At 39.3% G+C, this 144,179-nt stretch overlaps 2 protein-coding genes across 4 annotated transcripts in view; both read right to left on the bottom strand.

Annotated features, from left to right (window-relative positions):
* The window catches only part of LOC133647624 (signal transducer and activator of transcription 1-alpha/beta-like), a 51,000-nt gene extending 8,458 nt beyond the window's left edge, over positions 1-42,542 (bottom strand). Inside the window, exons 1-20 of the mRNA XM_062043350.1 lie at positions 42,426-42,542; positions 37,411-37,541; positions 21,537-21,681; positions 21,356-21,451; positions 21,183-21,266; positions 16,711-16,789; positions 16,543-16,634; positions 14,050-14,201; positions 13,810-13,968; positions 13,634-13,726; positions 13,479-13,538; positions 13,380-13,400; positions 11,702-11,792; positions 11,537-11,575; positions 7,011-7,097; positions 6,754-6,852; positions 4,250-4,385; positions 4,087-4,142; positions 3,910-4,004; positions 1,836-1,975 (exon numbers count right to left, since the gene is read on the bottom strand). Of these exons, the coding sequence (XP_061899334.1) occupies positions 1,836-1,975; positions 3,910-4,004; positions 4,087-4,142; positions 4,250-4,385; positions 6,754-6,852; positions 7,011-7,097; positions 11,537-11,575; positions 11,702-11,792; positions 13,380-13,400; positions 13,479-13,538; positions 13,634-13,726; positions 13,810-13,968; positions 14,050-14,201; positions 16,543-16,634; positions 16,711-16,789; positions 21,183-21,266; positions 21,356-21,451; positions 21,537-21,681; positions 37,411-37,538 (1,852 nt within the window). The 5' untranslated portion in view covers positions 37,539-37,541; positions 42,426-42,542. The remainder of the gene's footprint in view (positions 1-1,835; positions 1,976-3,909; positions 4,005-4,086; positions 4,143-4,249; positions 4,386-6,753; positions 6,853-7,010; positions 7,098-11,536; positions 11,576-11,701; positions 11,793-13,379; positions 13,401-13,478; positions 13,539-13,633; positions 13,727-13,809; positions 13,969-14,049; positions 14,202-16,542; positions 16,635-16,710; positions 16,790-21,182; positions 21,267-21,355; positions 21,452-21,536; positions 21,682-37,410; positions 37,542-42,425) is intronic.
* A 13,552-nt stretch (positions 42,543-56,094) lies between these two features.
* LOC133647588 (glutaminase kidney isoform, mitochondrial-like) lies at positions 56,095-114,855 on the bottom strand. Of its 3 annotated transcripts, none has more exons than XM_062043347.1 (18): positions 114,539-114,855; positions 103,366-103,462; positions 103,156-103,274; positions 96,728-96,857; positions 96,575-96,654; positions 94,275-94,438; positions 93,988-94,046; positions 87,268-87,300; positions 86,224-86,282; positions 86,084-86,150; positions 85,948-85,998; positions 76,784-76,960; positions 76,576-76,707; positions 76,423-76,515; positions 66,207-66,268; positions 66,048-66,124; positions 65,914-65,977; positions 56,095-61,175 (listed from the first exon to the last, which is right to left on the bottom strand). In XM_062043347.1, the coding sequence occupies exons 1-18, from the start codon at positions 114,763-114,765 to the stop codon at positions 61,028-61,030; spliced, it is 1,839 nt and encodes a 612-aa protein (XP_061899331.1). In that variant the 5' UTR covers positions 114,766-114,855; the 3' UTR covers positions 56,095-61,027. The 3 variants fall into 3 exon arrangements, with proteins under 3 accessions (XP_061899331.1, XP_061899332.1, XP_061899333.1); XM_062043348.1 differs by having other exon boundaries at positions 103,366-103,456; XM_062043349.1 differs by lacking the exon at positions 114,539-114,855 and adding an exon at positions 107,769-107,802.
* Positions 114,856-144,179: the final 29,324 nt, after the last annotated feature.

Here is a 144,179-nt window from a genome sequence, read left to right as displayed (position 1 = left end):
CCATCATATTGCAGTCTACACCTATCTCTTATGTGTGACTGCCATCATATTGCAGTCTACACGTATCCTTTATGTGTGACTGCCATCATATTGCAGTCTACACATATCTCTTATGTGTGACTGCCATCATATTGCAGTCTACACCTATCTCTTATGTGTGACTGCCATCATATTGCAGTCTACACCTATCTCTTATGTGTGACTGCCATCATATTGCAGTCTACACGTATCCTTTATGTGTGACTGCCATCATATTGCAGTCTACACATATCTCTTATGTGTGACTGCCATCATATGGCAGTCTACACGTATCTCTTATGTGTGACTGCCATCATATTGCAGTCTACACGTATCTCTTATGTGTGACTGCCATCATATTGCAGTCTACGCGTATCCTTTATGTGTGACTGCCATCATATTGCAGTCTACGCGTATCTCTTATGTGTGACTGCCATCATATTGCAGTCTACGCGTATCTCTTATGTGTGACTGCCATCATATTGCAGTCTACATGTATCTCTTATGTGTGACTGCCATCATATTGCAGACTACACGTATCTCTTATGTGTGACTGCCATCATATTGTAGTCTACACGTATCTCTTTTGTGTGACTGCCATCATATTGCAGTCTACACGTATCTCTTATGTGTGACTGCCATCATATTGCAGTCTACGTGTATCTCTTATGTGTGACTGCCATCATATTGCAGTCTACGTGTATCCCTTATGTGTGACTGCCATCATTTTGCAGTCTACACGTATCTCTTATGTGTGACTGCCATCATATTGCAGTCTACACCTATCTCTTATGTGTGACTGCCATCATATTGCAGTCTACACGTATCTCTTATGTGTGACTGCCATCATATTGCAGTCTACACGTATCTCTTATGTGTGACTGCCATCATATTGCAGTCTACACGTATCTCTTATGTGTGACTGCCATCATATGGCAGTCTACACGTATCCTTTATGTGTGACTGCCATCATATTGCAGTCTACACATATCTCTTATGTGTGACTGCCATCATATTGCAGTCTACACCTATCTCTTATGTGTGACTGCCATCATATTGCAGTCTACACGTATCCTTTATGTGTGACTGCCATCATATTGCAGTCTACACATATCTCTTATGTGTGACTGCCATCATATGGCAGTCTACACCTATCTCTTATGTGTGACTGCCATCATATGGCAGTCTACGTGTATCTCTTATGTGTGACTGCCATCATATAGCAGTCTACGTGTATCCCTTATGTGTGACTGCCATCATATTGCAGTCTACACGTATCTCTTATGTGTGACTGCCATCATATTGCAGACTACACGTATCTCTTATGTGTGACTGCCATCATATTGCAGTCTACACGTATCTCTTATGTGTGACTGCCATCATATTGCAGTCTACACGTATCTCTTATGTGTGACTGCCATCATATTGCAGTCTACACGTATCCTTTATGTGTGACTGCCATCATATTGCAGTCTACACGTATCTCCTATGTGTGACTGCCATCTACTAGTCACACTTATCATTTCACCATGTACCAAATAAAATAGCTTCGAGGTCGGTAAGCACAACCAAAATTATACCGTACATTAGGCACACCGGGTTATAAGGCGCACTGTCGAGTTTTGAGGGAAAAAAAAGGATTTTATGTGCGCCTTATAGTCCGGAAAATACGGTAACATAAAAAGGGGAGCGGCAAAGCGCAAAAATAAGGTATGACACATGAGGGACGAGCTGCAAAGAGGCCACTGCGCCACACACTGGACTGGTCTAAATGCAAGTGACAAGACTTGAGTGAACAATTTATGAATGGCGCTCACCGTGTATGTCATGTTCGATCCACGTGAAGGTAATGGCTCCTTCTTTGCTGCTCTCACTGAACCTGAGCAGGAAGGTCCCTGGACACTTGTCGCTCAGCAGAGCCCGCTCGCGCTCCTTACTTATGAAACCCATGATATAGCTGCACACACAGGAAGTACAAACGCTGGCTTTGAGTACTAAGACGCTTAGGATTCGACAGTTGTGAGTAGGGCTGGGCGATACGGCCTTTCATTAATATCTCGATATTTTTAGGCCATGTCACGATACACCATATATATCTCCATATTTTTGCCTTAGCCTTGAATGAACACTTGATGCATATAATCACAGCAGTATGATGATTCTATGTGTCTACATTAAAACATTCTCGTTCACTAGCAATATGTTTGGAGGAGAAAAAGTGAGGCCTTTAATCCTTGGAACACCATGCCTACAGTCAAGCATGGTGGTGGTAGAATTATGCTCTGGGCCTGTTTTGCTGCCAATGGAACTGGTGCTTTACAGAGAGTAAATGGGACAATGAAAAAAGGAGGATTACCTCCAAATTCTTCAGGACAACCTAAACTCATCAGCCCGGAGGTTGGGTCTTAGGCGCAGTTGGGTGTTCCAACAGGACAATGACCCCCAAACACATGTCAGAAGTGGTAAAGGAATGGCTAAATCAGGCTAGAATTAAGGTTTTAGAATGGCCTTCCCAAAACAGAAAGTGCAAGATTGTCAGAGACATTTTAAAACAAGCTATTAAGTGCACTTTTGTGCATGATGTCACTAAGATGACATATCAAAACAACACTAAATCAAAGTGCATTTTTTTTGTACAGAGCGCCACTACAATAGTTAAAAACAAAGTGCACTTTTGTGCATGATGTCACACAAAATATAAAAAAAACTGTCAAATAAAAATGAGCTGCAGTGTTTCCCACACATTCATTTATTTGTGGCGGCCCGCCACGAAAGAATTACGTCCGCCACAAATAAAAAAATAATAAAATAAAATAAAAAATTTTTTTTTTTGTCCTGTCCAGCTTCTCAGGCAAATCATATAGTTGATGTAGATGTCCATATAGGCTGTTCAGATTTACTTTACAAAAGAGAAGTGTAGGATACTTCTCTTGTTGCCTTATTTGTATTTGACCACTACTGTTTTCTGTTTATTTGTTACTGACTGTGGCAGGACACCTCTGCCTCTGTTTCACTTTATGTTGCTGGTAAATAATATGCTTGTAGTAGTAGGCTAAAGTTAAATTATTTAGTATGCACTAATTAAAGGGGCAGAACTTTAAGAGACATTTTAGCTTTTATATTTTATAAGATATATTTTTTGTAAGAACCACAATTAATAAATATATTTCAGTGAATAACTCATTGTTCAAATCTGTATATAAATATATACATAAAGTGTTGTAATTATATTGTAAAATGGATGGATGGACGTTTAAAACAAAACTGTTAGTAATTAGTAAGTATACATTTTTTGAGAAAATCATATCATTGTAGTAAATTATGCAAATTACTCGATGTCATGGTGACCACGCCCATAGCCACGCCCCCACCGCCACAGGTATCTTGGCAGTTTATGGGAAACTCTGAGCTGCATAATAGGAAATCAAATAGTGTATGTCCTTCACTGTGTGGTAGGTTCCTGCGGACGTTATCTCCTTCTGTTGTTGACTATTTTTTTCATCCAGTGTTGATGTGGAGATGGAAGACGCCAGGCTCAATTGGGTCAGTGCTGGTTGCTTCGGCATTTTGTTGGGCGTGGCACAGGCCGGAGATGTTGACATGCGGAGTTTCAAGCACTCTTCATCCTCTAGCAGGGGGCCTTTTCCAAATGATGCTACACATTAGTAGTGCTGCTACCTTTTATGGCAACGCTTTTGCCGCATACTCGACATATTACGGTTGTCTGTTCAACATCTTCCCGCTTGAAGCCAAACCACCGCCACTGTGTGAGAACGCATACTCGAATACTCACAAAATAGTCATTTTCTACATCGCACAGAGACAAACCCACGATATATCGAGTATATTCGATATATCGCCCAGCCCTAGTTGTGAACAAGTGAAACTCACCCGTCATTCCAGGGTAAAAGCAGGTGTCTCTTAATCAAATCCAGGATTCCTTCAATCCACAACCAGAAGGAAAGAGCTTTCTCATTGGAGCTTTGCTGGTAAACACAACCAGAAAACGGTTTTAGTGTAAACACAATCAGACTTCTGAAGAGCTGTGTCGTTATTTGTGTTTGTCACCTTGCAAAACTTGGTCCAGGGAATCATCCCATCTGGGTTCCTCTGAGCTTTGGACCCTGCAGAGAGTCACAGTCCCTTTTCATCAACTCAAGAAGATACTCAAACATTATTTAACTCAACATGTTGTTCATGCGTTTAGTGTTCCATAGAAGTTAGTTCTGACCCAGCAGTTTGTCGGCCAGCATGTTAAGCTGCTCCTGGTTCAAGCCTCGCTTGGTAACGGAGGAAAACTGCCAGCTTAGAACCTCAGAGAGCCTGGACCACTTTGCTGACGGAGGAGTCATGAAGAACTCCAGGTCCTGTGAAGGAAATACACTGTGGATGAAAATGGGCTGGAAACATTTCGAACTTCTAAAAGAGATCACTTTTTTTGATAGAAAGACACAGTTCAGTTGAGATAATAGGATTGGATAGGTCTTTATAGTCATTGCAACAAGTACAACGAAACTATGTTTTCAGCACAAACCCATTCAAGATTAGACAAACAAACAGTGTACAGGGTTACAGAACAGCAACGCTGATGGGTTGCCACGAGGCGCCCCGTAAAAGGTGAGAAAAAGGTAAAACGCTGGGGAAGAAGATGAGTAAAAAAATACAATCTAGACTGGGCTCCTAAGGGGGCCTAGTCTGGAGTGGGAAAAAACCTCCATGCCATGCACACATAAACATGTTACATTTAATCACGACAACTCGCAACGGGGAGTTGGGGCCCTGGAGGTCGACTGCTGCTATGAAGCGCTGCCAGCCGTCCATCACCCCAAAAGGGAATCAAGCGGTGGTGAAGGTGTGGGGTGGGGAGGAAAGGGTGTGTATGCCCATTGTCTTGGGTGTGTGGATGTAGTGTCCATAGGCCTGGGGCCGTTCTGCATGCAAGCAAAAGTTCGACTCCAGGTGTCGTTGAGGAGGGAGGGAGGTCAAAAGCGTCCATCATTGAGGTGTCTTCTGGGATGTTTTCAGAACAGCCTGCTCCTGTTGTTGGAGCGTCAAGGCCATTCGAGGGAGTCAAATCGTAGATTAGGATTTTTGTTTTTCCGCGAGCAGACATTACAATGGCTTGTCTGTTCTATTCGTCCATGCTGAACCTCATATCCAATTTTTCCATTTCAACCAGTGCACTTTGAAACCAAAAACTCTTCTTTGGTTCCACATAAAATCTGAGGTAGAAAGCAACAGCTAATATTTTAAGTTCTTTGTTGCCGGTTGGGGTGTGACAGTATAAGTTTAACAGTTTAAGGTCACTGTTCATTTTTGGTACGGTTTGTGTACAATATACAAAAAGATAACTGCTTAGCTTTTGTGTAAACGGCTTCATTGATTTTAAAATGAAAGGTAATTTTTACATTAAAAAATATATTTTTAACATGCAGAAAAATAGAAGGATTGCTGGGCAAATAAAAAAAACAATGTGAGACAAATTATGGCATACTTGCCAACCCTCCCGTTTTTACCGGGAGACTCCCGGTATTCAGCGCCTCTCCCGATAACCTCCCGGCAGAAATTTTCTCCCGACAAACTCCCGGTATTCAGCCTCAGCTGGAGGCCACGCCCCCTAAAGCTCAATGCGGACCTGAGTGGGGACAGCGTGTTCTCACGTCCGCTTTCCCACAATATAAACAGATTGCCTGCCCAATGACGTCATAACTGTAGAATGATCGAGGGCGAGTTCTTGGTTTCTTATGTGGGTTTGTTGTTAGGCAGTTTCATTAACGTCCTCCCAGCGCGGTAACAACACACAACAACAGCAGTCACGTTTAGTCTACCGTAAAGTAAAGCAGTTCGTCTGCCGTAAACAGCAATGTTGTGAATAATCATTTAATTTTTAGTAAATGAACATTCCTTATTAGATGATGTGTAGCATTATTAGTTCCAGCTCTTAGCCCTGCTGTTGATTTCTACTGAACAATGTTAGCACACTGATTTCATCTTATCCACTTTCTGTGCTGTTAATGCCTATCTTGACTAACTGGGTTAATAAAAGTGCCACTGACTGTTTGCACTACAGTTGTCATTCACTTCAATTTCAGTGAAACCCGCTTGAAAATTATTATCTTTATATGTATACTTTCACCGGAAAATATATCGAGATATATATCGAATATCAATGTCAGAATAATTGTATCTAAGTTATCACAAAACTTTGTGTTGCCATGAGTTCCCGGCGAGAGGACAAAAGCTGTCTTTGATCTTACCAAGCAAAAGGCTTGTAAAACTCCACTGTGTAGGATGGGAAGCGACATGAAGGCGTCGGTTTTTCTGATCTATTGTAATCCACAGGAAGATCTTGTCTTGACCCCAGATCTACAAAGCGGAGAGGAAGCAGGACCGGACGCAAGCTCCAGGCGTCTTTTTTTTTAAACTGTTTTGTGACCAAGGGCGACGGCTGTTTACGACCCCCTCGCCCCTTAGAAACAGCTGTTGCTATGTAATCAGGGAAAGTCCAAATAAAGGAGGAGGCGTAGAATTCTCTTGTCAGAGCGTGGTGGAAGACTGTACAATAAGTACAGCCCAGATGTTTCTCCTCAATGAGCTAAATTGAATTCTGTCTCTGTGTAATTCCTTGCTTCTTGTCTGTTTAATAGATGTCATCAGGGTTTTGCACCTGACAATCGAGCTTAAGGAAAAATACATCGAGATACACTTTTTCGTCCAGCCCTACTTAGTGGTCACCTTCGGCTCCGTGGTCAGCATGTTGTACCACAGAATGGAGGCCCAGCCGCTGGGCAGCTGGATCACATTGGAGATCACCACCACGGGTAGAGACACCGCCTGAGACAGAGACAGTCATTTTATAATCTCCAAACTCAATCTCAGCTGAGGACGTCGTTGTGGCTTGTGCAGCCCTTTGAGACACTCGTGATTTAGGGCTATATAAATGAACTTTGATTGCTTGATTGAATCATCCTCCACAACTCTCATCATCTCACCTCCAGTTGGATTCTGATCCCCGACTGGTCATGCTGCAGCATCGACTCAAAGCTCAGCACGTGGAGCTCCTTAGTAACCATCATTACCTAAACACAGAAACAGAGCCGTGGGCATACAATATATTAGTGTGGATACAACACCTTACAGAAGTGAGTATTTCTGAAAATATTTTGATCATTATACAGTTTATAATTAGGGATGATACTCGAAACCGGTTTTCCCGGTTGTTCGATAAGAAAAGAACCGAGTCCTCGGACTCGAATCCCTTTTTGAGAACTGGTACCCGTTATCGAGACCACTATAGTAAAGAAAAAGAGTTGGTTCTTTATTCGAATCCCTGGAATCCCGTCCCGACCAGAAATGCCCCGTGAGACATCACAAGAAATGACGTCACGTAGCTCAGTCATTAGGCGCAGATAGCGAAAGCAGGAAAAACAATGGACCGGAAAAAGCGCTCCAAGGTGTAATAAGGTTCAAAACAAAAAGGTATAATCCAATGAATAACTTTACTGAGAGATTTGAGCAGGGTACAAACACATGACCAACACTTTTACGACCAACCGGAAACATAGCAACCAGGCTAGCAACGCACCTCCTTTACGGCAACTGTCGCAACGTTCTTAAAGCAACCGCAGCACATACATATATATACAACACATCTCCCTTTTTTAACTTTTGTTTTTCTTTCCTTGTAAACAAACAAAATCACACTGTGTATGTGTTGTCTGTCTAATTATAAATAATGCAGACGAGGCGTGTTGGCTGAGTTCTTGACGTTTACTTTCACAGCGTGCTCATAACCTCAGTCTTAGCTGCCGGGTGGCGACATGCAACAACACTTTCATGCTCGTCACTCCCGTTGCATGCTGGGTAGTGTAGTTGTTATATTCCTAGCTCATAACATCACATCTTTCCCCCTATAAAGAAATAATGTTAACTCAATAAAGTGTATTTCTTTTTTTAGCTTTAACTTTTCATGTTTTAGCATTGTAACCACATTTGCAAACAACTGGGGGTTGGGGGGGGGGTGCTTATTTTTAAAAAAAATTTTTTTTATTTTTTTTTACATAAATACCTGTAAATACAATCATGTGTGCTTACGGACTGTATCCCTGCAGACTGTATTGATCTATATTGATATATAATGTATATATTGTGTTTTTTATGTTGATTTCATAAAAAAAAAATAAAATAAAATAAAAACATTTTTTTTTTTTAATTTCTTGTGCGGCCCGGTACCAATCGGTCCGCGGCCCGGGGACCACTGCTTTATGAGATGAGTAAGATTTTCAACTTTTTTTAATAAGGTTGAATAAGGTGTTTTTTTTTTAATCAGGATTCTTCTTAATTGTACTGTGCAAATATTTTAAGTTTGAACAGTTTCTTAAAGTGAATCATTTTAGTACCGTATTTTTCGGAGTATAAATCGCATCGGCTAAAAATGCATAATTAAGAAGGAAAAAAACATATATATGTCGCATTTTTGGGGGAAATCTATTTGATAAAACCCAACACCAAGAATAGACATTTGAGTAAAGAATAGTGAACAACAGGCTGAATAAGTGTACGTTATATGAGGCATAAATAACCAACTGAGAACATGCCTGGTATGTTAACGTAACATATTATGGTAAGAGTCATTCAAATAACTATAACATATAGAACATGCTATACGTTTACCAAACAATCTGTCACTCCTAATTGCTAAATCCCATGAAATCTTATACGTCTAGTCTCTTACGTGAATGAGCGAAATAATATTATTTGATATTTTACGCTAACGTGTTAATAATTTCACACATAAGTCGCTCATGAGTATAAGTCGCACCCCCGGCCAAACTATGAAAAAACTGCAACTTATAGTCCGAAAAATACGGTACATTGTTTGATTTCTTTGCTACAGTCGTGGTCAAAAGTTTACATATACTTGTAAAAGACATAGTGTCATGGCTGTCTTGAGTTTCCAATCATTTCTACAACTCTTGTTTTTTTTGTGATAGAGTGATTGGAGCACATTCGTGAAGTTTGGTTCTTTTGTGAATTTATTATGGGTCTACTGAAAATGTGATCAAATGTGCTGGGTCAAAAGTATACATACAGCAATGTTAATATTTGCTCACATGTCCCTTGGCCAGTTTCACTGCAATAAGGCGCTTTTGGTAGCCATCCACAAGCTTCTGCTTGAATTTTTGACCACTCCTCTTGACAAAATTGGTGCAGTTCAGCTAAATGTGTTGGTTTTCTGACATGGACTTGTTTCTTCAGCATTGTCCACACGTTTAAAGGCCTACTGAAATGAATTTTTTCTATTTAAACGGGATAGCAGATCCATTCCATGTGTCATACTTGATCATTTCGCGATATTGCCATATTTTTGCTGAAAGGATTTAGTAGAGAACATCGACGATAAAGATCGCAACTTTTGGTCGCTGATAAAAAAAAGCCTTGCCTGTACCGGAAGTAGCGTGACGTCGCAAGTTGAAAGGCTCCTCACATTTCCCCATTGTTTACACCAGCAACGAGAGCGATTCGGACCGAGAAAGCGACGATTACCCCATTAATATGAGCCAGGATGAAAGATTCGTGGATGAGGAACGTAAGAGTGAAGGACTAGAGTGCAGTGCAGGACGTATCTTTTTTCGCTCCGACCGTAACTTAGGTACAAGCTGGCTCATTGGATTCCACACTTTTCTTTTTCTATTGTGGATCACGGATTTGTATTTTAAACCACCTCGGATACTATATCCTCTTGAAAATGAGAGTCGAGAACGCGAAATGGACATTCACAGTGACTTTTATCTCCACGACAATACATCAGCAAAGCACTTTAGCTACGGAGCTAACGTGATAGTATCGGGCTTAACTGCAGATAGAAACAAAAGAAATAAACCCCTGACTGGAAGGATAGACAGAAAATCAACAATACTATTAAACCATGGACATGTAACTACACGGTTAATGCTTTCCAGCCTGGCGAAGCTTAACAATGCTGTTGCTAACGACGCCATTGAAGCTAACTTAGCAACGGGACCTCACAGAGCTATGCTAAAAACATTAGCTATCCACCTACGCCAGCCAGCCCTCATCTGCTCATCAACACCCGTGCTCACCTGCGTTCCAGCGATCGACGGAGCGACGAAGGACTTCACCCGATCATCCGTGCGGTCGGCGGCTAGCGTCGGATAGCGCGTCTGCTATCCAAGTCAAAGTCCTCCTGGTTGTGTTGCTGCAGCCAGCCGCTAATACACCGATCCCACCTAAAACTTTGTTCTTTGCAGTCTCCATTGTTCATTAAACAAATTGCAAAAGATTCACCAACACAGATGTCCAGATTACTGTGGAATTTTGCGATGAAAACCGAGCTTTTTGTATTGGGATACATTGTGTCCGAATACTTCCGTTTCAACCATTGACGTCACGCGCATACGTCATCATACATAGACGTTTTCAACCGGAAGTTTAGCGGGAAATTTAAAATTGCACTTTATAAGTTAACCCGGCCGTATTGGCATGTGTTGCAATGTTAAGATTTCATCATTGATATATAAACTATCAGACTGCGTGGTCGCTAGTAGTGGCTTTCAGTAGGCCTTTAAGTCAGGACTTTGGGAAGGCCATTCTAAAACCTTCATTCTAGCCTGATTTAGCCATTCCTTTACCACTTTTGACGTGTGTTTGGGGTCATTGTCCTGTTGGAACACCCAACTGCGCCCAAGACCCAACATCCGGGCTGATGATTTTAGCTTGTCCTGAAGAATTTGGAGGTAATCCTCCTTTTTTCATTGTCCCATTTACTCTCTGTAAAGCACCAGTTCCATTGGCAGCAAAACAGGCCCAGAGCATAATACTACCACCACCATGCTTAACGGTAGGGTAGGTGTTCCTGGGATTAAAGGCCTTACTTTCTGTCTTCCAAACATATTGCTGGGTATTTTGGCCAAAACAGCTACATTTTTGTTTCATCCGACCACAGAACTTTGCTCCAGAAGGTCTTATCTTTGTCCATGTGATGTCATATACATACATACCATATTTTTTGGATTATAAGTCGCAGTTTTTTTCATAGTTTGGCCGGGGGTGCGACTTATACTCTGAGCGACTTATGTGTGAAATTATTAACACATTACCGCTGCACTACCATGAGCTTATGTAACAACATTTCGTTCTTATCTGTGCTGTAAAGTTCAAATTTGAATGACAATAAAAAGGAAGTCTAAGTCTAAGTAATATATCAAATAATATTATTTATCTCATCCACGCAAAAGACTAGGCGTATATATCAGCAATCGTCACACACACACGTCAACCAATAAAAATTCGGCGGGGGCGGGTCATGGCGGAAGTGCATTGTGAAAAAAAAGATGCTACCTGGTACTGCTTCCGTTCCTATGAAAATTGATCATTTCAACATTGGCGGTAACTTATAAAAAACTGAGAGTATAGATAACATTCATAACATGACCCCTTTAGCAGGTTCACTTGCTGTATATTTCAAGTCACAAATACAAAGATCAAACAATCTTACCTCGTTAGTTTTGACTGATAATTTCTGATCTTTTAATTGCTGTTGAAAAAACAAAACATGTGTTCAGTAGCTCACTTCACTTCTTAAGCGGTCATAAAACTGTTAAATATTGAAACATCCTATGTTAGAATATGAACTGCAGTCAATATAATACACCAAACTGACCAGATGTCTGAACTCTGCGGCCAGGCTGCCATTGGACTCCTCCATGTTCATGACTTTGGTGTTTGTTCCCAGGATGTTGAATTTGCGGAACCTGAGAGGCACAGGTGCATGTCTCACTGATTGATTGAGAAGTTTATTGACATCTTCAAGAATTGAATCCATGTAATGCTTTAAAAGGGCAAATGGATGGCACAAAAAGCCAAAAGGCTCATTTCCAATGTGGTCCACTTGACAGTCCTCGGCATACAAAGTGAACTTACTTTTTTTAATCATTTGATAGGGAAATCACAATACAAGTATTGCTGCTGGGATGTGGAATTTATCATGTTATGTTTGAATTTCAGGACACCCCTGAGTTCATGTGGACCATCTCTGAGTGAAAACAGACTCAGGTAGAGCACTTTGTGAGGCCATAAACATAACTTGAAGGCTACTGTGTTGGATTATATCATGTAGTTTAAGAAAATTACTCATTATGAACAGATCATTGGTATGAACTCTATATGGGGCATAATGCATCATTCTAATTGTCTTTTTGTGGACCTTAAATAGTGGTTCTATAGTGTCTCTGTAGGTGTGCCCCCAAACTTCAGCGCGATACTGTAAATGCGGGAATAAAAGAGCTAAGTAAATCGTTCTTAGTGAATTTTGATTTGGTAATTTCTGCATTTTCCACAAAATGGAGACACCCTTAGCCAATTTAGACTGTACTGCTCTCACATGTGGTTTCCAAGTCAGTAGTGTCTATCTTAACCCCAAGACTTTGTGTTCATTTACTCTATTTATAAACGTCCCGCTAACTTCTATGTGCATGTTTTTTTCTCCTAGTCCCTTCTATCGCTCGGCTGTCGAGAGCCTGCTGACGTACTGCATAACAGTGTGGTACGCCAGCTGCACTGAAGCAGACAAACAGGCGATTCAGAGGGTCATAAAGCCCCCTACCCTCCCTGAAGGATTTACACAACTGCCTCAACAGAGCAAAAAGCATCACCAAGGACAGCACACACCCTGGCTTCCACCTCTTCCACCTGCTACCATCGGGCAGGCGCTACAGGTGCATCAGAGCCAGAACAAACAGGCTCAGAGACAGCTTCTTTCCCAGAGCTGTCACCATCTTGAACTCTTAACTTATAGTAATAATTCACCCCTATACAATATCCTACCCTAATACCCTACTGTGCAATATTACCCTTCGAGTGCAATACGTCCGACACGGATTGTTATTTATTACTCCGGTACTCTTGTCTTGTTCTGAATATTGTACAGTATTTTGTATTTCTATAGTGTTTAGTATATTGTACAGGATTGCTCATTATTTTTATTGGATAGTAGTCTGTTTATTTCAATTGTTAGTTTTTTCTTTATTACCTGTTGTGTAATCTATTTTTACCCCATATTTGTTCCCACTACCGCACCTTAAGTTGGAGTCCTTAATCTCGTTATATGCAGATATAATGACAATAAAGTTCATTCTATTCTGTTCTATTCTATAGTTTGTTTTTAAGAGATTTAGAGATCAGTTATTTATTAAAAACCACAAGTGAATTTTTGACAATTCACTGTGTTTACTAATTGAATTAAATCTTTTCCGTCTTAACTTTTTGAAGTGGACTACGAGAATCGAGAACAAAGACCCAGGCACAGAACCGCTGTATGTGTAAATGGTTTGAAAACGTACCCTTTCTTTTCCGCCACATCCCTGGGGAAAATGAAGACGACACATCAACAACAAGTTCAAATAACGTGGCAGTGAAGCTTCGCAGGAGTGAGATCGTACTTGTCAAATACAGCTTTGACTTTGAGCTGGTAGTTAAACTCGGGCAACTTCACCAGGAACCTGAACACACAGCAGACAATGGGGATCTTCGAAACTCACAAAGTTGTGTCTTGTTTTGAAATGCAAACCTAAGCGGCAGCAAAGTCCCGACTTACCGCAGTTTTACAGTGAACTGGACGGCGGTTTTCAGCACCAGTGGTCTGTGTGGGTAGGCGGGCATGCAGGGCTGCCTCTCCACAACCAAAGCGCTGCACACACACACAACAGAACTGGATGAGGCATCGCCACAATGGCATAACAATCAGCCAATAGACCAAAAATCAGTAAGTACTTGCTAAGGAGGTTATTAAGGAGATCCATAGCTCGGTCCTCAAGGATATCTTTCTTCTTGGGGATGGGGTCGCTGTCATAAGTGAACTTCTGCTCCAATTCTTGCAGCTTCTTCAGATGCTGGCGAACCTGTTGAAGGGTCTCTGCTAGTGTGGTGAACCTGCAAGCGCACAAATAGTTGATGTATATAGTACATCCATAGATATAGATATAGTACACCATTGGCTTTGACAGTACCCACCAATTCTGCAGCTGGTCCAGGCAAGCATTAGGTGGTCCACCAATGCAGGCAATCTGCTGCCGCTGCTTCCACTCGGGCAGCTCCTCTGAGATCAGGTCCGACAGTAAAGCCTGACTGACGTCCAGTAGCTCCGTCAGTTGGTGAACAACGTCCTGATGGGAGAAAGAGGAGGCATAGTGACTCTCTGCTGCATTTCAGGCCCCGTTTACACTGAGGTTATCCCGGGTAAGTCCCACCTAATTTTATCCGTGTCCACACACAACAATGCCACCGTTTAAGACCCCCTCCCCCAACGCGACCTAGTACGCATGCGCGGAAAATGCGCACGTCATGGTCACCTCCAGTGTTGCTTTGTGTGCAAGTTCTTAAATGTAACTTATCTGAACAATATCCAGTGTTGTGGTATTTCAATTATCTGGAATCCAGTGTGCTGTGGGGCCCTATTGTAGTGAATCACACCTGAGACATCATCAATTAATCAAATCTTTTTTAGACATGTAAACAATGTGATAAAGAACATTTTACATCAATCAATCTAGGCATCTAGATATCTGGTCAGGACACTCCTCACTCTTTTGCCTTCACCTTCATTGTCCATTCCTTTTTGGTGACTTTATATAGTCTGGACCTAGACGTTGAGTCCCCGACATACATGGCGGACAATAACTGATAAAGTCTGCTTTGCCAGTCCAAAAGCATTCAATGTTTTCCGTAGTCTTCCCTCGACGGCCAGGTAATACAAAGCACAAGCTACTTTTTTTATCACATCCACGGGAGCTCGCATTCTGGTTGTCTCTCCTTCGACAAACGGACACAGTTTTTCGCTAAGAAGAATCACAGCTGACCTGGACATTGGAAAGTGTTGTATCTCAAATAGCTGCAATCGCGTTCTCTTAAGGTATTCATGTGTGATTTCCACATGGTACATGTAGAGGAAGGAGAAACACGGGCATGTCTGGATGACTCGTCTTCATATTTCCAGTGGTTAGCTCCGAGTTACGAAACCGCTTTATTATGAAGCTGGCTGTGGCGCGTTCTTTCTGATGTCAGTTCTTTTGTGTCTTTCTGGCGTCACTTCCTCTCCGAACTCAGTCTGTAAACGATCAATGAGTCCATACAAAGCTAAGTGCCGGAGATTCAAGAAATACACGGCGCACTTAGCCGTGTAAAAATGTGTCCGAGGAGGGGGACCTTGAACGATGGTTTAGCGTGGCTAAAACGGGGCTTAGGCTAAATAATTATTCCTTTTAGGGGTTAAACAACTTAGTGTAGACATGGCCTTAGTCTAATCGCAAGTGGAACTTCACACAATTGGAACTAACAAAGGCCTCCAAATGCTCCAGCTGAGAGTAAACATTGGTAAGCATGTTATCGAGCATAATAGGTGCCATGGATTTGCTCATAACAAGTACAGGCACGTATCTAGTCGAGACTATGATTACGTCGATATTTTTTGGCATAATTCACAACATCTTCTTTCATTTAAAAAAAAATGTATATTATGATTATAAACTCAGGAAATACGTCTCTGGACACATGAGGACTTTGAATATGACCAATGTATGATCCTGTAACTACTTGGTATCGTATTGATACCCAAATTTGTGGTATCATCCAAAACTAATGTAAAGTATCAAACAACAAAGGAAATGGAAGAATATTTGCACCGCAACGCAACATAAACACTACAGAACAAATTCCCAGAATTCCCTGCAGCACCAACGCTACAATATAAACAAACGCCATTGGTGGATCTACACCTAACATCCACTATAATTAAAACCACGTACAATAGCGTATCTAGTCAATACTACTATGATTACATCAATATTTTTAACATCACAAAATCTTCTTTAGTTTATTTTTATTTATATTATGTTTATAAACTCAGGAAATACGTCCCTGGACACATGAGGACTTTGAATATGACCAATGTATGATCCTGTAACTACTTGGTATCGGATTGATACCCAAATTTGTGGTATCATCCAAAACTACTGTAAAGTATCAAACAACAGAAGAATAGGTGATAATTACATTTTAACAGAAGTGTAGATAGAACATGTTAAAAGAGAATGTAAGCAGATATTAACAGTAAATGAACAAGTCGATTAATAATTCATTTTCTACCACTTGTCTTTAATAATGTCGACAAAATAATAGGTAGATAAATGATACAATATTTCAATGCATACGTCAGCAGACTAATTAGGAGTCTTTGTTTGTTTACTTACTAATAAAAGACAAGTGGTCTAGTATGTTTACTATTTTATTTAAGGACTTAACTGCAATAAGAAACATATGTTTAATGTACCCTAAGATTTTTTGTTAAAATAAAGCCAATAATGCAATTTTTTTGTGGTCCCCTTTATTTAGAAAAGTACCGAAAAGTATCGAAATAATTTTAGTACGGTACCAGTTTTACGATGACAGTCAGCTGCCACTGTTGTGTGACATCAGATTCCAGCAGCAATAAACCAAGAATGAACCAACCTGTCGTTTGGTCTTCAGCTCCAAGCACATCCTACCAATGATCATCTTCTCCCTCTCCAGTTCCTTTGGCGTCATGTCATTAAGTTCGTTCTCTACGCAAACACACAACATTTAAGTCACCTTCTTAATGCGACCTTTACGTATCTGAGCCTTGGAGGCAGGTCTTACCTATGGTCTTCCAAGTGTTTAACTTGAAGTCATATTCATCTTGTAGATCTTCCAAATGTTTGATGTTTTGATCTGCCATCTGAGACACAAAATTTGAAATGTCACCAAAGTCAGACCCAAAGCAGGACACACGGAATTAGGTCCAGTCTCAATACACGCCCTTAACTCTAATTTTTAGCCCGATCCCTACATTTTGGCCCAATCCCAATACACCCCCTCATCCGACAGAGTCCATGTTTTTAATGTGCCTTTTAATTGTAATTACAATCATTTTATATTTTTCTTTGGGTGCCATAAGAAACATGTTTAATCGTAAGTGCTTCTGTGAAAATGAAGCCAATAATGAAATTTTTGTGGTCCTCTTTATTTTGAAAAGTATTGAAATACATAACAACGTACATTTTGGTACCAATCATGTCACGTACGTAACTTTGGGGACTTTGGGGAAATACACAGTATGTGCTGTATGAACTTTGGGGAGGTGAACGGTACTTTGGGCTGTAGGATTGAGTGTGTTGTGCGGGTGTTTGATTTGTATTGGCAGGTTATATGGACGGGAGGGGGGAGGTGTTTGTTATGCGGGATTAATTTGTGGCATATTAAATATAAGCCTGGTTGTGTTGTGGCTAATAGAGTATATATATGTCTTGTGTTTATTTACTGTTTTAGTCATTCCCAGCTGAATATCAGGTCCCACCCGCCTCTCACAGCATCTTCCCTATCTGAATCGCTTCCACTGCCCTCTAGTCCTTCACTCTCACTTTCCTCATCCACAAATCTTTCATCCTCGCTCAAATCAATGGGAAAATCGTCGCATTCTCGATCCGAATCGCTCTCACTGCTGGTGGCCATGATTGTAAACAATGTGCAGATGTGAGGAGCTCCACAACATGTGACGTCACGCTACTTCCGGTACAGGCAAGGCTTTTTTATCAGCGACCAAAAGTTGCGAACTTTATCGTTGATGTTCTCTACTAAATCCGTTCAGCAAAAATATGGCAATATCGCGAAATGATCAAGTATGACACATAGAATGGACCTGCTATCCCCGTTTAAATAAGAAAATCGCATTTCAGTAGGCCTTTAACGAAGGGGAAGACAAAGGGCAGCCTTGGCGGAGTCCAACCCTCACTGGAAACGTGTCCGATTTACTGCCGGCAATGAGGACCAAGCTCTGACACTGATCATACAGGGAGCAGACCGCTACAATCAGACAGTCCGTTACCCCATACTCTCTGAGCACTCCCCACAGGACTTCCTCGGGTACACGGTCGAATGCCTTCTCCAAGTCCACAAAGCACATGTAGACTAGTTGGGCAAACTCCCATGCACAAAGTTCAACTAGCAAATACTAAATCAAAATGTGTAGTTTCCTCTGCCTTCTGTTCTGCTAGCCATTCTGTTGTCATACAAGAATGTAGGTTATAGTTTGATTTAGCATGCTGATTGACTGGCACTTGCATGGAGGGACCTGAACGGCATGACCAATGTATGGAACTCCAACCTACCCCGCCAAATCAAACTCAGCTTCTTCTACGCGACAGTTGAGTCCGTTCTCCTCTATGGCAGCGAATGCTGGACCCTGAAGCCAATCCTGGGGAGGTCTCTGGATGGTTGCTACACCAGGATGCTGCGTGCAGTGCATAATATCAACAAGAGTGCGCACGTAACCAACAGAGTCCTCTACAGGGGAATACCAAGGGTGAGCGAGAAGATTGCTGTAAGGAGAATGAGACTAGCAGGGCACTGCCAAAGGCATCAGCAGCTGCCAGCCAGCAAATTGGTACTGTGGGAACCAACACATGGGCATCGGTCAAGAGGACGTCCCACACTAACATACGTGGACATACTCAAGAAGGATGCAGGAGCTCAGAGTACCAAGGAACTGGCCAAATGTATGGAGAATCGGGATGACTGGAAGCAACGATGGAAGGCTCGTCTGAGGACGACCTAGAGAGACTGTTCATTTAGTAGTCTCTCTACTGGAATAGTTCCAGTAGAGTTTAAACATGCAGTGGTACGACCTCTACTTAAAAAAACCAAGCCTCGACCCCTCTCTCCTCTCTAACCTTAGACCTACTGTATATCTAATCTTCCATACATTTCCAAAATATTAGAGAAGGTTGTCTACAGTCAGTTGTTGCCCTTCTTAGAGGATAATGGTATCACTGAGCTATCCAGTCCGGTTTTAAAGCCCTCCACAGCACAGAGTCAGCGCTTCTAAAAGTTTTTAACGATATCCTCCTGTCAATAGATTCTGGTAAATATGTTGTCCTGGTGCTTTTAGATCTGTCTGCTGCGTTCGACACCGTCTACCACGCCACCTTAATCACTCGTCTTGAGAACTGTGTGAGCATTAAGGGCGCCGCCCTCAACTGGTTCCGGTCGTACCTAACCGACAGGAGTTTTTGTGTAAAAACAGACAGTTTTATGTCTTCCACAGCTCCTCTACCACATGGGGTCCCCCAGGGCTCAATCCTTGCCCCTATCTTATTTGCGCTTTACCTTCTCAACCTTGGTTCTATTTTTAGGAAGTACTGTATTGCATTTAATTTTTATGCCGATGATTGCCTGATTTATTTTCCCATGGCACAAAATAACACTGTTCAACGTCTTATTGACTGCCTGCACGACATCAAAGACTGGCTTTCGGCTAACTTCCTGAGCCTAAATGAAGAGAAAACAGAAGTTATGTTGTTCGGTCCAAGTCGCTCTCCCTCCCCCAACGTTAACCTCGGCACTCTGACCCCGTATCTCAGCGACTGTGTCACAAACCTGGGGGTAAAGTTTGACTCAGATTTTAAATTCGAAAAACAAATCAGCAGAGTTGTTCAAAAAAGCTTTTATCAATTACGCCAAATAGCAAAAGTGAAACCGCTTCTATCAGGACATGATCTCGAGAAATTAATCCACGCCTTTATCTCGAATATTTTAGACTACTGCAATGCCCTGTATGTAGGCATTAGCCAGGCCTCCCTCGCCCGCCTGCAGCTCATGCAGAACTCTGCTGCTCGTCTGCTAACACAGACCCGCAGACGTGAGCACATCACCCCTATATTAGCGTCCCTTCACTGGCTCCCTGTGCGTTACAGAATCAACTTTAAACTCCTTTTATTTGTTTTTAAATGTCTAAACAACCTCGCGCCAACATATCTCTCCGACCTCCTTCAGCCTTACTGCCCCACCCGATCCCTAAGATCAGCCGATCAGCTGCTGCTGACGGTCCCTGACACAAGGCTGAAGCTTAGAGGTGACAGAGCTTTCGCCGCTGCTGCTCCCAAGCTCTGGAACGACCTACCTCTTAGTGTTAGACAAGCCTCCTCTCTTCCTGTTTTTAAATCTCTCTTAAAAACATACTTTTATTCCATGGCTTTTAACACTGAGTGATACCCATCCTGCAATGGCGCCCCATAATACACCTGCTGTGAACCTGTTTTTATGTTTTATTTATTTATTTTTTATCGTGTTCTGTTTGTGTTGTGTTGTGTTTGCTCGGTACTTGCATTATCTTTTAACCTGCCCATTGTACAGCACTTTGGCTACCCCTGTGGTAAATTTTAAATGTGCTTTATAAATAAAGTTGATTTGATTTGATTTATTCATCTAGCCTATTTCTATTCATTTGTCCATCAGTAAAATATTTTTTAAAGACTACTCCAATTGTTTAGCTGACTATTTATATCTGTGTGTGGCATTGCATTAGGTGGCAGAGGGGTTAGTGCGTCTGCCTCACAATACGAAGGTCCTGAGCAGTCGTGAGTTCAATCCCGGCCTCGGGATCTTTCTGTGTGGAGTTTGCATGTTCTCCCCGTGACTGCGTGGGTTCCCTCCGGGTACTCCGGCTTCCTCCCACCTCCAAAGACATGCACCTGGGGATAAGTTGATTGGCAACACTAAATTGGCCCTAGTGTGTGAATGTGAGTGTGAATGTTGTCTGTCTATCTGTGTTGGCCCTGCGATGAGGTGGCGACTTGTCCAGGGTGTACCCCGCCTTCCGCCCGATTGTAGCTGAGATAGGCTCCAGCGCCCCCCGCGACCCCGAAGGGAATAAGCGGTAGAAAATGGATGGATGGAAGAATAAATAAACACAAACAGAATAATGCCACGTATATTCACCCCAAGCGATGTAGGCGGAAAGGCTGTGTACATTTGCAAATACTGTGCAAAGAGCTACATCAAAAATGCCACAAAGATGCAGCAGCATATGGACAAGTGCCCAATAATATATCATTTTTGTAATTCCCCATTCATTCCCATGGACGGTGTAAAACTTTGAATAATCAAAAAATGGTCAATGTTTCCAAACTTCCCGAGCTTAACCTCCCGTGGTAAATTTACGGAAATTCTGCGGAAATTTTCCGGAAACTTTCCACCCCTTTGGAAGCCGACTCGGAAAGATGACGACACTTTACCCCTCGTTGCTTCATTGTGAGGGTGTAGTGGTAGTGGGTGAGGGTGAACATTGGTGTCACCTGAGCTTGTTCCCTTATCTCCTGCACTTTGCTGTCCAGCTTCTGTTTCTCCACCACCATGGCTGACACATTGTCCTCACTTTCCTGCAAAACGGCATACATTTTTGGTGCGCATCCCATTCATTCAACTCGTTTCCATAGTTTTGTTTGAATCAAACGTAGTTCCATTCTACCTTCGCACTGTTTGCACTCTCTAGGATCGAGGCCTCGTCCTTTAGGATTTTGGAGATGATCATGGCCATGTGGATTGGGTCTTCCTGGAATCGATCCTGGAAAACAGTCACACAGTCACATTGACGACAAGGGTAAATAGCACATTCCCTGGGTGGGTGGGACGCCCGGCTCATTCTGTACCTGAAGGTTCCTCTTGATCTTGCGGAAGTTATGTTGCTGCAGGAAGTTATTGGCCAGTGCAAAGCGACTGTGTTGGTCATCTATCTGAGCCAGGAGTTCATGGAAGCGAACAGTCGCTAACGAATCTTGAATAGACACACAATCCCTAAGGATGCCAAGACACATACATATAATCAGTGTTGGGTTAGTTACTGAAAAGCAGTAACTAGTTACAGTTACTAGTTACTTTATTTCAAAAGTAACTCAGTTACTTACACCAAAAAGTAATGCGTTACTGTGAAAAGTAACTAGTTAGTTACTTCTTTTTTTTTTTAAAGCTCCCATTAATGCCCTTTTAGCCTTCATTTCAGTACTGTTATTGCACTGGAGAATAATACAATCTGTTGATCAGCGCTAGGAATTTTCAAAATGGGAAGCAGATCAGAATCATATCCATATTTAAGTGTTACTTCTTTCTAAACTCCTATAGTCATATACAGAATAGCTAGTATTCTTCCTTCTTTTGAGTCTCATAGTAAGGTGTTGGCCTTCTAGATTGGAATGTGTCAGAGTAGAGATAACTCAGAGTAGTCTAAACAAAGGGAGTGGGGGCGAGGGACAGAGGGAAGATCACGGGACTTCCGGGGGTTGGAGGGGAGACCGAGCTAGACCGATCTGGACCGGGCTGGGGAACGCTGGTGTGCTAGATTGGTCTCAGGTTTGTCCTCTAAGCTTAGAGAATAAACCACAAAATACCAACTACTGCCTGTTGATTGAATATAAACATCAGCTTATTGCCATGAAAAGAATCTGGGAGAGACTAGCAATTTGAATTCCCCATTGGAGGAATGCTGGTCAACGCAACAGTTACTGTGAAAAGTAACTAGTTAGTTACTTCTTGAGAAGCTGGATATATATATATATCCAGCTTCTCAGGCAAATCATATAGTTGATGTAGATTATAGCAGGGGTGGGCAATTAATTTTTACCGGGGGCCGCATGAGCAACCCGAGCACTGCTGGAGGGCCACATCGACAATATTTCAATTAAATTTTGCTCAATATTATTTTTGATATATACCGTAAGATAAATAATAATAATAATAATAATAATAATAATAATAATAATAATTAATAATAATAGTAATACTTCAACATAGTGTGTGTAACAGCATTCCATGACTAATATAAATAAATTAACATTAATAATAAATGACAGTAAAATAAGCACACGTATGACTGAGGAGTCATAGTGTAACTTTGTGTGGTGTTTGAGTTGTCTGACTTTTTGTGTGGCCATAAACGCAGCAGTGGTTTAGTGCTATGCGTGTTGGTGACAGATGACAAGTTGGTTTTGGCCTGGTTTGTACGGCAGAAAATGACTAGTTTTTCGAGATAGAATTGTTTTACTCATGTTTTTGGTGTGGTTATGTCCGAATATAAACAGTTTTGCTCAATAAAGTGATCGATATAATTCCTGTCCTCGAAGCATCTCGATAGACGTTACAATAATTGAACGGTGTTCAATCGAACGGTGTTGAAGAACACCGTTAGGGCCGCTTGTTGTCACTGTCACTCAAAGTTGCATTGCAAAATTACATAGAATAAATATGTTTATTTTGTTTAGAATTCAGATGGGATTTGATTTGGTGCGCGGCATATATTTGCTGTGCGCAGAGGACGCTTGAGCAGTGCGCAATTGCGCAGGCACGCACCTTAGAGGGGACGTTGCTTGGCAGTCCATGTCTTGTTGAAAACACGCCATTCTTCATCAACTTTTCTCTTTTTAGCGTCTCGGGTGTAAACCGTGCATCACTTGTCGCTGCATGTGCACCTTCACTCGCAGGTTACACACGGACACACGCCCATAAATAATACTTTTCAAAATAAAAGCAGCACAGTTGTATTGCGCGCACGACATAGATGTTTTTTCAACTTTATTTTGTAATTAATGATTGCAGCTGTTCACATTCACTCACAATCACGCACACGCATACGTCCACACGGAAGTAATACAAATAACGATTTTCAAAACAAAAGCAGCACCGTTGTATTGCACACTCGACATAGATACTTTTTAAAATGTATTTTGTAATTTATAATTGGCCTCAGGCGGGCCGGACAGGGACGCACAAAGGGCCGGATGCGGCCCGCGGGCCGCAGAATGCCCAGGTCTGCCATATAGGCTGTTGAGATTTACTTTACAAAAGAGAAGTGTAGGATACTTCTCTTGTTGCCTTATTTGTATTTGACCACTACTGTTTTCTGTTTATTTGTTACTGACTGTGGCAGGACACCTCTGCCTCTGTTTCACTTTATGTTGCTGGTAAATAATATGGTTGTAGTAGTAGGCTAAAGTTAAATTATTTAGTATGCACTAATTAAAGGGGCAGAGCTTTCAGAGACATTTTAGCTTTTATATTTTATAAGATATATTTTGTGTAAGAACCACAATTAATAAATATATTTCAGTGAATAACTTATTGTTGAAATCTGTATATAAATATGTACATAAAGTGTTGTAATTATATTGTAAAATGGATGGATGGATGGACGTTTAAAACAAAACTGTTATTATAAATTAGTAAGTATACATTTTTTGAGCCTTTTTAGAGAAAATCATATTGTAGTAAATTATGCAAATTGCTCGATGATGTCATGGTGACCACGCCCATAGCCACGCCCCCACCGCCACAGGTATCTTGGCAGTTTATGGGAAACACTGAAGCATATGTAAATGTATTCAGTTATAAACATTCATTCACTTTCTACTTTCCTTCATGGATCTAAACTTTACCACTGATGGTAGTTTTTTCTATGTTTTTATTTAATAAGTTGTAGGTGTATTTAATTCAGTATAAAAGTGTAAAAAGTGTTTTGCTTGGGTCATGAAATGATAATGGTGTGCCAGGGCACACATACATTTTATATTTAACGCTTAAATCTCTGGAGTCTATATCAACTTCAGATCTATCCCTCATTGCAAAATGTTTTAGTTTTTTTCATGTTGTTTTTTTGTTTGTTTGTTTTCCACCCTTTTTTGTCAAACAAAACTATGTTTTTAATGGCAAACACACAAAATATGCAAAATCTTCCACCAAAAATATTTTTCAAAGTGGAATATTTGATGTGAAGTAATCAGGAACCTTGGATAGGTCAATAATTTATAATAACATTGATTTTGATTCAATATTATGTTTTGAGCAATGACAGTTTGAAAGAAATTGATTAACGTGGACCCCGACTTAAACAAGTTGAAAAACGTATTGGGGTGTTACCATTTAGTGGTCAATTGTACGGAATACGTACTGTGCTGTGCAATCTACTAATAAAAGTCTCAATCAATCAATCCACTCTCTCTGTCTCTGCCCCTCCCTCACCAATGCTGCTGCGTGCGCACAATTTGTTTTGTTTTTAACCCCTTCTTAACCCTGAACGTACATTGAAAATACACGCAACCCTAACTCAAAATGCCGGACATTTGAGGCATTTAAGAACCTCCACCCGGACAGCCCCGCAAAAGAAGACATGTCCGGGGAAAAGAGGACGCATGGTCAGTCTAGAATATCTCCATGTTAAGAAACTCGGCTTCAGCTGCACCATGATGTCATGTTAGTAAACACAGAACATGTGTTCCAACAGGACAATGACCCCAAACACACGTCAAAAGTGGTAAAGGAATGGCTAAATCAGGTTATAATTAAAAGCCTACTGAAAGCCACTACTACCGACCACGCAGTCTGATAGTTTATATATCAATGATGAAATCTTAACATTGCAACACAAGCCAATACGGCCGGGTTAACTTATAAAGTGCAATTTTAAATTTCCCGGGAAATATCCGGCTGAAAACGTCTCGGTATGATGACGTATGCGCGTGACGTCACGGATTGAGCGGAAGTATTGGGACACCATTGTGTCCCAATACAAACAGCTCTGTTTTCATCGCAAAATTCCACAGTATTCTGGACATCTGTGTTGGTGAATCTTTTGCAATTTGTTTAATGAACAATGAAGACTGCAAAGAAGAAATTTGTAGGTGGGATCGGTGTATTAGCGGCTGGCTGCAGCAACACAACCAGGAGGACTTTGACTTGGATAGCAGACGCGCTATCCGACGCTAGCCGCCGACCGCATCGATGATCGGGTGAAGTCCTTCGTCGCTCCGTCGATCGCTGGAACGCAGGTGAGCACGGGTGTTGATGAGCAGATGAGGGCTGGCGTAGGTGGACCGCTAATGTTTTTATCATAGCTCTGACGAGGTCCCGTAGCTAAGTTAGCTTCAATGGCGTCGTTAGCAACAGCATTGCTAGGCTTCGACAGGCGGCACAGCATTAACCGTGTAGTTACAGGTCCAGTGTTTGGTTCGGTGTCTCCTGATAGTAGTATTGTTGATCTGCTGTCTATCCTTCCAGTCAGGGGCTTATTTCTTTTGTTTCTATCTGCATTTAAGCACGATGCTATCACGTTAGTGCTTCACCGATGTATTGTCGTGGAGATAAAAGTCACTGTGAATGTCCATTTCGCGTTCTCGACTCTCATTTTCAAGAGGATATAGTATCAGAGGTGGTTTAAAATACAAATCCGTGATCCACAATAGAAAAAGGAAAGATCGTGGAATCCAATGAGCCAGCTTGTACCTAAGTTACGGTCAGAGCGGAAAAAGATACGTCCTGCACTGCACTCTAGTCCTTCACTCTAACGTTCCTCATCCACGAATCTTTCATCCTCGCTCAAATTAATGGGGAAATCGTCGCTTTCTCGGTCCGAATCGCTCTCGCTGCTGGTGTAAACAATGAGGAAATGTGAGGAGCCCTTCAACCTGCCACATCACGCTACTTCCGGTACAGGCAAGGCTTTTTTTAATCAGCGACCAAAAGTTGCGAACTTTATCGTCGATGTTCTCTACTAAATCCTTTCAGCAAAAATATGGCAATATCGCGAAATGATCAAGTATGACACATAGAATGGATCTGCTATCCCCGTTTAAATTTTAAAAAATCATTTCAGTAGGCCTTTAAACGTGTGGACAATGCTGAAGAAACAAGTCCATGTCAGAAAACCAACACATTCAGCTGAACTGCACCAATTTTGTCAAGAGGAGTGGTAAAAAATTCAAGCAGAAGCTTGTGGATGGCTACCAAAAGCGCCTTTTTGCAGTGAAACTTGCCAAGAGACATGTAAGCAAATATTAACATTGCTGTATGTATACTTTTGACCCAGCACATTTGCTCACATTTTCAGTAGACCCATAATAAATTCATAAAAGATGCAAACTTCGGGAATGTTTTTTGTGACCAACAAGTATGTGCTCCAATCACTCTATCACAAAAAATATAAGAGTTGTAGAAATGATTGGAAACTCAAGACAGCCATGACATGATGTTCTTTACAAGTGTCAGGTGTATTTATAACGACATGGCTTCCCACACTTGAAAAGGAAGGACTCGATGAGGCTCAGGATTTCACTCGTATTTCAGTTTATTAACTGGAATCTTGGAAGGTGAAAAACCTTTAAACACACAAGAATAAAAGCTTTTAAATAAAATACAGCATTTTGCAACAAACAAAGTAAGTACATTAACTCAGGTATTTTATAAAGGTAAGTACATTTTTAACATTAATTAATACACATTAACCAGCATTTCACTTAACTTAATTAACTTAGATTAATAAGGTAAATTAGGCATTAAATAAACAGAAATATAGTTCACATGTTAGAACCATCTACTTTTAAAGCAACGTGTTTTACCTTAAGTTTTAGCCTAAATTATTTTATACAGACTTTAGACATGAATTTCTACAACAAGTTTAACTTGACACTTCTCTATTAATTCATATGAAATCAAGCATTTTAAACCAATATTACTGTAGTTTTTAACATAAACACTTTTAACAGAAATACTATTTTTATACATGAATTAAATGTTTTACTTTGCCTTTTAATAAAGCAAAATCCACTCTCTATATTAATATACTTCAAATTACATTTACAAGGCTTTAAGCGCCCTAATTGCCCATTTCTTGTCTCTACAAGTAAAACAAATATTTGTGGTGAATAAGATAAAGAAAAGAAACAAAATAAGCACCAATTGTACCTTATTTAACAGTTCAATTATCTAAATAAACATTCTTCTGAAGTTGAGCTCTGCCATCAATCACAGCGCATAAACTTCAACAGTCGGATCATGATTAAACAGTCCAGTGGAAAGAGGTGAGCTCACCGGTAGTCCGTTTGGTTTGAGTCCTCTTTCCCATGCGTTTGTGAAGTGCTTTCGTGGTTTTAGTGATCGTCTCTGTCTCTGCTGCTCTCAGCTCCGTCCTGCACACTGAATGAAACGGGTGCATTTGTTTGCTTTGTCCTGTCTGCGCTGCTCATCAGTCTGATTGGGCTCACCTGCTGGAGAGCGCACCTGGTGAGGCGCGCCGCGGAGCAGCGCTTCTGCTGTGACGCGCATGCAGCGCTTCTGCTGTGACGCGCATGCAGCAGCACAGCCGCTGTCACACACACACCTTCAGCCGCACCTCCAGGCAGATCGCCGCAACACCTCCCACTCGATCTTTGCAGTGTAACCTGGAAAGATCGCACCTCTCAGGCGAGCTGGTCTCCCCTGACCTGATCCTCCGCCGGGATGAGGACGACAAGGCGTCGGACGTCTCGATGCAGTATGGTGCCCTGGAAGTCCTTCTCCTTAGACCTGGACTCTTTAACGACAGGGTTTGGAGTCTTCACCTGAACGCACCCACTTGGAGAGACTTTCACGTGGACATCTCGGACAATGCCTTTGGGATCTGCGTTCACACTGACAACTCTTGCTAGCTTGAACTGACCCCTCAGTGCATTTTGGTCGCAGAGCCACACTATGTCTCCAATGGCAGCATTTCTTTCAGCAGTATGCCATTTACTGCGGATGAACAGGTTTGGACCTGCGAGTTGGCTCCAGGACTTCCAAAAGTAGCTGACTTGCATTTGAATCTCTTGCAGCCTTTTGAAGGGGTAAGTTGTGTAGTCGAATGTTTTGAAATCTCCACTTTGTGTGGCTCGACCAAGCAACAGGGTGTTTGGAGTGATGTATTGGATGCCGTCCTCACGGCACTGGACTCTAGCGTCGATAGGCCTTTCGTTGGCAAGGTTGGCGGCCAGCTTGAGTACAGTCAGGAATTCACTGAAGGCAAGGCCTTCTCCTCTACCAAGGCTTTGTAGAGCTCTTTTGGTGATCTTGACAGCAGCTTCGGCGGCACCGTTTCGGTGAGGTGAATCGGCTGGAAGGATTCTCCACATCCAGTCGGTCCCATTCCTGGCAGCATATTCTTCTAGTGATCCTTTGTTTTGTCGTCTCAGGTAACTGTACATCTCTTCAAGGACAGGTTTTGCTCCAATAAAGTTCGTACCTGGATCGGACCAGATCTTCTGAGGATGGCCTCGGACAGAAGTGAACCTCTGGTAAGCAAGTAGAAAGCTCTCCGTTGTTAGCGTGTTTGCCAGTTCGACATGGATGGCTCGGCTGGACATGCAGCAGAAGAGCACGCCCCATACTTTCATGCTCACCCTCCTCTTGACATCATCCTTCACTTGGTACGGTCCGAACAGGTCGACAGATGTGAATTGAAATGGTGCAGCCGGATTCGATCTCTCCTCAGGCAAGTTTCCCATTATTTGCTGGCAGGTCTTTGCTTTTGCTTTCTTGCACACGACACACTTGTCAACAACTTTTTGGGCAATAATTCTTCCTTTGATGACCCATGCTTTCTTTCGCATCCGCAGTGTAGTTCCTGCCACTCCTTCATGTCCCTCACTGTGTGCTTCCCGGGCTAGGAGGGTGGAGATCCAGGCCTGGAACGGTAGCAGGGGAACAGCTCTGTGGTCTTCTCTGCAGGTCTGGATCCTGCCACCACACATCAGGAGTCCGCTTGTTTGGTCCTTGTAAACAACCAGTCTGTCTGTTGTTGTGTTTGGAAAGTGTACGCCCTCCTGTGCTGCCAAGCATAGGTCTCTGAACATCTTCTCTTTCGTTCACAGTGATGACACCAGATGAAGGTACTGCCTCCCACTTTTCTTTATCGCCGGGGCACAGGAATTTCTTTACTGCTCTCCAAGTCCATACTATTGTCCCGACCAGCCGTCTTAGGTTGCTGAAGCGCCTTTCGTCCAGTAGCTTTTGGACTGCTGCTGCTGCAGGTGGTCTTCTGAATCTGGACTCTGTTTCTTGGACTCTTTTTGGGTCCTGTGCTTTCTGTTGACTTCGGGTGAGTACGGCGACAAATGTTTTCTTCTGTATTTTTGTGATATTGTCTCTTGCTTGTGCGGCGACGTCTTTGGCTGATTTCTTCGGCCACTCACTTTCAGGAAGTCGAAGGAACTTTGGACCTGACTGCCACTCGGATTCCTCAGTTAAGTCATTTGGACTGGCCCCTCTGGTTATGATATCTGCAATGTTCTCGGGCCCTGGAATCCACCACCAGTCTTGGACATTTGTGCTGCTTTGGATCTCGCCGACTCGGTTGGCAAAGAAGGTCTGGTAACCATAACTCTCCCGCTGGATTGCGCCTAGGACGGTCTGACTGTCGACGAGATGGTACCACTTCTCAACATCGATTCGGCAGTGTCTCTGGAAGTAGTTCTTCAACCGGGCGGCAAAGACTGCTCCACACATCTCCGCCTTCACAGGGTCACCCTTGTGGTCGAGAGGGGTCAGCTTGGCCTTAGATTCAACTAGCCTCACAACAACACCATGGCTGCAGCTCCAGCGTAGGTACAGCACAGCGCCATATGCGTGCTCACTGCCATCAGAGAAGGTGACGCCACTTGGTTTTGCACGTGGATTTGGTGGTGTCAGGGGTCTGGTGAATCTGAGTTGGCTCAGCTCTGCATAGTCTTCTAGGAGCTTTATGGCATCTTCTCTGAGTCCTTTGGACAAGGCGGCATCCCAGGTGTCTTCTATGCAGTACATGACTTTTGCTTCTTGAAAAGCTCTTCGGATGAGGATGGCTCCCTTCTGCTTTGCAGGAGCCACGAGGCCGAGTGGATCATAGAGACCAGAGACTTGGCTCAACAGTTCTCTTCTGGTGAATGGATCTGGGGTTTGTCTTCTTACTTCATCTCTCAGTAAGTCCTGACCAAGGCGCATTTTCCTCTTCTTCTTGGAGAAGTTCACTGCAACCATGACATGTAGTGTGTCATCCTCAATGGTGTAACCAAGGCCGAGGGCTTTGTTATCCTCTTCAGTGAGCTGGTTTGGCAGGATCATGGTCTTTGACTCCATCTTCTCACCTCTCGGCCCTTTCCTCCCACTTTGATCGGAGTAGACCCAGGGCTTCATGATGAATCCTCCAGCTTTAAGGATCTGTTCGATGTTGGATGTGAGGAGTTTGAGGTGCTGGAGGTTGTTGTGAGAGGTCAGGATATCATCCACATATGCATCTTCCTCTATCACACGTTTCTCTTCTTTGAAGTGTTTGAATGAAGGCAAGTTGGCGGTCTCTCTCATGGCGACTTGGGCTATGCAACCAGCAGGTTTGTCTCCCATGTTGACCCTTGTTATGGCGAAGTCTTCTATTTCAGCCTTTTCAGTGTCACGCCACAGGAACCTGTGCAGGTGGACCTCTCTCTCTTCCAACCAGACAGAGTTGTACATCTTGCGGATGTCACCGAGGGCAGCAAAGACACCAGCTCGGAACCTCAGTAGGACAGCTCTGATTGGGTTCAGGACGTCAGGACCTTTGATTAGTATGTCGTTCAAACTCAGGCCTCTGTACTTCTGGCTGCTGTTCCATACTAGCCTCACTGGGGAGGAGACTGAATGTGGATTTGGTGCAATCAGGTGACTTATGTACCACACTGGCCCAGTCCAACTCTGCAGAACCTCTTTGGATAGCTTCACTGCAGCTTTGCGATGAAGCATTTCATGGACTTGTGACATGTAGGCTGTCTTCAACTCCGGTTCCTTTGCCAGCTGCTTCTCTGTCCTGAGGAATGTGGCTTCAACCGCTCTCCTGTTGTTGGGTAGAGATGCTGGATCTTCTGTCCAGGGATACTTGGCATGCCAGTGGGGATCAGGGCTGTGATGGTCTCCATTCACATACATCAACCCGTTCTTCACTATCTCCATCTCTCTTTCTTCAGCCAGTGTCATTTCTTTTCCCCCGGGTTGGCAATTCCCACAGCGACATCCTCCACATCTTGGCTCACAAGCAGCTCCAATACTTTCCCACTTCCACCACTTCAGAAAGTCTCTGCTGCTAGTGGCTGTATTGGACTGGGTGTGGGGCTTGTCGGGAGACTGGCAGGAGATTGGATCTCTACAGATGAGTTCACTGTATTTGACTGCTGCAGTTCTCATGGATCTTGCGAAGTGTGTCTTTGATGTGTGGGCCATTAAGGTGACTTCTTCAAAGAGGTCCGGGTGTGTGCCTCCGATCGTCTTGCCGAGGGGGCCGCCCCAGAGCACAAGGTTGCCAACAGAACGAACCTTCTGGGGTACTAGCTGGCCTTCCTTGTGGCTGATCAGGAGTTGCACCTCTTTGGGTCTAGCAAGGTCTCTTAGGGGAACATCTGGGAAGATTTTCTGTAGCTTAATAGCTGGAACATGTCTGTGAAACTCTGCAATCTTATCAAGGCCATAGCAGATTAGTTGATGTGACCTGAGGGTCCCTCTCGGAGTGTTGACCCGAATCTTGAGGAGGTAGCGCTTAGTTGCAACAGACACCTTCATCCCTCCAATGCCGTAAACCACCAGTGTCACATCTTCACCTCTCAGGTTCAACTTGCTGGCAGCTCTATGTGTTATATAGTTCGTGTCTGATGCCAGGTCGATGAGGGTCCCAATTCTCTGTCCATCGTTGGCAGTGACATCAAAGAGCATCAGGATCACTGGATACTCATGCAAGCCATTTTCCTCTAGAAGACCTCTTTCAACTGCTGTGGTGTTGTATGCTCTGGATGTGACGTTGCAGAAGGTGTCTCGACACTGCTGCGCCAGCTCAGGGGTAAGCCTGGATAGGAAGTCTTTTTGAGCTTCGGTGTATCTTTTCCCCTCAGCTCTCACTGGACTGGATTTAGGTGTTCTTTGGGACTGGGGTCTGGCAACTGGACAGAGAAGGTAATGGTGTTGGTCTTTGCACTCTGGGTTCCCGCACAGATACGTGGTGTTTCTGCAGGGGTCGCTGCTGTGGACCTCGAGACATCTCTTGCAGGCACCGAGCTGTTGTGCTGCATCCCTCTTCTCCGATGGCTTTAGGTTGATCCTAAACCTTCTGCAGAAATAGAGTCTTCTTCTGTGCTTTGGGTCACCACAAATGATGCAGCCTGCTGTTTCACTGCTGGACTTGGCTGACTTTGTTCTGGCATACTTGATGAGCTTAGTCTGCTCCTTGGCGGGTTCAAAGACGTTGCTCAGTTGATCTAGTTGCTCATATATAGATTCTTGGGACTTTAGGAATGTGATGAGCTTGTCGAAGCGGTTCTGGGGGTTAACAGTGTTTCCTCTGTCAGCAGCATAGGTGAGCCAGTCTTTCTTCAGAGTTTCTGGGAGTTTGCTCTCGATGGATCTAATCACCAGTGGGTTCTTTAAGGCGTCTGCATTATCCAGTTCGTTTAGATCATAAAGGGCCTTTTCCACAGTTTGGATGAGCTCTACGATTTTCCTTGGATGGCCGCTCCTGGCTGATGGTCTTGCTTGTAGCTCTTCTATGATCTCAAGAGCAATGCTGGCTTGGTTCCCAAACCGGTTTTCCAGGACTCTGAAGATCTCATCTGCTGAGCTGTACGTTGACAGACGTAGTTCCCTGGCCACCTTTTCATCAAGGCTATCCAGTAGTTGGAATTTCTTAACCTCTGAAGATCCGGTTGGTTCACCTTGCTTCTGCAGAGCCTCCCATTCCTTCCTCCATCTGTAGTAGTTTCGCTGGTTGCCGGCAAACTTTGGTAAGGCTGTGGCCTTTAGCTTTATCGCTGCCACTGGAGCTGAGCTGCGGGCTGAGATGGGCTGGGGTCCAGCGTCTTTCTTTATACTTGCTGCTTGGATGAGGGGGGCCTTCTGTGACACCAGCTTGGGAAGGACCACCTCGAGCTCTCTTAAACGGTAATCAAAGTCCTTTTTCTCGGCAAGCGGAGCCCAGTGGTTCCAGTTCTGGTGCGCTTCCTTTGCCTTGTCCACCAACTTCTGTAGGTGGGTCAGCATGAACTCACAAGCCTCCAGAGTTGTGTCTGGCTGGAAGGAGACGTTCCTGAATTCGGCCTCTGCAACTTGTAGAGCCAGGGAAAGTTCCTTTTCTCCATATGTGGTCCAGAGCGTCTCTCGGATTAGGAGTTTGACTTCTTTCGTCTTCTGCTCACATTCTTTCTCCGTCTTTGCTATGTCGGCTTTCTGGGGGTCGCTCAGCTCCTCAGCGTCTGCCATGTAAGCGGCTTCCACTTCTTCGTTTGCCTCGAAGACACGAGAGCTCTCTAGCATCAGCTTCTTGAAGTTCTCCTGTAACTCCTCCTTAGACATCTCTATGTAGGTTCTCGTAATGTTGTTGGCAAGGTGGGAGAACTGTCTCTTAGCTGTGGCCCTCTCCACTTTCAGTTCATCTGTTGGCTTTGGATCAGCCATCTTGCTCTCTTTGGCTGACAGACAGCAGTCTTTGTCCTCCAGGCCCCAGGTGGAGTGTCCTCCCTCTCGGTGGTGGCCGCAAGTGGAGTCTTTTGCTGGTCACAGACGGTTTTTCACTGTCAGGTGTATTTATAACGACATGGCTTCCCACACTTGAAAAGGAAGGACTCGATGAGGCTCAGGATTTCACTCGTATTTCAGTTTATTAACTGGAATCTTGGAAGGTGAAAAACCTTTAAACACACAAGAATAAAAGCTTTTAAATAAAATACAGCATTTTGCAACAAACAAAGTAAGTACATTAACTCAGGTATTTTATAAAGGTAAGTACATTTTTAACATTAATTAATACACATTAACCAGCATTTCACTTAACTTAATTAACTTAGATTAATAAGGTAAATTAGGCATTAAATAAACAGAAATATAGTTCACATGTTAGAACCATCTACTTTTAAAGCAACGTGTTTTACCTTAAGTTTTAGCCTAAATTATTTTATACAGACTTTAGACATGAATTTCTACAACAAGTTTAACTTGACACTTCTCTATTAATTCATATGAAATCAAGCATTTTAAACCAATATTACTGTAGTTTTTAACATAAACACTTTTAACAGAAATACTATTTTTATACATGAATTAAATGTTTTACTTTGCCTTTTAATAAAGCAAAATCCACTCTCTATATTAATATACTTCAAATTACATTTACAAGGCTTTAAGCGCCCTAATTGCCCATTTCTTGTCTCTACAAGTAAAACAAATATTTGTGGTGAATAAGATAAAGAAAAGAAACAAAATAAGCACCAATTGTACCTTATTTAACAGTTCAATTATCTAAATAAACATTCTTCTGAAGTTGAGCTCTGCCATCAATCACAGCGCATAAACTTCAACAGTCGGATCATGATTAAACAGTCCAGTGGAAAGAGGTGAGCTCACCGGTAGTCCGTTTGGTTTGAGTCCTCTTTCCCATGCGTTTGTGAAGTGCTTTCGTGGTTTTAGTGATCGTCTCTGTCTCTGCTGCTCTCAGCTCCGTCCTGCACACTGAATGAAACGGGTGCATTTGTTTGCTTTGTCCTGTCTGCGCTGCTCATCAGTCTGATTGCGCTCACCTGCTGGAGAGCGCACCTGGTGAGGCGCGCCGCGGAGCAGCGCTTCTGCTGTGACGCGCATGCAGCGCTTCTGCTGTGACACGCATGCAGCGCTTCTGCTGTGACGCGCATGCAGCAGCACAGCCGCTGTCACACACACACCTTCAGCCGCACCTCCAGGCAGATCGCCGCAACAACAAGTGTATGCAAACTTTTGACCAAAACATTCACTTAGCATGTTATGTGGGTGTGCACTTTGTAACAATAGGGGCTCGGTTAGTAAAGCGGCCGTGCCAGCTACTTGAGGGTTCCTCAGTGTTTCCCATAAACTGCCAAGATACCTGTGGTGGTGGGGGCGTGGCTATGGGCGTGGTCACCATGACATCATCGAGTCATTTGCATAATTTACTACAATGATATGATTTTCTCTAAAAAGGCTCAAAAAATGTATACTTACTAATTAATAATAAGTTTTGTTTTAAACGTCCGTCCATCCATCCATCCATTTTACAATATAATTACAACACTTTATGTACATATTTATATACAGATTTGAACAATAAGTTATTCACTGAAATATATTTATTAATTGTGGTTCTTACAAAAAATATATCTTATAAAATATAAAAGCTAAAATGTCTCTTAAAGCTCTGCCCCTTTAATTAGTGCATACTAAATAATTTAACTTTAGCCTACTACTACAACCATATTATTTACCAGCAACATAAAGTGAAACAGAGGCAGAGGTGTCCTGCCACAGTCAGTAACAAATAAACAGAAAACAGTAGTGGTCAAATAGAAATAAGGCAACAAGAGAAGTATCCTACACTTCTCTTTTGTAAAGTAAATCTGAACAGCCTATATGGGCATCTACATCAACTATATGATTTGCCTGAGAAGCTGGACAGGACAAAAAAAAAAATGTTAAATTAAATAAAAATTTAAAAAAAACGAAAAATCTATTTGTGGCGGACGTAATTCTTTCATGGCGGGCCGCCACAAATAAATGAATGTGTGGGAAACACTGGTTCCTGGTTCGATCCCCGTTTCCACCATCCTAATCACTGCTGTTGTGTCCTTTGGGCAAGATACTTTATCTACCTTCTCCCAGTGCCACCCACACTGCTTTAAATGCAACTTAAATGCCTAAATTAAATGTAACTTAAATACTTGAGTTAAATGTAACTTAAGAGAATGGGTTTCACCATGCAAAGCGCTTTGAGTCACTAGAGAAAAGCGCTATATAAATATAATTCACAACTCACAACAATAAGATCTGTTACTTGTGCTTATGTTGCACACAGACGTATTTGAGTGACGGACTGGATACCAGAGTGTTGACATTTACCGATGTATGTGCGTGTATAGTAGGGTTGTCTCGATACCAACATTTTGGTTCTGGTACAGATACCAAAATGTATTTCGATACTTTTCTAAATAAAAGGCACCACAAAAAAATGGCATTTTTGGGTTTATTTCAACAACAAAAAATCAAAAACATATGTTTATTATTGCAATTGAAGAACAATTTAGTCCTTAAATAAAATAGTGAACATACTAGACAACTTGTCTTTAAGTAGTAAGTAAACAAACAAAGACTCCTAATTAGGCAATGGCGATCAAGTACCTTTTCATACTGATCGGTGGCCGATTGATCAGCACATCCCGAGTAAAAAGTCTTTAAAGACGGATGTACCTCAGGTCTGGCACACCTATTAGCCTGGTTAGCATGCTGATAGCATCACGAGCTTAAATAAATATATCACATTTTATTTTGTTCTCCAACCTCCGAGGACAAAGCTACGAACAAGGGGAGACCGGGCGTTCTGCTCCGCCGCTCCCAGTCTGTGGAACGCTCTCCCTGACCACCTGAGGGCACCACAGACTGTGGATGCTTTTAAAAAAGGCTTAAAAACCTTTCTTTTTAAAAAAAGCCTTTTTTTTAGATGTATTCATACTAGTTTTAGCTATTTAGCTGTTCTAGTTTTTATTTGTATTTATTTTTTTAATACACTGTAGCACTTTGAGGTTGTTTACTCAATGTAAAGTGCTTTTTTACAAATAAAATCTATTATTATTATTATTATTATAAGTTGCAGCATTTAGCTCATGAGGGTGTTTTGTTTTGAATATGGCACATTTACCCCTTTTTTTCTACTACTCTATGTCTTCTTGATAAATGTTCTAAAATATTGCGTCATCTCACCAATCGATGCTCTCAATCCACTTGCTCAGGTACTGCCTGATGTCCATTGGGAAGGAGTCGTTGTACAGCTGGTCTACTTGCTCCAGGTACTTGGAGTCCAGCATCTGAAGCTGGCACCACAGCGCCATCTCCTGGTGAACAAAAACGTTCAACAAAAACAAGAAACGTGCGTCATTCACCCACAGCTACTGGATAGAAATAAAATGCGTTTGACAGCTTTCTAAATGGGGTCGCGCGCCCCGGGGGGGTCTTTTTTCTACAACACCCTAAACCAGTGAAGTTGTCACGTTGTGTAAATGGTAAATAAAAACAGAATTACACTAATTTGCAAATCCTTTTCAACTTATATTCAATTGAATAGACTGTAAAGACAAAATATTTAACGTTCAAACTGGAAAACGTTATTTTTTGCAAATATTAGCTCATTTGGAATTTGATGCCTGCAACATGTTTCAAAAAAGCTGGCACAAGTGGCAAAAAAGACTGAGAAAAGTTGAGGAATGCTCATCAAAATAATTATTTGGAAAATCCCACAGGTGAACAGGCTAATTGGGAACAGGTGGGTGCCATGATTGGGTATAAAAGCAGCTTCCATGAAATGCTCAGTCATTCACAAACAAGGATGGGGCGAGGGTCACCACTTTGTCAACAAACGCGTGAGCAAATTGTCCAACAGTTTAAGAACAACATTTCTCAACCAGCTATTGCAAGGAATTTAAGGATTTCACCATCTACGCTCCGTAATATCCTCAAAAGGTTCAGAGAATCTGGAGAAATCACAGCACGTAAGCGATGATATTACGGAACTTCGATACCTCAGGCGGTACTGCATCAAAAAGCGACATCAGTGTGTAAAGGATATCCCCACATGGGCTCAGGAACACTTCAGAAAACCACTGTCAGTAACTACAGTTTGTCGCTACATCTGTAAGTGCTAGTTAAAACTCTGCTACGCAAAGCGAAAGCCATTTATCAACAACACCCAGAAACGCAGCCGGCTTCGCTGGGCCCGAGCTCATCTAAGATGTACTGATACAAAGTGGAAAAGTGTTCTGTGGTCTGACGAGTCCACATTTCAAACTGTTTTTGGAAACTGTGGACGTCTCGGTATGATGACGTATGCGCGTGACGTCACGGATTGAGCGGAAGTATTGGGACACCATTGTGTCCCAATACAAACAGCTCTGTTTTCATCGCAAAATTCCACAGTATTCTGGACATCTGTGTTGGTGAATCTTTTGCAATTTGTTTAATGAACAATGAAGAATGCAAAGAAGAAAGCTGTAGGTGGGATCGGTGTATTAGCGGCTGGCTGCAGCAACACAACCAGGAGGACTTTGACTTGGATAGCAGACGCGCTATCCGACGCTAGCCGCCGACCGCACGGATGATCGGGTGAAGTCCTTCGTCGCTCCGTCGATCGCTGGAACGCAGGTGAGCACGGGTGTTGATGAGCAGATGATGGCTGGCTGGCGTAGGTGGATAGCTAATGTTTTTAGCATAGCTCTGTGAGGTCCCGTTGCTAAGTTAGCTTCAATGGCGCCGTTAGCAACAGCATTGTTAAGCTTCGCCAGGCTGGAAAGCATTAACCGTGTAGTTACATGTCCATGGTTTAATAGTATTGTTGATTTTCTGTCTATCCTTCCAGTCAGGAGTTTATTTATTTTGTTTCTATCTGCAGTTAAGTCTGATGCTATCACGTTAGCGCCGTAGCTAAAGTGCTTCGCCGATGTATTGTTGTGGAGATAAAAGTCACTGTGAATGTCCATTTCGCGTTCTCGACTCTCATTTTCAAGAGGATATAGTATCCGAGGTGGTTTAAAATACAAATCCGTGTTCCACAATAGAAAAAGGAGAGAGTGTGGAATCCAATGAGCCAGCTTGTACCTAAGTTACGGTCAGAGCGAAAAAAGATGCGTCCTGCACTGCACTCTAGTCCTTCACTCTCACGTGCCTCATCCACGAATCTTTCATCCTGGCTTAAATTAATGGGGTAATCGTCGCTTTCTCGGTCCGAATCGCTCTCGCAGCTGGTGTAAACAATGGGGAAATGTGAGGAGCCTTTCAACCTGTGACGTCACGCTACGTCCGGTACAGGCAAGGCTTTTTTTTTTATCAGCGACCAAAAGTTGCGAACTTTATCGTCGATGTTCTCTACTAAATCCTTTCAGCAAAAATATGGCAATATCGCGAAATGATCAAGTATGACACATAGAATGGATCTGCTATCCCTGTTTAAATTTAAAAAAATTCATTTCAGTAGGCCTTTAATGAAATTAAACAATGGATGTCCGCTAACTTTTTGCAACTCAACGGCAAGAAAACGGAAATGCTGATTATCGGTCCTGCTAGACACCGACATCTATTTAATAATCCCACCTTAACATTTGACAACCAAACAATTACACAAGGCGACTCGGTAAAGAATCTGGGTATTATCTTCCACCCAACTCTCTCATGTGAGTCACACATTAAGAGTGTTACTAAAACGGCCTTCTTTCATCTCTGTAATATCGCTAAAATTCGTTCCATTTGGTCCACAAGCGACGCTGAGATCTTTATTCATGCGTTCGTTACGTTACATCTCGTCTCGATTACTGTAACGTATTATTTTCGGGTCTCCCTATGTCTAGCATTAAAAGATTACAGTTGGTACAAAATGCGGCTGCTAGACTTTTGACAAGAACAAGAAAGTTTGATCATATTACACATATACTGTATATACCTTTATATACATATATATATATACCTATACTGGCTCACCTGCACTGGCTTCCTGTGCACTTAAGATGTGACTTTAAAGTTTTACTACTTACGTATAAAATACTACACGGTCTAGCTCCATCCTATCTTGCTGACTGTATTGTACCATATGTCCCGGCAAGAAATCTGCGTTGAAAGAACTCCGGCTTATTAGTGATTCCCAGAGCCCAAAAAAAGTCTGCGGGCTATAGTGCGTTTTCTATTGGGGCTCCAGTACTATGGAATGCCCTCCCGGTAACAGTTAGAGATGCTACCTCAGTAGAAGCATTTAAGTCCCATCTTAAAACTCATTTGTATACTCTAGCCTTTAAATAGACCCCCCTTTTTTTAGACCAGTTGATCTGCCATTTATTTTATTTTCTGCTCTGCCCCCCTCTCCCTTGTGGAGGGGGGGGGGGACACAGGTCCGGTGGCCATGGATGAGGTGCTGGCTGTCCAGAGTCGGGACCCGGGATGGACCGCTCGCCTGTGCATCGGTTGGGGACATCTCTGCGCTGCTGACCCGTCTCCGCTCGAGATGGTCTCCTGCTGGCCCCACTATGGACTGGACTCTCACTATTATGTTAGATCCACTATGGACTGGACTCTCACTATTATGTTAGATCCACTATGGACTGGACTCTCACTATTATGTTAGATCCACTATGGACTGGACTCTCACTATTATGTTGGATCCACTATGGACTGGACTTTCACTATTATGTTAGATCCACTATGGACTGGACTCTCACTATTATGTTAGATCCACTATGGACTGGACTTTCACTATTATGTTATATCCACTATGGACTGGACTCTTACTATTATGTTAGATTCACTATGGACTGGACTCTCACTATTATGTTACATCCACTATGGACTGGACTCTCACTGTTGTGTTGGATCCACTATGGACTGGACTCTCACTATTATGTTAGATCCACTACGGACTGGACTCTCACTATTATGTTAGATTCACTATGGACTGGACTCTCACTATTATGTTAGATCCACTGTGGACTGGACTCTCACTATTATGTTAGATCCACTACGGACTGGACTCTCACTATTATGTTAGATCCACTATGGACTGGACTTTCACTATTATGTTAGATCCACTATGGACTGGACTCTCACTATTATGTTAGATCCACTATGGACTGGACTCTCACAATATTATGCTAGACCCACTATGGACTGGACTCTCACTATTATGTTAGATCCACTATGGACTGGACTCTCACTATTACATTAGATCCACTATGGACTGGACTTTCACAATATTATGCTAGACCCACTATGGACTGGACTCTCACTATTATGTTAGATCCACTATGGACTGGACTCTCACTATTACGTTAGATCCACTATGGACTGGACTTTCACAATATTATGCTAGACCCACTATGGACTGGACTCTCACTATTATGTTAGATCCACTATGGACTGGACTCTCACTATTATGTTAGATCCACTATGGACTGGACTCTCACTATTATTTTAGATCCACTGTGGACTGGACTCTCACTATTATGTTAGATCCACTATGGACTGGACTTTCACTATTATGTTAGATCCACTATGGACTGGACTCTCACTATTATGTTAGATCCACTATGGACTGGACTCTCACTATTATGTTAGATCCACTATGGACTGGACTCTCACTATTATGTTAGATCCACTATGGACTGGACTTTTACAATATTATGTCAGACCCACTCGACATCCATTGCTTTTGGTCTCCCCTAGAGGGGGAGGGGGGGTTACCCACATATGCGGTCCTCTCCAAGGTTTCTCAGTCATTGACATTGACGTCCCACTGGTGTGAGTTTTTCCTTGCCCTTATGTGGGCTCTGAACCGAGGATGTCGTTGTGGCTTGTGCAGCCCTTTGAGACACTTGTGATTTAGGGCTACATAAATAAACATTGATTGATTGACTTCCTTATCTCTCTCGGAAGTCCCGCCCCCCAGCTAAAGTCATTGGCTAACACCCCGGAGCCAGCCGCTACAATATAATCGAAAGTTCTATAAATATTGGTTATTTTTAATCGCACATGCCGACATATGCAAGCTGTAGAAAATGGATGGATGTAATATTCAGCAGAAAACATTCAACATGCAACGTCACACTTAAAATATTACAGTTAGCTAGCAAACTTACGAGTGGCTTATTATACTTCCGCAACCTACGGGAAAAAACATTACAAACTAACACATTGGTATTTGTTTGATATCGCCGCGGGAGAGAAGAATACATTCCAAAACGTACCGTTTATGAGTAAAAGAGGAGCGTTTTGACAGAAGAATCTTGTTCCTTGGTCCGCCACCGAGTGCGTCAAACAGAAAGTAATGTTTTCCTGGGACTAAATGTGTCAACCAATCACCGTGAGGCATGCATAATAAAGTCCCGCCCTGTACTTTTGATAGCCAATCAGCTTCCCGAACTGAGGCTGTTCCGCCAACTCGAACGCGTATGGTCGAGAACAAGACAACGCATTTAAGATTTTACCTCCAAAAACGCCTCGTTAAAGTGCAGTTTGGAGTTCAAACGCTTAAATCAAGTTTTTTTTTTTTAAATATTCTGTGGTTGTCTAAGTCAAAATGGTGTTTTTTTTTAATATTTAGAAATAAAAGATAAAACATAAAAAGGGGGAGGCACATCATTAGCTGGAACAGCCAAATGGCCACGTGTTTTCAGAGAATAGGAAAGCAAGCCAGGAATTCAAAACTGAAACCTAAAGTGTCACTTTTTACCTTATTGTGCAAAAACGAAAGTTAAAAATGACACCTTAATGAATGTCATAGTAATATTAGTTGTTCAGCACGGGTACAGATTGCTCCCCCCTTTTTTGCTGGAGGCTGAAACTCTTTTTTTTGACTAATTAATAATAGACAACACTTTCAACATTTAGTGGATACTATAATTGGTATCATTTGTCTACATAATTGTCATCAAAACACTGACCTCTGCATAACATTAAAGGAGCCATACGTAATAATTTCATGTTAAAGGCCTACTGAAATGAAATGTTCTTATTTAAACGGGGATAGCGGATCCATTCTATGTGTCGTACTTGATCATTTTGCGATATTGCCATATTTTTGCTGAAAGGATTTAGTAGAGAACATCGACGATAAAGTTTTGGTCGCTGATAAAAAAAAAGCCTTGCCTGTACCGGAAGTAGCGTGACGTCACAGGTTGAACATTTGCACATTGTTTACACCAGCAGCGAGAGCGATTCGGACGGAGAAAGCGACGATTACCCCATTAATTTTAGCCAGGATGAAAGATTCGTGGATGAGGAACGTAAGAGTGAAGGATTAGAGTGCAGTGCAGGACGTATCTTTTTTCGCTCTGACCGTAACTTAGGTACAAAGGATCATTGGATTCCACACTCTCTCCTTTTTTATATTGTGGATCACGGATTTGTATTTTAAACCACCTCGGATACTATATCCTCTTGAAAATGAGAGTCGAGAACGCGAAATGGACATTCACAGTGACTTTTATCTCCACGACAATACATCGGCGAAGCACTTTAGCTACGGAGCTAACGTGATAGCATCGGGCTTAACTGCATATAGAAACATACGAAATAAGCCCCTGACTGGAAGGATAGACAGAAGATCAACAATACTACCAAACTCTGGACCTGTAACCACACGGTTAATGCTGTACCGCCTGGCGGAGCCTAGCAATGCTGTTGCCATTGAAGCTAACTTAGCTACAGGACCTCAACAAACATTAGCTGTCCACCCACGCCAGCCCTCATCTGCTCATCCCCACCCGTGCTCACCTGCGTTCCAGCGATCGACGGCGCGACAAAGGACTTCACCACGATGATCGGTGCGGTCGGCGGCCCGGAGACGGAGGAAGTCAAGGTGAGGACAGCGGCGCGGCGGCGGGCGTTGTAGCTTTCGACGACACCCCGGCCGCCATCAGAGTCGGCAAGAAACATATATTTCCCCAAAGTTACGTACGTGACATGCACATAGCGCCACACACGTACGGGCAAGCGATTAAATGTTTGGAAGCCAAAGCTGTACTCACGGTAGCGCGTCTGCTATCCAACTCAAAGTCTTCCTGGTTGTGTTGCTGCAGCCAGCCGCTAATACACCGATCCCACCTATTGCAGTCTCCATTGTTAATTTAACAAATTGCAAAAGATTCACCAACACAGATGTCCAGAATACTGTGGAATTTAGCGATGAAAACAGACGACTTAAACTGGCTCTCGTGCTATTCCAAAATGTCTGGTTCAACCAGTGACGTCACGCGCAAACGTCATCATACAGAGACGTTTTCAGTCGGAAGTTTCCCAGGAAATTTAAAATGTCACTTTATAAGTTAACCCGGCCGTATTGGCATGTGTTGCAATGTTAAGATTTCATCATTGATATATAAACTATCAGACTGCGTGGTCGCTAGTAGTGGCTTTCAGTAGGCCTTTAAGTCATCATTAAATGACCCTGATATGTCAAAAAGCATTAATATATCATGTTCTTTCCCAATACCTTCATAACTGTCAACAGTAGTTCAGTAGTTTCAAAATGAGATTTACAGCCCCGAAATCTTGTTATTGTTTTCATTTTGATGCCCCGCCCTCCAGTGTTTGACCAATTAGAAAGTCTGTTAGTGTGTCACATCCAGGTTGCCAGTTACGCACCATCACCTTTGTCTGGCTACTGCCACTGGTAAAGTTACTAAACATGTCAGACCTTAGTCAATCTAAAAGTTACCGTTCTCAACTTATTCATTGATTGAGTGATTGATTGAAACTTGTATTAGTAGATTACAGTACAGTACATATTCCATACAATTGACCGCTAAACGGTAACACCCCAATAAGTTATTTAACTTGTTTAAGTCGGGGTCCACGTAAATCAATTCATGGTAATGAATCATGACAAATAGAGATGTCCGATAATATCGGCCTGCCGATATTATCGGCCGATATATGCGTTAAAATGTAATATTGGAAATTATCGGTATCGGTTTTTTTATTATCGGTATCGGTTTTTTGTTGTTTTTTTTTTGTTTTTTTTATTAAATCAACATAAAAAACACAAGATACACTTACAATTAGTGCACCAACCCAAAAAACCTCCCTCCCCCATTTACACTCATTCACACAAAAGGGTTGTTTCTTTCTGTTATTAATATTCTGGTTCCTACATTATATATCAATATATATCAATACAGTCTGCAAGGGATACAGTCCGTAAGCACACATGATTGTGCGTGCTGCTGGTCCACTAATAGTACTAACCTTTAACAGTTAATTTTACTCATTTTCATTCATTACTAGTTTCTATGTAACTGTTTTTATATTGTTTTACTTTCTTTTTTATTCAAGAAAATGTTTTTAATTTATTTATCTTATTTTATTTGATTCATTTTTTAAAAAAGTACCTTATCTTCACCATACCTGGTTGTCCAAATTAGGCATAGTATTGTGTTAATTCCACGACTGCATATATCGGTTGATATCGGTATCGATAATTAAAGAGTTGGACAATATCGGAATATCGGATATCGGCAAAAAGCCATTATCGGACATCCCTAATGACAAAGCCAGGAACAAAACCAGGATTTGTATCGGGGGATGCCTTTGAAAGACGGAGACGATTTTTTTGTCTGACGCCAAACTTGCTAATTTCCTCCTTGGTACACTTTATTGCCAAAAGTATTTGGCCACCCATCCAAATGATGAGAATCAGGTGTCCTAATCACTTGGAGACTATTTCTACAAACATTTGTGAAAGAATGGGCCGCTCTCAGTGATTTCCAGCGTGGAACTGTCACAGGATGCTACCTGTGCAACAAATCCAGTCGCGAAATTTCCTCGCTCCTAAATATTCCAAAGTCAACTTTAATATAAGAAAAGTGAAGAGTTTGGGAACAACAGCAACTCAGCCACCAAGTGACAGGCCACGTAAACCGACAGAGTGCAAAGACTTTCTGCACAGTCAGTCACTTTATGTGACCTTCCAAATAGCCCACATACAGGACGCAGAGAGCTTCACGGAATGGGTTTCCATGGCCGAGCGGCTGCATCTAAGGCATACATCACCATTGGATGCAGTGGTGTAAAGCATGTCGCCACTGGACTCTAGAGCAGTGGAGACGCCTTCTCTGGACTGATGAATCACACTTTTCTGATGGACCAGTCTGGGTTTGGACGCTACATTTCGGACTGCATTGTGCAGAGTGTGAAATTTGGTGGGGGAGGAATTATGGTGTGGGGTTGTTTTTCAGGAGTTGGGCTTGGCCCCTTAGTTCCAGTGAAAGGAACTTTGAATGATCCAGGATACCAAAACATTTTGGATAGGGATGTCCGATAATGGCTTTTTGCCGATATCCGATATTCCGATATTGTCCAACTCTTTAATTACCGATACCGATATCAACCGATACCGATATCAACCGATATATGCAGTCGTGGAATTAACACATTATTATGCCTAATTTGGACAACCATGTATGGTGAAGATAAGGTACTTTTAAAAAAATAAATAAATAAATAAGATAACTAAATTAAAAACATTTTCTTGAATAAAAAAGAAAGTAAAACAATATAAAAACAGTTACATAGAAACTCGTAATGAATGAAAATGAGTAAAATTAACTGTTAAAGGTTAGTACTATTAGTGGAGCAGCAGCACGCACAATCATGTGTGCTTACGGACTGTATCCCTTGCAGACTGTATTGATATATATTGATGTATAATGTAGGAACCAGAATATTGATAACAGAAAGAAATGGGGGGAGGGAGGTTTTTTGGGTTGGTGCACTAATTGTAAGTGTATCTTGTGTTTTTTATGTTGATTTAATAAAAAAAAAAAAACAAAAAAAAAACAACCGATACAGATAATAAAAAAACCGAAACCGATAATTTCCGATATTACATATTAATTTTGGACAATTCCATGGGATGGCACTTCAAGTTCATATGTGAGTAAAGGCAGGTGGCCAAATATTTTTGGCAATATAGTGCATGTAAGTAAGGCATTTACGTTTTCTTATTACTTGTAATTAGGGATGTCCGATAATGGCTTTTTTGCCGATATCCAATATTCCGATATTGTCCAACTCTTAATTACCGATATCAACCGATACCGATATATACCAGTAACGTGCCGTGAGGTTCATGGCTGGTGAGGCACTGACTTCATCACAGTCAGATTTACAAACATATGAACCCTAAAGAGTATCTTATTCACCATTTGATTGGCAGCAGTTAACGGGTTATGTTTAAAAGCTCATACCAGCATTCTTCCCTGCTTGGCACTCAGCATCAAGGGTTGGAATTGGGGGTTAAATCGCCAAAAATGATTCCCGGGCGTGGCGCCGCTGCTGCCCACTGCTCCCCTCACCTCCCAGGGGGTGATCAAGGGGATGGGTCGAATGCAGAGGACAAATTTCACCACACCTAGTGTGTGTGTGTGACAATCATTGGTACTTTAACTTTAACTTTACACATACAAACTGTAGCACACAAAAAAGCACATTTAATTAAAAAAAACGTTATTATGGTCTTACCTTTACTTATAAATGAAGTCCATGCGCCGCTGTTGTGCTGGATTAATGCACTCCCGTCGTAGAATGCACCCCCTGACGGGAGTGTTATATCAACTAAAGCCCACACTTAAACTTTCCACGTGCAAGATTGAATCTATTTTAAAAAGTTATTTAACAAGAAGCCAAAAAGTGCAAAAACAATAATGTTGGTGTTGGAGGAGTTGTGAATGAATGAAATATGAAATCTGTGCTGCAGTCTGCAGGTGTACCTAATGTTGTGGCCCTGCGGTCATTCACAACTCCTCCAACACGAACATTATTGTTTTTGCACTTTTTGGCTTCTTATTATAAACTTTTTTAAATAGTGTAACCGAGGGTTTATAAATGTCGCCTATACTGTATGAAACTACAAAATAATAAACACGGAGGCTCCAGTTTACACGAGGACCACTTTATTTACCTTCTTTCAAAAACCTCCGCTCCACTCCAACGTGTCATCACTTCCGCTCTTAGCGCCTTCAAAATAAGAGCGCAAGGCATATACTGTATAACAGCGTGTAACAGGAATGTGTTGTCACAAAGAGGAAAGCCCATAAAAATAGGTTATAATTAGGGATGTCCGATAATATCGGCCTGCCGATATTATCGGCCAATAAATGCGTTAAAATGTAATATCTGAAATTATCGGTATCGGTTTTTTTATTATCTGTATCGGTTTTTTTTATTTTTTATTAAATCAACATAAAAAACACAAGATACACTTACAATTAGTGCACCAACCCAAAAAACCTCCCTCCCCCATTTACACTCATTCACACAAAAGGGTTGTTTCTTTCTGTTATTAATATTCTGGTTCCTACATTATATATCAATATATATCAATACAGTCTGCAAGGGATACAGTCCGTAAGCACACATGATTGTGCGTGCTGCTGGTCCACTAATAATACTAACCTTTAACAGTTAATTTTACAAATTTTCATTAATTACTAGTTTCTATGTAACTGTTTTTATATTGTTTTACTTTCTTTTTTATTCAAGAAAATGTTTTTAATTTATTTATCTTATTTTATTTGATTAATTTTTTTAAAAAGTACCTTATCTTCACCATACCTGGTTGTCCAAATTAGGCATAATAATGTGTTAATTCCACGACTGTATATATCGGTTGATATCGGTATCGGTTGATATCGGTATCGGTAATTAAAGAGTTGGACAATATCGGCATATCGGATATCGGCAAAAAGCCATTATCGGACATCCCTATTGTTTTACTTTCTTTTTTATTCAAGAAAATGTTTTTAATTTAGTTATCTTATATTATTATTATTTTTAAAAAGTACCTTATCTTCACCATACCTGGTTGTCCAAATTAGGCATAATAATGTGTTAATTCCACGACTACATATATCGGTTGATATCGGTATCGGTTGATATCGGTATCGGTAATTAAAGAGTTGGACAATATCGGAATATCGGATATCGGCAAAAAGCCATTATCGGACATCCCTAGTTATAATAGATTCAATCTTGCACGTGGAAAGTTTAAGTGTGGGCTTTAGTTGATATAACATGCACCCCCCCGGCTTTTCAGCCACGTCCGTATCCTCTCTCTCCTCCCGCTCCCGGCCGCTTACTGTTAATGACAACTGTTGCGTCGACCAGCATTCCTCCAATGGGGAATTCAAATTGCTAGTCTCTCCCAGATTCTTTTCATGGCAATAAGCTGATGTTTATATTAAATCAACAGGCAGTAATTGGTATTTTGTGGTTTATTCTCCAAGCTCAGAGGACAAACGTGGGACCAATCTAGCACACCAGCGTTCCCCAGCCCGGTCCAGATCGGTCTCCTCTCAAACCCCCGGAAGTCCAGTGATCTTCCCTCTGTCCCTCGCCCCCACTCCCTTTGTTTAGACTACTCCGAGTTATCTCTACTCTGACACATTCCAATCTAGAAGGCAGACACCTTACTATGAGACTCAAAAGAAGGAATACTAGCTATTCTTTATATGACTATAGGAGTTTAGAAAGAAGTAACACTTAAATATGGATATGATTCTGATCTGCTTCCAACACAACGGATGATTAGATTAACACGTTCCACCTGTGAAATCTAATCACCTGCCAGCTGTGTCTCGCCGTCAACACTATCCGATGGTGCTCGTCCTCAGCACCATGGGGCGGCATAGTTCGGTTGGTAGAGTGGCCGTGCCAGCAACTTGAAGGTTCCAGGTTCGATTCCCGCTTCCGCCATCCTAGTCACTGCAGTCGTGTCCTTGGGCAAGACACTTTACCCACCTGCTCCCAGTGCCACCCACACTGGTTTAAATGTAACTTAGATATTGGGTTTCCCTAAGTAAAAGCGCTTTGAGTCACTAGAGAAAAGCGCTATATAAATATAATTCACTTCACTTCATCATAGACAGAGGCGGTGACCTTTGCTCCCGCAGGCGCGCTGGCCACACCTCCCTCCACCTGATTCGTATCTGGCAACCGCAGTCATGGAGAGTGGGAGGGGACTACAGAATTTTGACCGTGATTGCAGTACCATTTCTGGCCACGTTATTACATATGGCTCCTTTAAATAAAATACAAAAAAATGAAAAAAATAAACATAGATCATATTACAACAACTAATAACTTTATTATCATTGTGTGCTTAATTTGCTTAAAATACCCCCAAAAATGTAATACTTTTTTAAACCATACATTTTTTTTTTTTTGGACCCAACTTGAAAAATAAAATTGAATACCCTCAAATAATAATAGTATAGTAAATTGACATAGGAGCACAATACGTAAACACATTAAGCTACAAAAACTAAAATTAATAAAACAATTGGCACTGCTTTTATTCGTCAAAGCGAGGAAGTCAGGATTAATGGCTACAACAAGTTTGGTTCACATATTTTAGAGCAGTGTTTTTCAACCACTGTGCCGCGGCACACTAGTGTGCCGTGAGATACCAGTCTGGTGTGCCGTGGGAGATTATCTAATTTCACCTATTTGGGTTAAAAATATTTTTTGCCAACCAGTAATTATAGTCTGCAAATGATGTGTTGTTGTTGAGTGTCGGTGCTGCCTAGAGCTCGGCAGAGTAACCGTGTAATACTCTTCCTTACCAGTAGGTGGCAGCAGGTAGCTAATTGCTTTGTAGATATTGCATTTAGTTCCCACTAGAACATTCACATGTTGCACAATGAGATGTAAACATGGGATCAGTTATTGCTAAGAAAGCCCTGGAATTTTGTTTATACCATTTGTTGCAACGTATCTTTGCGAGCAAAGTATGCCGGACATAAAAAAGGAAGAAAAGGAACAGACTTTGCTGTGAAAATGACACGAGAGTGGCTCTTGCCAAGGTGAAGCCTTTCTGTCTTGCCTCTGGTGAGGGCGGTCACATTTTCCCCTCGGGGTGATGGACGGCTGGCAGCGCTTCATAGCAGCAGTCGACCTCCAGGGCCCCAACTCCCCGCCCTTCTGTTGCGAGTTGTCGTGATTAAATGTGGCATGGAGGTTTTTCCCCCACTCCAGACTAGGCCCCCTTAGGAGCCCAGTCTAGATTGTATTTTTTTACTCATCTTCTTCCCCAGCGTTTTACCTTTTTCTCACCTTTTACGGGGCACCTCGTGGCGACCCATCAGCGTTCCTGTTCTGTAACCCTGTACACTGTTTGTTTGTCTAATCTTGAACAGGTTTGTGCTGAAAACATAGTTTCGTTGTACTTGTGCAATGACAATAAAGTCCTATCCTATCCTAAGCCAGGCATATCTGAACTGGTCTCTCAAAGGCAACAGCAGAAGTCTGACTGGTTTGCAGGTGTGTAATTTGTTGTGAGTTTATGCACTGTGTTGGTTGTGTTCTTTGAACAAGGTGATGTCCATGCACGGTTCATTTTGTGCACCAGTAAAAAAACATGGTAACACTTTAGTATGGGGAACATATTCACCATTAATTAGTTGCTTATTAACATGAAAATAAGTAACATATTGGCTCTTAACTAGTCATTATTAAGTACTTATTAATGCCTTATTCGGCATGGCCTTATTATAACCCTAACCCTCTAACCCTAACCAAATAACTCTAAATTAAGTCTTTAATACTTAGAACCGGGGTGTCCAAACTTTTTCCATCGAGGGCTGCACACTGAAAAATCAAAGCAAGTAGGGGCCATTTTGATATATATATTTTTTTTTTTAAACAATGCAATATATGTATAAAAAATATACATTCAGGCCTCCACTCAGGCTTGATCCCAGGGACCCCATAGGGTTTAGGTTAAAAAAAATATATTAAAAATGTGTCATTATTTAGTATTACTATTATTATTATTCAAAGTTTAAATATCTAGATCAACATTAGGTATATATGTCAATATAATGTTGGTTTTATTTAAAGATTTAAGTTGTATGCCCTTTTTGTCAAAGAAAACCCTGTTTTTTTTATGGAAAAAGCACAAAATATGCAATATTTTCCCCCAATAAAATAATGTGCAACATTTCAGATTATACAATAATTGGAGCTCATAACATAACTCATAACTACATTGATTTTAATGTATTATTATTTTTTGAGCAATGACACTTAAAAATAAAATAAAAGTCCCACTAAATTTATTGGGGATCCAAAAGGGTCCTGCTCAGTAAAGTGTTGAAAAATTAATCGTAAATTTAAAAAAAAACTTTTAACACAATAGTCTTGAGATCAACTTCAGATCTATCCGTCAATTATAACTTTTAATGTTGTTTATTATGTTCCTTGTTGGTTCGTTTTAGGCCCTTCTTTAAAAAAACAACAAAAAAACTGTTTTTTATATGGAAAACACAAAATATGCAACATTTTCCCCAAAAAATATCTCAAAGTGGAATATTTAATGTGACCTAATTGGAGCCTTGGACAGGTTAATAATTCATAATAACATTGTTTTTGATTCTTTTTTTTTTTTTTAAAGAAAGAAACAGCCTGCATGACAGCTTAGTGTTATTAGAGTCAACATAGCAACATTTTCTTGTCATTCTGTTTTTTAAATTTTTTTTAATAGTATTTTTAGAATGTGCAGTGGGGCCGTTAAAAAAATTACCTGCGGGCCGCAAATGGCCCCCGGGACGCACTTTGGACACCCCTGACTTAGAATATGTTTCCCTAGTGTCCAAATAACTCTAAATTAAGACTTTGTTATTTAGAATATGTTCTCCATACTAAAGTGTTACCAAAAACATACAACTTTGTCTTGAATTTGAAAAAACCCAAAAACATTTTATTTTTCACTAAAGAAGGGTTCGGTGAATGCGCGTATGAAATTGGTGGGGTTTGGTACCTCCAACAAGGTTAAGAACCACTGGGATAGAGGATTTAGCGATGAGGGCTGTTTTTTATTTTTTAATTTCTTGGCTGCATAGCCTGCAATACGCTCTTCCTTTAACCTTACAGCCTCTGCATCTTCCTCATCAGAGCCAAACACACTGCAAAAAGTCAGTGTTCAAAATCAAGAAAAAAAATACAAAATTAAGGAGTATTTTACTTGAACTAAGCAAAATTATCTGCCAATAGAACAAGAAAATTTGGCTTTTCAAGACTTTCCAAAACAAGTCAAATTAGCTAACCTCAATGAACCCAAAAATACCTTAAAATAAGTATATTCTCACTAATGACAACTGTACTACTATATGAGCACGTATTTTCTATTGTTTCATTGAAAATAAAACAGCAAAGTCCATTTGGCTGTCATCTGTTTTAATTATGAGACACAATTGTGTCAAAGTCATGATTTTTTTTTCATGTTTCAAATAAGAAATGATTACTTTAAAAAAGTAGTTTTATACTTGTGAGTGTTGATGACACAGCTTTGCAACAGTTGATATTCTAGTTTCAAGCATGTTTTACTCAATATAGCTCATCAAATCTCAGCAACAAGCTGTAATATCTTACTGAGATCATTTAGGACCAAAACACTTAAAACAAGTAAAACACTCTATAACATAAAATCTTATATATGGCCGCACAAGTCCTGGGATGCCCAAAATGTCCATAACACACCCAGCCGAGTCCCACAGGGAGGGGGGATACAAGTTGGAAAAGTCGGCAAAAGTCCCAAAAATGTTCAAAATACCTACCCAGGTTCGAGTCCCACAAGTCCCGCCGCCGGCCGGGATGCCCAAAATGTCCAAAACGCGCCCAGCAAAGTCCCACGGGAAGGCGGGGAGAAAAGTGAGAAAAGTCGGTAAAATGTTCAAAAATCACACGTTAAAACTTGCGGCACTCCATGTGGGACTTGAACCTGGGTAGGTATTTTTAACATTTTTGGGACTTTTGCCGACTTTTCCAACTTTTATCCCCCCTCCCTGTGGGACTCGGCTGGGTGTGTTATGGACATTTCGGGAATCCCGGCCGGCGGCGAAATTTGAACTTGGGTAAGTATTTTAAACAACCTTTGCCGACTTTTCTCCCCCACTTCCCGTGGGACTTTGCTGGGTGTGTTTTGGACATTTTTTGCATCCTAGGACTTGTGCGGCCGGCGGCGGGACTCGTGGGACTGGAACCCGTGGAGGTATTTTGGACACAATTGGGACTTTTGACCATTTTGGCTGCCTTTTCCCCTCTTCTTCCCCGCCTTCCTGTGCACCATTGCTGGGTGTGTTTTGGACATTTGGACAACAATAGTTTCAAGCATGTTTTACTCAATATAGGTCATCAAATCTCAGCAACAAGCTGTAATATCTTACTGAGATCATTTAGGACCAAAACCCTTAAAACAATTAAAACACTCAAACATAAAATCTTATGTATGGCCGCGCAAGTCCTGGGATGCCCAAAATGTCCATAACACACCCAGCCGAGTCCCACGGGGAGGGGGGATAAAAGTTGGAAAAGTCGGCAAAAGTCCCAAAAATGTTCAAAATACCTACCCAGGTTCGAGTCCCACAAGTCCCGCCGCCGGCCGGGATGCCCAAAATGTCCAAAACGCGCCCAGCAAAGTCCCACGGGAAGGCGGGGAGAAAAGTGAGAAAAGTCGGTAAAATGTTCAAAAATCACACCCGGATTCCAGTGCCACAAGTGTTAAGACTTGTGGGACTCCATGTGGGACTCAAACCTGGGTAGGTATTTTGACAATTTTTGGGACTTTTGCCGACTTGTATCCCCCCTCCCCGTGGGACTCGGCTGGGTGTGTTATGGACATTTTGGGCATCCCGGGACTTGCGCGGCCATACATAAGATTTTATGTTTGAGTGTTTTAATTGTTTTAAGGGTTTTGGTCCTAAATGATCTCAGTAAGATATTACAGCTTGTTGCTGAGATTTGATGACCTATATTGAGTAAAACATGCTTGAAACTATTTTTGTCCAAATGTCCAAAACACACCCAGCAATGGTGCACAGGAAGGCGGGGAAGAAGAGGGGAAAAGGCAGCCAAAATGGTCAAAAGTCCCAATTGTGTCCAAAATACCTCCCCGGGTTCCAGTCCCACGAGTCCCGCCGCCGGCCGCACAAGTCCCGGGATGCAAAAAATGTCCAAAACGCACCCAGCAAAGTCCCACGGGAAGTGGGGGAGAAAAGTCGGCAAAAGTCCCCAAAAATGTTTAAAATACTTACCCAAGTTCAAATTTCGCCGCCGGCCGGGATTCCCGAAATGTCCATAACACACCCAGCCGAGTCCCACAGGGAGGGGGGATAAAAGTTGGAAAAGTCGGCAAAAGTTCCAAAAATGTTAAAAATACCTACCCAGGTAGGTATTTTTAACATTTTTGGGGACTTTTGCCGACTTTTCTCACTTTTCTCCCCCACTTCCCGTGGGACTTTGCTGGGTGTGTTTCGGACATTTTTTGCATCCTAGGACTTGTGCGGCCGGCGGCAGGACTCGTGGGACTGGAACCCGGGGAGGTATTTTGGACACAATTGGGACTTTTGACCATTTTGGCCGCCTTTTCCCCTCTTCTTCCCCGCCTTCCTGTGCACCATTGCTGGGTGTGTTTTGGACATTTGGACAAAAATAGTTTCAAGTATGTTTTACTCAATATACACTACCGTTCAAAAGTTTGGAGTCACATTGAAATGTCCTTATTTTTGAAGGAAAAGCACTGTACTTTTCAATGAAGATAACTTTAAACTAGTCTTAACTTTAAAGAAATACACTCTATACATTGCTAATGTGGTAAATGACTATTCTAGCTGCAAATGTCTGCTTTTTGGTGCAATATCTACATAGGTGTATAGAGGCCCATTTCCAGCAACTATCACTCCAGTGTTCTAATGGTACAATGTGTTTGCTCATTGGCTCAGAAGGCTAATTGATGATTAGAAAACCCTTGTGCAATCATGTTCACACATCTGAAAACAGCTTAGCTCGTTACAGAAGCTACAAAACTGACCTTCCTTTGAGCAGATTGAGTTTCTGCAGCATCACATTTGTGGGGTCAATTAAACGCTCAAAATGGCCAGAAAAAGAGAACTTTCATCTGAAACTCGACAGTCTATTCTTGTTCTTAGAAATGAAGGCTATTCCACTAAATTGTTTGGGTGACCCCAAACTTTTGAACGGTAGTGTAGGTCATCAAATCTCAGCAACAAGCTGTAATATCTTACTGAGATCATTTAGGAGCAAAACACTTAAAACAAGTAAAACACTAACATAAAATCTGCTGAGTGAGAAGAATTATCTTATCAGACGGAAAATAAGCAAATATCACCCTTATTTGAGATAATTAATCTTACTTAGATTTCAGTTTTTGCAGTGCAGATCAATATCGTCATTAAACATTTTATTTTTCACTAAAGGGTTCGGTGACTGCGCATATGAAACTGGTGAGGTTCGGTACATCCAACAAGGTTAAGAACCACCGCTCTAGAACATTGAGTGAGTATTTGTGTATTAAATATGTTTTATTTGTGACAATATTTCCCCTACATATGGACATCAAGTCACAACAGCAACACAAACATGGGCATCACCTGCCGTCTTTACGTTTATTTGTGCGGCAAAAAGGAGTTTTTTTGTGCTTCTAGGGTATTTACGTCAACATCCAAACAACTCCCCGCAATTTTCCAGTGAAGCATCTCAAAACCTCCCTGAGAAAGAACCGTTGAAAGTACAAGTTCACAATCTGCGCTACAAACTAAATCAAAGGGAAACCATTGGAAAAAGCTCTGCTATGGCAGCGACATGTGTTGTACTGTCACAACAAACTATTTGAACTTTGGCAAACCGCTTAAACACTACAGAATAAATAGCAAATAAATAAGTAAAAATGCGCTAAACATTGACCAGCGCAAACAATTGTACTTAGGTTTGAATAGCGTACACTCACATCTTGGTGGTTTCATTTATCACGTGTCACACGAAAAGCCACAATACGCACACTCGCACACACACGTACACAACACTGACTTGTACCATAAATAAACACAAATACATAACTGTGATGACTTACCGAGTGTTACATTCCACCGTGTGCCCGTAAAAAGGGAGGGATGGTTTAGTCTAATACACTAGTCTATAGAGATGTCCGATAATGGCTTTTTTGCCGATATTCCGATATTGTCCAACTCTTAATTAACGATTCCGATATCAACCGTCGTGGAATGAACACATTATTATGCCTAATTTTGTTGTGATGCCCCGCTGGATGTATTAAACAATGTAACAAGGTTTCCCAAAATAAATCAACTCACCCATTCTCAGTAATGGCTCTGCTGTTGAGATAGTCCGTGAATACAAGTATCTAGGCACAATTTTAGACAAGTAACTGACCTTTGATGCCAACACTGACCGTATTTGCAAGTAGGCCAATCAGAGGCTGTTTTTCTCGAGGAGACTGAGGGGCTTTCAGGTTGATAGGACTTTGATTGATTGAGACTTTTATTAGTAGGTTGCACAGTGAACACCCGAATAAGTTTTCCAACTTGTTTAAGTCGGGGTCCATTTAAAGGCCTACTAAAATGAATTTTTTTTATTTCAACGGGAATAGCAGATCCATTCTATGTGTCATACTTGATCATTTCGCGATATTGCCATGTTTTTGCTGAAAGGATTTAGTAGAGAAAATCGACAATAAAGTTCGCAACTTTTGCTCGCTGATAAAAAAAAGCCTTGCCTGTACCGGAAGTAGCGTGACGCCACAGGAGGTAATATTTCTCACAATTTTCCTTTGTTTACAATGGAGCGAGAGAGATTCGGAGCGACAAAGCGACGATTACCCCATTAATTTGAGCGAGGATGAAAGATTCGTAGATGAGGAACGTTACAGTGAAGGACTAGAGAGGCAGTGATGGACGTATCTTTTTTCGCTCTGCCCGTAACTTAGGTACAAGCTGGCTCATTGGATTCCACACCCTCTCCTTTTTCTATTGTGGATCACGGATTTGTATTTTAAACCACCTCGGATACTATATCCTCTTGAAAATGAGAGTCGAGAACGCGAAATGGACATTTAAAGTGACTTTTATCCCCACGACAATACATCGGTGACACACTTAGCTACTGAGCTAACGTGATAGCATCGTTCTCAAATGAAGATAGAAACAAAAGAATTAAACCCCTGACTGGAAGGATAGACAGAAGATCAACAATACTATTAAACCATGGACATGTAACTACACGGTTAAAAATTCTCAGCCTGGTAAGGCTTAACAATGCTGTTGCTAACGACGCTAAGGCTAATTTAGCAACTTAGCAACCGGACCTCACAGAACTATGATAAAAACATGATGTGTGGGGGGATTTGGTGGTAGCGGGGATGTATAATGTAGACCGGAAGAGTTAGGGCTGCATGGGATTCTGGGTAATGGTTGTGTTGTGTTTATGTTGTGTTACGGTGGGATGTTCTCCAGAAATGTGTTTTTCATTCTTTTTTGGTGTGGGTTCACAGTGTGGCGCATATTTGTAACGTAACAATGTTAAAGTTGTTTGATACGGCTACCGTCAGTGTAAGCTGTGTGGCTGATGAGTAAGTATGCTTTGCTGTCTCCTGTGTGTGCAAGTAATAACAACATGCAACATGTGGCTGGACTGGCACGCTGTAAGTAAATGCTATAGAGGACAATTACTGCAGTGCAATTAGGGCATGCCCTTTATTTAGTAATTAGAGTGTAAATAGGATTATTTTTTCCCTGGGAGTAATCTATGAGGGACACTGAGATCCATAAATCTCCTGGGAAAATCGGGGGGGTCGGCATGTATGTAGCTGAGCCGCATCAGAGTGGTCAAGGAGCCGCATGCGGCTCCGGAGCCGCGGGTTGCCGACCCCTGGGCTAGACGTAGTAAGTAGTCCTTGTTGTGTTGCTGTAAGTATTGTACTTAGCCGCTAAGACACCGATCGATCCCACCTACAAGGTTCTTCTTTGCAGCCTCCATTGTTCATTAAACAAATTGCAAAAGATTCACCAACACAGATGTCCAGAATACTGTGGAATTTTGTCGAAAAAACAAGAGGTTTTTATATCGGGTCAGATGGGGTCCAACCACTTCCGTGGATTTTGTGACGTCACGCGCATAAATCATATCCAAAGGAGTTTTTCAACCGGAAGTGTGGCGGGAATTGTTTCAATGTTAAGATTTCATCATTGATACATAAACTATTACACTGCGTGGTCGGTAGTAGTGGCTTTCAGTAGGCCTTTAAATTGATGACACTGATGAGGATGTTCTATTCATCTTGTATCGAGTCTATTTTAACTTCTTCTATCACTTCCTGGTTTGGTAACCTCAGTGTGGCCAATAAAAACAGACTAGGTGGTATAATCAAGGTGTGCCAAAAGACCATAGGCACTACCTTGAACCCCCGGAACCAGATCTATCAGGCCAGAGTCATCCAGAAGGCAAAGGCCATTCTGGTCAACCCTCAGCACCGTCTCTTCTCAGAGTTTAGACTCTGGTGCTCAGGATGCAGGTACGCCCCGAGTAATAGAAAGGCCAAAAACAACAGATACATAAGATCCTTTGTTCCCTCAGCTGTTGACTTTATAAATGAGCTTCTTAAACAAGCTTAGCTGCTATGCAGTCACTTTAGTGGGAAGCCACGTGTGATGATTAGTTTTTATTGTATTACAAATGTTTCTAGTTTTTAGCTCAATGCCTTCATGATGGTTTGTATGTTGTATGTATTTTATGTATATGTACCTTCTTTTTACTGTTGTACCTCGTTTTTACTGTTGTACCTTGATTTTACTGTTGTACCTTGTTTTTACTGTTGTACCTCGTTTTTACTGTTGTACCTCATTTTTACTGTTGTACCTTGATTTTACCGATGTACCTTGTTTTTACTGTTGTACCTCGTTTTTACTGTTGTACCTTGTTTTTACTGTTGTACCTCGTTTTTACTGTTGTACCTCATTTTTACTGTTGTACCTTGATTTTACTGTTGTACCTTGTTTTTACTGTTGTACCTCGTTTTTACTGTTGTACCTTGTTTTTACTGTTGTACCTCGTTTTTACTGTTGAACCTTGTTTTTAATGACTACTGCTGCAAACCAAATTGCCCCTCGGGGACAATAAAGATTTTCTAAGTCTAAGTCTAACTCAAGTTATGGGAAAAAAATGCCAACACGGCACTGCCATATTTATTATTTAGGGCCACAAAGTGCATTATTTTTTTTAACATGCCTCAAAACAGCAACGTGGAATTTGGGACATGCTCTCCCTGAGAGAGCATGAGGAGGTTGAGGTGGGCGGGGTTGGGCAGGTAGCAGGGGGTGTATATTGTAGCGTCCCGGAAGAGTTAGTGCTGCAAGGGGTTCTGGGTATTTGTTCTGTTGTGTTACGGTGCGGATGTTCTCCCGAAATGTGTTTGTCATCCTTGTTTGGTGTGGGTTCACAGTGTGGCACATATTTGTAACGGTGTTAAAGTTGTTTATACGGTCACCCCCAGTGTGACCTGTATGGCTGTTGACCAAAAATGCGTTGCATTCACTTGTGTGTGTGAAAAGCCGTAGATATTATGTGACTGGGCCGGCACGCAAAGGCAGTGCCTTTAAGGTTTATTGGCGCTCTGTACTTCTCCCTACGTCCGTGTACACAGCGGCGTTTTAAAAAGTCATACATTTTACTTTTTGAAACCGATACCGATAATTTCCGATATTACATTTTAAAGCATTTATCGGCCGATGATATCAGCAGTCCGATATTATCGGACATCCCTACTAGTCTACGTACTTTTCAGAGTTCAAACAAAACCGGCAGCCGCTAAATGAAGCCAGCATTCAGCGTTTGGCTGGTAACATCTTCCCGGGTGTCACAAAAGTAAAGCGCATCAAAGAATACAGTAGAAGTACACGTGGCGTGACACCAGCTAACAACGAGATTAAGACTTTTTTGTCATCGGAACAGAATGACGCTCTGTCTAGAAACACCTGACATTTCACAGCATGCCATCCAAGTTTTTCTCCGCGTTCTCCTTTGTCGCCGGGCTCTCCTGAGGACTGAACAGGTTGTGGTAATCACGCAGGATGGTGACCACGTCGTGGTGGCCGAAGTGGACCGCCTCGTCCATCGGTGTGTTGCCCCACCTGCCGCAGGACGTGACAATGCTTATTAATATTCCATCACATTCTTATTTACAGTGGTACACTGCAAAAAGTCAGTGTTCAAAAACAAGAAAAAAATAATAATAAATGAGGGGTATTTTATTTGAACTAAGCAACATTATCTGCCAATAGAACAAGAAAATTTGGCTTGTCAAGACTTTCCAAAACAAGTAAAATTAGCTAACCGCAATGAACCAAAAAATACCTTAAAATAAGTATATTTTCACTAATAACAAGTGCATTTTTCATCGTAGAAAAAGAAAGAAGACCTTTTTGCTCAATATTCTGAAAAATATTCTTAAATGAAGTAAATGCTAGTGCCATTATCTTGACATAATGATATGCACTCTGCTTTACATTTCTTGAAACCAGCAAACTTATACTAAAAACTAATTTATTGTTCTTAATGGAAAGGCAACAAGGCAAGCGCTTGTTACTCTCGGGGTCTCCTAGCCGCTCAGGGAAATCATATGGTCTAAAAATGAATTTTTCCATGGATAACATGACATCATCGCGCCAAGTGCGTGCTCTTTCAGTCAATTAGTGCGCATATATACAGCCCTGCTCCCGGCCAAATGTTTTTTAATTGTAATTTTGAGGAATTTATCTGAATGTGCATTAACTATTTCTGTTCAAAATTGTTAGAAATGTTAAATGTTTAAATATTAACTGTCAGTTTGCTGTACTGTGCCAACTGTACTACTATATGAGTATGTGTTTTCTATTGTTTCATTGAAAATAAAACAGCAAAGTCCATTTGGCTGTCATCTGTTTTAATTATGAGACACAATTGTGTCAAAGTCATGATTTATTTTTTTACATGCTTGAAGTAAGAAATGATTACTTTAAAAAAAGTAGTTTTATACTTGTGAGTGTTGATGACACAGCTTTGCAACACTTGATATTCTAGTTTCAAGCATGTTTTACTCAATATAGGTCATCAAATCTCAGCAAAAAGCTGTAATATCTTACTGAGATCATTTAGGACCAAAACCCTTAAAACAAGTAAAACACTCTAACATAAAATCTGCTTAGTGAGAAGAATTATCTTATCAGACAGAAAATAAGCAAATATCACCCTTATGAGATATTTAATCTTACTTAGATTTCAGTTTTTGCAGTGATATACCCCAATTTAAAGTACCTATAGAGTGGGGGAAAAAAAGTTGACTCTATATTGACGCTATTCAGTTCAGTTTCAGTTTATGTCAAACATGCATACGATACGATGTAATGCATCACATATTTCCAGTTGTTTCATTACAGCACGTCCGAAAAGGAGTAGGAAGAAACAGGTTATTCAATCCTACCCCTTTTCCTTGTTGTCTGTCACAGAACAGTGAATAAATACATAATAAATAAATAATATCCCATAGTAAGTAAACAAATAATACAGGGTTTCCCACACATTCATTTATTTGTGGCGGCCCGCCACGAAAGAATTACGACCGCCACAAATTAAAAAAAATACAAATTAAAAAATAAAAAATAATAATTATTATTTTTTTTTTTGGTCCTCTCCAGCTTCTCAGGCAAATCATATAGTTGATGTAGATGCCCATATCGGCTGTTCAGATTTACTTTACAAAAGAGAAGTGTAGGATACTTCTCTTGTTGCCTTATTTGTATTTGACTTTATTAAATGTATTTATATTAGAAACACAACATGTGTATATAACAAAGGGTGCAAAGTCTGCAGGCAGTAGGAAACACATGGTTAAGTGTAGGGAGTAAAACTGATGGCAGTCTAAAGTTCAAGATTTTTGGAGCTCTTTGTTCAGTGGATCAGATGTTTGATGAAGCTCTGTGTCTATCTACCACCACTACTGTTTTCTGTTTATTTGTTACTGACTGTGGCAGGACACCTCTGCCTCTGTTTCACTTTATGTTGCTGGTAAATAATATGGTTGTAGTAGTAGGCTAAAGTTAAATTATTTAGTATGCACTAATTAAAGGGGCAGAGCTTTGAGACATTTTAGCTTTTATATTTTATAAGATATATTTTTTGTAAGAACCACAATTAATAAATATATTTCAGTGAATAACTTATTGTTCAAATCTGTATATAAATATGTACATAAAGTGTTGTAATTATTTTGTAAAATGGATGGATGGACGTTTAAAGCAAAACTGTTATTATTAATTAGTAAGTATACATTTTTTTAGCCTTTTTAGAGAAAATCTAATCATTGTAGTAAATTATGCAAATTACTCGAAAGATGTCATGTGACCACGCCCATAGCCACGCCCCCACCGCCACAGGTATCTTGGCAGTTTATGGGAAACACTGTAATACATACATAAATAATCTTTATCTCAAACAAAAAGGTTCAAAATGTTCATCATTATTGATCTTCTGTGTACTTGTAGTTTGAACAGTCTCTTAAAGTGAATCATATTGGTGCTTTGTTTCATTACCTTGGTTAATTCATTCCATAATTCAATTCCACATACGGATATGCTAAAGGTTTTAAGTGTTGTACGTGTGTACAAATGTTTTGAATTAGATTTTCCTCTAAGGTTATATTTCTCCTCTTTTGTTGAGAAGAATTGTTGTATATTCTTGGGTAGCAGGTTATAGTTTGCTTTGTACATCATTTTAGATGTTTGCAAATGCACCAAATCGTGTAATTTCAATATTTGTGATTCAATAAATAAAGGGTTTGTCTGTTCTCTATATCCAACATTATGTATTATTATAATCGATCTTTTTTGTAACACAGTTAGTGAATGAAGCGCACATTTGTAGTTATTTCCCCATATTTCTACACAATAACTCAGATATGTAACACTAGCGAGCAGTAGAGAATATGAAGTGATTTTTGGTCTAGAACATGTTTTGCTTTATTCATTATTGACGTGTGTCTTGCTACTTTGCTGTATATTTTTTACATGAGGTTTCCAGTTCATTTTATCATCCATTATTGCATCCAAAAATTAGTTTTCTTTCGTTTTGTTTGACTTTCCCTTCTGCTGTTGCCAAATAGTTTAGTTTTACTGAGATTCAAAGATAGTCTGTTTTTGTCAAACCATCTTTTTAATTTGTTCATTTCTTCTGTTATTATTTGTATTATCTTTTGTGTGTTCTCTCCTGAACAAAACACAGTTGTACCATCTGCAAATAATACTAGCTTTAAGTCCTTTGTAACTTTAAAAATGTCATTTATATAGAGATTGAACAATTTTGGTCCCAGTGTTGATCCCTGAGGTACGCCACAAGATATTTCAGCTCTGTAGAAGTGTGTTAGCTTATCTTCACGTTTTGCTTCTTGTTGGTTAAGTAGCTTCTTACCCAGTTCAAAACCAACCCTCTTATTCCATACCATTCTAATTTGTTTATTAAGATGCTGTGATTGATTGTGTCAAATGCTTTTGTTGAATCCATAAACACAGCCAAAAATGTGCTGCTGCTATCTATTGCATTGGTGATCTCTTCTGTTATTTCGATTAATACCATTGATGTTGATATGTTGGCTCCGTATCCTTATTGGTTGTCTGTGAGGGTTTCATTTTTATTTATGATTTTGTCTAATCTGTTGGTATACAGTTTTTTAATCATTTTAGAAAATTGTGGAAGTAGAGAAACAGGTCTGTAGTTTGTAAACTGATGTTTGTCTCCAGTCTTATAAATTGGAAAATGGGACCGGGAAGACACAGGGAAAGAAAGATAGTAATCAGAATTTCCCGACAGAAATGGGAAGTTGACGGGTAAAACAATTCTAATAACGTGTCCATGACTCCAACACCTCGAGTGTTAAGGTCCATACCGACAGCCATCAGACTGTATAATGCATATGTTCCTTTTTGATTGTACTTAAATGTATAATAGACTGTATTTATATTATTCACATGTGAATAATGCTGTATAATAGACTGTATTTATATTATTCACATGTGAATAATGCTGTATAATAGACTGTATTTATATTATTCACATGTGAATAATGCTGTATAATAGACTGTATTTATATTATTCACATGTGAATAATGCTGTATAATAGACTGTATTTATATTATTCACATGTGCATAATGCTGTATAATAGACTGTATTGATATTATTCACATGTGAATAATGCAGTATAATAGACTGTATTTATATTATTCACATGTGAATAATGCTGTATAATAGACTGTATTTATATTATTCACATGTGAATAATGCTGTATAATAGACTGTATTTATATTATTCACATGTGAATAATGCTGTATAATAGACTGTATTTATATTATTCACATGTGAATAATGCTGTATAATAGACTGTATTTATATTATTCACATGTGAATAATGCTGTATAATAGACTATTTATATTATTCACATGTGAATAATGCTGTATAATAGACTGTATTTATATTATTCACATGTGAATAATGCTGTATAATAGACTGTATTTATATTATTCACATGTGAATAATGCTGTATAATAGACTGTATTTATATTATTCACATGTAAAAAATACCAAAGTGTTTATTATTAATTGTTAGCTAACTGTGGTGCTGAATTTCCCCAGGGATCAATAACGTACTTTCTATTCTATTCTATAATTAAGTTCATAAACAGACTGTGTGCCTGTCGAGATGCTAAAAAATTTACATCACTTTTGCCTGAGGCATGGATAGCTACTTAGTTTTTCGGTCTAGTTTTCTTTTTCAGGTGCCATTATGGTATCCAGTTTCTTGTTGACATAATGTGTTTAAGCCACTCCTACAGTATTTACCTATCTTTGGGAATTGGGTTGACCTTGCAGGCCTCAAGCAGGAAGCGAACCACTTCAGCGTGGCCTAAACAGACACACAAACACACACAGATAAGTTCTCCAAACAGAAACATCCTGAATTGGCAGAGGTTCACCTTCGGCCGCTGCCACATGCAGAGCCGTCCTGGAGTCGTAGTCCCTCTGCTCCATGTCCATCGAGGACAAGGCAAACCTGCATCACAAGCAAACACAGCCCAGTCTGAGAGGTATGCAAAGGGGTGTTGACATGGATGACTTGTGTGAAGATGCTGTACCTCCTTAGAGCGGACACGTCCCCAGTGTAGGCAGCGAACAACAGATTAATCACTGACTTCACCTGAAATGCAGCAAAAGAGGTGGATTGACGCCGGTTAAGATCACTAAACCAGCAAGAGAAATGGGCGATACGGCCTAGACTCTATATCGTGATATATATTGCAGTCTTCTGCGATAACGATATATACCACAATATATTATTTGCAGGCATGTGATTTGACCACAATGAAAAAGACTGAAAACATTTCCGGGGATCTGGGGGACGAAGGCCCCCAGTCAGGTCCAGGGGGTGGGGGGACAAGGGGGGCAACGCCCCCCGAAGCTCCTGGTTTTTCACCAATTTAACATGTTAAAATGAACAAAGACAGCACCATTTGAAGAAAATATTTTAGTGTTTAAAGACATGAAAACATCATTAATAGAACATACATAACCCAATTATAATAATGAATCACTGTATATGGTTCAGTCCCAACAGTATTTAGTCACTAATATTTACATCTTGTGTTCATTTCACATCCACAGGTGTCACATTGATCGGTGTTATTATCTACAGTTTATTTACAGTATTACCACATTACTTCAGTTCATGTAATGTAATGTAATGTAAACATTTCATTCTTTTCGCCAAAATAGGATATACATTTATGAAAATAATTAAACATGTTTAGATTTGTTTACTCATATTTGAAAATAGGAAATAATAATAATGTGATGACACTGACATATTGCATGAAACAAGTGTGAAAATATTGACCTCCAAGATTGTTACACCACTGACATTAGTTTCAAGAGACTACATAAGAACTTAATATTACAAAATAGTATTATATGCAAATTTATTTCAAATAAATTGTTAACTGGAATCAATAATGCGACTCTTTGAATTTCTGTAATTTCATAATATGTCCGCTAACTTTTTGCAACTCAACGCTAAGAAAACGGAAATGCTGATTATCGGTCCTGCTCAACACCGACATCTATTTAATAATACCACCTTAGCATTTGACAACCAAACAATTAAACAAGGTGACTCTGTAAAGAATCTGGGTGTTATCTTCGACCCAACTCTCTCGTTTGAGTCGCACATTAAGAGTGTTACTAAAACGGCCTTCTTTCATCTCCGTAATATCGCTAAAATTCGTCCCATTTTGTCCACAAGCGATGCTGAGATCATTATCCATGCGTTCGTTACATCTCGTCTCGATTACTGTAACGTTTTATTTTCGGGCCTCCCTATGTCTAGCATTAAAAGATTACAGATGGTACAAAATGCGGCTGCTAGACTTTTGACAAAAACAAGAAAGTTTGATCATATTACGCCTATACTGGCTCACTTGCACTGGCTTCCTGTGCACCTAAGATGCGACTTTAAGGTTTTACTACTTACGTATAAAATACTACACGGTCAAGCTCCTGCCTATCTTGACGATTGTATTGTACCATATGTCCCGGCAAGAAATCTGCGTTCAAAGAACTCCGGCTTATTAGTGATTCCCAGAGCCCAAAAAAAGTCTGCGGGCTATAGAGCGTTTTCTATTCGGGCTCCAATACTATGGAATGCCCTCCCGGTAACAGTTAGAGATGCTACCTCAGTAGAAGCATTTAAGTCCCATCTTAAAACTCATTTGTATACTCTAGCCTTTAAATAGACTCCCTGTTTAGACCAGTTGATCTGCCGTTTCTTTTCTTTTCTACTCTGCTCCCAACCCGGGGTGGACCGCTAGCCTGTCCATCGGATGGGGACATCTCTACGCTGCTGACCCGTCTCCACTCAGGATGGTTCCTGCTGGCCCCACTATGGACTGGACTTTCGCTGATGTGTTGGACTTTCACAATATTATGTCAGACCCACTCGACATCCATTGCTTTCGGTCTCCCCTAGAGGGGGGGGGGGGGGGGGGGGGGTTACCCACATATGCGGTCCTCTCCAAGGTTTCTCATAGTCATTCACATTGACGTCCCACTGGGGTGAGTTTTCCTTGCCCGTATGTGGGCTCTGTACCGAGGATGTCGTTGTGGCTTGTACAGCCCTTTGAGACACTTGTGATTTAGGGCTATATAAATAAACATTGATTGATGGCTTTTTATTTTTAGAAAAACCCATTTATATTTCGCAAAGCAATAATTGGTTAATATTTAAAACAAACATGCGTATTTCGCAAGCAAATATTTTTTAGCTTACCTCATTATTAACAACCCTGTCTGCAACTGAAGTGGGTGGATCTTTCCTCTCGATGTCTACGGCAGTTGTCGATGTAAACAAAGGATGAAGTCCGTAAGGTTTGCTCACTTTCGGCTGACATCCAAAAGTACCAGCTAGTGAAAAGTTTGTTTTCCTTGCTTCAAGTTGTTTCACATGTTTTTGGCGTTTCGCATGTACTTCCAAAGCCTTGAAACCTCGTGATCCATAGTCAATATTATCATGACACCACGTGCACAAAACCTTTCCGGGACGATCGATTTTCCGAATAAAATCACCGAACAAAGTCGTAACTTCCTTCTTCCCAACAGTATCAGTGATTTCCCTTTCCATCCAGTCCCATCGGAACTTATTTTTGACATGTTTATCAATTTATTTTACTCGTAAAGCGTCCTTTCTCTCGAGAAGCGACATTGTTTACATATGGAAAATGGCCGTAGTAACCATTATGAATGATGACGTTATTAACGTTGTTATCATTCATAACAGATGTCCTGATTGGTCACAAGGAACATATCGACCAATCAACTACGGCGTAATATAAACTACGTCTCGAATCTTGATTTAGGGTCGGAAAAAAAAACGGAAAAACGGGAGATCATTTTTTTTTTCCCCCCGAGATTAAAAAAGACGGAATTCCGACTTTAGACGGAAAAATCACATGCCTGTATTTGGTATGTAAATGATAATAATACCATTTTAAAACCGTTGAAGGCTCCTAATTTGGTTGCTGATGTATGCGGTAACATACTTCTTGTTGTATTATTTTGTCAATTCTATTATCAATCTACTTGCTAATTTACTGTTCATAACACATCTGTTAAAATGCAATAATCACTTATTCTTTTGTTGTTTGGATACTTTACATTAGTTTTAGGTAGAGATGTCCAATAATATCGGCCTGCCGATATTATCGGCCGATAAATGCTTTAAAATGTAATATCGGAAATTATCGGTATCGGTTTCAAAAAGTAAAATTAATGACTTTTTAAAACGCCGCTGTACAGAGCGGTACATATCCGGTAAAACACGGACGTCTAGTATACTCTGGACTGAAGCTGTGTGCCTTCATTGTTTTTGTAGCTGTTGTTTTGAGGCATGTTTAAAAAAATTAAAAAATAAAGCACTTTGTGAAAGTCAAAGTTAGGGATGTCCGATAATGGCTTTTTGCCGATATCCGATATTCCGATATTGTCCAACTCTTTAATTACCGATACCGATATCAACCGATACCGATATATACAGTCGTGGAATTAACACATTATTATGCCTAATTTGGACAACCAGGTATGGTGAAGATAAGGTCCTTTTAAAAAAATTAATAAAAATAAGATAAATAAATTAAAAACATTTTCTTGAATACAAAAGAAAGTAAAACAATATAAAAACAGTTACATAGAAACTAGTAATTAATGAAAATGAGTAAAATTAACTGTTAAAGGTTAGCACTATTAGTGGACCAGCAGCATGCACAATCATGTGTGCTTACGGACTGTATCCCTTGCAGACTGTATTGATATATATTGATATATAATGTAGGAACCAGAATATTAATAACAGAAATAAACAACCCTTTTGTGTGAATGAGTGTAAATGGGGGAGGGAGTTTTTTTGGGTTGGTGCCCTAATTGTAAGTGTATCTTGTGTTTTTTATGTTGATTTAATAAAAAAAAACAAAAAAAAAACGATACCGATAATAAAAAAAACGATACCGATAATTTCCGATATTACATTTTAAAGCATTCATCGACATCTCTAGTCAAAGTATAGTATTTCCCATAGTTGTAGTGGGTATCAGGATTATCTCAGGGAGAGCATGTCCCAAATTCCAAGCTGTTTTGAGGCATGTTAAAAAAAAGAATGCACTTTGTGACTTCAATAATAAATATGGCAGTGCCATGTTGGCACTTTTTTCCATAACTGGAGTTGAAGTTGTTCTCTTATTTTGGAAAACCTTGTTTTTGATTGATTGATTGAAACTTGTATTAGTAGATTGCACAGTAGTGAAGTGAATTGTGAAGTGAATTATATTTATATAGCGCTTTTTTTCTCTAGTGACTCAAAGCGCTTTCCATTGTGAAACCCGTTATTTAAGTTACATTTTTTCTAAACCAGTGTGGGTGGCACTGGGAGCGAGTGGGTGAAGTGTCTTGCCCAAGGACACAACAGTTGTGACGAGGATGGCAGAAGTGGGGATCGAACCTAGAACCCTCAGGTTGCTGGCACGGCCACTATACCAACTGAGCTACGCTGCCCCAGTACATATTCCGTACAATTGACCACTAAATGGTAACACCCGAATAAGTTTTTCAACTTGTTTAAGTCGGGGTCCACGTGAATCAATTCATGGTAAAGTTACATTGTTTAATGCATCCAGCGGGGCATCACAACAAAATTAGGCATAATAATGTGTTAATTCCACCACTGTATATATCGGTATTGGTTGATATCGGAATCGGTAATTAAGAGTTGGACAATATCGGAATATTGAATATCGGCAATAAAGCCATTATCGGACATCTCTAGTTTTAGGCGATACTACAAATGTAGGTATCGATCCAATACCAAGTAGTACGGGGCCAATGCTGATACTAATGCTTCAAATTTCCAAGACCATTGAATGATTAAATGTTTGATCACAATTATGATCAGACAAAAAACACAGGATGGCGTAACAATTGGAATGGTGTTTTGGCTTTGTTGTTTTCTATGCATGGTGCATTCGTACGTGCGCAATATGTACTATTTATTGCTGATTATTTGTTTTGTCGTTGTGTTTTACTTTAGTAGCTGTGTGTAGAAATGTGTTTTACCAAAATGTTTTGGACTTTTGGACTCTGCACTGCAACCACATAATTTCCCCATTGTGGGATGAATAAAGTATTTCCTACACGGCAAAAACTGAAATCTAAGTAAGATGAAATATCTCAAATAAGGGTGATATTTGCTTATTGTCTGTCTGATAAGATAATTCTTCTCACTAAGCAGATTTTATGTTAGTGTTTACTTGTTTTTAGGGTTTTGGTCCTAAATGATCTCAGTAAGATATTACAGCTTGTTGCTGAGATTTGATGAGCTATATTGAGTAAAACATGCTTGAAACTAGAATATCAACTGTTGCAAAGCTGTGTCATCAACACTCACAAGTAGAAAACTACTTTTTTAAAGTAATCATTTCTTATTTCAAGCATGAAAAAAAAAATCATGACTTTGGCACAATTGTGTCTCATCATTAAAACAGATGACAGCCAAATGGACTTTGCTGTTTTATTTTCAATGAAACAATAGAAAATACGTACTCATATAATAGTACAGTTGTTATTAGTGAGAATATACTTATTTTAAGGTATTTTTGGGTTCATTGAGGTTAGCTAATTTTACTTGTTTTGGAAAAGTCTTGACAAGCCAAATTGTCTTGTTCTATTGGCAGATAATTTTGCTTAGTTCAAATAAAATACCCCTAATTTTTGTATTTTTTTTCCTTGTTTTTGAACACTGACTTTTTGCAGTGTATCCTATCAGCTCTGATTTAAATAATTTGACTTTTGCCCTAAAAACCCTTCTGTGTTCAATGACTTATATCCTGAGTTTGTAAACAATAAAAAAATTACAACATTTTTTGATATGCTAAAAAATATCTGAGCACTGTAGTATCGATCACATACTGATCATATACTTGGTATCGCTATCGATATTTGTATAGATATGCCCACATTTGTTTACATTTAAGAGCCCTAGCTTCACAGTTAGCATGGGGCGTCGGACGGCGTGGCGAAGTTGGTAGAGTGGCCGGGCCAGTAATCAGAGGGTTGCTGGTTACTGGGGTTCAATCCCCACCTTCTACCATCCTAGTCACGTCCGTTGTGTCCTTGGGCAAGACACTTCACCCTTGCTCCTGATGGCTGCTGGTTAGCGCCTTGCATGGCAGCTCCCGCCATCAGTGTGTGAATGTGTGTGTGAATGGGTGAATGTGGAAATAGTGTCAAAGCGCTTTGAGTACCGTGAAGGTAGAAAAACGCTATACAAGTATATCCCATTTATATCCTATCATGTTGTGTAGTGTAGCATGTTTAGCTATTCCTCGTCCTACAGTCATGCTACTTGTAAAAAACAGAGTTCAATTTCCGCCATGCAGGCCAGGATTACTAACTTGGAAGTGGCTTTGCGCTCCGGAAGGACATTATCCGCTAGCGAGGACACGACATTGCCTTCAATATGCGGTCGTTCACTTGTCGCAGTCAAAATTTGCGGGTCACGGCTACAATGTGTCATCAACATGCATTATCACGATATACTGATAGTATTAAAAGCTTTATCTCCTGCCAAATGTATATATTTATGATGTGTATTTCAGGGGCCGTACTTATCAAGCTTCTTAGAGTGCCATTTTACACTTAAGTCCTGAGAATTTGCGAAATTTAGTCCTACTCTCAAACTTAAGAATGAAAGCTTTTTATCAACGTTCTTAAGTCTAAGAATCACTCCTACTCTCCACGATATTTAAGAGACCTTCAGAGGTGTCTTAAGTGGTTAGGAGTTGCCAGCAGGGGATGGCACTGAGGCGAGAGAGACGTGCGCGAACGTTCAGGGAACGGAACAATGTTGTTGTTTTTTTTTTATGACGAGCAGCTAATCAAACGGTATCGTTTAGACAGAGCGGATATTATTTTTGTCACAGATTTAATACTTTTCGATTCCTTGTTGATTTCTGCATGTGTCTGCAGTGGGCTAGTATATATAGAGCCACCCACACCAGTTTCAAATTAGTTGCCTAATTAATGAATTGGAAAGAAAATGTTATGACAGTAGCGTATGTGTGTGGCCGTGAGGTGAGTGACGTCAGTGAGTGTGTGGGCGATAGAAGAGAGGGAGCGGTAGCGTGAGTGCCGGCGGGGACTAGTTTGTTTTGTATTATTTTGTAGTTTATTGTCAAAATATACACTCCCATTGTCCACTTAAATATTTCCAAGATATTTCTTTATTCTTAGACAACGGATTCCCTTCCGTGATTGGTCATTTCTATGGACACAGAAATGACGTCACCTAAAATTCCGTTTACGGCACATAGTAATGTCGTAATTCAGCTCTGAGTGTGACACTTAAGATTCAGTCCTACACTTCGCTGAAAGTGTGAGTAAGACGCTTGATAACTAACTTTTAAGTGCAGCTTTCAGCGAAGAATTTATTTACTCTTAAGTCAACTCTTAGCAGACTTCTTAGGAGTAATTCTAAGAAGCTTGATAAGTACGGCCCCTGGTCTTGTCAACCTTGTCTGGACAGAAGGGTGATCAAATGAGACATGCTTTACTGAACCAAAAGTTGCTTTATTACAAGCGGGCATCATTATACAGGACTGCAGTTCCTGGAGGAGGTCAGGTTAATAAAATGTGTCTCTCGTAACATGGAGGAGCCGAACCACAGTCTTATATTCCTTCTTCCTCTGTCTGGGTGTGTGTTAATTCAGGAGAGTACAACCTGATCATGTAAGGAGATGTTCATGTGTAAGTGACCAGAAAACAACCTCTATATGTTGTAACTTAGATGTTGGCGTGAAGATAGACATTGAGTCTCTCCTCCAGGATAGAGCTATCACTTTTTGCATTCCGAAGTCTGAATTTATTGCCTCTTCTCGTGAGAGAGTTAATCCAGTCCACATATGAACGTCCAACTAAGGCTCCTTAATTCATAATGGGCTCAACTAGAGATGTCCGATAATGGCTTTTTGAGGTGGGCGGGGTTTGGTGGTAGTGGGGGGTGTATATTGTAGCGTCCCGGAAGAGTTAGTGCTGCAAGGGGTTCTGGGTATTTGTTCTGTTGTGTTTATGTTGTGTTACGGTGCGGATGTTCTCCCGAAATGTGTTTGTCATTTTTGTTTGGTGTGGGTTCACAGTGTGGCGCATATTAGTAACAGTGTTAAAGTTGTTTATACCTGTATGGCTGTTGATCAAGTATGCCTTGCATTCACTTATGTGTGTGTGTAGAAGCCGCATATATTATATGACTGGGCCGCTGTTTGTATGGAGGAAAAGCGGACGTGACGGCAGGTTGTAGAGGACGCTAAAGGCAGTGCCTTAAAAGGCACGTCCCCAATAATGCTGTCCGCGTGGAAATCGGGAGAAATTCGGGAGAATGGTTGCCCCGGGAGATTTTCGGGAGGGGCACTGAAATTTGGGCGTCTCCCGGGAATATCGGGAGGTTGAAACCGATACCGATAATTTCCAATGTTACATTTTAAAGCATTTATCGGCCGATAATATCGTCAGGCTGATATTATCAGACATCTCTAGGCTCAACCATTATTTACTTAAAGGCCTACTGAAAGCCACTACTACCGACCACGCAGTCTAATAGTTTATATATTAATGATGAAATCTTAACATTGCAACACATGCCAATACGGCCGGGTTAACTTATAAAGTGCAATTTTAAACTTCCCAGGAAACTTCCGCTTGAAAACGTCGCGGTATGATGACGTATGCGCGTGACGTCACGAGGTCAAGGGAAGTGTTTGGACCCAATTCAAATACCTCTGTTTTCTTCGACAAAATTCCACAGTATTCTGGACATCTGTGTTGGTGAATCTTTTTGCAATTTGTTTAATGGACAATGGAGACTGCAAAGAAGAAAGTTGTAGGTGCGATCGGTGGAGCGGCGGACTACAGCAACACCAACACCAGGAGGTTGTGTTGTGTTTTGAGCAGGATAGCAGACGCGCTACCGTGAGTACGCCCGCCGCCGCATCTAAGTTAGCTTCTGTTTTTTTAGCTTCGCCAAGCTGAATATTATTAATCGTGTATTAACATGTTCATGGTTTAATAGTATTTTTGATCTTCTGTCTATCCATCCAGTCAGGGTTTTTTTAAATTTAGTTTCTATCTGCATTTGAGACTGATGCTATCACGTTGGCTACGTAGCTAGGTTAGCTTCTATTTTTTTAGCTTCGCAAAGCTGAATATTATTAATCGTGTATTTACATGTTCATAGTTTAATAGTATTTTTGATCTTCTGTCTATCCATCCAGTCAGGGTTTTTTTTAATTTAGTTTCTATCTGCATTTGAGACTGATGCTATCACGTTGGCTACGTAGCTAGGTTAGCTTCTATTTTTTTAGCTTCGCAAAGCTGAATATTATTAATCGTGTATTTACATGTTCATAGTTTAATAGTATTTTTGATCTTCTGTCCATCCATCCAGTCAGGGTTTTTTAAAATTTAGTTTCTATCTGCATTTGAGACTGATGCTATCACGTTGGCTACGTAGCTAGGTTAGCTTCTATTTTTTTAGCTTCGCAAAGCTGAATATTATTAATCGTGTATTTACATGTTCAGTCACTGTGAATGTCCATTTCGCGTTCTCGACTCTCATTTTCAAGAGGATATAGTATCCGAGGTGGTTTAAAATACAAATCTATGATCTACAATAGAAAAAGGAGAGGGTGTGGAATCCAATGAGCCAGCTTGTACCTAAGTTACGGTCAGAGCGAAAAAAGATACGTCCATCACTGCCTCTCAAGTCCTTCACTGTAACGTTCCTCATCTACGAATCTTTCATCCTCGCTCAAATTAATGGGGTAATCGTCACTTTCTCGGTCCGAATCTCTCTCGCTCCATTGTAATGGGGAATTGTGAGGAATACTAGCTCCTGTGACGTCACGCTATTTCCGGTACAGGCAAGGCTTTTTTTATCAGCGAGCAAAAGTTGCAAACTTTATCGTCGATTTTCTCTACTAAATCCTTTCAGCAAAAATATGGCAATATTGCGAAATGATCAAGTATGACACATAGAATGGATCTGCTATTCCCGTTTAAATAAAAAAATTTAATTTCAGTAGGCCTTTAAACCTGGTGGTTTGCTTTCCCCAAGGTGAATATAAACATTCACCATATGGAAGTTATTAGTTAATTAATTAATGTTAATTAAGTAACTTCATTTATATTGTATATATCGCTAAACCCTAACAAGCACACAACATGCTTGTTGGCGAATGCATGACTAAATAAGATAGAACTCACTCTCTGGTCCCCTCCTTCCCTGCGAGGGTCCAGCTTCTTTGCAAAGTGTCTCAGATTGTCGTAGTTGTGAAAGTTGAAGAGGGAAACCAAGTCCTGTGACAAGAAGACCGTTAGTCGCATGCAGTTTTTCAATACGGACACCGAGAGGCTCACCGTGCAGAACTGGATGCCTCGGACACTGTTGCCCAGCTTGTCTAGAGGAGGAGACCAGCACATGATGCCCATGACGTTTGGAACAACCAGCAGAATGCCACCGGCAACACCAGATTTAGCTGGCAGTCCGACCTAAAACCAAAAACCAAAAATGTGACCTTAACATTTACGTGAAGGAAACGTCTAATGTTTTTTAACGGGTACTGACATGGAAGGCAAACTGTCCGGAGAAATCGTACATGCCACATGAGTGCATCAGGCTCAGAGTGTTCAGCACCGCCTCCGGGCTCAGCACACGCTCTCCCGTGATGGGACAGAAGCCGCCGTTGGCGAGGGTTGCTGCCATGACGCTGGCACTCTCACAGGTCACCTCGATGGAGCACAACTGGCGGAAAACAGAATGGAATTCTCAGGATGGATGAAACTCATCGCTAATGACAAAATTAGTTTAGTGTTTGAATGCCCTGTTTTGCAGCTAGAATTGTGGAAAGATTTGACATTGCTTTCCCCACAACCCGGAAAGAAGACAAGTATGGCAAGTAGGGATGTCCGATAATGGCTTTTTGCCGATATCCGATATGCCGATATTGTCCAACTCTTTAATTACCGATACCGATATCAACCGATATATACAGTCGTGGAATTAACACATTATTATGCCTAATTTGGACAACCAGGTATGGTGAAGATAAGGTACTTTTTAAAAAAATGAATCAAATAAAATAAGATAAATAAATTAAAAACATTTTCTTGAATAAAAAAGAAAGTAAAACAATATAAAAACAGTTACATAGAAACTAGTAATTAATGAAAATTTGTAAAATTAACTGTTAAAGGTTAGTATTATTAGTGGACCAGCAGCACGCACAATCATGTGTGCTTACGGACTGTATCCCTTGCAGACTGTATTGATATATATTGATATATAATGTAGGAAGCAGAATATTAATAACAGAAAGAAACAACCCTTTTGTGTGAATGAGTGTAAATGGGGGAGGGAGGTTTTTTGGGTTGGTGCACTAATTGTAAGTGTATCTTGTGTTTTTTATGTGGATTTAATAAAAAAATAAAAAAATAAAAAAAATAAAAACAACGATACTGATAATAAAAAACCGATACCGATAATTTCCGATATTACATTTTAACGCATTTATCGGCTGATAATATCGGCAGACCGATTATCGGACATCTCTAATGGCAAGTGAAGGTTCGCCATCAACACTGGAGAGCCAACGATTACAAAAGTCTTGTGCCAGGTAAACATGAACACAACCTCTGTTATTTGTTCAGGAGAGAACACACAGTTGGTAATACAAATAATAACAAAAGAAATGAAAAATAACAGACTATCTTTGAATCTCAGTAAAACTAAAGTAATGCTATTCGGTAACAGTAGAAGAGAGAGTAATCGAAAGATTAAAATGAACCAAATTTTGGCTGTAATAGTTAAGAAAATGAACTGGAAATCTCAGAAAAATATGTGTCAGGTTCAAACACTGATGACATCTATTAAACAAGACAAGAAGCAAAGAATCAAACAGAGGCAGAATTAAATTTGGACTCGATTGAGGAGAGACGGCGTCGACCCGTAACCTCTTACAGCAGGGGTGTCCAAACTTTTTCCACTGAGGGCCACACACGGAAAAATTTAAGCATGCGGGGGTCATTTTGGTATTTTTTATTTTCAAACCTTAACAAAATATATGGATTTTTTTATTTTTTAACCTTTAGGGCAGTGGTCCCCAACCACCGGGCCGCGGCCCGGGACCGATTGGTACCAGGCCGCACAAGAAATTAAAAAAAAAAAAAAAAAAAAAAAAATTTTTTTTTAAATCGACATAAAAAACACAATATATACATTATATATCAATATAGATCAATACAGTCTGCAGGTATACAGTCCGTAAGCCCACATGATTGTATTTTTTTTTGGAAAAAAATGTTTTTTTTTGTTTTTTTTAAATACACCCCCCCCCACCACCGGTCCGTGGGACAAATGTTCAAGCGTTGACCGGTCCGCAGCTACAAAAAGGTTGGGGACCATAAAGGGTCTCAGTCATTAAAATGTTAAAAATAAGTCAAATTATTATTATTTTTTATTTAACGCTTACAGTAAATCTCTATATCAACTTCAGTTGATATAAAGTAAATAAAAAATAAAAAAAGGTTTTATGCCTTTTCTGTCAAAAACAACTTTGTTTTTTATAGTAAAACTGAAATATGCAGTATTTAGTAATTAGAGCCCTAAAAGATCAATAATGCAGGACACCATTGATTTTAATTCTTTAATATTTTTGAGTAATCACAGTGAAAAGTTAAATAAAATCCTACTAAATATATTTGGGATCCAAAAGGTTCCCCACTCATAAAGTGATACATTGTTATTAGGTCTTTTTTTTACTTTTAACACTTAAATTATGAGATCAACTTCAGATATATCTGTCGATTTTACGTTTGAACTATTATTTTTTTTTGTATTATGCTCTTTTGTCAAATAAAACTTTGATGTTTTTTTATGGCAACCACACAATATATGCAATATTTTTTCCACATAAAACATTTTAAAGTGATATTTTTTAAGTAATAATTCATTATAACATAGATTTTTAGTCTTGTTTTTTTTTTAGCAATGGCAAAAAAAAGAAAAATAAACAAAGACAAAAGAAAAAAAAACAGCCTGCATGGCAGCTTTATGTCAACATTGCAACTTTTTCTTGTTAGATTTCACCTCATTCCACTGTTTTTTAAATGTTTTTATTTTTATTTTTGCAATATTATCAATTTTGCAATTTTTGCAGAATGTGTGGCGGGCCGGTAAACAATTAGCTGCGGGCCGCACTTTGGACACCCCTGTCTTACAGTGTCTTAGCACGCTCTGGCGAAAGATTGTACACCACCTCTTTTTATTTGGACTTTCCCTGTTTACATAACAACAGCTGTTTCTAAAGGAATGGGGTGTATGTAAACGGTCATTGTTTTCGGTCACATTGAAAACAAAGGAAAAAGATGCCTCGGGCTTGGGCTAGTCCTGGATTCAGCTTGAGCAGGTCTTCGATGACAATAGATAACCCCCTCCCGTCACCTCCCATCGTACACAATGGAATTTTCCAAGCCTTTGCTTGGTGCAACAAAGACAGCCTCTTGTCTGTTCATTGGGAACTCAGAACGGAAAGTTTTTTGATAATTTACATGCAATTTTTCTGACAATATGCAACATAAAGTGGCATGAAATACATCAATAATGAATAAAGTAAAATGTTCTGCCCAAAAATCCCTTCATATACTCTACTGCTCGCCAGTGTTATTATCATATCTGAGTTATTGTGCAGAAAAATGGGGAAATAACTACAAAAGCACACTTATGTTACAAAAGAGAAAGATCAGTTACAATAATACATAATGAGTGATGAATGCAGTGACTACAAATACATTGGAGGAAGCCACCACAGTTGAATTTCTCTGTGATTGTTGGTCCAAAGCTAATGAAGATTTTGGCGAAAGAAGGGAAATTAGTTATCTTTATGGTCGGTTGTGTGTATTTTTTTACGTCTTTTGCGCTGTTGGGTGCGTGTTAGAGTGCCTGCTGGCCACAAATTACTGCAGGAACGTAGCAGCAGGGTGCATCAAATACAGCTGCAAAATTGTATTTTGACGAAATAAAAGCATGCTTTATTTTAAGTTTTTAAGCTGGAGTATGTTTGGAACTATATATAGTCAGGGTATTTTGGTTTATTTAGTCAGAAAAACAAAACAACAGGAAATGCATGCATCCTTGGTAGCAGTCATGGCGCCTGCCTTTTGGTTGGCCATACTCTCTTTAACTCTGGGTGAAATGTGCACCTTCTGCCATCTGGTGGAAGAAAATGTAGTTGTTCTGAACCTCACTAAACTTTGGCATGGTAGATCCATCCATCCATCCATCCATCCATTTTCTACCGCTTATTCCCTTCGGGGTCGCGGGGGGTGCTGGAGCCTATCTCAGCTACAATCGGGCAGATCCAATTCAACTCTATTTGTAGATAAAAATGCATTATTTGTTTGAATAAATACTGGAGATTCTCAGTCCATGTACAAGTACCAGTCCTACAATGACGTAAGTAGAGTTTTAATTTAAACTAAACCCAAATTACCATCCTAGTTGACCACACTGTAAAAAAACACACAAACACATCCATCCATCCATTTTCTACCGCTAATCCCTTTCGGGGTCACGGGGGGTGCTGGAGCCTATCTCAACTGCAATCGGGCGGAAGGCGGGGTACACCCTGGACAAGTCGCCACTTCATCCAAGGCCAAACACTGCAAAAACTGAAATCTAAGTAAGATTAAATATCTCAAATAAGGGTTATATTTGCTTATTTTCTGTCTGATAAGATAATTCTTCTCACTAAGCAGATTTTATGTTAGAGTGTTTTACTTGTTTTAAGGGTTTTGGTCCTAAATGATCTCAGTAAGATATTACAGCTTGTAGCTGAGATTTGATGACCTATATTGAGTAAAACATGCTTGAAACTAGAATATCAACTGTTGCAAAGCTGTGTCATCAACACTCACAAGTATAAAACTACTTTTTTTTAAATAATAATTTCTTATTTCAAGCATGAAAAAAAAAATTTAACATGTGACATTTCAAACAATTTTGAACAGAAATAGTTCATGCACAATCAGATAAATTCCTCAAAATTACAATTAAAAAAAAAATCAACTTTTACCTTGAAAATCATTTTTTTCTTTAAAAAACTGTCTTGAAAATCAACTTTTACCTTGAAAATCATTTTTTGTCTTGAAAATCAACTTTTACCTTGAAAATAATTTTTTTCTTTAAAAAAAAATGTTTGTCTTGAAAATCAACTTTTACCTTGAAAATCATTTTTTATCATGAAAATCAACTTTTACTTTGAAAATCGTTTTTTTCTTTAAAAAAAATGTTTGTCTTGAAAATCAACTTTTACCTTGAAAATAATTTTTTGTCATGAAAATCAACTTTTACCTTGAAAATCATTTTTGTCATATAAATCAACTTTTACATTGAAAATCATTTTTTTCTTTAAAAAAAATGTTTCTCATGAAAATCAACTTTTACTTTGAAAATCGTTTTTTTCTTTAAAAAAAATGTTTGTCTTGAAAATCAACTTTTACCTTGAAAACCATTTTTTGTCATGAAAATCAACTTTTACCTTAAAAATCATTTTTTTCTTTAAAAAAAAAATGTTGTCTTGAAAATCATTTTTTTCTTTAAAAAAAAGGTTGTCTTGAAAATCAACCTTTACCTTGAAAATCATTTTTTGTCATGAAAATCAACTTTTACCTTGAAAATCATTTTTTTCTTTAAAAAAAATTTTTTGTCTTGAAAATCAACTTTAACCTTGAAAATCATTTTTTTCTTTAAAAAAAAATGTTTGTCTTGAAAATCAACTTTTACCTTGAAAATCATTTTTTGTCTTGAAAATCAACTTTTACCTTGAAAATCAATTTTTTCTTTAAAAAAAAAATGTTGTCTTGAAAATCAATTTTTACCTTGAAAATCATTTTTTTCTTTAAAAAAAAATGTTTGTCTTCAAAATCAACTTTTACCTTGAATATAATTTTTTGTCATGAAAATCAACTTTTACTTTGAAAATCGTTTTTTTCTTTAAAAAAAATGTTTCTCATGAAAATCAACTTTTACTTTGAAAATCGTTTTTTTCTTTAAAAAAAAATGTTTGTCTTGAAAATCAACTTTTACCTTGAAAATCATTTTTTGTCATGAAAATCAACTTTTACCTTAAAAATCATTTTTTTCTTTAAAAAAAAATGTCTTGAAAATCAACTTTTACCTTGAAAATCATTTTTTTCTTTAAAAAAAAAGGTTGTCTTGAAAATCAACCTTTACCTTGAAAATCATTTTTTGTCTTGAAAATCAACTTTTACCTTGAAAATCATTTTTTTCTTTAAAAAAAAATGTTTGTCTTGAAAATCAAGTTTTACCTTGAAAATCATTTTTTTCTTTAAAAAAAAATGTTTCTCTTGAAAATCAACTTTTACCTTGAAAATCATTTTTTCTCATGAAAATCAATTTTTACCTTGAAAATCATTTTTTTCTTTAAAAAAAAGTTTTTGTCTTGAAAATCAAATTTTACCTTGAAAATCATTTTTTGTCATGAAAATCAACTTTTACTTTGAAAATCGTTTTTTTCTTTAAAAAAAATGTTTGTCTTGAAAATATACTTTTACCTTGAAAATCATTTTTTGTCATGAAAATCAACTTTTACCTTGAAAATCATTTTTGTCATATAAATCAACTTTTACATTGGAAATCATTTTTTTCTTTAAAAAAAATGTTTGTCTTGAAAACCAACTTTTACCTTGAAAATCATTTTTTTCTTTAAAAAAAAAGTTTGTCTGAAAATCAACTTTTACCTTGAAAATCATTTTTTTCTTTAAAAAAATGTTTGTCATGAAAATCAACTTTTACTTTGAAAATCGTTTTTTTCTTTAAAAAAAAAAATGTTTGTCTTGAAAATCAACTTTTACCTTGAAAATCATTTTTTGTCATGAAAATCAACTTTTACCTTAAAAATAATTTTTTTCTTTAAAAAAAAATGTTTGTCTTGAAAATCAACTTTTATCTTGAAAATCATTTTTTGTCTTGAAAATCAACTTTTACCTTGAAAATCATTGTTTTCTTTAAAAAAAATGTTTTGTCTTGAAAATCGACTTTACCTTGAAAATCATTTTTTTCTTTAGAAAAAAATTTTTGTCTTGAAAATCAACTTTTACCTTGAAAATCATTTTTTGTCATGAAAATCAACTTTTACCTTAAAAATCATTTTTTTTCTTTAAAAAAAAAAAAATTTGTCTTGAAAATCAACTTTTACCTTGAAAATAATTGTTTTCTTTAAAAACAAATGTTTGTCTTGAAAATCAACTTTTATCTTGAAAATCATTTTTTGTCTTGAAAATCAACTTTTACCTTGAAAATCATTTTTTTCTTTAAAAAAATTTTTTGTCTTGAAAATCAACTTTTACCTTGAAAATCTTTTTTTGTCATGAAAATCAACTTTTACCTTTAAAATCATTTTTTTCTTTAAAAAAAAAAATTTTGTCTTGAAAATCAACTTTTACATTGAAAATCATTTTTTTCTTTAAAAAAAATGTTTGTCTTGAAAATCAACCTTTACCTTGAAAATCATTTTTTGTCATGAAAATCAACTTTTATCTTAAAAATAATTTTTTTCTTTATAAAAAAAATTTTTGTCTTGAAAATCAACTTTTACCTTGAAAATAATTGTTTTCTTTAAAAACAAATGTTTGTCTTGAAAATCAACTTTTATCTTGAAAATCATTTTTTGTCTTGAAAATCAACTTTTACTTTGAAAATCGTTTTTTTCTTTAAAAAAAATGTTTGTCTTGAAAATCAACTTTTACCTTGAAAATCATTTTTTGTCATATAAATCAACTTTTACATTGAAAATCATTTTTTTCTTTAAAAAAATGTTTGCCTTGAAAATCAACTTTTACCTTGAAAATCATTTTTTGTCTTGAAAATCAACTTTTACCTAAAAAATAATTTTTTTCTTTAAAAAAAAATTTTTGTCTTGAAAATCAACTTTTACCTTGAAAATCTTTTTTTGTCATGAAAATCAACTTTTACCTTGAAAATCATTTTTTTCTTTAAAAAAATGTTTGCCTTGAAAATCAACTTTTACCTTGAAAATCATTTTTTGTCTTGAAAATCAACTTTTACCTAAAAAATAATTTTTTTCTTTAAAAAAAAATTTTTGTCTTGAAAATCAACTTTTACCTTGAAAATCATTTTTTATCATGAAAATCAACTTTTACTTTGAAAATCGTTTTTTTCTTTAAAAAAAATGTTTGTCTTGAAAATCAACTTTTACCTTGAAAATCATTTTTTGTCATATAAATCAACTTTTACATTGAAAATCATTTTTTTCTTTAAAAAAAATGTTTGTCTTGAAAATCAACTTTTACCTTGAAAATCATTTTTTTCTTTAAAAAAAAATGTTTCTCATGAAAATCAACTTTTACTTTGAAAATCGTTTTTTTCTTTAAAAAAAATGTTTGTCTTGAAAATCAACTTTTACCTTGAAAATCATTTTTTGTCATCAAAATCAACTTTTACCTTAAAAATAATTTTTTTCTTTAAAAAAAATTTTTGTCTTGAAAATCAACTTTTATTTTGAAAATCATTTTTTGTCTTGAAAATCAACTTTTACCTTGAAAATCATTTTTTGTCATTTAAATCAACTTTTACCTTGAAAATCATTTTTTTCTTTAAAAAAAAATGTTTGTCTTGAAAATCAACTTTTACATTGAAAATCATTTTTTGTCTTGAAATCATTTTTTGTCTTGAAAATCAACTTTTACCTTGAAAATCGTTTTTTTGTATAAAACAAATTTTTTGTCTTGAAAATCAACTTTTACCTTGAAAATCATTTTTTTCTTTAAAAAAAAAAGTTTGTCTTGAAAATCAATTTTTACCTTGAAAATCATTTTTTTCTTTAAAAAAAATTTTTTGTCTTGAAAATCAACTTTTACCTTGAAAATCATTTTTTGTCATGAAAATCAACTTTTACTTTGAAAATCGTTTTTTTCTTTAAAAAAAATGTTTGTCTGAAAATCAACTTTTACCTTGAAAATCAGTTTTTGTCATGAAAATCAACTTTTACCTTAAAAATAATTTTTAAAACAGCCTTCAAAACATTAGCTGTGGGCCGCAAATGGCCTCCGGGGCACACTTTTGACACCCCTGCTATAGATAATAAAAAATTAAATCTGATAAATCTATGGATAAAAAGCAGAGCCTGGCGACGCATGCGCGTTTATCATAACTCTCTCTCACTCTCTGTCTCTGCCCCTCCCTCACCAATGCTGCTGTGCGCACAATTTGTTTTGTTTTTAACCCCTTCTTAACCCTGAACGTACATTGAAAATACACGCAACCCTAACTCAAAATGCCGGACATTTGAGGCATTTAAGAAACTCCGCCCTGACAGCTCCGCAAAAAAGGACATGTCCGGTGAAAAGAGGACGTATGGTCAGTCTATCGTAGCCCGTTAGCTGCTAGCATGCAGTGTGTAGTGCCTCGGTGTGCATTGTTTACACAACGTGCGTTACGCTACTTAATATGACCGTGTGGAAACTCGTTCGGTACACCTCTGAACCGAACCGGAACCCCCGTACCGAAACGGTTCAATACAAATACACGTACCGTTACGCCCCTAGCGACTACATATTCTTCCATCCCATGCATGAAACTAATTATTTTTCTTATTGTACAGTATTAATAATTCACGGGGTCATTTCTAGCGGCTCACTAATGTGACACAGCGCAGTGGTTGGGAATTACTGGATTAGCCGATCATCGTTTACCTGGAAGTAGAAGTCCAAGATGGAGGTCATGTCTGTTCCCTCTGGGAAACACTGCAAGCACAAAACAAAACGCACACAAAAGGAGATGATGACGCGGCTTAGCTTGTGTTCTGCGAGGCGAGGGCGCGACGTTGACCTTTTTTTCCTTCAGGTAGTAGCCGATGGCAAAGTTTCTGTCTCCGGACTCGCGCTCTGACTGGAACCTGAGACAAAGAGGAGTATGATCAGTCATCTTATCGTCTCCTCAGTTACGTACAGATGCACAGTTGAACTCACGTGGCATTGCTGAAGCCAACATATTCGTTCCCGGCCAGTTTGTTCATGAAGTTCATGACCTGCAGAGTTAATCGGGATGCCTCAACATTCAGACAGGAAATTGCAATAATCCCAGTTTTTTCCAAATGATTGAGATTTATCTGTGGCAGAGGCTGTGTGTGTGCGTGTGTATGATTGGCCATAATGTTTGTATGGCTACCTGTCAACATTCACATATTAGAATAGGGGAATTTTGCAGAAAATATATGGAAATAATTGAGGATTTAAGTGTACATATTTTACTTCAATATCCAATATCCTCGTATTATTCAGTCATATAAAGAATCAAACTCAATGTCTGCATCTTACAGCAGGAAGAGGATTCATAAGGCCCCATTAGTGGCGGTTTACCTTACACATGAAACGTGACAAATTTGAGGCGTGCACTACTTAAGCCACCAGACGGCAGTAGAGTGTTGAATATCTTAAAATGTACACTACCGTTCAAAAGTTTGGGGTCACATTGAAATGTCCTTATTTTTAAAGGAAAAGCACTGTACCTTTCAATGATGAAAACTTTAAACTAGTCTTAACTTTAAAGAAATACACTCTATACATTGCTAATGTGGTAAATGACTATTCTAGCTGCAAATGTCTGGTTTTTGGTGCAATATCTACATAGGTGTATAGAGGCCCATTTCCAGCAACTATCACTCCAGTGTTCTAATGGTACAATGTGTTTGCTCATTGGCTCAGAAGGCTAATTGATGATTAGAAAACCCTTGTGCAATCATGTTCAAACATCTGAAAACAGTTTAGCTCGTTACAGAAGCTACAAAACTGACCTTCCTTTGAGCAGATTGAGTTTCTGGAGCATCACATTTGTGGGGTCAATTAAACGCTCAAAATGGCCAGAAAAAGAGAACTTTCATCTGAAACTCGACAGTCTATTGTTGTTCTTAGAACTGAAGGCTATTCCACAAAATTGTTTGGGTGACCCCAAACTTTTGAACGGTAGTGTATGGGAAACACTGTAAAACAGTTGAAAAGTGTAACGTTACTCACGTAATCAAACTTCTCAGCGTTGCTCGCTCCTTGCTGGAACACAAACACATTCACTGCTGCTTATCTTATTAGCAGTAGACAGAAGGTGGACATTTTTTTTACCACAACAATCTTTACAGGTTGTCAACAAAGTCAATTTAAATATGAATGAGTAATTATGTTCAGATTGACTATATGTACTAGCTTAAGTTTTTAATGACATTGCATTTGTATAATTCAGGTACCCTAAATATATGGCTACACCTCAAGAAAAGGCACAATGCTTATCGTGGTTTATTGAAACAAAATCGGTACACACACTCAGCAAAATAACAGGATTTTGCATGGAAGACGTTCTATCGTCACATCAGTCAATTTATGCTTGGCACAAGAAATTCATTGCGACAGGCACAGCGCCGGATAGAGGGAGGAGTGGACGACCAAAAACATCTGAGGAACACATTTATTATGTAAGACTGGGATGTACAAACTTTTTCCATCGTGGGCATTATTTAAAAAAAAACTGAAGGATGTGGGTAGGGGACAATTTCAGAGATTATCCAATTTTTAATATATGCTAAGCCAGGAGACTCCTTTCATCACCATAAGAGATACTTTGACATTAAATTAGAGATGTCCGATAATGGCTTTTTTGCCGATATCCGATATTGTCCAACTCTTAATTACCGATTCCGATATCAACCGATACCGATATATACAGTTGTGGAATTAACACATTATTATGCCTAATTTTGTTGTGATGCCCCGCTGGATGCATTAAATAATGTAACAAGGTTTTCCAAAATAAATCCACTCAAGTTATGGGAAAAAAATGCCTACATGGCACTGCCATATTTATTATTGAAGTCACAAAGTGCTTTTTTTTTTTTTTAACATGCCTCAAAACAGCAGCTTGGAATTTGGGACATGCTCTCCCTGAGAGAGCATGAGGAGTAGGGATGGGCGATACCACACTTTTAGGATTCGATACGATACTTTTTCTTGCATTTCCATCGATATCGATACCGATACCATTAATTTCTTATTGGCAATTTTTGTCAGTCAAAAATATTATTACTATTGTTATTATTTAAGACAAATCACAAGACAAATACAGACCATTTATACCACTTTCATTATGGTCAATATATAATAAAAGTAAAATTAAAATAAATAACAAATATGAAAAATAAATTAAATATAAACAAAAATATACACATTTTCACTTTTCTTATTCCTCAAAAAAAAAGTCTTGGTAGAAAAAGCTTAAAAAAACATTTATTCATAACAATGTTATGTTTCAAACCTCTTTGTGGAAGTAAACTTATAACACTTCTCTGAAGCAAAGTCAGTCATTTCCTTATCACAATAAACTAGGATTTCCTTGTCCTATAAACCTGCATACGAAAGACAGTTCGCTGAGAAAATGAACTTGGAAAAATTCTCTACAAAAATGTCTGACACCATCACACCTTTAGTGTACTCCAGATATGTCGTCACACTTTACTGAAGTCTCAGATTGCTGTTCAGGAAAAGTAACAACGATGTCGGCTGGCTGTGTGTGTTTGTGCGTTGCACGTTGACGACGCTCATTCGCTGTCTCCTGTCACGTGACTGGGCCAGCTCTATACTCTGCCAGGTACAGGGGTGTCCCAGCACATAGGAAGTTAAGTAAGTCATCAAAAACATCTGAAAGTGATGCTTGCACCCCCCACACGCCGTTTTTTGGTTTATATCGATACTTTTTTCAGAAAAGTGATGCCAAATGAGTAGCGTGTGAGTATCGATATATCGATACCACAGGATCGATACGCACATCCCTAATGAGGAGGTTGAGGTGGGTGGGGTTGGGGGGTTGGGGGGACAGCGGGGGGTGTATATTGCAGCGTCCCGGAAGAGTTAGTGCTGCAAGGGGTTCTGGGTATTTGTTCTGGATTTTAACCTATTTAAAACATGTCATCAAAATTCTAAAATTAATCTTAATCAGGAAAAATTGCTAATGATGTTCCATAAATTATTTTTTTAAGTTTTTCTCTTCTTTTTTTTCGGTTGAATTTTGAATTTTAAAGAGTCGAAATTGAAGATAAACTATGTTTCAAAATTTAATTGTCATTTTTTACGTGTTTTCTTCTCTTTTAAACCGTTCAATTAAGTGTAAATATAATTAATTATTAATAATAACATAGAGTTAAAGGTAAATTGAGCAAATTGGCTATTTCTGGCAATTTATTTAAGTGTGTATCAAACTGGTAGCCCTTCGCATTAATCAGTACCCAAGAAGTAGCTCTTGGTTTCAAAAAGGTTGGTGACCCCTGATCTAGTTATTGACATTATTTACTAGGGGTGTAACGGTACGTGTATTTGTATTGAACCGTTTTCAGTACGGGGGTTCCGGTTCGGTTCGGAGATGTACCGAATGAGTTTCCACACGGACATATTAAGTCACACGGCGTTTTTTGGTTTATATCGATACTTTTTTCAGAAAAGTGATGCCAAATGAGTAGCGTGTGAGTATCGATATATCGATACCACAGGATCGATACGCACATCCCTAATGAGGAGGTTGAGGTGGGCGGGGTTGGGGGGTTGGGGGGACAGCGGGGGGTGTATATTGTAGCGTCCCGGAAGAGTTAGTGCTCCAAGGGGTTCTGGGTATTTGTTCTGTTGTGTTTATGTTGTGTTACGGTGCGGATGTTCTCCCGAAATGTGTTTGTCATTCTTGTTTGGTGTGGGTTCACAGTGTGGCGCATATTTGTAACAGTGGTTGAGTTGTTTATACGGCCACCCTCAGTGTGACCTGTATGGCTGTTGACCAAGTATGCCTTGCATTCACTTGTGTGTGTGAAAAGCCGTAGATATTATGTGATTGGGTCGGCACGCAAAGGCAGTGCCTTTAAGGTTTATTGACGCTCTGTACGTCTCCCTATATGTCCGTGTACACAGCGGCGTTTTAAAGAGTCATACATTTTACTTTTTGAAACTGATACCGTTTATTTTGAAAGCGATACCGATAATTTCCGATATTACATTTTAAAGCATTTATCGGCCGATAATATCGGCAGTACGATATTATCTGACATTTCTACATTAAATTCAAACTATACCTTATGTACAAAGCAGACCTCCACTTAAACACAGGCATGTGATTTGAACTTAATGAAAAAGACTGAAAATAAGCCGGGGGGCTTATTTTCAGTCTCCTGGTTTTTCAGCAATTAAACATGCAAAAATTTGCACAAAAAAAAAAGCACCATTTAAAGATGTTTTAGTGTTTAATTGAAAAATGACCAGAGTTGACATACCCCATTCATCCAAATGAATCACTATGTCTGTTTCAGTCACGATGTTATTTAGTCACTACAGTAATTACAACTTGTGTTCACATCCAGAGGAACCATATGGGTTAGCCTACTCTGTACAGTATTTACAACCTTACTAGTGTTCACTTTACAGCCACAGATGGTTCATCTAGTTCAGGGGTCACCAACGCGGTGCCCGCGGGCACCAGGTAGCCCGTAAGGACCAGGGGCCGTACTTATCAAGCTTCTTAGAGTGCCATTTTACACTTAAGTCCTGAGAATTTGCGAAATTTAGTCCTACTCTCAAACTTAAGAATAAAAGCTTTTTATCAACGTTCTTAAGTCTAAGAATCACTCCTACTCTCCACGATATTTAAGAGACCTTCAGAGGTGTCTTAAGTGGTTAGGAGTTGCCAGCAGGGGATGGCACTGAGGCGAGAGAGACGTGCGCGAACGTTCAGGGAACGGAACAATGTTTTTTTTTTTTTTGATGACGAGCAGCTGATCAAACGGTATCGTTTAGACAGAGCGGATATTATTTTTGTCACAGATTTAATACTTTTTGATTCCTTGTTGATTTCTGCATGTGGCTGCAGTGGGCTCGTATATATAGAGCCACCCACACCAGTTTCAAATTAGTTGCCTAATTAATGAATTGGAAAGAAAATGTTATGACAGTAGCGTATGTGTGTGGCCGTGAGGTGAGTGACGTCAGTGAGTGTGTGGGCGACAGAAGAGAGGGAGCGGTAGCGTGAGTGCCGGCGGGGACTAGTTTGTTTTGTATTATTTTGCAGTTTATTGTCAAAATATACACTCCCATTGTCCACTTAAATATTTCCAAGATATTTCTTTATTCTTAGACAACGGATTCCCTTCCGTGATTGGTCATTTCTATGGACACAGAAATGACGTCACCTAAAATTCCGTTTACGGCACATAGTAATGTCGTAATTCAGCTCTGAGTGCGACACTTAAGATTCAGTCCTACACTTCGCTGAAAGTGTGAGTAAGACGCTTGATAACTAACTTTTAAGTGCAGCTTTCAGCGAAGAATTTATTTACTCTTAAGTCAACTCTTAGCAGACTTCTTAGGAGTAATTCTAAGAAGCTTGATAAGTACGGCCCCAGATGTGTAGCCCGCTGGCCTGTTCTAAAAATAGCTCAAATAGCAGCACTTACCAGTGAGCTGCCTCTATTTTTTAAATTGTATTTATTTACTAGCAAGCTGGTCTCGCTTTGCCCGACATTTTTAATTCTAAGAGAGACAAAACTCAAATAGAATTTGAAAATTCAAGAAAATATTTTAAAGACTTGGTCTTCACTTGTTTAAATAAATTCATTATTTTTTTTACTTTGCTTCTTATAACTTTCAGAAAGACAATTTTAGAGAAAAAATACAACCTTAAAAATTATTTTAGGATTTTTAAACACATATACCTTTTTACCTTTTGAATTTCTTCCTCTTCTTTCCTGACAATTTAAATCAATGTTCAAGTATTTTTTTTTTTTTATTGTAAAGAATAACAAATACATTTTAATTTAATTCTTCATTTTAGCTTCTGTTTTGTCGACGAAGAATATTTGTGAAATATTTCTTCAAACTTATGATTAAAATTCAAAAAAAATATTCTGGCAAATCTAGAAAATCTGTAGAATCAAATTTAAATCTTATTTCAAGGTCTTTTGAATTTCTTTTAAAATTTTTGTTCTGGAAAATCTAGAAGAAATAATGATTTGTCTTTGTTAGAAATATAGCTTGGTCCAATTTGTTATATATTCTAACAAAGTGCAGATTGGATTTTAACCTATTTAAAACATGTCATCAAAATTCTAAAATTAATCTTAATCAGGAAAAATTGCTAATGATGTTCCATAAATTCTTTTTTAAAGTTTTTCTCTTCTTTTTTTCGGTTGAATTTTGAATTTTAAAGAGTCGAAATTGAAGATAAACTATGTTTCAAAATTTAATTGTCATTTTTTACGTGTTTTCTTCTCTTTTAAACCGTTCAATTAAGTGTAAATATAATTAATTATTAATAATAACATAGAGTTAAAGGTAAATTGAGCAAATTGGCTATTTCTGGCAATTTATTTAAGTGTGTATCAAACTGGTAGCCCTTCGCATTAATCAGTACCCAAGAAGTAGCTCTTGGTTTCAAAAAGGTTGGTGACCCCTGATCTAGTTATTGACATTATTTACTAGGGGTGTAACGGTACGTGTATTTGTATTGAACCGTTTTCGGTACGGGGGTTCCGGTTCGGTTCGGAGATGTACCGAATGAGTTTCCACACGGACATATTAAGTAGCGTAACGCACGTTGTGTAAACAATGCACACCGATGCACAACACACGGCATGCTAGCAGCTAACGGGCTACGATAGACTGACCGTACGTCCTCTTTTCACCGGACATGTCCTCTTTTGCGGAGCTGTCAGGGCGGAGTTTCTTAAATGCCTCAAATGTCCGGCATTTTGAGTTAGGGTTGCATGTATTTTCAATGTATGTTCAGGGTTGAGAAGGGGTTAAAAACCAAACAAATTGTGCGCGCAGCAGCATTGATGAGGGAGGGGCAGAGACAGAGAGAGAGAGAGAGAGAGAGTTATGATAAACGCGCATGCGTCGTCAGGCTCTGCTTTTTATCCATAGATTTATCACATTTAATTTTTTATTATCTATAGCAGGGGTGTCAAGTGTGCCCCGGAGGCCATTTGCGGCCCACAGCTAATGTTTTAAAGGCCCACGACACATTCTAAAAATACTATTAAAATAAACAAAAACATAACAAAAGTGAAATAAAAAAGCTTAAAGGTGAAATGTAATTTAGAAAAAGTTGCAATGTTGACTAATAAAACAAAGCTGTTTTTCTTCTTTCAAACTGTCATTGCTCAAAACATAATATTGAATCAAAATCAATGTTATTATGAATTATTGACCTATACAAGGTTTCCATTACTTCACATCAAATATTCCACTAAGAAAAATATTTTTGGTGGAAGATTTTGCAAATTTGGTAAATAAATAACCCAAAAATGTATATTTTGTTGTTTTCTTACTGTACCGAAAATGCACCGAACCGTGACCTCTAAACCGAGGTACGTACCGAACCGAAATGTCTGTGTACCGTTACACCCCTATTATTTACACATTACTTTGTCTGTTTCAGTCACTATGTTAACTCTAACCCTTTTTTATTACATTTTGAGGAAATCCAGCAGAGGGCAGTATTGTATAGTTCCATACAAGTCAAGGAAGGTGACCTCTCTGATGTTTCAATGAGTGCGCATGCACAGTGTCCCGGTTATGCTTCTTCCCACCAAATCCCCTTTCAGCAAGATTATAACCTTAATCTGGCCCTGTTGCACACATCTGATGATTCATATGAGTTATGTGTGCCAACATGATCAACTGAATTCAGTTAAACAAGTTGTTGCATGTTTTTACCTTAATGAGAGAGGTACACACAATGGCACCGGCATTCACCATGGGGTTGTGTGGTTTATCTGCAACACACAGCCTTAAGTCTCACACAGAAATCTCTCCTTTACACACAGAAGCCTGAAAACATATCACAACTACAATATCGTCCATTAGCTGTTTCTCAGGTGGAGTCTCGTCACACCATTGCTGCTGGGACACAACCTCTCATCAATATTTTATACTGCTTCTATGGCAACGAGGCCAGAGACAGCTTCTCTTTCAGGTGGAAGTGAACAACTGCTCTTCCTTACCGTCGTCATTCAAAAAGAGCTTGTTGAATCGCAGGCCGCTGGGTTCTTTGCCAATGAATCGGTGCACATAATCAGTTCCGTGGTCGTGTACAGCGATGGCGTATTTCAGCGGCTTGACGCAGGACTGCAGACAGAAGGGAACCTTGGTGTCGCCAACCGTGTGCCTGGATTAGAGACATAAATACTGTAAGTGGTGGCGCAATGTTGAGAGTAGTTATGGACAACGGTACAGTAGACCCCCACCTTCTCAAGGTTTGAAATGGGTGACTCCGCATATTCACAAATTTCTCTCCTTTAAATTGTAAATCAATGTTTTATTGTCACTTGCATTGCACAATCAAACCATTTCTTATTTAGATAAATAAAGCAGTGCTGCAAGGGGATTATCTCCTAAGTCAATTCACTCAGAATTTTCCAGCAAGTACAGTAGTTGCTTTGACAAGACGCGGTGTTACAAAAACTGTAAACTGTACGTATGCCTGTAATTGTTTGGGAAGTATAAAACTACAATCAACACGTGTTTAATAACAGTGGGAAGCTTCTTATAAAGCAGAAATCACTAACTGGTGAACCTATATGGACCTGAAGTCAACTAATGCGATTAAATATTTAAGTAACTGTTAACGGAGCACTTCTTTTTTGACTGGCACAGATTTTATAGAAAAAGTACAGGTCTATTTGCGCCAGGACCACCAGAATGTCTTACAGTCTGTATACTCAGTCTGTGAAGACGCTAAACAGCCTACCATTTTTCTGCCCATGTCAATCATTAATCAAAGTTTATTTCACCTTAAAGGCTTACTGAAAGCCACTACTACCGACCACGCAGTCTGATAGTTTATATATCAATGATGAAATCTTAACATTGCAACACATGCCATTACGGCTGGGTTAGATTAGTAAAGTGCAATTTTAAATTTCCCGCAAAATATTCTGCTGAAAACGTCTCGGTATGATGACGTTTGCGCGTGACGTCACGGATCGTGCGGACATATTGGGACACCATTGTGGCCAGCTATTAAGTCGTCTGTTTTCATCGCAAAATTCCACAGTATTCTGGACATCCGTGTTGGTGAATCTTTTGCAATTTGTCTAATGAACAATGGAGACAGCAAAGAAGAAAGCTGTAGGTGGGATCGGTGTATTAGCGGCTGGCTGCAGCAACACAACCAGGAGGACTTTGAGTTGGATAGCAGACGCGCTACCGGAGTACTGCTTTGTCTTTCAATTATTTGATCGCTTGCCCGTACGTGCGTGCCGCTATGTGCATGTCACGTACGTAACTTTGGGGAAATATATGTGCTGTATGAACTTTACGAAGGTGAACGGTACTTTGGGCTGTGGGATTGAGTGTGTTGTGAGGGTGTTTGATTTGTATTGGTGGGTTATATGGACGGGAGGGGGGAGGCGTTTGTTATGCGGATTAATTTGTGGCATATTAAATATAAGCCTGGTTGTGTTGTGGCTAATAGAGTATATATATGTCTTGTGTTTATTTACTGTTTTAGTCATTCCCAGCTGAATATCAGGTCCCACCCGCCTCCCACAGCATCTTCCCTATCTGAATCGCTTCCACTGCCCTCTAATCCTTCACTCTCACTTTCCTCATCCACGAATCTTTCATCCTCGCTCAAATTAATGGGGTAATCGTCGCTTTCTCGGTCCGAATCGCTCTCGCTGCTGCTGGCCATGATTGTAAACAATGTGCAGATGTGAGGCGCTCCACAACCTGTGACGTCACGCTACTTCCGGTACAGGCAAGGCTTTTTTTATCAGCGACCAAAAGTTGCGAACTTTATCGTCGATGTTCTCTACTAAATCCTTTCAGCAAAAATATGGCAATATAGCGAAATGATCAAGTATAACACATAGAATGGATCTGCTATCCCCGTTTAAATAACAAAATTTCATTTCAGTAGGCCTTTAACACCTCACTCCCCATCACCTTAATAACTGTGCCCTGGACATTGCATTTCTGAAGGATCAACATAACACTCCTCAGTAATCTGACTGTTAACGCCACCCCACCTTTCTCCTATTAAATGCTTCAAAAACTACTGTACCAGAAGACTATGAAGCTGCATTGACTGCACTTAACTATGCAGTTGTTATCCTCCAACTACATTTTGTTGAGGTGTATAACTGATGTTATTATGACAAGGATAATAAGAGATTGATTGATTGATCAATATACATTTTTAGGACTTTTACTGGGTATTGGTTTGCCATCTTGGAAGGTAACCCCCACAAATATCGGGTATCCATACTGTACTGTCTGTATGTATGTATGACGATATTACCTCTGACCGTCCACGGTGCACAGCGATACGGCCCACAAGTCTGGGCTGAAGCGTGACAGTTGGGGAATGTAGTCGGCCACCTGCAGCAACAATTTTCCATGACACATCAGAATGAATCCACTAAACCGGTGCAGTATTTGTGTTGTCACTCGCCTGTCCTCCAGAGAGGTTCTTGGCATTTTCGTAGAGCTCATCCATATGCCTGCAGAAGGGCTGAAAGTCTGGGATAACAAACTTCTTTCGGAAGGCTTGAGTGAGCAGAACTATGTTGCTCTGAACACATCTGCACGAAAAAAAAAAAACATTAAATATTAGATGAATGTTACAAATGATACATGTAATGTACTGTGGAAGTGGACTGCTCTGGCAGTTGTGCTACTCAGAGTATGACTAAGGTTTTCGGGATACATATGCCTCTCAAAATCGTCCCAAGAGCAGTCATGAGATTTCAGGTCAATGAGCATTTAAAAACAACTGTTTGGCTTTTCTTTGTTTTTACGATATATTGTCACAACCAGTGGTGTTCCAATCCAATATTGATATCGGTCCAATACAAGGCTCAGATATACGCAGTCCTGCAGCGCGTTTACTTGTGCAAACAACCAGTAAACAGTAAAATGTCCTCAAATAAGCACAGAAAATCGGTCTTTGTTTCTACTTCGGTGAAGTCATTTACAAAAAGGTAGCCTAGAAAGGCAATAGTGATAGCCTAGTCAGTGTTTCCCACACATTCATTTATTTGTTGCGGCCCGCCATGAAAGAATTACGTCTGCCACAAATTTAAAAAATGTCCAGCTTCTCAGACAAATCATATAGTTGATGTAGATGCCCATATCGGCTGTTCAGATTTACTTTACAAAAGAGAAGTGTAGAATTCTTCTCTTTTTGCCTTATTTGTATTTGACCACTACTGTTTTCTGTTTATTTGTTACTGACTGTGGCAGGACACCTCTGCCTCTGTTTCACTTTATGTTGCTGGTAAATAATATGGTTGTAGTAGTAGGCTAAAGTTAAATTATTTAGTATGCACTAGTTAAAGGGGCAGAGCTTTAAGAGACATTTTAGCTTTTATATTTTATAAGATATATTTTTTGTAAGAACCACAATTAATAAATATATTTCAGTGAATAACTTATTGTTCAAATCTGTATATAAATATGTACATAAAGTGTTGTAATTATATTGTAAAATGGATGGATGGACGTTTAAAACAAAACTGTTATTATCAATTAGTAAGTATAAATGTTTTGAGCCTTTTTAGAGAAAATCATATCATTGTAGTAAATTATGCAAATTACTTGATGATGTCATGGTGACCACGCCCATAGCCACGCCCCCATCGCCACAGGTATCTTGGCAGTGTATGGGAAACACTGCTAGTAGAGGCTCACATAGGTTTGGACAATTAATCAAATTTTAAAAAGGAGCCATATGTAATAATGTGGCCAGAGAAGGTACTGCAATCACGGTCAAAATTCTGTAGTCCTCTCCCTTTTTCCCTGACTGAGGTTGCCAGATACGCAGCCGAATCCAACTCGATCGACTGGGATACTCCAAGGAACTTCAAACTTCCACTGCCTCTTACTAGGGGTTAAGGTGTTGGGACCATAATAGCGGAATAGACAATAACAAATCTCTAACCAACACATTTTACACAGAAATTAGGCTATTTTCCGGAAGAAGTACGTCATGCCTGCGTACAATATCCCAACAAATGGCAATCATATAGTTATTGTCAGTACTATCAGAAAACAAAGACTAAAACCAACTCTAGCAATGGTTATACTGGTGAAAATGAGTAGAGCACACTTAGCAGCCTAATGTACGCCCAAAACTAAAGAGGAGACATTTTACCAAGGCTACACGAATGAGGAGTTATTTTATCATGTGATTTGGCTGTCTCCATAGGTTTCACATTGCCATGATGACAGCCGTGCTAATGTTGGAACCCATTTCCTCAGCGTATCAGCATATTGAGAAGGAAATAGGCACTGACACTACCCATATCCAAATAGGGAAAAATTAATTTTCGACAAATAAAACCTGTCAGTTGGATGACACATCGACAAACAGGCTAACGGGCATATATTTACCCCTGTTAGCCTATATGTCGATGTGTCATTGACTAGGCTAGCATGCTAAGCATTACATTAGGACCTAAGCACCATCACACTAAGCATTCGTTGCACAAACATAGTAGTTTTGTTAGACAAGATCATAGACTGTATTGGACAATATAGTAATATAAGAAATGTCCATTTCCATTTATTAGAAGTAATAAGAAAAGGTAAATGCCTGAAGTACCTATCAAGGAGGAAATTAACAAATTTGGCATCAGATTAAAAAATATTCTCCAATTTCAATCGTCTCCATCTTTCAAAGGCATCCCCGATACAAATCCTTGTTATGTTCCTGGTTTTGTCATGAATAAGTTGAGAATCTCGACGACGTCTTTTAGATTGACTAAGGTCTGACATGTTTAGTAACATTACCAGTGGCAGTAGCTAGACGAAGGTGGCGGTGCGTAACTGGCAACCTGGATGTAACACACTCACACACTTCCTAATTTGTTTCATCGAAATGAAAACAATAGGATTTCGGGGCTGTAAATTTAATTTTGAAATGAGCATATCCCGGCTGAACTACTGTTATCAGTTATAAAGGTATTCGAAAACAACATGATTCAGTGTTTCCCATAAACTGCCAAGATACCTGTGGCGGTGGGGGCGTGGCTATGGGCGTGGTCATCATGACATCATCAAGTAATTTGCATAATTTACTACAATGATATGATTTTCTCTAAAAAGGCTAAAAAAATGTTTACTTACTAATTAATAATAACAGTTTTGTTTTAAACGGACATCCATCCATCCATTTTACAATATAATTACAACACTTTATGTACATATTTATATACAGATTTGAACAATAAGTTATTCACTGAAATATATTTATTAATTGTGGTTCTTACAAAAATATATCTTATAAAATATAAAAGCTAAAATGTCTCACAAAGCTCTGCCCCTTTAATTAATGCATACTAAATAATGTAACTTTAGCCTACCAGTACAACCATATTATTTACCAGCAACATAAAGTGAAACAGAGGCAGAGGTGTCCTGCCAGTCAGTAACAAATAAACAGAAAACAGTAGTGGTGGTAGATAGACACAGAGCTTCATCAAACATCTGATCCACTGAACAAAGAGCTCCAAAAATCTTGAACTTGAGACTGCCATCAGTTTTACTCCCTACACTTAACCATGTGTTTCCTACTGCCTGCAGACTTTGCACCCTTTGTTATATACACATGTTGTGTTTCTAATATAAATACATTTAATAAAGTCAAATACAAATAAGGCAACAAGAGAAGTATCCTACACTTCTCTTTTGTAAAGTAAATCTGAACAGCCGATATGGGCATCTACATCTACTATATGATTTGCCTGAGAAGCTGGACGGGACAAAAAAAAAAAAAAAAAATGTTTTTTTTAATTTATTTTTATATTTTATTTTATTTTATTTATTTTTTTATTTGTGGCGGACGAAATTCTTTTGTGGCGGGCCGCCACAAATAAATGAATGTGTGGGAAACACTGTGATTAATTAATGCCTTTTGACATATCATTTAATGACAACTTGACATTAAATTATTACAAATGGCTCATTTAGTATTGATTTCGATTTTGGCTTCTGACTAATATGAACATATTATAATAGAAATAAAACGATTAATGGGCCGTGCAACGTGCATGCAAATTCCGAAGCTTGTGACGGTGAAACAGATGAGGAGCGAATGAGTGAAAAAAAGGGCACGCCTGCTAGAAGTTTGGCATCTCACCATGGTTGCTCTTTTTAATTTGACACGGTGCTAGTACCGGCATGCCTAATCAGTAATCACTAAACTCAATAGAAGAAGTAAGGCATATGATTTCTGGGTTCACGTAACCTCGGACAGAGTTGATAGAATTGGCCAATGTTGATGAAATGTTGTCATGGTGAGGAGAAGAAACCTTTGTTTTGGAAAATAATGAGTCCGGTAGCGCTCATTTACACTTAAACGCCAGCCGTCCTGACGTCAACAATGTCGATACAGCCACTTGAAACGCCAACTAAACTACAAAGCTAAAACTAGCAGGAACAATCCATACACCCACAACACATCTCATCTGCTTGTGCCGTTGTGAGTGACATAATCGATGTTACATTATTTCTACAAACAGTGGAGGCACCTTGAGAGGCTCGCTCTTTTTTTTATTTTTTTACAGCCTCAAGTCGCCTCTATACTCGTGTACACCAGTTCAAAACAGCAAACATTATTAAATTATATCTATCGCAAATATCTCTCTTCTGTGAATGATCGCAAGCCGCTCTTATCTCGCATCTGACCGCTGATTAGTCAACAGCGGCATGCTGTCAATCACTGTCACATTGGCAGTCCCAAAAAGCCAATCAATGAGCTAAAAGGGACAAGTTTCAGTCTGACCGGTGGCACAAGTTTTTCAATCTATTCATTAGAGTGACATTTTTGGACGGGACAAAAACTGCCTTTTGAAAAAGTGCAGGGGGACATGTCCCCCCCTGACCCTCCCTTGTGTGGTGTTCGGGTCTGTGGGACCCAATTTCATTTTTTATTAAAAGAAAAATGATACAATTAATACATTTTTCAAACTGAGACTCACTGGCTTTGGCTCATTTTCTGTGAAGAACATATATCAGAATACATATTTAATGACCACACACCATACACCCCCCCCCTACACATTTCTATTACATATAAGATGTCCGGGTCCACTGGACCCGGGGCTAATAGAAGTGTGGAAATTGATGTTCTGTGTACCACACACACACACACACACACACACACACACACACACACACACACACAGCAGGCCTAGACAGGAGGAGGACAGAGTGTAGGTACACAGAACATTAGAGGGTCAAATGTGGGACAAAATGAGAGCAGACAGCAGTGTTTCCCATAAACTGCCAAGATACCTGTGGCGGTGGGGGCGTGGCTATGGGCGTGGCTATGGGCATGGTCACCATGACATCAAGTAATTTGCATAATTTACTACACTGATATGATTTTCTCTAAAAAGGCTCAAAAAATTTATACTTACTAATTAATAATAACAGTTTTGTTTTAAACGTCCATCCATCCATCCATCCATCCATTTTACAATATAATTACAACACTTTATGTACATATTTATATACAGATTTGAACAATAAGTTATTCACTGAAATATATTTATTAATTGTGGTTCTTACAAAAAATATATCTTATAAAATATAAAAGCTAAAATGTCTCTTAAAGCTCTGCCCCTTTAATTAGTGCATACTAAATAATTTAACTTTAGCCTACTACTACAACCATATTATTTACCAGCAACATAAAGTGAAACAGAGGCAGAGGTGTCCTGCCACAGTCAGTAACAAATAAACAGAAAACAGTAGTGGTCAAATACAAATAAGGCAACAAGAGAAGTATCCTACACTTCTCTTTTGTAAAGTAAATCTGAACAGCTTATATGGGCATTTACATCAACTATATGATTTGCCTGAGAAGCTGGACAGGACAAAAAAATAAAAAAAAAATAAAAACATTTTCATTTTTATTTTTATTTTTTAAAATTTGTGGCGGACGTAATTCTTTCGTGGCGGCCCGCCACAAATAAATGAATGTGTGAGAAACACTGGACAGTGTTGACAAACAATGTTGCAACCTTGAGTGGGAACCGCAGGTGCAGAAACACAAAAGAAGAATCCCTGTGGGATGCAGAAACTGGCAGAGAAATGTTCTGTGCAACGTTCATATTGTTGTTACTCAGCCAGCATTTGTGGGTCTGATGGACCCGTTGCATTTTGTGGCTTTTAATGCCTCACAATCAAACATTTTTATGTTAAAATACTGAACAGATGTTTATTGGGATAAGGTAAACGGCTGTTCAGTATTTTAACATAAAAGTGTTGGATTGTGAGGCATTAAAAGCCACAAAATGCAACGGGTCCATCAGACCCACAAACACTGGCTGAGTAACAACAATATGAACATTACACAAGGGTTAAGTTACGTCCATACTGCTCCCATTTAGAAGAAAACAAGTCGGCAGGGTTGTAGCGTCTGTTTGTGGCTAAGCTATCTCTCTGGCATCACTCCCTTATAATCCCTGTAGCGTGGGATCCCTGCGAGGGAAACGCACGCTACACTCCACACGCTGCTCATGTGCTTCCTGCAGAGGCTAAACTAAAAAAACAAAAACAAAAAAAACAACCCCGGCAGGCAATGGATCACTGCCAGTAGCAGAAGTGTCAGGAGTGAGCTGTCACATGCCCTGGCTCAGCAAGCCACCATCCTAAAGTCTGGCATCAGTTGGGGGTTACTTTGCACTTGACTGTTTTGCCTGCTCTCAGGATGTGTGCTGAAGTCCAGCACGATCAGAACCTGAGCAAAAGCCAGGGGACAAACTAAAGTGAGGACGCAATGCTGAATAATTCACATGAGGCAGCATTACAAGCACTTAATGGTTAAAAAAAACCTAGAAAATTGAACCTATAGTTGTAATCGCAAACACATACTTTTTGAAAAGATGTTTGTCCAGGGCACCATCTGAGGTGGTTTTCAAGGTGACCTTCAGCATCTCCATACATTCTTTGAGCCTGGGGTCTCCTGTGCGAAGCCCTGTGGCTTTGAGAGCCTAATGAGAGTGGAGAAGATAGCAAGGTGGACAAAAAGAAAAGAAAAAAGAAAGCTTCATTAGGATCAAATTATTTTGGTAGAAAACTCACTGTGGTAAATTTGTGTGCTGGGATCTTCTCTTGGCCTTCAGCTATTGTGTAAAAGAGCAGGTCCTCCAAGCTAGGCAGAACGCCTGCCTTTCTTCTCCTGCACGAAACACACACAGTTGAGACGACACGTGAGACATGCAGAAAAATGCTACCGACTCCAAACATTGCACATTGCTGCATGTGCACGGGTTATTGCTAGAGTACCAGCCAGGGAGTGAGTCAGGTCCACTGCCGGTGGCCGACATGATATAGTGACGATGCTACCTCACTTTTTCTCTATCCTCTTGTTGTGGGGCATTCATTCATTGCTCTTGTCATTTCTAAAACAAAGTAGCGGACGGTTATATTGTAACCTATTACTGTCAGTAGACTTGCTATTAGGGGTGTAACGGTACGTGTATTTGTATTGAACCGTTTCGGTACGGGGGTTTCGGTTCGGTTTGGAGCATACTTGCCAACCTTGAGACCTCCAATATCGGGAGGTGGGGGGTAGGGGGCGTGGTTATTTACAGCTAGAATTCACCAACTCGAGTATTTCATATATATATATATATATATATATATATATATATATATATATATATATATATATATATATATATATATATATATATATATATATATATATATATATATATATATATATATATATATATATATATATTTTTTTATTTTTTTATTTACATATAAATAAAATAAATACTTGAATTTCAGTGTTCCGGTGGCTATCCATTAGATGGCAGTATTGTCCTGTTTAACTTCTCCGTTCATGATGAGTATATCATTTCGGCCACCGTGTTCAATGGAGAAGTCTGTTCTACAAAATTTACAAGCAACATACACCTTCCCCTTTGAACTGTCCTGGATGAACTGAAATTCTTGTTTCCATTCGTTTTGGAACTTGCAAGCGTATTTCTTCATCTTGCTCGTCGACGGCGTCGCCATGTCTGTAATTTCCTCGTTCTTCTGCTTCGTCTCCTTGTTGTGTGCGCAGTTGTGCACTCTACTCTCTAAAAGCCCTAGATGTTATCACGTCATTGGGCAGGCAAGCTGTTTATATTGTGGGAAAGCGGACATGAGAACAGGCTGTCCCCACTCAGTCTCAGGTCCGCATTGAGCTGGAGGGGGCGTGGCCTCCAGCTCCGGCTGAATACCGGGAGTTTGTCGGGAGAAAATCTCTGCCGGGAGGTTGTCGGGAGAGGCGCTGAATACCGAGATTCTCCCGCTAAAAACGGGAGGGTTGGCAAGTATGGTTTGGAGGTGTACTGAACGAGTTTCCACACGGACATATTAAGTAGCGTAACGCACGTTTTGTAAACAATGCACACCGAGGCACAACACACGGCATACTAGCAACGACCGGGCTAGGATAGACTGACCATACGTCCTCTTTTCACCGGACATGTCCTCTTTTGCGTCGCTGTCAGGTTGCGTGTATTTTCAATGTACGTTCAGGGTTAAGAAGGGGTTAAAAACAAAACAAATTGTGCACGCAGCAGCATTGGTGAGGGAGGGGCAGAGACAGAGAGAGTTATGATAAACGTGCATGCGTCGCCAGGCTCTGCTTTTTATCCATAGAATTATCAGATTTAATCTATAGCAGGGGTGTCAAAAGTGTGCCCCGGAGGCCATTTGCGGCCCACAGCTAATGTTTTAAAGGCCCACGGCACATTCTAAAAATACTATTAAAATAAACAAAAACATAACAAAAGTGAAATAAAAAAGCTTAAAGGTTAAATGTAATTTAGAAAAAGTTGCAATGTTGACTAATAAAACAAAGCTGTTTTTTTTTTCTTTCAAACTGTCATTGCTCAAAACATAATATTGAATCAAAATCAATGTTATTATGAATTATTGACCTATCCAAGGTTCCAATTACTTCACATCAAATATTCCACTAAGAAAAATATTTTTGGTGGAAGATTTTGCAAATTTGGTAAATAAATAACCCAAAAATGTATATTTTGTTGTTTTCTTACTGTACCGAAAATGAACCTAACCGTGACCTCTAAACCGAGGTACGTACCGAACCGAAATTTTTGTGTACCGTTACACCCCTAGTAAAACATAATCTATGCAACATTTTGACCAAAGAGCCACCATTACGTGTGATGTAGACCACAAGGAAATGTGTTATAAAGGTAGAAAGAAAATCATTATATGACCCCTTTAATGCGCCTTATGAGGGCTTTATGCTCGACCGCACCCAAACTCTGGAACGTTCTCCCCGACCATCTTAGAGCGCCACAGTCGGTCGACCGTTTTAAGAAGGGACTAAAAACCCACCTTTTTAGCACAGCTTTTATCTAATTCCTCTGCCTTCTTGTTTACTGCTTGCTAGGGGTGTAACGGTACACAAAAATGTTGGTTCGGTACGTACCTCGGTTTAGAGGTCACGGTTCGGTTCATTTTCGGTACAGTAAGAAAACAACAAAATATACATTTTTGGGTTATTTATTTACCAAATTTGCAAAATCTTCCACCAATGTTATTTTTCTTATTGGAATATTTGATGTGAAGTAATGGGAACCTTGGATAGGTCAATAATTCATAATAACATTGATTTTGATTCAATATTATGTTTTGAGCAATGACAGTTTGAAAGAAAAAAAACAGCTTTGTTTTATTAGTCAACATTGCAACTTTTTCTAAATTACATTTCACCTTTAAGCTTTTTTATTTCACTTTTGTTATGTTTTTGTTTATTTTAATAGTATTTTTAGAATGTGCCGTGGGCCTTTAAAACATTAGCTGTGGGCCGCAAATGGCCTCCGGGGCACACTTTTGACACCCCTGCTATAGATAATAAAAAATTAAATGTGATAAATCTATGGATAAAAAGCAGAGCCTGGCGACGCATGCGCGTTTATCATAACTCTCTCGCTCTCTCTGTCTCTGTCCCTCCCTCACCAATGCTGCTGCGCGCACAATTTGTTTTGTTTTTAACCCCTTCCTAACCCTGAAAGTACGTTGAAAATACACGCAACCCTAACTCAAAATGCCGGACATTTGAGGCATTTAAGAAACTCCGCCCTGACAGCTCCGCAAAAGAGGACATGTCCGGTGAAAAGAGGACGCATGGTCGCCCGTTAGCTGCTAGCATGCCGTGTGTTGTGCCTCGGTGTGCATCGTTTACACAACGTGCGTTACGCTACTTAATATGTCCGTGTGGAAACTCGTTCGGTACACCTCCGAACCGAACCGAAACCCCCGTACCGAAACTGTTCAATACAAATACACGTACCGTTACACCCCTACTGCTTGCCTATCTGTTTTATCCAGTGCTTTCATGCTTTTATTTCTATTTTTATCTACGTTTCTGTTTTACCTAGTGTTTCTCATGTTTTCATTTCTATTTTAATTTTCTATTATATATTATAACTTTCTATTTTTTTTATACTTTGTAGCACTTTGAGATTTTATCAAATGTAAAGTGCGTTACAAATGTAATCCATTATTATTATTAGGGATGTCCGATAATGGCTTTTTGCCGATATCCGATATTACGATATTGTCCAACTCTTTAATTACCGATACCTATATCAACCGATACCGACATCAACCGATATATGCAGTCGTGGAATTAACACATTATTATGCCTAATTTGGACAACCATGTATGGTGAAGATAAGGTACTTAAAAAAAAAAAAAATTAAATAAGATAACTAAATTAAAAACATTTTCTTGAATAAAAAAGAAAGTAAAACAATATAAAAACAGTTACATAGAAACTAGTAATTAATGAAAATTAGTCAAATTAACTGTTAAAGGTTAGTACTATTAGTGAACCAGCAGCACGCACAATCATGTGTGCTTACGGACTGTATCCCTTGCAGACTGAATTGATATATATTGATATATAATGTAGGAACCAGAATATTGATAACAGAAAGAAATGGGGGGGAGGGAGGTTTTTTTGGGTTGGTGCACTAATTGTAAGTGTATCTTGTGTTTTTTATGTTGATTTAATAAAAAAAAAATAAAAACAAAAAAAAACAAAAAAAACACGATACAGATAATAAAAAAACCGATACCGATAATTTCCGATATTACATTTTAACGCATTTATCGGCCGATAATATCGGCAGGCCGATATTATCGGACATCCCTAATTATTATTATTATTATTATTATAATCCAGTGTGACTTATGGTCCAACAAATACGGAACATAACAAAAACCAAGGCACCGCTGTACTTGGGAGTTATAATTGTTTTTAAAGCAGCACAAAACACTGAAGTATAGTGAAATGTCCTGAGAAGAACGGATGCGCCTTATGGCTGGACCTGGCTGGTACTTGTAGCACCAAGGAATGTTGGTTAGGTCAGGAGGGCAACGTTCGGACACTCAGCTATGTTTCAAATCAACATCGGATTGGATTTACACAAGGCTGTCTGCTCACATGACACAGGCCAGTGTGTTCAGAGAGGCAAAGCCTTTTTAGCTGGCCGCTGGGAGACACTTTGGACACGTTGAGATGTGAGAGAGGTTCCCTTTGGAGAGATTCAGCAGCAGTAATGACCCGACTAGAAGTTAAATACCAGAACTGACTGCACTCAAAAGATTATAACCTACTGTTGAGCATTTGTGGGTTAGCCATGAAAAGAGGAAGTGGGGTCAATTTAAAAGGAAATGGTGAGAGAGGAGGACTACTTCTACTGAGGGGGAAAAAAACTACAAAAAAAAATAACCATAGAAAGATACTTACAATGTAAAGCAAGTAGATCAACATGAGGGAGAGAATGTGCAGAGGAAATATTATTGATTTGTGACAATATGCAAAACTGACAACATTCAGGTAGAACTTGCTCAAATCTACAGTTGAACAAGTATTGATACCTCTTGAACTTTTCTACATTCTGTCACATTACGACAAATATATTTTATTGGGATTTTATCTGAAAGACAAACACAAAAGCAGCACACAACTGTAAAGAAGAAGCAAAAGTATTTCAGTGTTTTTTTTTTTTTACAAACAAAAACTGACAAGTGCAGCTTTTCCTTTATGTCCCTAACCGCTTTGCACATCACATCTAAAGACTAAGTTGTTGCCCATTTTACTCCAATTTCGTTGTTCTTTGAACCTGTTCACTGTAATAATGACAAATAAAACTCTATTCTATTGTATTTTTCTTTGCAAAAACTCAGTCGGATTATTTGGAGCGCTTTTGTGAACCACGGGTTTCAGAATTTCGATTGAATTTACTTTTCAGTTTTTAATTTGTAAAAAAAAAAAATATATATATTAAAAAAGAAAAAAAATCATGTGGAGCTGTCCCTTGTTTTTTGCTGTTAATTGGTTCTGATAATGACCGGGATAAATTTGCACAAAGGAATCCTTAATTATGAATAAAATATTTTCATAGCTAGAGCCTTAAAAAAAATGTTTACGACCTTTTATAAAATGTTTTTCAACACTATGACGCTCCTCTCCACATGAAATAACACCCTTAACTCACCTTTACATTTTTTTAATTCAAAAAAAATATTAGTAACGCTGCCTGAGGCTAAGCCAATCAGTAGAGTGTTTCCCACACATTCATTTATTTGTGACGGCCCGCCACGAAAGAATTACACAAATAGATTTTTTTTTTTTTGTCCTGTCCAGCTTCTCAGGCAAATCATATAGTTGATGTAGATGCGCATATAGGCTGTTCAGATTTACTTTACAAAAGAGAAGTGTAGGATACTTCTCTTGTTGCCTTATTTGTATTTGACCACTACTGTTTTCTGTTTATTTGTTACTGACTGTGGCAGGACACCTCTGCCTCTGTTTCACTTTATGTTGCTGGTAAATAATATGGTTGTAGTAGTACGCTAAAGTTAAATTATTTAGTATGCACTAATTAAAGGGGCAGAGCTTTAAGAGACATTTTAGCTTTTATGTTTTATAAGATATATTTTTTGTAAGAACCACAATTAACAAATATATTTCAGTGAATAACTTATTGTTCAAATCTGTATATAAATATGTACATAAAGTGTTGTAATTATATTGTAAAATGGATGGATGGATGGACGTTTAAAACAAAACTGTTATTATTAATTAGTAAGTATACATTCTTTGAGCCTTTTTAGAGAAAATCATATCATTGTTATTTTATACCACTTATTGTAGTAAATTATGCAAATTAATTGATGATGTCATGGTGACCACGCCCATAGCCACGCCCCACCACCACAGGTATCTTGGCAGTTTATGGGAAACACTGCAGTGGCCAGGATACTGAACAGCACTCTGATTTGTTTGGTCTCCTGTAGTTGCCAATATTACTGTTGTATTGACATTTTTAGTTGTAGCCCTTTCATGCTTGAAATGCTTGATTTTGACCCAAAACATTGGAGAATATGCTTTTAAAAATGTAAAAACAACCAGGGACAACTGTATTACTTGCCTTCTACTTCACAATTGGGCTGCTTTGTGTTGACCTTTCACATAAAGTTCAGATAAAATATGATTGGTTCGGTCTCAAGGGGTATGAATACTTTTTCAAGTCACAGTATATACAGTAAAAAAATAATTGAGCTATTTAATACAACAAATATGGCTGGTAATAAAGTACAGTACATATGAGATACTGGCAACAATAGCAGTGCTGCAAAAAATATGACCTAAATAAACTTCACTATAATGAGGATTGCCAGGCAGCTGCAGGTCAAAGGTGGGAAACCTGCAACATCTGGAGCAGGAGCTGGCCTTATTAGCGCTTGCCTTTGTCCTTGAGTGACAGACTGTACGGGTGAAGGTAATGTAATAGCACCAAATGGGTTTTTGGGTTAAAAAAATAAATAAAAAAAGGCGCTAGCCTGGCAGCCAGCAAGATCCAGCGTTGCACAAATCAAACTGGTAGTGACTCATCTTCTCCTCTTAGACACGAGTGCTGGGCAGTGTGCCAGCTCACGGGCATTTCTACAGAAAAATGTGCAAAAACTACGTAGGCGAGGTACATCCAACAAACATTTTAACCCCCATTAGATGGATCACAGCCTTGGGTGTCCAGTAACCAGACAGCATTTATGTCTTAGCAGATACAATCCCTGCAGTCATTTTTACACGCACCTTTCATCCAGGGATGTTCCGCAGACTCAAAACTACTTTATTGATGTTTACTTGTCACCGTGAACAAGTGTGATATGAATAGGGCTGCAACCACTCAATCGATTAATTCGATTTAAAAAAAAAATCTTCAATTTATATATTGTGTTGCTTCGAATAATCGTTTAATGACTGCAACTAACAAAAATCAATTATATCCAAACCGCATGGAGTGCCCAGAACTTTGAATACATGAGCAGTTGCCATACACTGCAAAAACTGAAATCTAAGTAAGATTAAATATCTCAAATAAGGTATTTTCTGCCTGATAAGATAATTCTTCTCACTAAGCAGATTTTATGTTAGAGTGTTTTACTTGTTTTAAGGGTTTTGGTCCTAAATGATCTCAGTAAGATATTACAGCTTGTTGCTGAGATTTGATGACCTATATTGAGTAAAACATGCTTGAAACTAGAATATCAACTGTTGCAAAGCTGTGTCATCAACACTCACAAGTATAAAACTACTTTTTTAAAGTAATCATTTCCTGCTTCAAGCATGAAAAAAAAAATCATGATTTTGACACAATTGTGTCTTATAATTAAAACGAATGACAGCCAAAATGGACTTTGCTGTTTTATTTTCAATGAAACAATACAAAATACGTACTCATATAGTAGTACAGTTGTTATTAGTGAGAATATACTTATATGGGATCATTGAGGTTAGCTAATTTTACTTGTTTTGGAAAGTCTTGACAAGCCAAATTTTCTTGTTCTATTGGCAGATAATTTTGCTTAGTTCAGATAAAATACCCCTAATTTTTTTTTTTTTTTTTCTTGTTTTTGACCACTGACTTTTTGCAGTGTAGAGCACACATGAGAGCGGTGGTGTGATTTGTGTAGCAGCCATCAGTGGAGATTTAAATTTTTTTTAATGCACACAAGTTCAAAGTGCAATTTTAATGTTGATAACTACAAAAAATATGTCGTTGTGGCTTGTGCAGCCCTTTGAGACACTTGTGATTTAGGGCTATATAAATAAACATTGATTGATTGATGTCCGGATGTACTTTGTGGACGCCGTCTTTGCTCCACAGTAAGTCTTTGCTGTCGTCCAGCATTCTGTTTTTGTTTACTTTGTAGCCAGTTCAGTTTCAGTTTCGTTCTGCATAGCCTTCTCTAAGCTTCAATGCCTTTTCTTAGGGGCACTCACCTTATGTTTATTTTTGGTTTAAGCATTAGAAACCTTTTTACCTGCACGCTGCCTCCCGCTGTCGTCTTCATATTGTGATCATGACAAACCATGTTCCCGGCGTCTACAAAGCAATTAGCTACAAGCTGCCACTAAACCAGCTAATGCCAAATATTTGTTTATTAATGGATGCATCCTATTGATCTTGACAATTAGGGGAATGTTGGCGTATTCCTCTATAGCAGTGTTTTTCAACCTTTTTCAAAGCACATTTTTTGCGTTGAAAAAATCCGCAGGCACACCACCAGCGGAAATCATTAAAAAACGAAAGTCAGTTGACAGTAAAAGTCATTGTCACAATTGTTGGGTATGACTTTAAAGCATAACCAACTATGCATCAATATAGATCTTGTCTCAAAGTAGGTGCACTGTCACCACCTGTCACATCACATTATGACATATTTTGATTTGTTTGCTGTTTTCCTGTGTGTAGTGTTTTACTTCTTGTCTTGCGCTCCTTTTTTGGTGGCTTTTTCAAATTTTTGGGTATTTTCCTGGAGCAGTTTCATGTCTTCCTTTGAGCGATATTTCCCGCATCTACTTTGTTTTAGCAATCAACAATATTTCAGTTGTTTTCATCCTTCCTTGTGGGGACATTGTTGATTGTCATGTCATGTTTTGTCATGATTGCCATGTCTCACTATTATGTTAGATCCACTATGGACTGGACTCTCACTATTATGTTAGATCCACTATGGACTGGACTTTCACAATATTATGTCAGACCCACTCGACGTCCATTGCATCCGGTCTCCCCTAGAGGGGTGGGGCGTTACCCACATATGCGGTTCTCTCCAAGGTTTCTCATAGTCATTCACATCGACGTGCCATTGGGGTTGTGAGTTTTTCCTTGCCCTTATGTGGGCTCTGTACCGCGGATGTCGTTGTGGCTTGTGCAGCCCTTTGAGACACTTGTGATTTAGGGCTATATAAATAACATTGATTGATTGATGTTCGAATGTACACTGTGGACAGCGTCTTTGATCCACAGTAAGTCTTTGCTGTCGTCCAGCATTCGGTTTTTGTTTACTTTGTAGCTAGTTCAGTTATAGTTTCGTTCTGCATAGCCTTCCCTAAGCTTCAATGCCTTTTCTTAGGGGCACTCACCTTTTGTTTATTTTTGGTTTAAGCACACATTTTTACCTGCACGCTGCATTCCACTGTTTCCGACATCTACAAAGCAATTAGCTACCTGCTGCCACCTACTGATATGGAAGAGTATTGTACAGTTACTCTGCCAAGCTCTAGACCAGTGTTTTTCAACCTTTTTTGAGCCCAGGCGCATTTTTTGCGTTGAAAAAATCTGAGGCACACCACCAGCAGAAATCATTAAAAAAACGAAACTCAGTTGACAGTAAAAAGTCGTTGTCCCAATTGTTGGATATGACTTTAAACCATAACTAACCATGGATCAATATAGCTCTTGTCTCAAAGTAGGTGCACTGTCACCACCTGTCACATCACCCCCTGACTTATTTTGAGTTTTTAGCTGTTTTCCTGTGAGTAGTGTTTTAGTTCTTGTCTTGCTCTCCTATTTTGGTGGCTTTTTGTCATTTTTTCAGTTGTTTTTATCCTTCTTTGTGGGGACATTGTCGATTGTCATGTCATGTTCGGATGTACATTGTGGACGGCGTCTTTGCTCCACAGTAAGTCTTTGCTGTCGTCCAGCATTCTGTTTTTGTTTACTTTGTAGCCAGTTCAGTTTCAGTTTCGTTCTGCATAGCCATCCCTAAGCTTCAATGCCTTTTTTTTTTTTAGGGGCACTCACCTTTTGTTTATTTTTGGTTTAAGCATTAGAAACCTTTTTACCTGCACACTGCCTCCCGCTGTCGTCTTCATATTGTGATCATGACAAACCATGTTCCCGACGTCTACAAAGCAATTAGCTACCTGCTGCCACTGAACGAGCTAATGCCAAATATTTGTTTATTAATGGATGCATCCTATTGATCTTGACAATTAGGGGTTTGTTGGCGTATTCCTCTATAGCAGTGTTTTTCAACCTTTTTCAAGGAACATTTTTTGCGTTGAAAAAAATCCGGAGGCACACCACCAGCGGAAATCATTAAAAAACGAAACTCAGTTGACAGTAAAAAGTCGTCGTCGCAATTGTTGGATATGACTTTAAACCATTATTGCTCCACAGTAAGTCTTTGCTGTCGTCCAGCATTCGGTTTTTGTTTACTTTGTAGCCAGTTCAGTTTTAGTTTCGTTCTGCGCAGCCTTCCGTAAGCTTCAATGCCTTTTCTTAGGGGCACTCACCTTTTGTTTATTTTTGGTTTAAGCGTTAGACACCTTTTTACCTGCACACTGCCTCCAGCTGTTTCCGACATCTACAGAACAAATAGCTACCTGCTACCACCTACTGATATGGAAGAGTATTACACGGTTACTCTGCCGAGCTCTAAACAGCACCGACCATTTAACAACAACACATCATTTGCAGACTATAATTACTGGTTTGCAAAACATATTTTTAACCCAAATAGGTGAAATGAGATAATCTCCCACGGCACACCAGACTGGTATCTCTGAGATACCATAGCACCTGGTACCTGGTACCTGGTACCTGGTACCTGGTACACAACCCACGCCCTCGTTACAATTAAAGCTTGGTCAGCTGAGCTGTCAAATCCACGTACAGTAGTTAGCTCACAAGCTAGCTGTAGCTAACAACAAGCGCCATTGAACCTCAATGAAAAACTCTCCTATAAACATTTTTTAAAAAGGGCTTAGCTAATGTTTGTAGCAACACACAACCGTAATGTTGCCTACTTTTCAGTAGTTATGATGCTGAAATTAATGGTCCCTTCGTCTCCCATTAATGACGTTAAATCCTGCATTTTGTTGCAATGATGGTCGACATTACACGGCTTACTCACTTCTCCATGGAAGACTCTTTGGCGGCATCGTTGTGTCCGTCTGCTTTGGAGCAAAAGCTTCTGGCACCGGTCTGCCTGACGAGCGGCCCGTTGAAAGCTCTCCCCGTGGCCGGGGAAGGCGACCAGCAGCCGGCTGCAGGTGCTGCGTGGACTCTGCCTGCCGTAGGTCGCTTCAGCTGGCCGTGTAAAATCTCCCTGAGCAGCGCCCTTGACCGTAAATGTAACATTTCAACCCCCCGTCAACCGACCCCGAAAAACAGGAGCGTGAATCGGGCAAATTATCGCGACGTACGGAGGAGAGGAGCGTGATAGTAACGGTTTCCCCGGCGAATGAACACCGTAGGCGTTCTCCTCACAAGGCACAACCTACGTCCATTTTGATTGGTTCGCCAAAAAAACAGAACTTGCAATCCAATTGGCTGGATAAACTGTCAATCATTAAACGGCAGGCGTTCTCCTCACAAGTCACAACCTACATTCATTTTGATTGGTTCGCCAAAAAACTAAACTTGCAATCCAATTGGCTGGATTTACTGTCAATCATCCAACCCACGCTACTGACGCTCCGAGGTAAAGGCCTACTGAAATGAATTTGTTTTTATTTAAACGGGGATAGCAGATCTATTCTATGTGTCATACTTGATCATTTCGCGATATTGCCATATTTTTGCTGAAAGGATTTAGTATAAAACAACGACGATAAAGATCGCAACTTTTGGTATCTGATAAAAAAAAAAAGGCTTGCCCCTACCGGAAGTAGCATGACGTAGTCAATTGAACATATCCGCAAAGTTCCCTATTGTTTACAATGATGGCCGCCAGAAGTGAGAGAGATTCGGACCGAGAAAGCGACAATTTTCCCATTAATTTGAGCGAGGATGAAAGATTTGTGGATGAGGAAAATGCAAGTGAAGGACTAGTGGGGAGTGGAAGCGATGACCTGATATTCAGCTGGGAATGACTAAAACAGTAAATAAACACAAGACATATATATACTCTATTAGCCACAACACAACCAGGCTTATATTTAATATGCCACAAATTAATCCAGCATAACAAACACCTAGGTGTTTGTTATGCTAGCTCCTAGCTACTAGCTACTAGCTCGAGCTAGTTATAGCGGGTTATATGGACGGGATCTCGTGTATGTAACCCGCCAATACAATTCAAACACCTGCACAACACACACACTCACTCAGCCCAAAGAACCGTTCACCTAACCCAAGGTTCATAAAGCTTATATATTTAACCAAAGTTACGTACATGACACGCACGTACGGGCAAGCAATCAAATGTTTGGAAGCGCGCGGGTGGGACCTGATATTCAGCTGGGAATGACTACAACAGTAAATGAACACAAGACATATATATACTCTATTAGCCACAACACAACCAGGCTTATATTTAATATGCCACAAATTAATCCCGCATAACAAACACCTAGGTGTTTGTTATGCTAGCTCCTAGCTACTAGCTTGAGCTAGTTATAGCAAGCGATCAAATGTTTGGAAGCGCAGCTACGTACTCACGGTATCGCGTCTGTGTATCCAAATCAAAGTCCTCCTGGTTAGAGTCTCTGTTGTCCGAGTTCTTCGATCTTGACTGCATCTTTCGGGAATGTAAACAAACACCGACTGTGTTGTGTTGCTGACTTCCCTTGCAAAATATCCGCTTCGCACCGACAACTTTCTTCTTTGCTTGCTCAGCTTCTTTCTCCATAATGCAATGAATAAATTGCAACAGATTCACCAACACAGATGTCCAGAATACTGTGGAATAATGACATGAAAACAGCTATTTCATATTGGCTTCAATGGGGAAGCAATACCTCTGTTAAACTGGCTACGTCACGCGCGTACGTCATCATACAGAGACGTTTTCAAGCGGAAGTGTGGCGGGAAATTTAAAATTACACTTTATAAGTTAATTGGCATGTGTTGCAATGTTAAGATTTCATCAATGATATATAAACTATCAGACTGCGTGGTCGGTAGTAGTGGCTTTCAGTAGGCCTTTAACCTCTCGTTCTGTTGACGCTTTCTGTTCCTAAATCAGGGGTCGGGAACCCGCGGCTCTCTTTAGCGCCGCCCTAGTGGCTCTCTGGAGCTTTTTCAAAAATGTATGAAAAATGGAAAAAGATGAGGGGAAAAAAATATATTTTTTGTTTTAATATGGTTTCTGTAGGACAGGGGTGTCCAAACTTTTTCCACTGAGGGCCGCACACTGAAAAATCAAAGCAAGCGGGGGCCATTTTGATATTTTTTTATTTTAAAAACCAATACAATATATGTATAAAAAATATACATTAATGCCTCCACTCAGGCTTGATCCCGGGGACCCCAAAGGGTTTTAGTCCAAAAAATATTTAAAATGTGTCATTATTCAGTATTATTATCTCTAGATCAACATTAGGTCTATTTGTCAATATAAAGTTTTTAAAGATTTAAGTCGTATGCTCTTTTTGTCAAAGAAAACCCTGTTTTTTTATGGAAAAAACACAAAATATGCAATATTTTCACCCAATAACATTTTTAAGAGGAATATTTCAGATTATATAATAATTGGAGCCTTAAAAAGGTCAACAACTCATAACACCATTGATTTTAATTCATTATTATTTTTTGAGCAATGACACTTAAAAACAAATCACGCAAAAATTATTGGGGATCCAAAAGGGTCCTACTCATTAAAGTGTTAAAAAATAAATTATAATTTTTTTTTTACTGTTTACTTTTAACACAATAATCTCGAGATCAACTTCAGATCTATCCGTCAATTATAAGTTGTATTGTTGTTTATGTTTTTTGTTTGTTCGTTTTAGGCCCAACTTTAAAAAAAAAAAAAAAAAAAAAGCTCAATTTTTTTATATGGCAAACACAAAATATGCAACATTTCCCCCAAAAAATATCTCACAGTGCAATATTTAATGTGACGTAATTGGAGCCTTGGATAGGTCAATAATTCATAATGACATTGATTTTGACTCATTATTATTTAAAAAAAAAAAAAGAAACAGCCTGCATGGCTGTTTTGTGTTATTAGAGTAAACATTGCAACATTTTCTTGTTACATTTTACCTGTTTGCTCTTTCATACCACTTTTTATGTTTTTAATTTTTTAAATCGTATTTTAAAATGGGCCGTGGGGCCATTAAAAAATGACCTGCGGGCCGCAAATGGCCCCCGGGCCGCACTTTGGACATCTCTGCTGTAGGAGGACAAACATGACACAAACCTCCCTAATTGTTATAAAGCACACTGTTTATATTAAACATGCTTCACTGATTCGAGTATTTGGCGAGTGCCGTTTTGTCCTACTAATTCTGGCAGTCCTTGAACTCACCGTAGTTTGTTTACATGTATAACTTTCTCCGACTTTCTAGGAAATGTTTTATGCCACTTTCTTTTTCTGTCTCATTTTGTCCACCAAACTTTTAACGCTGTGCGTGAATGCACAAAGGTGAGTTTTGTTGATGTTATTGACTTGTGTGGAGTGCTAATCAGACATATTTGGTCACTGCAAGCTAATCGATGCTAACATGCTATTTAGGCTAGCTATATGTACATATTGCAACATTATGCCTCATTTGTTGGTATATTTGAGCTCATTTAGTTTCCTTTAAGTCCTCTTAATTCAATTTATATCTCGTGACACTCTATCTGTATGTAATATGGCTTTTCATTGTTTGCGGCTCCTGACAGATTTGTTTTTGTATTTTTGGTCCAATATGGCTCTTTCAACATTTTGTGTTGCCGACCCCTGTCTTAAATGAATGAACAAATGAAAAAGATGTTTCGACAAAAAACAGGCAATCTTTGAATCTCAGTAAAACTAAAATAATGCTATTTGGTAACAATAGAAGGGAAAGTCAAACACAAATACAAATAGACGGAATAGAAATTGGAAGAGTAAATGAAACCAAATGCCTAGGTATAATGATGGATGATAAATTGAACTGGAAATTTAATGTGAAAAAATATACAACATAAAGTAGCAAGAAACACGTCAATAATGAATAAAGCAAAACATGTTCTAGACCAAAAATCACTTCATATTCTCTACTGCTTGCTAGTGTTACCATATCTGAGTTATTGTGCAGAAATATGGGGAAATAACTACAAAATTACACTTCATTCATTAACTGTGTTACAAAAAAGATCAATTAGAATAATACATAATGTTGGATATAGAGAACATACAAACCCTTTATTTATTGATTTAAAATTACTGAAATTCCACGACATAGTGAATTTGCAAACAGCTGAAATTATACACAAAGCAAATTATAACCTGGTAGCCAATAATATACAACAATTCTTCTCAACAAAAGAGGAGAAATATAATCTTAGAGAAAATTTTTATTTAAAACATTTGTACGCACGTACAACACTAAAGACCTTCAGTATGTCAGTATGTGGAATTAAATGATGGAATGGATTAAGCAGAGAAATCAAACAATGTACTAATATGATCCACTTCAAGAAACTCTTCACACTTAAAGTGTTTACAAAGTATAAAGAAGAAGAACCATGACAAACATTCTGAATTTATTTCATCCATCCATTCATTTTCTAGATAATCTTATTTATCTCAACATATGAAATATAACTTTCTTCAATGAGTATTATTTATTTATTTTTATTGTTATTACCGGTACTTATAGAGTATATTGTGAATAAATTGAGAACAGGAAGAGAACAAAAGTTTTAGCAACTGCTATGTAAAGGAAAAGGGGGTAGGATTAAATAAGCTCGGCTTCTTCCTACTTCTTTTCGAACACGTTGAATATAGAAACTGGAAATTGTGATGCATCATGTTGTATGCATGCATGTGTGATGTATCATGTTGTATGCATGTGTGATGCATCATGTTGTATGCATGCACGTGTGATGTATCATTTTGTATGCATGCATGTGTGATGTATCATGTTGTATGCATGCACGTGTGATGTATCATGTTGTATGCATGCATGTGTGATGCATCATGTTGTATGCATGCACGTGTGATGTATCATGTTGTATGCATGCACGTGTGATGTATCATGTTGTATGCATGCATGTGTGATGCATCATGTTGTATGCATGCATGTGTGATGTATCATGTTGTATCCATGCATGTTACAAATAAACTCAAACTCAAACTCAAATACTTTTAATCCTTGTCGTTGTTGAACAACTTGCATTGTATTGAGGTTTGGAAACGATTTTGTATGTTTTATTTCTCACAGGCCAATAATGATTGTTTTAATAACATTTTAGAATTAGATTCATACATATATTTAAACTCATCATTTGCAGTTGTGCTGTGACGCTGCATGAAGTGATATTTTGGTAGTGTACATACTGTACATGACTAAACAGAGCTGTTCTTAAAATAGCCACAGCTCCATCTTGTGGCGAGATGATAGATAGATAGATAGATAGATAGATAGATAGATAGATAGATAGATAGATAGATAGATAGATAGATAGATAGATAGATAGATAGATAGATAGATAGATAGATAGATAGATAGATAGATAGATAGATAGATAGATAGATAGATAGATAGATAGATAGATAGTACATTTTTGATTCCTTCATGAGAGTTCCCTCAGGAAAATTACAATTCCAGTAGCAGTGTACAGAATTGAGATACAATTTACAAAGTAAATAATAGAGGTATAAATGGCAATAAAATTGAAAATATAACAATAACAATACAAATTAAAAGTAACAATAAGAATAAAAATATAACAGTAAAAGTAAGAATATAACAAGAGAAACTAGGCAGTAGTGACCATGTTATAAAAAGAAAAAAAATGAAGAAAAACGGTATTACTGTCGATTATATGAAAGATGAGATGTGTTTATTGCACCTTTAAAGTGTATTGCACTGTCATTGCGGTTTATTGCACTGTTTTCTGTTGCAGTTTATTTCAGTATTGTTATTGCTTTGCATCCCCTGTCATCCTAGTACCAAGTTGGCGCCCTCTAGAGACCTGTGCGCATGTTGCAAACAGCCCCTTTGAAGTACCAGTAAAGTGGAAAAACAAGTTGCCTCTATATTGAAGTTATTATTATATTATATGATTTATGACACCGAAAGACTTCCAAACTATTCAAATAAATAGATATGATCAAAATTGGTATCAATCTCACAGATATTCCCGAGCCATTTTGATAGATAACGAACACGCCAGACGCGTGATCGCGTGACGTAGAGGTAGGGACCGCAGATCCCTTCCCCACCAACAACAATGCAAATCATGCAGACTTTATAAGAGCCAACGGTTACTTTGGGTAAAATTCTGATCAAGAACCTGATGTTGTGGATCTTGAACATAAGTGGGATGAGCTACAAGTTTTAGAAGCTGTGTGCTAAACAGATCCAGCTTTAGTGAAACACTATCACATCATGTAGCAGTATTGCTAAGTGCTAAACAAGAAATACCAACTACAAACATAATAAAAGGATAGCAGTGTTTCCCACACATTCATTTATTTGTGGCGGCCCGCCACGAAAGAATTACGTCCGCCACAAATTTAAAAAAAATCATTATTATTTTATTTTTTTGTCCTGTCCAGCTTCTCAGGCAAATCATATAGTTGATGTAGATGCCCATATAGGCTGTTCAGATTTACTTTACAAAAGAGAAGTGTAGGATACTTCTCTTGTTGCCTTATTTGTATTTGACCACTACTGTTTTCTGTTTATTTGTTACTGACTGTGGCAGGACACCTCTGCCTCTGTTTCACTTTATGTTGCTGGTAAATAATATGGTTGTAGTAGTAGGCTAAAGTTAAATTATTTAGTATGCACTAATTAAAGGGGCAGAGCTTTAAGAGACATTTTAGCTTTTATATTTTATAAGATATATTTTTTGTAAGAACCACAATTAATAAATATATTTCAGTGAATAACTTATTGTTCAAATCTGTATATAAATATGTACATAAAGTGTTGTAATTATATTGTAAAATGGATAGATGGATGGATGGATGGATGGACGTTTAAAACAAAACTATTATTAATTAGTAAGTATACATTTTTTGAGCCTTTTTAGAGAAAATCATATCATAGTAGGAAATTATGCAAACTACTCGATGATATCATGGTGACCACGCCCATAGCCACACCCTCACCGCCACAGGTATCTTGGCAGTTTATGGGAAACACTGGATAGCTTACGATAAAATGTCTGCTCTTACTTCGATGACAAGTATTAGGATGTCCATATCTTCCCGTTAACATGAACAATTAATCACGATGCACACGAAGGGTTAACAAGGAAGTCTCCCTGCAGACACTGTTGGTCTCCATCTCTGGGTATACATTGAATGTCACAGATGAACAACTTCTAGATTCAAGGCTAAATCCTGCGATTATCCAGATGAGAGTCAAGATTCATAATCTAGACTAACTTTGACGAGCCGAGATGCGATACCGGTTCACAGTAAAGCAGCAGAGGGTTACTTAGCTGTCTGTATCACTGCGAAATAGTTTGTTTGCGTTAGCGCTTATAATAACAACATCGCTAATGTTTGGTTAATATTCAGGTTAGGTATTGTTGTCGGGTTTTAGGCGGTTATTGAGGGTCTTCTTCTTTGTTCGGATAAAGATGTTGATTAGAGGTGTAACCACTATACAGCTGGGCAAGTGTTTAACAGTCAACTGACCAAGCTCTTGTCCACAGCTGCCAGACCACGATTCCCATTAGGATGGCGGTGTATCCTCTGCACCACACTCACATGCCGCAGGTGAAGCCATACCCCATTTGCACATAGTTGAGCGAAAGAGGCCGACGCCAGTACAAAGGCGATTAAGCCTGACCCAAGCAGGCCCGGGAAAGCATATTCCCGGTGGTGATGTACTGGCCTCAGGGATGTAATCATTGGGTCTGGAAGAGTTTCCCCGCCATTCCATGTTCCATTTGTAGTCCGCCCAGTTTGCTACACTGCCGTTTGACTGGTTAAAGTCATTTGGCAATTCCAATGCAGCAGGGACAAATTGATGTCTCGATTTAAGCTGCCGGTGTCCTCTAAGAGGAGGAGATAGAAGCCGGTCATGAAGAAGGTGCCCAGGCTCCAGTGCTCGGCGTGCTCGAGACAGTGTGGCTCTCTTGCGACGAAGCTCAGATGGTTGAATACCTGCTAAGATGGGAAGATTGTCCGTTGGTGTGGGACGCAGGCATCCAGTCACTGACGCAAAGCGTCGTTAATCGGCTTATCTATGAGACGAGTGTGAGCACTATGACACCGGCAGAGTGGACCAAGGCAAGGGTGGCTGTACGAAGTGTAGCACCGCCAGCACCCCAGCGAGAACCAGGCAGTCGTCTCAAAAGCCCAACGCGTGTTGTTAGCTTTTTGCGCAGTGACTCCAGGTGTCGACGAAACGTGAGTGCCCTGTCCAACTTAATGCCGAGATATGTTGGTTCGGCGGAAAAGGGTAGAGGACGTCCATCAACAGTGATGTTAAGCTAACGTTGTGCCTCCCTGTTGTAAAGGTGGTTACACTGAGCTTCAACTTCCATTTCTGGAGATAAGTGGATAAGGTCGCCATATCCTGGGTAAGACACCCCTCTAACTACTGCCAGTTTTTTGTACGATGCATCATTTCCAAGGGGTCTGCATATGCAAACTTTTTGGCAGTTGTTACTGGCACATATGTGTAGATGTTAAACAAGAGGGGAGCTAGGACTGATGCCTGAGGGACGCCATTTTTCAGTTGTCGCAACCTGCTTTTTGGCCATCACCATTGGTAAGGTTGAAACTGCGGTTTTGGACGAGTTCCATGATCAAAGAGACCATGTGCCTGTCCGGCAGTAGGCGCTTGCAGGTAAGGCCATGGTGCCAGACGGTATCGTAAGCTGCTGTAAGATCAACAAACACAGCACCTGCTATATTCTTGGCCGAGAAGCTGTCCTCAATTTCTTGAGTCAGGAGAGTAACTTGATCCACGGTCGATCTTCCGCGCCGAAATCCGGCTTGCTCTTGAGGGAGCAGTGGATCGATAATAGGTTCGACACGAGTATAGATCAGTCTCTCCAGGATTTTGAAAGTGATACCCAAAAGAGAGATAGGTCTATAACTCTTTGGATCCTCTGGTGGCTTCATCGACTTTGGGATGGCGATCACTAAGGCTCTTCTCCAGATTTTTGGAAACTTGAGTGTGCGCGGAAGATAGGAACTTGTTTAGCCAGAACTTTAGAACAGCTCCGGCATGGATTATCAGCTCTGGGCAGATTGAATCAGGCCCCACAGCTTTTCCAGACTTAAGCAACTGGCGGGCACTGGCATACTCCTCTGGAGTAAAATATTCAGAGATTGTTTCACCAGGCGGTGTAGGGATCCTCCAGAGTTCAGCCACCTCCTTGTTCACAAGTTTGGCTGATTCGCGATCTTTTGTTCCATAGACCCCATTCTTTACCAATTGCGATTCAATAGAGTTTGCAGATATGGGGTATGGTCGATGCAATCGTCTGGATCTGCCAGTCAGGTTGTTGACTGTATTCCATGACAGCCAACTGGAGTGCGTGAAGTCGATGGTGTTGACGGCCTCTGACCAAAGCTCCCTTCACTTTTAATCAAGTCGAGCATGCAGTGCAGAAGCAGCAGTGTCTGATGCTTTGCCCTGGGGGGCCTTCAAAAAGGCCTGGTAGAGGCTCTCACACTCCGCATCCCAGCACGGTCTGTAGTTATTTCTACGACCGCGTGGGATTGATCTTTTAGCTGCTGCTAGGATGGCATAACAAAAGTCCTGGTATGCCTCATCCACAGAGCTAGTATCAGGAGATGGTAAGTCCTGGGCAAGCTGGTTTGTGATGAGGCTAAAAAGTTCCCAATTGGCCTTGGCCTTTAGAGGGCTTCGTGGGCACAATAGAGAGCCCCCATTGACTACATTGTCAGCTGACGTTGTATGTATTTATTTATTTACCACTTAGAATGCATAAAAAAGAAAACAATATGTGATCATGTCTTGTTGAGATTGTGAATGATAGACATCTCGGTCTAATTTGTGCGTATTTACAGTATGACTGATCTGATACTATGGTCAGAGTGCACTAGCGGTCCCATTGTCAAGTCCATCTACAGAAGTAGCCGACGGTATTCGGAGTGGAATATTTAAAATGGCTGACTGAATTTGTGGCATTTTGTGATGTTTAAACCGTGTTTTTACATACTTAGCAGATTGTAAGTACGATTGGATATGGTTTAATGCAGTGGTCCCCAACCTTTTTGTAGCTGCGGACCGGTCAACGCTTGAAAATTTGTCCCACGGACCGGGGGGGGGGGGGGGGAATTTAAAAAAAAAAAAAAAAAAAAAATTTTTTTTTTAACTTAAATAAATACAATCCTGTGTGCTTACGGACTGTATCCCTGCAGAATGTATTGATCTATATTGATATACAATGTATATATTGTGTTTTTAATGTTGATTTCATAAAAAAAACTTTTTTTTTTTAAATTTCTTGTGCGGCACCGGTCCGCGGACCGAATTTTAAAAAAAAATAAAAAATAAAAAATTTAAATTTTTTTTTTTACTTAAATAAATACAATCATGTGTGCTTACGGACTGTATCCCTGCAGAATGTATTGATCTATATTGATATATAATGTATATATTGTGTTTTTAATGTTGATTTCATAAAAAAAACTTTAAAAAAAAAATAAAACAATTTTTATTTCTTGTGCGGCACCGGTCCGCGGACCGATTGGTACCGGGCCGCGGCCAGGTGGTTGGGGACCACTGGTTTAATGGATACAATGAAACACAATTAAGCATCTAAAGTCAACTTAATTTTCCACTCTACTGGTACTTTGAGAAACTTTTCTATGACTTTAGCTACAGACTTTTTCTCTCTGTTTGATATTGTCATTACTGCCACAAGTGGTGGAAAAGTGTATTACATCTTACTACCACTGCGGTTCATACTGACCACAGCTGAGAAACAAATATTTTCTGGTGTCCATCTAGGGCAGTGGTTCTTAACCATAGGGCTGTGAGCACCCCTTGAAGCTGTGGTCAGTATGGGCCGCAGTGGTTGTCAGAATAATTGTATCTAAGTTATCACAAAACTTTGAGCTGCAATGAGTTCCCGGCTAGAAGACAAAAACTGTATTTGAACCTACCAAGAGGAAGGCTTGTAAAACTCCACTGTGTAGGATGGGAAGCAACATGAAGGAGTTTGGTTTCTTTCTTCTATGGTAATCCACAGAAAGAGTTTGTCTTGACCCAAGAACTACAAAGCGGGGAGGAAGCAGGGCCTGACTCCCCTCAAAGCACCCTTTCTTTGAACTGTTCTGTGACTGAGGGCAACGGCTGTTTACGACCTTTTCTGTGAACTGTTTACGACCTTTTCTTTGAACCGACCTTTTCTTTGAACTGTTTGTAATCAAAGGCGATGGCTGTTTACGACCCCCACCCCTTAGAAACAGCTGTTGCCATGTAATCAGGGAAAGTCCAAATAAAAGACGAGGCGCACAATCTTTCGCCAGAGCGTGCCGGGAGACTGTACAAGAGTGCAGCCCAGACGTCTCTCCTCAATTGAGCCAAATTTGATTCTGTCTCTGTTTAATTCTTTGCTTCTTGTCTTGTTTAATAGATGTCATCAATGTTTGAACCTGACAGTGGTACTGCAGTGGCAGTTGTAGTACTCTTTCCCACCACTTTTGGCAGCAACAAACTGACATTTTCAAACAAACAGAAGAAGTCTGGCGCTAAAGTCATAGAGGAGTTTCTTAGGTGCAAAAAATATGACTAAAGTGGTGAAGCTGTATTTTGATTTGTGCTTTAATTTTATTGACAGTTTAGTTAAGAAACATATCCATTGTTCATTTAGTTTATTTATTTTAGCACAACATAATTGTATGTACATTTATTTTAGTCACTTATGTATGCGGTATATTTGTTCAGTACTTGTTTTTCTACTCAGCCTGACCTAAGCCGTAGGATTATGTGTCAAATAAATAATAGTCTTTGTGATTAACACATGCTTCCATATCATTTGACGAGGTTGTAAACTGTAAGTAGGTTCATTATTGAATATGAATAAAATCAAAAGTAATTCAGTGGTAATATTTGAGTGGGCCCTGAGCCCCTCTTTAATGGAAAGGTTGGGCCCCCGAGCTCAAAAACTCTAAGAACCCCTGTTCAATGGCGGCTCTATGGTTAAGAAACACTGGTATAAGATCAATACCAAAGTATAACCCCTAATGTTAACCCAGGGGTCGGCAACCCAAAATGTTGAAAGAGCCATATTGGACCAAAAATACAAAAACAAATCTGTCTGGAGCCGCAAAAAATAAAAGCCATATTACATACAGATAGTGTGTCATGAGATATACATTTAATTAAGAGGACTTAAAGGAAACTAAATGAGCTCAAATATAGCTACAAATGAGGCATAATGATGCAATATGTACATATAACTAGCCTAAATAGCATGTTAGCATCGATTAGCTTGCAGTCATGCAGTGACCAAATATGTCTGATTAGCACTCCACACAAGTCAATAACATCAACAAAACTCACCTTTGTGCACTCATGAACAACGTTAAAAGTGTGGTGGACAAAATGAGACAGAAAAAGTGGCATAAAACACGTCCTAGAAAGTCGGAGAAAGTTATACATGCAAACAAACTATACGGTGAGTTCAAGGACCGCCAAAATAAGTAGGACAAAACGGCGCTCGCCAAATACTCGAATCAGTGAAGCATGTTTAATATAAACAGTGTGATTTAAAATAATTAGGGAGGTTTGTGTCATGTTTGTCCTCCTACAGAAACCATACTAAAACAAAAAAATAGATTTTTTTTTTTCCCCCTCATCTTTTTCCATTCTTCATACATTTTTGAAAAATCTCAACTATACGGTGAGTTCAAGGACCGCCAAAATAAGTAGGACAAAACGGCGCTCGCCAAATACTCGAATCAGTGAAGCATGTTTAATATAAACAGTGTGATTTATAACAATTAGGGAGGTTTGTGTCATGTTTGTCCTCATACAGAAACCATACTAAAACAAAAAAATTGATTTTTTTTCCCCTCATCTTTTTCCATTCTTCATACATTTTTGAAAAATCTCCAGAGAGCCACTAGGGCGGCGCTAATGCGGCTCTAGAGCCGCGGGTTGCCGACCCCCGTGTAAACCCAATGGGTGAGGGCGGACCTACGTCACTTCCGCCTACCAATCCCCTAGCAACCGGGAATTTGTTGAAAACAAACCAGCTCACAGCGAACACAGCATTGACAGAAAAAGCATTTAACGAGCGTTGTGGCTTGGAAGTCGGCGTTAAATCCTTCATTTACGCATTTCTACTTATTCGCATATCGTGTGAAAAAATGAAAATGTATTATTTGCGTCAGACTCGTCTCAGTGAACTTTAAAGCTTCTCAGGCTTAGCGTAGCTCGCTAGTTAGCTTAGCCTGCGCGCTACTAAGAAAGAGACGCGGAAGTTATCAACAACAAGATCAAGTGTTAGTGTATAAAATACTGAGAGATTTGAGGGCTACATGTATTGTTTAAGTACAACTGTTCTTCGCCAGGTGTTCTTTGGCCGCCCTGGCTTACGTTTTCCCGGTGGTGTCCATCTTAACGCTGCCTTTGGTTTCCTCTCGTTGTCCGGTTTTCGAAAATAGCTAGCTAGGCTATAGACTATATCAGGGGTCACCAACGCGGTGCCCGCGGGCACCAGGTAGCCCGTAAGGACCAGATGAGTAGCCCGCTGGCCTGTTCTAAAAATAGCTCAAATAGCAGCACTTACCAGTGAGCTGCCTCTATTTTTAAAATTTTATGTATTTACTAGCAAGCTGGTCTCGCTTTGCCCGAAATTCTTAAATTCTAAGAGAGACAAAACTCAAATAGAATTTGAAAATCCAAGAAAATATTTTAAAGACTTGGTCTTCACTTGTTTAAATAAATTCATTATTTTTTTTACTTTGCTTCTTATAACTTTCAGAAAGACAATTTTAGAGAAAAAATACAACCTTAAAAATGATTTTAGGACTTTTAAACACATATACCTTTTTACCTTTTAAATTCCTTCCTCTTCGGTATACTGTGGGAGGCATCTAAAGCCTATATTAGAGGTCAACTTATATCTTTTGTTTCAAACCTAAATAAGACAGAGACCATTCAAATCACTGAGCTGCTCCGCAAGATTAAGGATCTTGACGATAAGTACGCTTCAAACCCAGACCCGACACTATATAAAGAACGCCTTCGCCTACAAACTGACTTTGACCTTATGTCTGTCAATAGAGCGAAATTACAACTGCTCAAATCCAGACAACGATTTTTTGAATCTGGGGAAAAAGCTGGCAGGCTCTTAGCCCACCGGGTCAGGGAGGAAGCATCTTCGAGACTAATCACGTCTATTCGCTCTAACACAGGAGAACTACATACTGATCCAGCTAAGATTAATGAAACATTTGCTGCATTTTATACAACATTATATACCTCAGACTGCCCCCCTTCCTCAGATGAACTGTTTAGCGATACAACATTCCCCCAGATAGAATGTGGGGCTGCGAGGGGCCTGGGCCAGCCCATTACTGTCATTGAGATTACGGAAGCCATCAAATCATTACAGAGCAATAAATCACCCGGCCCGGATGGCTTTAGTGCAGAATATTACAAAACTTTCTCCAGTGTTCTTGCTCCGGCTCTAAGAGACATGTATAATGAAGCTTTTCTGCAACATCGCCTCCCAGAAACCTTATCGAGGGCCACCATTTCTCTCATCCTAAAAAAAGAAAAAGACCCCCTGCTTTGCAGCAGCTATAGACCAATTTCGCTCTTAAATGTAGATCTAAAAATTCTATCCAAGGTTCTCGCTCTCCGGCTCCAAAGGGTGATGCCTTCTATCATCTCGTTGGATCAAACAGGTTTTATGCTAGGCCGGCAATCCTCACACAACACTCGGCGCCTCCTAAACATTATCCATTCGCCAAACCCCTCGACCCCGGAGGTGGTAGTATCCCTCGATGCGGAGAAAGCCTTTGACAGGGTTGAATGGGAGTATCTATTTGAAGCGATGGGTCGGTTTGGTTTTAATGAGGATTTCATTCTCTGGGTTAAACTTTTGTACTCGTCCCCGGTAGCTTCGGTACGAACAAATAATACGCTATCCGCCCCAATTTTTCTTAAAAGAGGCACTAGACAAGGTTGCCCGTTGTCTCCATTACTGTTTGCTATTGCGATAGAACCCCTTGCTCTTTGGCTGCGCGCGGAGGCAGGCTTTAAAGGTATCACCCGGTCGGACACGCTACACAAAGTCTCGCTTTATGCGGATGACCTGCTCTTGTACATCTCGGACCCTGCTAGCTCGCTCCCGGTAATATTTGACATTCTGGAGCGGTTTGGCACACACTCGGGCTACAAACTTAACTACCAAAAAAGTGAGCTGTTTCCGATTAATTCCTTAGCTAAACAGTTACCACGATCTTTAGCAGCATTCAAATGGGCACATGACGGGATTCATTACTTGGGAATCCTTATTACTCCGGCTATGTCTGATATGCTCCGGGCAAATTTTTTACCTCTAATTGAAAAGATGGAGAAGAACTTTGCCCGCTGGTCTGTTTTACCACTTTCTCTCGCCGGCCGGATCAATCTGATCAAGATGATCACTCTGCCTAAATTCCTCTACCTTTTTCAACATATCCCCATATTTATTACTAAATCATTTTTCGATAAATTTGACAAATCAATATCCAAATTTTTATGGGGGGCCGGATCGGCCCGAATCCGCAAGTCGGTCCTACAATCCCACAAATCTGAGGGAGGGCTTGCACTCCCCAATTTTAGACAATACTATTGGGCGGCTAACGTACAGAAACTCCTATACTGGATGGATGGAGGCTCTCAGACCCTCCCGGCCTGGGTATCCCTCGAAACGGCGATCCCACACTCCTCATTGCACTCTTGCTTATGCTCATCACTCCCTTTCCCATTTAAAATTGAAGGCGCAAACACCATTGTATCGATCTCCATTAAAATATGGAACCAGCTACGTAAACACTTGGGGTTTCAGGGCCCATCTATATTGACCCCGCTACTTAAAAACCAATTATTTAAACCTTCCCGTACTGACCCCGCATTCATGACTTGGCACGATCATGGCATCACCACTGTGAAAGACCTCTATGCAGACGGAGTGTTCTCATCCTTCACTGAACTCTCTTCCAAATACGATTTGCCGAACTCCCACCTTTTTCGTTTTTTTCAGGCGAGGGATTTCGTAAAGAAACAGTTCCCACACTTTCCGAATCGTCCTCCGGAAACTCTTATAGATACATTGTTATCGTTGAGCCCTAATCATAAAAAATGTATCTCTGTGTTATATACCTCTTTAAGTTCAGTTGCTCCAAACTCTCTATCAGTGATAAGAGCCTCGTGGGAGAGCGATCTTAATACCAACATATCCGACCAACACTGGGACTCTGCCCTGAAACTGGTTCACTCCTCCTCAATATGTGCCCGCCATAATCTCATCCAATGCAAAGTAATCCATAAAATTCATTACACTAACTCCAAACTATCCAAAATCTACCCCACTGTTAGCAATACCTGCAATAGATGCAAACAATCTCCGGCCGATCATGTCCATATGTTCTGGTCCTGCTCTAAATTATGTTCCTTTTGGGAGGATATTTTTGACACGATCGGGAAAGCATACGGTCAAGACTTTCCCCCCAACCCATTATCAGCCATTTTTGGCGTATGCCCCGATAACATGTGCCCGGTATCATTAAAACGCGCTGTTGCTTTTACGACCTTGCTGGCCAGGCGATTGATTTTGTTTAATTGGAAGCTGGCTCGTCCCCCATCACACGGCCGATGGATTAGAGAGGTTCTCTACAATCTAAAACTAGAAAAACTTAGGTTTTCGCTAAAAGGCTCGGCTCAAGCGTTTGAAAGCTCATGGAGTCCTTTCTTGCTGTTTGTCAACTCTCTTGATTTATCCCCAGACGCAGATGAGGAATAATCTCCCTTTTTATTTATTATTATTATTTTAATTTAATTGTATTTTATTTTATTTTTATTTTATTTTCTCCCTTTCTCTCCTCTCAGCCTGTTTGTCTGTCTCTGGCCTCGTATGTGTGTGTGTATGTGAGGATGTCTGTCTCTGTCGTCTTACTTGTTATATGATTGTGCCATATGTCCCTTGTTGGTGTGACCTGAGTGGGGTGGGAGGGTGGGTGGGCATTTGGGTTTTAAGGGAAAGGGTGTGAAGAATTTTCTGACTTTAAAATTGTACTGTTTCGACTTGCACTTTTTTCTGTATTTGAAAATGCCAATAAAAAAAGTTGGATTAAATTCCTTCCTCTTCTTTCCTGACAATTTAAATCAATGTTCAAGTAAATTTATTTTTTTTATTGTAAAGAATAATAAATACATTTTAATTTAATTCTTCATTTTAGCTTCTGTTTTTTCGACGAAGAATATTTGTAAAATATTTCTTCAAACTTATTATGATTAAAATTCAAAAAAATTATTCCGGCAAATCTAGAAAATCGGTAGAATCAAATTTAAATCTTATTTCAAAGTCTTTTGAATTTCTTTTAAAATGTTTGTTCTGGAAAATCTAGAAGAAATAATGATTTGTCTTTGTTAGAAATATAGCTTGGTCCAATTTGTTATATATTCTAACAAAGTGTAGATTGGATTTTAACCTATTTAAAACATGTCATCAAAATTCTAAAATTAATCTTAATCAGGAAAAATTACTAATGATGTTCCATAAATTCTTTTTTTAAGTTTTTCTCTTCTTTTTTTTGGTTTTATTTTGAATTTTAAAGAGTCGAAATTGAAGATAAACTGTTTAAAATTTTAATTGTAATTTTTTTTGTGTTTTCTCCTCTTTTAAACCGTTCAATTAAGTGTAAATATCATTAATTATTAATAATAACATAGAGTTAAAGGTAAATTGAGCAAATTGGCTACTTCTGGCAATTTATGTAAGTGTGTATCAAACTGGTAGCCCTTCGCATTAATCAGTACCCAAGAAGTAGCTCTTGCTTTCAAAAAGGTTGGTGACCCCTGGACTATATAGTATATACCGCATGTTATTTTTGTACAACAACTTCAGCTGTCGAACGTTATAAGGTACAAATTCAACAAGTACAACATTAGCACGGACGGTATAGCCAAGTTGTGGTTAAGAAGGTGGATTTTTGTTCCTTATATTTACCAGAAACGAAGTGATCCGAACACCCGACCCGGGACTTTGGGGGACTCCAGTGAGAACCGTCCTCGTTTTCCCGGTGTAAAGCTGCGAGCCATTTGTCTCGTCTCTGTGGGCTTTTATCGCGCTTTGGCAGAACAAAATACGATCTTTGTTTTCCCTGTTTCCTGTTGTGGTTAGCACAACCAAAAACGACACAGTTTTTCGGCATTTTGGAGGCAGAATGACGGGTTTAACCAGCGTAGGTCGACAGGTTAAAGAGTAATGGCAACGGTTTGTTTTCAACGCCAGTCTGGTTGCTGTGGCTCGAAGAACCCGTATGTAGCTCAGTTGCCCGGATGTCGGCCCTCACCCATACTAGTAATTGCTTTGACACGTAGCCTTACTTATTATTCTTGGGGATAAAATGTATTTAAAGGCCTACTGAAAGCCACTACTACCGACCACGCAGTCTGATAGTTTATATATCAATGATGAAATCTTAACATTATAACACATGCCAATACGCCCGGGTTAACTTATAAAGTGACATTTTAAATTTGCCGCTAAACTTCCGGTTCGAAACGCCTCTGAGGATGACGTATGCGCGTGACGTAGCCCGGGGAACACGGGTATGCCTTCCACATTGAAGCCAATACGAAAAAGCTCTGTTTTCATTTCATAATTCCACAGTATTCTGGACATCTGTGTTCGTGAATCTGTTGCAATCATGTTCATTGCATTATGAAGAAGGAAGCTGAGCAAGCAAAGAAGAAAGTTGTCGGTGCGAAATGGACGTATTTTTCGAACGTAGTCAGCAACAACAGTACACAGCCGGCGCTTCTTTGTTTACATTCCCGAAAGATGCAGTCAAGATGGAAGAACTCGGATAACAGAGACTCTAACCAGGAGGACATTTGACTTGGATACACAGACGCCTGTAGAGAACTGGGACAACACAGACTCTTACCAGGATTACTTTGATTTGGATGACAAAGACGCAGACGTGCTACTGTGAGTATGCAGCTTTGGCTTCTAAACATTTGATCGCTTGACCGTATGTGCGCAACTTTTTTTTGCGTATGTACGTAACTTTTTTAAAATATATAAGCTTTATAAGAACCTTGGGTTAGGTGAACGGTCTTTTGGGCTGAGTGATTGTGTGTGTTGATCAGGTGTTTGAATTGTATTGGCGTGTTCTATGGAGCTAGGAGCTAGCATAGGAGCTAGGAGCTAGCATAACAAACACGCAGGTGTTATTATGCAGGATTAATTTGTGGCATATTAAATATAAGCCTGGTTGTGTTGTGGCTAATAGAGTATATATATGTCTTGTGTTTATTTACTGTTGTAGTCATTCCCAGCTGAATATCAGGTCACCCCCGGCTCTCACAGCATCTTCCCTATCTGAATCGCTTCCACTCCCCACTAGTCCTTCACTTGCACTTTACTCATCCACAAATCTTTCATCCTCGCTCAAATTAATGGGGAAATTGTCGCTTTCTCGGTCCGAATCTCTCTCACTTCATGCGGCCATCATTGTAAACAATAGGGAACTTTGCGTATATGTTCAACTGACTACGTCACGCTACTTCCGGTAGGGGCAAGCCTTTTTTTTATCAGATACCAAAAGTTGCAATCTTTATCGTCGTTGTTCTATACTAAATCCTTTCAGCAAAAATATGGCAATATCGCGAAATGATCAAGTATGACACATAGAATAGATCTGCTATCCCCGTTTAAATAAAAAAAATTCATTTCAGTAGGCCTTTAAAGAAAACAAAAAAATAGCCACAACTTATTTGTTGTCTTAAAAGTGTTGGAATTCCCGTCACAAAAAGGGAGGGCGACGGGTTCACTCGGCAGATACCTCCCACGCTGCTAGTGTCTGCCTCCCGCCCACCACCAGGCCCATGGAGCCACCCACCTCCAACCATCGCCACGGCAACCCATCATCATCAGCGGTGACTTGCGCTGGAGGAGGACAGGGAGGGGGAGGGCCGGCCGTGCAGAGCAGGGCTGCCACTGAACAGCAGCGAGCGTGGGCGTTCATGAGCTGAGCTATTCTCCAGAGAAAGTCAGCGTGTGAGCGTGTGTGTGTGCGTGTGTGTGTGTGTGTGTGTGTGTGTGTGTGTGTGTGTGAGGGGGAAAAATGGGAAGTATGTGAACAGAACCTGCGTCAGAGTGAGTCATAAGTTTGTTTCACAACGTCTTGATGTGACGTGAATGCAAATAGCCGGCGAAGGAAAGCAACTTCACCTTCATTTATTTTTACCTTGTTGTGCATTGCTATGACACCACAATTGAATCCTCCTTTACCATTTGTGATGGGCAAAGTTGTTTGTCGGTGACCCAGAGTCTACTCAACCCGTGCGGAGAACAGTGTTTGTGAAGTGAAGTGAATTATTTGTTTTTAAATAGCGCTTTTACATAGTGAAACCCAATATCTAAGTTACATGTGTGGTGTTCGGGTCTGTGGGACCCGTTTTCATTTTTTATTAAAAGAAAAATGATACAATTAATTAATTTTTTCAAACTGAGACTCACTGACTTTGGCTCATTTTCTGTGAAGAACATATATCAGAATACATATTTAATGACTAGGGATGTCCGATAATATCGGCAAAATGCGTTAAAATGTAATATCGGAAATTATCGGTATCGTTTTTTTTATTATCTGTATCGTTTTTTTTTTTGTTTTTTTTTTATTAAATCAACATAAAAACACAAGATACACTTAAAATTAGTGCACCAACCCAAAAAACCTCCCTTCCCCCATTTCTTTCTGTTATCAATATTTTGGTTCCTACATTATATATCAATATATATCAATACAGTCTGCAAGGGATACAGTCCGTAAGCACACATGATTGTGCGTGCTGCTGGTCCACTAATAGTACTAACCTTTAACACTTAATTTTACTCATTTTCATTAATTACTAGTTTCTATGTAACTTAACAAGTTTTAATGTCGTAAATGTGATGTTTTATGTATTTGTTTACTGTTTTTAATGTAACCTTGCTGCTGCCCTCTTGGCCAGGTCTCCCTTGGAAAAGAGATCTTTGATCTCAATGGGATTTTACCTGGTTAAATAAAGGCTAATAATAATAATAATAATAACTGTTTGTATATTGTTGTACTTTCTTTTTTATTCAAGAAAATGTTTTTAATTTAGTTATCTTATTTTATTATTTTTTTTAAAAAGTACCTTATCTTCACCATACCTGGTTGTCCAAATTAGGCATAATAATGTGTTAATTCCACGACTGCATATATCGGTTGATATCGGTATCGGTAATTAAAGAGTTGGACAATATCGGAATATCGGATATCGGCAAAAAGCCATTATCGGATGACCACACACCATACACCCCCCCTACACATTTATATTACATATAAGATGCCCGGGTCCACTGGACCCGGGGCTAATAGAAGTGTGGAAATTGATGTTCTGTGTACCACACACACCGAAGCAGTGGCCGCGCTCGAGAATCATTTTTGGTGATTTAACCACCAATTCCAACCCTTGATGCTGAGTGCCAAGCAGGGAGGTAATGGGTCCAGGGGTTTGAACTCACGACCTACCGATCTCAGGGCGAACACTCTAACCACTAGGCCACTGAGCAGTTTCACTGAGCAAACACGCTGAATATTTTGAAGTTGGAACAGTTTGAATCAGATGAAAAATGTGGGACTTGTAGAACTTTGAAGAATTTCCCGTTGATTTCGATGGGAATTTCCCAAAATTTGGGAATTTCGGGAAAAGCGGTAATTATTTTGAAAATGGTAAAAAAAAAAAATCTGAAGTGGTCTGAATGAGTTGAAATGGTTGGTGTTGTAATTTTTCAAATCGGTTGAGAAATGTTGAAGTGGTAACATGTTGAATTGAGAAAGGGTATTACGGAATTCCTGGAATTTCGGGAATTTTTCCAGTTCAAAAAACAACTTAGTTTTTTGTTCTAATTAAGAGGAATGTTTTGACGGTGGAACGGTTGAAATGCGTTGAAAAATGTGGAAGGAGTAGTCGCCAGAAAAAAGGGTGGAAATAGGGCTTTGGAAAAGCAGGAATTCTGGAAAATCCGGGAATTTTTGCGAACTTGGAAAAAAAGGTTAGTTTGAACTTCCAGGATGAGTGTTAAAGGTGGAATGGTTTGAATCGGTTGAAAAATGTGGAAATGGCGGAAGTTTGAAAAATGGCCAATTCGTTTTGAATGGCAAAAGTGTCTGGGAAAATCTGGAATTCTGGGAAATCTGGGAATTTGTCAAGGGAAAGCCCGCGATTCCCGAATAGGCTGAACAGTTTGAAGTTGGGACGGTTTGAATCAGATGAAAAATGTGGGAATTGTAGAACTTGGAAGAATGTTTGAAGAATTAATTTCAATGGGAATTTCCCAACATTTGGGAATTTCCGGAAAAGCGGGAATTGTTTTGAAAATGGTAAAAAAAAATCTTAAGTGGTCTGAATAAGTTGAAATGTTTGGTGTTGGAATTTTTCAAATCGGTTGAGAAATGATTGAGAAATGGTATTACGGAATTTCTGAAATTTTGGGAATTTTTCCAGCTCAAAAAGAATTTTGTTTTTTGTTCTAATTAAGAGGAATGTTTTGACGGTAGAACGGTTGAAGTGCATTCAAAAATGCGGAAGGGGTAGTCGCCAGAAGAAAGGGTGGAAATAGGGCTTTGGAAAAGCAGGAATTCTTGAAAATCCTGGAATTTTTTGGAACTTGGAAAAAGGTAGTTTGAATTTCCAGGATGGTGGAATGTGTTGAAGGTGGAATGGTTTGAATCGGTTGAAAACTGTGGAAGTGGTGGAAGTTGGAAAAATGGCCAATTCGTTTTGAATAGGAAAAGTTTGTAATTCTGGGAAATCTGGAAATTTTGGGGAATTTGTCAAGGGAAAGCCCACGATTCCTGAATAGGCTGAACAGTTTGAAGTTGGGACGGTTTCAATCAGACGAAAAATGTGGGAATTGTAGAACTTTGAAGAATGTCCCATTGATTTCGATGGGAATTTCCCAAAATTTGGGAATTTCGGGAAAAGCGGGAATTTTTTTGAAAATGGTAAAAAAAATAAATTAAATGGTCTGAATGAGTTGAAATGGTTGGTGTTGGAATTTTTCAAATCGGTCGAGAAATGTTGAATTGAGAAATGGTATTACGGAATTCCTGGAATTCCGGGAATTTTTCCAGTTCAAAAATAACTTTGTTTTTTGTTCTAATTAAGAGGAATGTTTTGACGGTGGAACGGTTGAAATGCGTTGAAAAATGTGGAAGGAGTAGTCGCCAGAAAAAAGGGTGGAAATAGGCCTTTGGAAAAGCAGGAATTCCGGAAAATCCGGTAATTTTTGCGAACTTGGAAAAAAGGTTAGTTTCAACTTCCAGGATGAGTGGAATGTGTTAAAGGTGGAATGGTTTGAATCGGTTGAAAAATGTGGAAATGGTGGAAGTTTGAAAAATGGCCAATTCGTTTTGAATGGGAAATGTGTCTTGGAAAACCTGGAATTCTGGGAAATCTGGGAATTGTTTTGAATTAGTCAAGGGAAAGCCCACGATTCCCGAATAGGCTGAACAGTTTGAAGTTGGGACGGTTTCAATCAGATGAAAAATGTGGGAATTGTAGAACTTTGAAGAATGTCCCATTGATTTCGATGGGAATTTCCCAAAATTTGGGAATTTCGGGAAAAGCGGGAATTTTTTTGAAATTGGTGAAAAAAAACAACCTTTAAATGGTTTGACTGAGTTGAAATGGTTGGTGTTGGAATTTTTTAAATCGGTCAAGAAATGTTGAATTGAGAAATGGTATTACTGAATTCCTGGAATTTCGGGAATTTTTCCAGTTCAAAAATAACTTTGTTTTTTGTTCTAATTAAGAGGAATGTTTTGACGTTGGAACGGTAGAAATGCGTTGAAAAATGTGGAAGGAGTAGTCGCCAGAAAAAAGGGTGGAAATAGGGCTTTGGAAAAGCAGGAATTCTGGAAAATCCGGTAATTTTTGCGAACTTGGAAAAAAGGTTAGTTTCAACTTCCAGGATGAGTGGAATGTGTTAAAGGTGGAATGGTTTGAATCGGTTGAAAAATGTGGAAATGGTGGAAGTTTGAAAAATGGCCAATTCGTTTTGAATGGGAAATGTGTCTTGGAAAACCTGGAATTCTTGGAAATCTGGGAATTGTTTTGAATTAGTCAAGGGAAAGCCCGCGATTCCCGAATAGGCTGAACAGTTTGAAGTTGGGACGGTTTCAATCAGATGAAAAATGTGGGAATTGTAGAACTTTGAAGAATGTCCCATTGATTTCGATGGGAATTTCCCAAAATTTGGGAATTTCGGGAAAAGCAGGAATTTTTTTGAAATTGGTGAAAAAAACAACCCTTAAATGGTCTGAATGAGTTGAAATGGTTGGTGTTGGAATTTTTTTAATCGGTCGAGAAATGTTGAATTGAGAAATGGTATTACGGAATTCCTGGAATTTCGGGAATTTTTCCAGTTCAAAAATAACTTTGTTTTTTGTTCTAATTAAGAGGAATGTTTTGACATTGGAACGGTTGAAAGGCGTTGAAAAATGTGGAAGGAGTAGTCGCCAGAAGAAAGGGTGGAAATAGGGCTTTGGAAAAGCAGGAATTCTGGAAAATCCGGGAATTTTTGCGAACTTGGAAAAAAGGTTAGTTTCAACTTCCAGGATGAGTGGAATGTGTTAAAGGTGGAATGGTTTGAATCGGTTGAAAAATGTAGAAATGGTGGAAGTTTGAAAAATGGCCAATTCGTTTTGAATGGCAAAAGTGTCTGGGAAAATCTGGAATTCTGGGAAATCTGGGAATTTGTCAAGGGAAAGCCCACGATTCCCGAATAGGCTGAACAGTTTGAAGTTGGGACGGTTTCAATCGGGTGAAAAATGTGGGAATTGTAGAACTTTGAAGAATGTCCCATTGATTTCGATGGGAATTTCCCAAAATTTGGGAATTTCGGGAAAAGCGGGAATTTTTTTGAAAATGGTAAAAAAAAAAATTAAATGGTCTGAATGAGTTGAAATGGTTGGTGTTGGAATTTTTCAAATCGGTCGAGAAATGTTGAATTGAGAAATGGTATTAAGGAATTCCTGGAATTTCGGGAATTTATCCAGTTCAAAAAACAACTTAGTTTTTTGTTCTAATTAAGAGGGATGTTTTGACGGTGGAACGGTTGAAATGCGTGGAAAAATGTGGAAGGAGTAGTCACCAGAAGAAAGGGTGGAAATAGGCCTTTGGAAAAGCAGAAATTCCGGAAAATCCGGTAATTTTTGCGAACTTGGAAAAAAGGGTAGTTTGAACTTCCAGGATGGTGGAATGTGTTGAAGGTGGAATGATTTGAATCGGTTGAAAAATGTGGAAATGGTGGAAGTTTGAAAAATGGCCAATTCGTTTTGAATGGCAAAAGTGTCTGGGAAAATCTGGAATTCTGGGAAATCTGGGAATTTTTGGGAATTTGTCAAGGGAAAGCCCGCGATTCCCGATTAGGCTGAACAGTTTGAAGTTGGGACGGTTTCAATCGGGTGAAAAATGTGGGAATTGTAGAACTTTGAAAAATGTCCCATTGATTTTGATGGGAATTTCTGAAAATTTATGAATTTTGGGAAAAGCGGGAATTTTTTTGAAAATGATAAAAAAAAAAAAAAAAATTAATGGTCTGAATGATTTGAAATGGTTGGTGTTGGAATTTTTTAAATCGGTCGAGAAATGTTGAATTGAGAAATGGTATTACGGAATTCCTGGAATTTTTCCAGTTCAAAAATAACTTAGTTTTTTGTTCTAATTAAGAGGAATGTTTTGACGTTGGAACGGTTGAAATGCGTTGAAAAATGTGGAAGGAGTAGTCGCCAGAAGAAAGGGTGGAAATAGGGCTTTAGAAAAGCAGGAATTCTGGAAAGTCTGGGAATTTTTGGGAACTTCAAAAAAAGGTAGTTTGAATGTCCAGGATGGTGGAATGTGTTGAAGGTGGAATGGTTTGGATCGGTTGAAAAATGTGGAAATGGTGGAAGTTTGAAAAATGGCCAATTCGTTTTGAATGGGAAATGTGTCTTGGAAAACCTGGAATTCTGGGAAATCTGGGAATTGTTTTGAATTAGTCAAGGGAAAGCCCACGATTCCCGAATAGGCTGAACAGTTTGTAATTGGGACGGTTTGAATTGGGTGAAAAATGTGGGAATTGTAGAACTTTGAAGAATGTCCCATTGATTTCGATGGGAATTTCCCAAAATTTGGGAATTTCGGGAAAAGCGGGAATTTTTTTGAAATTGGTGAAAAAAAACAACCCTTAAATGGTTTGAATGAGTTGAAATGGTTGGTGTTGGAATTTTTTAAATCGGTCGAGAAATGTTGAATTGAGAAATGGCATTACGGAATTCCTGGAATTTTTCCAGTTCAAAAATAACTTTGTTTTTTGTTCTAATTAAGAGGAATGTTTTGACGTTGGAACGGTAGAAATGCGTTGAAAAATGTGGAAGGAGTAGTCGCCAGAAGAAAGGGTGGAAATAGGGCTTTGGAAAAGCAGGAATTCTGGAAAATCCGGGAATTTTTGCGAACTTGGAAAAAAAGGTTAGTTTGAACTTCCAGGATGAGTGGAATGTGTTAAAGGTGGAATGGTTTGAATCGGTAGAAAAATGTGGAAATGGTGGAAGTTTGAAAAATGGCCAATTCGTTTTGAACGGGAAAAGTGTGGAATTCTGGGAATTTTTTGGAATTTGTCAAGAGAAAGCCCGCGATTCCCGAATAGGCTGAACAGTTTGAAGTTGGGACGGTTTGAATCGGGTGAAAAATGTGGAAGGTAGTGTTAGAATAATTGTTTCTAAATTATCACAAAAACTTTTGTGTTACATTGAGGGCCCGGTGAGAAGCAAAAGCTGTCTTTGGAACCTACCAAGAGTAAGGCTCGTAAAACTCCACAGTGTAGGGGGGGAAGCAACATGAAGGTGTTCTGTTTTCTTTCATGTATGGTAATCAACAGAAAGACATTGTTCTAACCCAAGGACTTCAAAGCGGAGAGGAAGCAGGACCAGACTCCCCTCCAGGCAACCTCTTCTTGAAACTCCTTTTTTAACTGTTTTACGACCTCTTCTTTTGAACTGTTCGGTAACCAAAGGCAACGCTGTTTACGACCCACTTCCCTTTGGAAGCGGCCGTGGTCATGTGGTCGGAGAAAGTCAAATAAAGAAGGAGGAGTACAATCTTTCGCCAGAGCGTGCTGAGATACTGCACAAGGGTACAGTGTACAGGCCACTCACCTCAATTGAGTCCAAATTGAATTCTGTCTCTGTTTAATTCTTTGCCTCTTGTCTTGTTTATGTAATAGATGGCATCAGTGTTTGAACCTGGCAGGTAGAGCGCGCCAAAATCTGGAGAAGAAGAAGAAGTTGTTAAATAAATAGATGCATTTTGGTGAAGAAAACCATATGTGTGAATGCTTTGGAGCATTCACACAATAATAGAGAATAATTTGGGCCAATTCAGTGAAAATTGGAAATTTCAGAACTGGTTGGGAATCACTGGTCTAGAATGGACCGGCTACAGAGCCGAAGGCGGGACTCGGAGACAAAGGCAAACACTGACCAGAGAGCAGTCGTCACAATAAGGTTAAAAAAAATACAATTTAATGTTATGCGCTGAGTAGCAAATAAAATATATTAGTGTTTAAAAAAAGAGGTGCATAACTGGGTGGAGCCTAATCTATCACCGTGGAGACTGTGAGGAGAGACCTCCTGCTGGGGGGCTCGACTCAAAAACATCACAACATCAAGTCTTCGCCAGTTGGCTGCTTGAACACGACAATGGAAAACCAAGTCTTTAAATACAAATACAGTGTGCTGCACATGTTGACAACATTATGTGGGACACACACACACACACACACACAGTCACAGTCTACACAACACATGTTAGTCTACATGTTTATATTGCATTGTTCTGCCGCTGAATCTAAAGTGGGGAGGAGAACTTGTCAGGACACAAAGAAACACTTGCAATGTTTCAACAGCTAAACAGCAACACGTGAAATATGCGTTAAGAGCTGGCTAGTCAACATCGTCGATGTTGTGGTGGAAAGCGTTTAATGTACCACACACTTGTCACACTATTTTGTCCCCGTCTGGGTATGCACATGAACACAAACAATTAGAGCCAAGTTACACATGACAGAGCAAAACCCTTGTCGGGACTCGGGTGTTTGTTATCACAAAACTACAGTATTTACACTCTGCAAGGACACACACACACACACACACGCATTCTTCTATTTGTTACCTTCTTGAGACCTCCGAAAAATACCCACCTCTGGTATTATAATAAAAGTCACAATTTCACTCAGCGCAAGTCCAAATTTTACAAGAAAAACGGAACATTTGTGCAATGTTGTGATAAAAGTCGGAATTTGACTCTATAAAAGTCGCAAATTCACGAGAAAAGTAGGGCTGCAACTAACGATTAATTTGATAATCGATTAATCTGTCGATTATTACTTCGATTAATAATCGGATAAAAGAGACGAACTACATTTCTGTCCTTTCCAGTATTTTATTGGAAAAAAAAACAGCATACTGGCACCATACTTATTTTGATTATTGTTTCTCAGCTGTTTGTACATGTTGCAGTTTATAAATAAAGGTTTATTTAAAAAAAAAAAAAAATTAAAAAATTAAAAAAAAAAAAAAAAAAAAAGCCTCTGCGCATGCGCATAGCATAGATCTAATGAATCGATGAGTAAATTAATCGGCAACTATTTTTATAATCGATTTTAATCGATTAGTTGTTGCAGCCCTAGAGAAAAGCTTTAAAATGTTGGCAATTTTATGAAAAGAGTCGTCATTTTAACTTGGCAAAACTATGACAAAAGTCGTGATTTTACGAAAAAAAAAATGTCAATGTTTTACAAGAACAACAAAAAAATTGGCGATATGGCGATAATAATAATCTTAAAACTCATTTGTATACTCTAGCCTTTAAATCAGGGGTCCCCAAACTACGGCCCGCATCCGGCGCGCCAGCGTCCAAAATCAGGCCCGCGGGAAGTCCCAAGTATTTAAAAAAAAAAAAAAAAGTTTATTTTATTTTATTATTATTTTTTCTTATCTACTTTGTACCGCTTGCTACTCACGGTGTCTCCTAGCTGCTCAGGCAAATCATATTGTCTAAAAATGCATTTTCTCATCGATGTATATATATATATATATATATATATATATATATATATATATATATATATATATATATATATATATATATATATATATATATATACACACACACACATATATATTAGATATATATAACGCACTTTCCACACGCGATGATGTCACGTTATCACAGTGGTATTAAGATTGAGCCTTGGGGTACACCTCTAGTGACCTCAGGAAAACAAGAAGTACCCCCAGCCGTCTGAACACATTATTTGACAATTATTGGATCGGTTTTTGAAAGGTGAACCTGATCTCCTTGGGAACCTTTGGTGCAACAACAGTCTTGACCAAG

The sequence above is a fragment of the Entelurus aequoreus genome, linkage group LG01 (assembly GCF_033978785.1).
Source record: "Entelurus aequoreus isolate RoL-2023_Sb linkage group LG01, RoL_Eaeq_v1.1, whole genome shotgun sequence".
NCBI classification, from domain to species: Eukaryota; Metazoa; Chordata; class Actinopteri; order Syngnathiformes; family Syngnathidae; genus Entelurus; species Entelurus aequoreus.
Note: the sequence above shows the minus strand (reverse complement) of the source record. Positions and strands in the feature narration are given on the sequence as shown.

What these genes read in the sequence shown, in the direction of transcription:
- LOC133647588 (XM_062043347.1), bottom strand. Translation starts at nt 114,765, where the DNA reads ATGTTACATTTACGGTCAAGGGCGCTGCTCAGGGAGATTTTACACGGC. An exon ending in TGTGTACCTCTCTCATTAAG is followed by an intron (nt 87,301 to 93,987) that starts GTAAAAACATGC and finishes TTTGTGTTCCAG; the next exon opens with CAAGGAGCGAGCAACGCTGA. An exon ending in GGGAAGGAGGGGACCAGAGA is followed by an intron (nt 66,269 to 76,422) that starts GTGAGTTCTATC and finishes GCTGCATTTCAG; the next exon opens with GTGAAGTCAGTGATTAATCT.